Below are 119,525 nucleotides of genomic sequence, written 5' to 3'. Positions count from 1 at the left end.
CCACAGGGAACTGTGTTCAATGTCTTTGTAGTAATCTATAATGAAAAAGAGTATGAAAATATATATGTGTGTGTGTATCTGAATCACTATGCTGCGCACCAGAAATTGATCCAATGTTGTAAACTGTCTATACTTCAGTTAAACAAAAAAAGAAGCAGCTTGGGTCCAATGTCCTGCATCAGCCCATCAGTCGACAGTTTCTGAGTGTAGAGCTGGTGGGTCCGAAGTGCCACACGAGTTACTGGGAGGACATTCAAAGAACATAGAACCATGATCTCAACCCTGCAGGACTCGAAAACCTCCTTGAAGAGATGTACTCAGGCTTATGAAACGACTGAAGGGCACTTGCACCAAGCAGCCCAGCAGCATGTTGGAAGCCACATGGTGAGGCTGTGAGGGAGACCTTCCTGGAGGAGGCGGACCATGTTTTCAACGTGGGCGAAGAGCCAGGTTGGCAGAGAGGTGGCAGGGAGAACATTTCAGATAATGGGTGTGCCATTTACGAGATCACAAAGAAAGGCTAGCTGGATGAGGACAGGGAGAACACAAGAGATGGAGCTTGGGATTCTTCATTGGGTCAGGGAAGAGTGACTCACTGAAAGTTCTTGAGCAAGGGAGTCCCAGGATGAAAGCAACACTTCCAAACTTAGAATAGTAATTCCTCACTTGCATGTAACAGTTTGCAGTACTCAGATCACTCCACATACATTGCGTCAGTTGATTCTCACAACCACCAAAAGGAACAGAGTTATCATTGCCTTTTGTAGTTGAGGAAACAGATGGGAGAAGTTTAAATGACTTGCCTAAGATCACATATCTAAGGGAACGAGCTAAAACTAGAGCCCTATCCATTGTCTGAGGACAGGGGAGCGTAGTGTCATGGAAAGGGCATGGGTTTCAAAACCAGGCAGATCTGAGTTCCAGTGCCAATTCTGCCAGTTACTGGTAAGCTGTGTGACCTGGGACAGGTTATTAACCTCTCTGAGCCTCAGTTTTCTCCTTATAAAAGTAATAATATCTTAGATGTAGGTGTGCTGTAAGGCTTAAAGTCATGATGGCTCCTGACACAGCAGAGAAGGCTTTCAAATTCGAATTTCTTTCCACTTTTTCCTACTGCTGCTCACTCAGATCCTGAAAACACCAAGTTATTAACCCAATTTCCCTCTATCCCCAGTGGTGCCAATGAAGCTCTGGGGGCAAGTGATTTCACCCTCCGAACAGGGGCACTGACCCTCCTTTCAGCGAGGCAACAGCCCCATCCCAAGCCACACACGGGGTCGCATCAGCCAGAGGGCCCTCAGACAAGCCGCAAGTCCCACCTGAGAACAAGTTCCTTCGAGAGAGGTGGGCTGAGCACAGAGGGACGGGTGATTTGTGGAGCTGTCCGGCACACCGCCACCCTTCCTTGGTAGAGCAGGTCCGGATTTATTGTTGTTGTTTTAAACAAACAGGATTTAAAAGAACAACCCACACAAGTGACTTCTTAGAAATTTCACCCTTGACTTACCTTTTGGAATAAAAACAATTTTTTTTTTATCCTGTCAAAGCCCTTTATTCTTTTCGGAACATTTTCATATACAGTATTTCACTTGATCCTTAGACGCTGAAAGGGAGACAGACGGGCTTTACTGTTCCCTTTGAACAGATGGAAGATCCATGGCTGAGAAGTGGGGGGGTGGGGGGGCCCCGAGCTTCCAACCCCCTGCCCGTGGCAGTCTCCCCTTCCTCTGTGCTCAGGTCAGAGTCCAGACCCATCCATGGACAAGCTCAGCTCTGACGTTTGAGATCTTCCCCCATCCCACTCAGCTACCGAATCATGTGAGGCTCATAAAACTGGTGGGCAAGGGTGGGGAGTTCTGAAAAAAGACAGCTACCCTGGGCATGTTCTGCAAGTGTGCTGGACTCACCGTGTAGGGCCAACGGGGGTCCCTAAGCCACCACCCCAAACAGGAGCTCCTCCTCTTTGCTGTCCAGACACCCACTCCAACCCTCTCTCAACCCGAGAGCCTCCGAAAGTGAAAGATTCATTTGGAGTCAGCTCACCCAGGTGAGGAGCTAAGGACCAGAACAGGAAACGAACACTTGACATTTAGAAGCAACCCCTAAGTGTTCTGGGCACTTAGACACAGCACTGAGCCTAACTGGCAAAGTCCTCTGCCTTCATTTGGCTTATATTCTAGTGAAAGGAGACAGGAACGCAAAAATGGACATGATCCAGAAGTAAATGAAGACGTAAGATAGGTGACGAGTGCTAATGTGAGAGCAGAGTGCTGCAGGGTGACGGGGCTGGAGCGCGCTGCGGGGAGGCAGGGAGGTGCGCAGTTACTATTTTAAATAGGATTGTCACAAGCTGCGTTGAGAAGTTGACATTTGAGCAAGGATTTGAGGGAACGAGGGAGTTAGCATATAGCTATCTGGAGGAAAGGCTTTCCAAGCGGAGGGGACAGCCAAAGCAAAGGCCCTCGGGAACAGGGAGGCGGCCCACGTGGCCAGGACAGAGGGCGCGCGGGCAACAGTAAGAGATGAAGTCGGAGAGGAAATGGGTCGGAGCCAGGTCCAGGGCTCATAAACAGTCTTGAAGGACCCTCAGTTTTACTTCGAGTGAATGAGGGCATTTGAAGGATTTTTAAGCAGAAGACTGAATGATGTCGCTGTTAGCAGGCTCACTCCAGCTGCCCTACTGGGGACAGACTGTATGATGGTGGGAGGGGGTGTGGGGTGGCAAGAGCAGAAGCTGAGAGGCTGGTTAGGCTGCCCCGTAACCCAGGTGAAAGATGATGGAGTCTCCAACTGGGGCCTCCACGAAGGTGGTAATAAGTGGTTGATACTGGCTGTATTCTAAAAGTAGAGCCAGTATGATTTCCTGAGAGGTTGGATGGGGGAGGGGTGGTGGCTGTGAGAAGAGAGGGTCCAAGGCAACTTGCAAGACTTGAGCTTGACTGAGCACCTGGAAGAGTGGCGATGCCATAACTGAGATGGGGAGACTGAGGGCGGAGCAGCTGGGTGCTGGAGATCAGGCGCTCAGGCCTGGATGTGTTGAGTTTAATTGTCCCTTAGATGCCCAAGCAAGTGGAGCTGTTGAGGTAGCAAGCCACTCAAGCCAGCTGCTGTATCCTTGCTGATACAGGCCAGGCCACAGAGGCAGCGCCCACTTCCATTTCTAGTCCCCAGAATGGGCGGCCCGAGAGGAGGGCTGCCTGCACTGGGTGCCCAGCTGTCTAGGCCCTGCCTCACGGGCCACTATCTACAATGTGTCTGAAGGTCCCAGGGCTCATGGCACAAAAAAAGCAGCCTTAGGGAAGCAACTGCAGACTAAGGCTATTGGTATCTGGGTAATCACCAGGGACTGGTCCAGTCTCTGTCCACTGCTTGCAGACAGGGATTGGGGCGTTCTCATCTCTGCAATGCCTGTGCCTGGCCAGATGTCTAGCACACAGCAGGCTCTTAATATTTGCTGAATGACTGAATGAATGACTGGGCACAAGTTTTGCATTTGTACCTAATCTTTATTTCTTATCTCCACTGAGTAGGAGGAGCATAAGAAAGGTCAGATGGGGGAGACCATGATCCACTCATTTGATTTGTCATTGCCCCCTTCCTGCTCTGATGGCAAAGAAGGAGGGAAAAGGAGCAAGTGAGACGAGGACAGGGGTCAGAACCCACTGCCCCATTTGTTTAAGAACTTCTGGGGGCATTAACTTCAGGGACTCCAGTATCAACACAGGCACCCAAGAGGGAACGTCCGACTTTGAAGCCAAAGGAGGGGAAAAAATTTTGTTTTAACACATAAACATGATAAAATTATATTTTGTTAATAAGGTGCTGAATTGACCTAGGCATTCGTGTCTATGAAAACTATCTTGTATGACCATCTGCTTTATATTTTTGTGTCAAAAGAAGTCATATTTGTTGTCTGTTTGTTTTTTATATAAACACCACCTACAGCTAAACTCAGTGGTCCACATTGCATCACCAAAATAACTAATGCCACCCATACTGTTTAGTTAAACACCCAGCTCACGGTTTAGTCTCTGAGGGGCTTACCTGGTTTCTTTAAAGCTAGCTGCGGGCCTATACCTCTCAGATGGTAATAGTATGCTTGAAAGTTTCATTGCTTTCTTTCACAAGTGTTTTGAGTTTTCCTATGTGTAAGGCATTATAGTAAGGGTCATGGAGGGTAAAATATGGTCCCCATTCATGAGCAGCTGATACTCTAGACAAGAATTACCAAAAAAAAAAAAAAAAGGAAAGTGATTGGGCTTAAGGACTTTGATATAACTGTTAGTTTGGTAAACAGTGATGTTTTGATAGGTCAGACATTGACCCATTGTCTCCAGACCAGTTTCCCAAATTAAGCCCTGAAAAGAAAAAGATTGAGAAAAGGGTGGGAGTTATTGGGAAATGAGCAATGAAATGGAAAGAGAGAGAGAGAGTGAAAAAGAAAGGTTTGGGGGCGGGTGGTAGTTTGGGCCCAAGATGCCTCTGGCTGTGGTTATTTCTTGTGTTCCCAACAGCTGGCTGGGTGGATGGAGTTTGGGATGACTCACCATGTAGGAGGGGTGCTGAGGGAAGAAAGGGGAACGCACAGAGGAGGGGAGCCCCCTTCCGTCCCCTGGAGGTGTGGCTCTGCAGTTCTGTCTCACGGCCTCACACAGGCCCGCTGGCACATGTCCTTCAGGGCTAAGGAGCCATTGTACGGGCTGGTTTTAAGAACCCCCCCTAAAGTGCCCAGGGGCCTCACCCAAGAACCCGGGAACCTCAGTGTCCTTGCTTACAAACCTGAGCAACCACAGGTAGAGAATCAACGAAAAGGTGAGGTATTCACTGGTTAAAACAGAGGTGGTCAGACTGAGTTTTCCTCCCGGGAAGAAGGAAGGAAAGGAGGGGAGGAGGGGGAATCAATCTTGAACACAGAATCTCCTTTGGGACCTAACTGCAAAGACCCGTGTGGCCACACGATCTGAGCTCCTCCCGCAGGCTAAGTGGGTTCCTGGCTGTTGTGGACTGAATCGGGGTTCCCCTCCTCCCAAATTCCTGTGTTGCCGTCCCAACCCCCAGCACCTCAGAGCGTGACTGTGGAGACAGGGCCTTTCAAGAGATGGTTAAGCTAAAATGAGACTGTTCGGGTGGGCTGTAGTTTAATGTGACCCAAGTCCTTAGGAGGTGCGGACACACAGAGAGACGCCGGGGGTGGGCGTGCCCAGGGTGAGCATCCTGCGAGGAGGCAGCGGCCGTGTGTAAGCCAAGCAGAGAGGAGAGGAAACCAGCCCTTCCAGCCTCCAGAACTGTGAGAAAATTAATTTCTGCTGCTTGAGCCACCCAGTCCACGGTGTTCTATCACGCCGGCCCTGACAAGCGAACGCAGGGAGGAAGGGAGCTCATGACGCCGTCCCAGCGCGGCGTCCTGGAGGGCTGTCGGCAGCAGCACGTGCCTGTGTGTCACTGCCGTTTCCTTCCCGTGTCAGTCCTGACCCCAGACAGTCATTACAAGACACAAATGTCTGAGCTTTTCCCACATACCAGAAGCTTCCTCATCTATCGCCTCACTTAACTGTTACTGCAAACCTGAGGCTCAAAAGAAGTTCACTGCTTTCCCCAAGGTCACTCAGTTAGGACATACTGGACCCGGGTTGGAAGCCCAGGGCCCCTGGTCCCAGGTCTTTGTTTCCCCCCATCCGCATGGGGCTCCCTGGAAGATTTTAAAGACCAGGTGTGTTAGGGACTGCATCCCACTGTCTCTTTCGAAAGCCAGCTTTGTCCTTCCAGGAACAGAGTCACCCCTAACCCTTCACTGGAGTTTCTGTTTAAGTCCTGTGATGTAGAGAAGAAAAATATTAAGTCCTAATTCTGTTTTTACTGGATTTTCCAAGCTGAATCCTTCCCTGGCCTGCACTATTTAGTAGCTAAGAGCCATACACAACCCCCAAGATAGTAACTAAGGAATCATTTAAGAAAGCATGATTGCTTTCTGCGTAACAGGCTACTTTTTTCCCCACCTCAGCTCAGTTTGCTGAGCACAACTCTGTCTGGAGCTCCTTGTCAATATCTATTTTTAATGGGATATACTTACAATTGGATGTATTTATAACATCTTCCTCATGGGCACTTGATTTCTTTCTGGAATCACAGAGGCATTGTACTAGATTGACTATGACAGCAGAGAAGTGACTAGAAACAGGTTATCCCCTTGTCATGTGTGGAGCTTGGGAATCCTGGCTACGCCTGTGCCAGGTCCCCGCACCACCTTATTATGAAGAAAGCCATTCTGGTTCCTATTTCTACAAAAGAAGTGTGTCACTCCTGGGAGAGACAGGGCGTTCAGGTGATTTAAAAGTTTAGTGAATGCTGAGAGAAGCCTTCAGTGGAAATCCCTATGCCTTAATTCTGTTTGACAAATGTTTATTGTGTATTTATTACATACTCAGCACAGATTCATTGCTTGAGACATGGTGGGGTTTTTTTTACCAAAATTACTGAACACAGTCGTCAGAGATGGAAGAAATCCCAGAGATGGTGTGGTCTGATCCCCTCCATTTAGAGATGAGGAACATAAGGCCCAGTTGGGGAAAGTGACTTGTCCAAGGTCAAACCATGGGTTCTTGGCAGGCAGGGGACTAAGGTCTTCCTGATTTTCCTCCAAGTCCAGTGAGGACTCTGGGCAGCAGTGAGACCCTTCTGAGAGCACGGTGTCCAAGTGGGCTTACCGCATTGTGAAAACTATGTGCACATCTGGAAAGGATCCACACGAAGTAACCAAAATTGACAAGGGATGGAAAACAGGTTTTTAAATGAAGTAGCAACGATTCCAGCTGGACACGAGGAAGCACTTTTTAGCTGCCAGGGTGATAAACTATCGGAATGAGCAAATCAAAAGGAAGCACGCTGAGAAATTCTCAAGAGGACAGGAGATAAGCATCTGCCTTTGATCGCTGGAGGGTCACCTGCCCCAAATCAGGCTGCTGCAGCAAATAATCTCTCTGTTTCACCCAGCTCTGTTAGAATTCAGTGATGACTCCAAGAGAATTCTCTAAGACTCTGGCCAAAAAAACTGCTGTTAGTAGGTCCTGCATCAGTGATCTTAGAATTTGTTTGAAACAGCCTCTTAAAACCATCTTTGCCCTCTGGGTTTTTTTTTTTTTTTTAAAGGCCTTCCTATTAAACGCCTTTGTAAGGGGCCAGAGCAGAATCTAGACTGCCTGAATCTCAGGTTTTGGGAGTTTTTTCTTTCTTTTTTTTTTTTTAACCAGAGGTGACATGCTGAGGGATTAGAATCTTGGCAGTAACCGCAGGTCCAGGCAAGCAAAAGGTCAAGTGCAGGGCGAAGTTAGCTGACAGGCACCATAGATATCCGCAGGCAGGGTCCTGAAGATCAAAGCGGCATTACCAAGCACAGCTGAACTCTGACCTTAGCGCCAAAGGCCATTTGCCTCCTAACCTTTTTACATAATCTAAATACAGGTCACCTGAAGTTCAGGAGACACGTCAGAAGCAGGACAAGGTCAGAGGCTTGACAGCAGTCAGGCTAGAGATGCCCAGATGACCTTGAAGGGAGGGGTCACTGTTCATCTCCCCTTGCCCCTGGGGGCCAAATAAACACTCCAAAGTCACCCTGGGTGCACCCAGGAAGAAAGCTGGCAGTATTTAGGGGGCACCCACCCACAGTCATGAGAGACCCTTGTGTATACAGGAAAGGAGATAACACCAAACAAAGGTTCCCGTGTCTTTCGTATATCTCTTCAAAAGGCAACTCTCCAAGGTCCCTAAGCAAGCGTCAGCAGCGACCTCAGTCCCTTGCCCCTGCTCCTCCCTCTGGGGCCCAGCTCAGCCTCCGGGTCCCAGTGAGGTTGAACAGTAAGATACCCACTCCTGGGGCATCTACCTCCCGTGATACTGGTCCCCACTTCTAAAACTAGCTTTAGCCAACCAACCTACCCTTTGAAACTGTACTCTTGCTCTGTTGAGAATGTATCTCCACAGTTGCCAAACATAAGAACGACAGAGCCTGACACCTTAGCTAAATGTCACTTACTGAAAGTCAGGACCAAAAGTGTGTCCATCGTGACAGAGTCAGAGGAGCATGTTAACATCTCAGGCTTCCCTGTGTGCTCCCACCCTTGCCTCCTCCTGGGTTTTTGGTTAACTTTTGGTGTTCAAAGATTTTTGGCACCCGTCCTGGATGTTAGCAAAACAAGGCCAACCTAACAAGAAACCCCAGATGCTAAATCCATTTGTTTCCAGTGCCCCCAAAAGATGTGGGGGGAACTCACATGAAAACAGGAACCTGCTCCAAGGAGTCGTGAAGTTTAATTCATCTCACTGGACTCGAGGCCTCGTCCTGAAACCCCACATCCTGCCGGCGTCACTCAGCTTGAAGCCAGAAGTGAGCAGAGAGTTTAGACCTGATGAATTTTCCTTCCTTCGCAGGCTGTGCTGCCTGGGATTTCTGCTCAGAAAAAAAGCGGTCGGTTCTCTCTCCTTCCTCCCCACCTAATCTCAGGAGATAATTGTTTCTGTATGAAGGAGGAGTGTGCAGGCGTGCACGTACGTGCACACACGCACAAAAAGCACACGAGTCACAATACTCAGGCTAGAATTCGGCAGGTCGTCAATTCCTTCTCTTTCAAACAACTGAGCCACTTTCAAGAGATTCCAAAGGCTGACTCCCCAACCTCCAGATAAATGGTGGCCCTATTTATTTACCTCTCCTCGCTCATTTGAATCTCCACAAAATCTCTGTCTCCTTGAGGGCGAGGATTTTACCCCCCGTTATTTGGGGATCCCAGCCACCTAGGCCTGGGTCTGCACACAATAGGCATCCAATAAATGTATACTTGCATGAATTAAAATCTCTCCCTTATTCTGGAGACCATCCCTAGCTGCAAGAAAAGGTCTCTTTCCTCTCCTAAATGTCGTCAGGGTCACCTTTCCCCCTCCCAATGACCAAGTCACATCTCTACATCTAGGAAAAAAAAAAAACAGAAATTTCCAAAATTCCTAGCCACATAGTACCTAGTGTTAACATCAAAGCCAAATTCTCTCTTTTCTTTTGCTTTCTATTCATCTTTAATAATTACAAACATTTCATTTTATGATCTTTGTGTATGATGCTGTCTTTACTCTTTGTAGTCCTTCTATGTATTTTGCCTGCCAGCTTTTCCTCCTGGTGAATAGTTGCCTTGTGACTTGTGTTAGTGAGATTATTTTATTCTATTTCTAAACTATTTTATTGACTGAAAGATGCCTGGAGTTATGTAGTGCTTTACACTTTTCAGAAGTTTCACACGTATGGTTTCACATAATCCCGTAATAACCCTTTTTCAATCCCCTACGCCGTATTGCCCTCCTTTCCCTTGCCCCACTGGTAACCACTAGTTTGTTCTTTATTTATGTCTGTGAGTCTAAAGCCAAATTCTTATTTAGCGCTGTTATCCCACAGGAAGTTGCTTCTCTTTAGTGTGGTTTTACCACAAATTAAAAGCATAGTCCAACATGTAAGTTCACACGGGACCTTTAAGAAACGGGTTCTAGGCGGTGATCTGAACACCGGCGCACTGATGCTTGTCTCCGTGACCTTCTGACAGGTGGGAATGTTTACTGTGTTTGGGGCCAGCTGACTCGAGCACAGGATCCTTTGCTGCTTCTCCATGGCTGCTCTGGCCCCTGATGCAAGAAGCCAGCCTCCAATATCCTAGAACAGCGCCCGGCATTTTGGTAGCCATTTAGTAAGTATTTCTTGATTTAATAGAATGAATAAATATATGAGTGAATGAATGTTGAAATTTTCGATGCTGCTGCAGAAACTCCAGCACTGGTGAGCCCTGCGGGCTGAGTTCCAAGAGGCTGAGGCGCCACTTGCTTAACTATTGGGGCACCAGCTTCCCAAGCTGGAAATTGGGGCGCCTCACTTCCCACCACCATGGATCCATTCTGAAAACGTAGGCTCTGTCCCTTGCATCTCCTCACTCCCAGTTTCTGTGTCACTTAGGACTCTTGGCTGCATGAGACAGGAACTCCACCAGAATTAGCTCATATGGTAAGGGTCGCTGTGAGACTTGCTGCATCCTTCTGGAGGAGTTTACTGCCTCTGTCAGGCAGCCCTCCCAGTACAGCTAGTGGGACCAGCCCCTGCAGGCCTGGGAAGGATGCTGGCTTCTCCTGTTACCAGCCAGCCCAAAGAGACTGCACCTTCGCGAGTTGCTTCCCCTACACCCAGTCAGCGTCATGATAAACTATCCTTTTATGAAGTCCGACTTGGTTATCCAGTCTGAGTGTGCCAGCTCTTTCCTGCTGGGACCCAGACACGTACATCCACCCCCAACTCCTTTCTGACCCGAGTGAAAAAACAAAAAGTGCCCAAAGGGTGTGTTTAATCAGTTTCCTTGCATATAGCAGTTGCTCAATAAATATTTATTGGTTAAATCATAAAATCATCTCATTAATAATAAAACTAACTTCCATCTTTCCCAATTATAGGTAAGTAGACAAGCTCCCCTGAACTGCAAACGTTTAGGTTAGAAGATGCAAAATTTTAAGACATAAGAATTTCATTTCAAGTAGACACATCATCCCTTTCTTACTAGATCCATCGTTCTCAACCTTGGCTGCATAACAAAAAACTATTATACCTGGAGTACTTTTATAGTATTCCCTGGACCCATTCCCTACCCTCCAAATTCTGATTTAATTAGTCTGGAGTGGATCCCAGGCACCGGCAATTTTTTAAAGCTCCCCATGTGGTTCTAAAGGGCATCTAGGGTTGCAAGTCACTGTTCTTGGCAGCGCCCACCTTCTTCTTCACAGGGGTGGTAAATCTCTGCTTTAGCTATTATGAAGTTGCAAAGGTGAAGAAAAGAGGTATGGACAATTGGAGGAAAAGATACCCAGCAAAAGTATTTCAAAATTATTTTCCCTTAAACGTAAGTGTGTTGAATAGTGCAGCCATTATGAAAAACAGTATGGAGATTCCTCAAAAAACTAAAAATAGACTTACCATTTGATCCAGCAATCCCACTCCTGGGCATGTATCTGGAGGGAACTCTAATTCAAAGAGATACACTATTATATCATAGCCAAGATGTGGAAGCAACCTAAATGTCCATTGATAGATGACTGGATAAAAAAATCTTCAGTATATTTGTACAGTGGAATACTACTCAGATAAAAAAAGAATAAAATAATGCCACTTGCAGCAACATGGATGGACCTGGAGATCGTCATTCTAAGTGAAGTAAGCCAGAAAGAGAAAGAAAAATACACGTATAATATCACTCATATGTGGAATCTAAAAAAGAAAAAAGAAAAAAGAGGACACCAATGATCTCATCTACAAAACAGAAACAGACTTGAAGACATAGTAAACAATTATGGTTACCAGGGGAAAATGGGTGGGAAGACATAAATTTGGGAATTTAAGATTTGCAAATGATAACCACTATATATAAAAATAGATTTTTTTAAAAAAGCAAATTTCTGTAGAGCCCAGGGAACTATATTCAATATCTTATAATAACCTTTAATGAAAAAGAATATGAAAACCAATATATGCATGTATATGCATGACTGGGACATTGTGCTGTACACCAGAAATTGACGCATTGTAAACTGACTATACTTCAATTAAAAAAATGTGTTGAGTAGATAAAATGAGATGAGATGGCTATAGCACTAAGGCCACAGTGAAAAAATTCAGAGTTCAGAGCCCTCTTTAATAATCAGGAGCTGTAGTTCTCAGCCCAAGCTGTTCACAAGACTCAGCTGAGGAGCATTTGAAAATGTTCATGCTTTGGCCCTACCTCAGACTAATTATATCAGAATCTCTGGTGTGGGGCCCAAATGACACTACATTTTTTTTTTAAATCCCCAGGGTGAGTCTGATGTGGCCAGGACTGAAGACCACTAGTCTAGACAAGGCGATTTCTTTAGATGCTTTGAAATTTACCACATAGGTTGTCCCATTTTTTAACACAAGAAGAAATTCACATTTTTTGTAGAGACCAGAACACCGTGAAGCCTTGTCTATGAAATGTGATTAGATGGTATTGTTGGTAAGCCTGGTTATGAATTTCATCGCAATGTGGCAAGTACGGTGGGCTGGACAAAAAAATAGTACATTTCCCTGGCTGGCTGCTGACGTCCAGCAAAGTCATGTAGTCAGTAACCAGATGTCTTGTAGGGTAACAATGGCACATGTGTCTGGATGTGTCCTTGGCCAGAAATGACAGCTCTCTTGGACACACATGGCCCCAGATGAAGTGAGTGCGGTGGAAAATATTTCTTGGGTAGATAAGTATCCCCCGCAAGAGGTTTGTGGAGAATGTTTCCTGTTAACAAAGGGAATTGAAGGCGTTTCAGGGTTTCTGGAGGAGATGCTGGGCCAGCAATGGAGAAACAGTCAGGGAGCCGGTGTTTGACTCACTGGACCCACGATCACATAGAAAAGCATCAGTGCATTGGTGAATCAATTACTGTTTGCCTTAAAATGCAATCCATTCCTTAAAGATACTTCATAAACTTATATCTTGAAGCGTGCTTTTAATTTATGGTGAAACCACCATAAAGAGAAGAAGCTTAATGTGATATATGAGGGCTAAATGAAAGTCTGGTTTTGACACAAACTAGCAAGTGATTTGGACAAGACAGTCCTTCTTTCTGGGCCTCAGATTCCATATGTAAAATTTATCTAGCTTGGCGGTTCATAACCTCGGCTGCACAGCAGAAAGCTCAGGGAGGGGTTAAACCATCCCCACGTCAGGGTGGCTGTCCTTGACATTCTGATTTAATTGGTCTGGAATGGGCTCCAGGCATCAGTAGTTCTATAAGATCCTCATGTGATCCCAGTGTGGGACCAAGTTGAGAACCACCACGATGGATGATCCCAGTGATTCCCTTTTAGCTCCAGGCACCCCTTGGGCTTAAGAGGTCCCGCTTCCGGGACTGTGTGAGCTATTAGAAGAGGTAAGTAATCAGTGATTGATACATTTCAGAGGCGCACTCAAAGCGGGCTACGTTGCCTCATGGGCCACCATGTCTTTTCAAAAAATGAATATATCTAACAATCAAGCAAAAAATCTAAAACAGCTTCCAAAATAGATCCCTGCCTCTGACATTTTTTACGGGCCTGAGAAGTCGTCCAATGGTCCTCCCCACAGTGCAGCCTCGGTGCCCATAAAGAACTGCCAATTGCACACGTGGTGTTTTCAGTGTGCCGCTGGAAGTTTCCTTGATTCCACTTCCACCCTCCCCAGGGTCCTTTAGGCATTTGGGCTGTGGACCCACATACATTTTCACAGTTGGCCTTAAAGAGCTGATTTCTGTTGCAGTTTGGATTTATTGCCAGGTGCACCCAACCCAAGTCCAATTTCCCACGGGCTGGCTGAACCACCAGCATGAAAGGACATTGATAAAATTCCAGAGCTGAGCTTCTCCAGCCATGTTATGTCAGGAGAACCAAGGCCATCTCAGCGTCCCAGGGTCACTGCGCTCCTGCATCCAGGAAGCCCATGATGGACGGCTCTGGCGTTTAATTTCAACACTCTCCACTCCCTGATTCCAGCCGTGGAGAACAAGCCAAAGTGAAGGAAAAAATAAAGGGAGCACTCATTCAAGGCCAGTTTTCAAAAAAGCAAGTAGTTAAATAGAAGTTCTGAATGAAATCAAATTTTTGGAGACACTGATAAACTATAGAATTAAAACCAGGATAAATGAAGTTATGTCTAGACCCTCTGGGCAATGAATCTCCAGGTTTGTACACTGAACTGTCCAGTTAATGGCTCCGACCTGCCTCTCCTTTTGGCTATGGTGACATAGCTTCTTGATATTAAAACTTATAAAAAATTGCTTTCCCACCTGAAGGCTGAAATGACAATGGAAAACCACCTTGGCAAACAACTTGATCTTTGGCTACAGGGATTAGATTGATTTTGATGGAATAAATTTTATAGCCTAGAGAATTGTGTGCCTTCCAGTTGCTCCAGCTTTGTAAAACTGCAGTTTCCACCAAGACTTTGTACATGTGCATGGAAGAGGACAGCCACCCAGGTCTTTAAGTTGGACTCTTCTAGACTTTCTGCTTGCCCATGTATGCCTCATTGTCAAGATAAAAATTCAACTTAATAAGACTATTTCTTGGGTTTTGTCATTATCCATCATTAAATTGGTCTAGATCCTTTGTACCAGAAGTAGAAACAAGATAAGATGGAGGCAGAGTACCTGGGGAAAGGTTAGGAACAAGTTGAAATGTGCCCCCTAAGCAGGTCAGTGAGTGTCCCTGCTATCAAGCTATGACGCCAGCTGTCACCCACTATATCCTTGGCCTGGCCCCACCCCTCCTCTGCCCAGGGAAACTATCCAAAGAAATCGCCAACCCTACAGAACAGTGAGCAAGTATTACTTCCAGGACAGGCCCCCCCCCCCGGAACGCAAGATGTGAAACACCCCTTAGAAGCACGGAGGCCAGGAATGGGCGCGAGGTCACATTTGGGGAACAGAGGCTGGTGATTTTTACAAACCAGATTAGCATGTTGGGTGCTTTTGGCACTGTCTGACCATGCAGCTCGCTGGTGAAGAGCGTGGGGTTTGATGTAAGACTAACGTTGGTTCGGTTCCCAGGTCCTCTGCCCTCTCACTTGAACAGGTGCTGCAACTTTCTGATCCTCAGTTTCTTCCTCTGTAAGATGGGGAAGATCTACTTACTTTATAGGATTATTGTGAGAACTATGGCAATGTGAATGCTGACACACAGGGGGTACTTGAGAAATTACATTTTTTTAATTGAAGCATAGTTGGTTTATGTTTTAGGTGTATAGCAAAGTGATTCAGTTCTATATATGTATATAGAACATATATAAAATATATAGAATATATATAAAATACCTATTCTTTTTCATATTATTTTCCACTGCAGGTTATTATAAGACACTGAATATAGTTCCCTGTATTATATAGAAGGTCCTTGTTACTTATCTATTTTATATATAGTAGTGTGTGTCTGTTAACCCCAAACTCCTAATTTATCCTACCCTCCCCCCCTTTGGCAACCATAAGTTTGTTTTCTATGTCTGTGAGTCTGTCTCTGTTTTGTAAATAAGTTCATTTGTGTCATTTTGTTTTAGATTCCACATGTAAGTGATATCATATGATATTTATCTTTCTCTGTCTGATTTACTTCACTTAGTATAATAATCTCTAGGTTCATCCATGTTGCTGCAAATGCAATTATTTCATTCTTTTTTGTGGCTGAGTAATATATCACTATATATACACCACATCTTCTTCATCCAGTCGCCTGCTGATAGACATTTAGGTTGCTTCCATGTCTTGTACATAGTGCGGCTATGAACATTGGGATGCAAGTATCTTTTTGAATTAGAGTTTTCATCTTTTCTGGATATATGCCCAGGAGTGGGATTGCTGGATCATATGGTAAACCTATTTTTAGTTTTTTAAGGAACTTCCATACTGTTCTCCATAGTGGCTGCACCAATTTACATTCCCATATAGTTATTTTTATTATCATTTATAGTTACCCAGAAAAATGCCACCATTATCGAATCTCTCCCTCTAATAGAAATTTTCTCGGAGCCCGATTTTGTAGTCTGGCTTTAGTTTTTCACTGAGTGATTTTCACACTAAAACTGTACACTGAAACGGGCTGTGTGGCACAAAGCAGAGACATCCGCTAGGGCTAACATGGAAATTGTCTGGGAAACGAGCAGGAGACACAGCCTTGAATGGCAGTTAAGCCTGATTGACACTTCCTAAAGCAAGGCCAGTGTGACTCTAGGCTAAACATCCATTGCCTTAGGAGTTATACTGGACTTGTGATCAGCACATTGGTTCCTAATACAGAAGAGCCTCCAACATGTTAAGGTTAGATTGACGAAGGTTATATTCAAGTATTTTAAAGCTTTAAAAAAAAAATTCAGTTGATATGTCTGAGCCTCATAAGCCCTTGCTGCCTGGATGAAATAAAGACGAACTCCAGTTCCTGGCCAAATTAATGCTTATCTTCCTTGCAAAATGGGGATAGTAAGCTCACATTCTTAAAGGACTGAGATGAGGATGAAGATTGATGAGACCTGGAAAGCATTTAGCAGAGCCCTCAGTACAGAATAAATGCTCCCAATCAAGGTTAAATGCTATCGTAGTGGCTGTGGCTTTGTTCCTGCTGCTAGTCAGTCAGTCAACGGACTGTCCACCATAACTGTACTGGACACAGTGACTTCAGAGAAGACACTAGAGGTCCCATCCTTCAAGACACTCAAAGACTCCACGGAGAGATGGACGTGTAAATGCGTTCTCTTACAAAGTGGCAACTTCTCTAAGATCTGGACAAAGGGCTATGGGCACCCAGAGGGGAGCCAAGGGAGGCTTCAGAGAGGTGATCTCTTACAGGTTTAGAGGAGATTGTGAGGGTGGAGCCCTCACAATGGGATTACTGGCCTTCTAAGAAGAGGACGAGGTCCCAGAGCAGTCTCTCTTTCTACCATGTGAAGACACAGCAAGAAGGCAGCCGTCTGTGAGCTAGGGAGAGAGCTCTGACCAGGAAGCAAATCTGCCTGCAGCTCGCCCTTGGACTTACCAGTCTCCAGAAGTGTGAGAAGTAAAGCCTGCTGTTTAGCCACCGAGTAGATGGTATGCTGTTACCGCAGTTCGAGCAGGCTGATCCAGAAGGCATGGAGGTCTTGGAGGTACGGTGGGTGAGCTCTGGATTACTGAAGCAAAGGTCATCCAAGCAGGGTGAGGAGAAGGGGCTGGAAAGAGAGCTTGGGGCGGGGGGTGGACTAGGAAGGCTAGAAAGAGCAAGCCAAGGATTTGGAACTGCTCTTACAGACCTCCAGAACCCACAGATTTGGGTGGGGAAATGATGTGAATTGATGTTCTTTTCTATGAAGATAAATCTGGCGCCAGCGGGGGAAAATAGAAACTGGAGCTTAAAACCGCAGGAGGAGGGGCCTGTGGAGTGGAGCAAGGAACAGCCATTCACAACTTGGTGGGGAGTAACAGCCCCATTCACTTCTCTGCACACTGGGCCTTCAGGGCAACGGCTGTGCTCAGAGCTGGTCAGCTGCCACCAGGCCCTTGTGGCCCTGCAGCCCATCTGGAGAGGAGACACCTTGAGGGGCGAGGAGCAGGATTTCAGTTTGCTCTTCTGTGCAGTGACTAAGCTGAAGAGAGCTGTAATATTTAAGAACAAAGCCAGAAATCAGAAGCCATCCTTTTCACCAGTAAGGAGGACTGTTCGTGTGTCCCAGAAACGGCCAGGACATGGACATTCTGATGGCTAAGAAGAGAAGATGGTATGAGAGGGCTCCCCAGTCATGTTCCCAACCTCATGTTCAAGTCCACCACCCTGGTTTATGCATTTCGTTTTTCCTTCTGAAATGTGCTTGGGGAATTACGTTGGGCAGCTGAGCTTCAGAAAAAGAACTCAATTCAATATAAAGAACAGGATGGCCAACTGTCCTGGTTTGCCCAGGACAGATCTAGTCTTAGCACTGAAAGTCTGCATCCTGGGAAGCCCCGCAGTCCCCCAGGCAAACCAGGACAGTTGGCCACCCTACAGAGCTATGATAAAATGATGAAAAGACTGTGCTTTAGCATTTATGAATCTCAGAGCAAACAGATATGATTTTTACTGGGTGAAAAATGAGGTGACGAATTTTCCTCTATGTGATTTTAGGCTGCCATACATGAGACCACGTGGAACACTCATTTCCTTTAATAAAGCCCAACATGTTGACCTGCGAAAGACAGGAGGCAGGAAACTAATAAAAATGATAATAATAACAACTCATATACTGGGCACTCACCACAGGCGAGCCCCTGTTCTAAAAGCTTTACGTAAATTAAATCACTTGATTCTCACAATAGTCTTATTATCATCCTCCACATTTTACAGATGAATAAATGGAGGCACAGAAATGACATGGAGACACATAAGAAGTGTATAACATGGAACTGGGATTGGAATCCAGGTTGCCTGGGTCCAAAGTCCATGCTTTCAAATATTTCCTATAAGTACGCATATTTACTGAGTTCCTACCATGTGCCGATCATTGTGCCAAGTATGCTTTCCAGAAAGCATCTCGTTTAACCCTAACATTAACTGTAGTCTGTCTGGGTCTAGATAGGTTACTTCTTCATTCTTTCTTTTTCAACTAATATTTGTTGAGCTTATGCTTGTTCAAGAATTCTAACATTTTTACAGGTGAAGGAAGATGAGAGTTTAGACCAAAGTAGTGGCAGTGAATGTGGAAAATGGAAATGAGAGGTAGGATTCAAGAAAAATGTCTACAGTAAAAACATCAGAACGTGGGATTGATTGCACATGGTGAATGCGGGAAAAGAAATAGTTGGAGATGACTGAGATTTCTTTTCCCTGAATAACTGGATGGATGGTAATCCACCAATCAAAAGTAAGACTTACAAGGTCTACTTTGAAGAAGAAGATAATGAGTTCCTTTAGGAATGTGTTGTTTCAGCTATCAGGGAGCAGACAAGGAGATATGGCCAGAAAATCCTGGAAACATACCTGGAGCTTGGTGGTAATGGTTGGGAGCCTGTCGCCTAGACTTGGTGATTAAGGACACAGGTTATCAATGAGATTATCCAGAGAAGAGAACAAGACAAGTGACAGATCCCTAGGAACTGGTAATGTTTCAGGGAAGAGTAGAGGAGAGCCTGCCAAGGAGGCTGTGAAGACTCGAGGAGAGGTGGGAAGAGAACCAGGAAACAAGTGGTTGCCTGGAAACCAAGGGAGGAACAGGCGATGGCCAGTAGGGCCAGTGCTGCAGAGAAGACAAACAGGAAGAGGGCTGAACCAGATCGTTAGGACCGGGGCCCAGTTTGGGACGGAGAGCATGGGTCAGAACGTGATCAGACAGCAGCGAAGGAGACTGGACTCCAAGTCAGCCTGCCCCGAACTTGGTCTCCTTACCACCCTCAGCCAGGACTAAAATCAGCCTCAAAGCCCAAGGTAAGGCTAGCCTTGCCTCTGGGGAGTTAGGGACTCCAGCTGCTGAGTCTGAAAATTAAAGGAGCAAGGCAAGGGGGTGGGTGGGGTGGGAACACAGGTCATCGCTACCTTCACATTCATTTCCAAGTCCTCCCCCAGGCCAGAAGCCTAGCTCCAACGAGCCACCAAAACAAAACACAGAGCAAAAGCAAACAACTTTGTTTTTCCCAAACATTTCCTTCCGTAGCGTAAGAAAAAGAGAAAAAGAAAAAGTCATTCTGCCTTCATGAAATTCCCTGTGCAGGTTTATGGCTGCCTGACCTCTGACTCCAGGCTGGAGAATGACTGAGTCTTACTAAACAGCAAAACATGAAAGAAGAGAGGGAGAAGCTTTCCAAGGGTTTTCATTTTGTTTCCAAACCCAAATAGCTCGCCACTGACCTTGAAACTGTGGGAGATATTTTTCCCTTCGAGATGATAGAGAAAAGACAGTCATGACAGAGATCTGAATGGGAACCATCACATTCATGCGAACCAGCTCTGTTTTTAATACACGCTGGGGAGAAAGGGCAGGGGAAGTTATGAGCTGGGCCAAAGAGAGATAAGTGAATGCAAATTTGACCCTCCTTCAACTCTGGGCAATTCAGCTCAGAAAGGACACATGTTATTTGAAATCAGATGTTTGACCTTTTTATGGGAGTTGCCCATTATTTCTCTCTACGCCCTTTAACTGATACTGCCAGGGTATTAGGCTCCAAAACCAGGCTCCGTATCTAAATCTGTGTGATCATCCAAGCATAACAAGGTCTCCCCACTAGTCCACCACACTTCATTTTTCATGTAGCAAAAGGATCAAGCAGAACATTCCAGTGGGGAGAGACACCGCCCCGGCCTCCCCCGTTCCGCCTCTTTCGGGCTGATAAACCCCCATCATAAATTTTGCCATGACTCGAGGCTTCAACCTGTTGCCATCAGTATGCTTTTCTCTTGGCGCAACACCAGCTCTATCCCCTGAGATAAATCTGTTACTTGCTGAGTCCTGTAGGCTTACAAGGGGCAGGTGAAGGGGTAGGAAAAGCCTCAGGGCACGCCCTCCTCCTTTGCTGTTTGCAGTCCTCAACTTAGCATCTCTTTCTGGCTGTGCCCCTTTTCCTGGGTCTCGGCAGCCGTTCTGACCCAGAGTGAGGTGGTATTTTCCAGTCCTCCACTTCACCCTCCCCTACCCTCTCTTTCCAACTGTTGTCAAAGCAACAAGCTAACTCACTGGGAAGTTTGAGGAGGAGAGAGAGTGAGGTGGGAGGGATGGGCTGGGAGAAAAATGTACTGAGATAAGAAAAGCTCTGGGTCCTCCAGGAACACACTGATGAACGCTGGGCTGTATCTCCACGGCACATGCTCTCACTCGAGCTGTTGGACCCAGGACTGAGCTTTAGAACTCTTTCCCTTTGGCCTCTAAAGGTTCTCAGGCTTGGAACAGAAGGAGAGGGGAATGCCAGAATCTCAGGTTGGTCTCCACACCAGTTGGCACATGGCAGACTACCTCTCCACATTCATATAAAGATACAGATTGGCTCAAAGCCCTTGACCCAGCCTGGTCTCCATCTATTCTCCCCACTCGGAATGGGTCTCCATCTATTCTCCCCACTCGGAATAGGAAGAGAAGCTGCATGAAGCCTGAGGCTGCAAGGTGTAGCGTGGAACCGTGGGGCTCCTGAGCTTAATCCCAGCTCGCTCCAGTTCCAACCATTTTCCCCCAACAAATCACTTTTTTCTGCTCATATCAGCAACGATTTTTGCATGATTGAGTGAATCAGCCATACAGAGGAGCCAGCTTGGCTGTTGGGGCTGCCAAAAGAGAAACCCCCAATTGATCTGGTGTTTTTCATCTTATTGACAACAGTTTAATTCAGTCAAGCTGCATTTCATCTTGGGAAAGTTTCAGACCTTGGAAGAAGGGGAATCTCGATGTTGCCTGCCTCCACTGGAAACTGGGTCTTGAGGCTCTGTTGATGAGTGTGTCTGTAGCAACCTCAGGGGCAAGAATACATGTTGCAGCAGTTGTCCCCAAACTTGGCGGGGGAGGGAGAGACAGTTCGCATCAAACAGCCATTTGGTTCTGTCTAGACTCTTCCCACAAATGCATAATTTTAGAGGATCCAATGAAGCTAAAATTGCTTTTCAAATATTTAAAGTTAATAGTAGATTATTTTATTTTGAGATTGTTGTGTAAGTTTCAGAATATCTTTGTGTTCCCTTAGACACTTAGAGTTTCTCCGAAAACCAACCGAGGATCAACTCTCTACCCCATAGGTCAGGGACTGACCTTAACAATGCTAAGAAGAACTGTATTTTCCATAATCTGGGGCTATCTCTAGGACAACATATATGATATGTGTAAATAGGGCTTTGAACATATCCTCTGTTCTACACTGTCCCAGCAACTCCAGCCTGGCGCTGCTCCTCGGAGAAGACTGTAGCAGGGAGATTCAGGGCGTTCTCAAGGAAAGAGGGGCTAGAGAGAGAGAGATCCCCCCCTCATTCTTCCATGACATGTCTTCTGATAATAATGGCTAACATTTATCGAACTTTTATTATGTGCCAGGTATTCTTCTAAGTATAGTCACTAATTTAAACCTTATAACAACTTTCTGAAGGTGGCACTATAATTATCTCCATTTTACAGTTGGGAAAACCAAAGCACAGAGAGGTCAAGCAACTTGCCCAGAACCACACAGCGAATAAGTGGTAGTGCCAGGATTCTAGCCAAAGAAGTCTGACTCCAGAGTTCATGCTCTTCCCCTCCACAAACCAGAAACTCTCAAACCTGAGCATAAAGAATCATCTGGAGGTCCTGTGAAAACACAGACTGCTGGACCACACTCCCAGAGTTTCTGATTAAGTAGTTCTGTGTGGGGCCAGAGGACTTAAAGTTCTAGCACATTCCCAGATGATGATGGTGGTGCCGGACCACACATTGAGAAACTGGTCCACGCTATTCAGCCTCCAGAGAAAACTCTTGGTAGAACCGTCTCTTCTTCCCTACACACTTCCTCCAATCCGGAAACAGGGCTCAATGAAAAAGCATCGGTTACACTGAGTAATCTCATGAGATCAATCCATTAGCCAGTGTTTCAGGAGGCCTGGACAATTTCTTGGCACATGATGGGCTTCCAGGAGCAGAATCACAGCCCGCTCAGTGGAGCCTCTCCAGGCTGCTGGCTGGAAATGTAGCCTGTGAGGAATTACCAGCCAGGCCTGGACCCCCTTCTTTTGTTCTGTTTTTACCCACTCTTTTATTGATAAGACATTATCTCTAAGCAAATGAGTATTGCTAAACAAAAAATAAATCTCATCCATTTGTTGTAACTCCCTTTGTAGGTGTTCGAAATGTTATTATATATCCCCAAGTTAATTTATAGGTGCATTCTCTTCAGTTCAGAGGCATTTCAGGAAAATGTGCAACCATGGAATACACATGTATACGTGGGGAGAATCTAAGCAGAAGTGAAATAAAAACTGAGCCATTCTGTTAAGATGCAGAATCGTACTTCGACCGCTCTTTCATCCTATTCTGCAAGATAAAAGAGTCTTTTCCTTTCTGGGGTAAAGACCATACACGGAAACACAAACTATAAGACAAACTCAAAGAAGGAAACACAACGGGCTGTGAGATTTACAGATTCCGAGAAGCTCTTCAGCACACTGAGATCCAGGAGCTATTTCTGTCTTGAAAGGGAATGCAGCATGATGTGGCCCACCACGTCCTCCATAACGTCTCCACGTTAAATGCAAAGCTGTTTCCCAGGGCATTTCTTCAGGGTCTCCGCAAAGGATGTTTCAGGCTTTGCTATTTTACAAAATACGGACACTACAGGGTCTCACATGTCAAGGCAAATGCCTCACCCATGGTCGGTTTGCAATGAATAAAGAATAAAAACACCCTTAGTTGTTTACCTCTTCACTATCTATACTTTGAAATTATATGTGTATATATAATTGCACTTCTTTCTGAATACTCTGTAATTCTGTTACCTTTGCTATTGCCCCTCCATCCAAATTAACTCGCTAAGTTGCATTTAATTTTCTAATGCTTGAAGATTGTTATTAGATCATTATGGTATAAATCATTGCATATTTTCTTTAAAAAAAAAAAGAAGTCCAGTTTTTCGTACAAGATTTATCATTAAGCATTCTCATCAAATAATCCACTAATTAATCTTGGTCTCTACACTCTCCACTCTGACGTTTTTCAGTACCATTTTTAGCATAAGGAAAACCACTCAGACCAAGTGTCAGAAGGCTGACATTCTAGTCCTGTCCCCAGAGCTTTGTGGCTGTGTGACCTTCCTTCTCTCAGCCTTGGTTTTCTCATTTGTTAAATGAGAGAAAAGAAAACTCATCACATAAATATTCTGAGTTATTAAGAAAGGAATAAAAAAAACCTTAAGGAACAAATGTTAACTCTTATAATTATGAATTAAAATTATAATAAAGATCCTACCTAATGGCATTGAGTTGTTTTCCTCCAGAGGTAGAGATGCGTTTGTGCAGAATAACAGCTGTCTGATCCCTACCTGTGGCCCTGGGCTGCAGGGACAGGGTCACACTGAGGGGTGGTGGGTGGATAGCAGTGCTTCAGCAGAGCCCAGCCAAGGCTGCTCAGATCCAGAGGGTGAATTCAACAAACACATCTACAGCATCACTGGAGCACGGAGGCCTGTTGCATCTCAGAGCCAAAGTGCCAAAAAACAGGGTTGGATGGAGAACAAGAGACATAAGAAGAAAGACAGGGACTTGATATGGGAAAAGAGGAGATAACTGGAAAAGAATTCTGGAGATGGAAAGCCAATACCCACAGCTGGACTTTAAAGACTTCACACATACTTGTCGGGAGCAGCCAGGGCTGTTTAGAAGGATGTGAGCCAATCACAGAAATACTCTCACCTGGTTTATCGTACAATTAGTGGCATGTGCTTGCAAGCTTGCCATGGAACAGGGAAGAACTAATTGGCCAGCCCCAGTTTCAAACTCGAACACACCAAGCTAGTCTCCCTCATGAAGCCCTCCATCTCAGGTGCTGAGATGCTAGCGTTTTGCAAGGTATTTTTTGCTAGTAATAGCTGATGCGCTAAAGTTTGAAAAGGCTTTACACATTTATATGCAGGTTTTACCTTTTTATATAAATCAGAACAAAGTTGAGTTTTCCCTACAATAGCTCCTCTCTCACACACTGGTATTTCAGTGTGTATCTTGAATTAAAAAGGGGGAATGGGTTAACAGCCAGGGGTCTGAGGATGACCCTCAAGAGTGCAGCATATGACATTAGGGAACACCATTAGTCATCGGGGGGATGGTTGGAAACCACTGCTCGAGCCACGTGAGCTCAGTAGCCTCATGGAGCTAACATGAGAGCCGTGATGGAGTAGCTGCTAAAGGCCTATATTTCAGAGAATCTGGGGACAGTACCAAGACCCAGGAGCTCTATGCTCACAGTGGCAAAGAGTAGAATCAGCTGATTATTAGAAGATCTTCTGTAACCCTGAGCTAAAGAGCCACCTTGATGTTGGTCATAAATCTTTCTCCCCAAAAGAGTTCAAATTCTTAACTTGCTTCACTCATTAAGAACTTGTTAAATAACAATAGCAGTCAGATGTTGATTCCAGAATAGAGGGATATTTAATCCAATTCTTTCTTTTTAAATGATCCATTTGCAATGCATGTTATTATTAACATGTGGTAGCCAGCCTCCAAGATGACCTCCCAGTGATCCGCACATCCTGGTATGCGCACCTTAGTGTAGCCCTTTCCTACACTGGATCAGGGTTGGTCAGTATGGCCAATAAAACAAGGCATAATTGATGATGTGTCACTCCTTACACTAGGTCATAAATGACAGTGCTGCTGCTGCCTCAGCCTCATGGATCCCTTTTTCTGGGAGAAGCTAGTTGTCATGCTATGCGGACACTCAAACAGATCCATGGAGAGTTCCACTGGGAAAAGGATGGAGACACCAACTTTCCAGCCATGAGAGTGTGTCATCTTGGACATAGATTCTCCCTGCCCCACTCAAGCCTTCAGATACCTGCAGACTCAGCTGACATCTTGACTACAGTCTCATAAGAGTCCCACTCAGCTAATCCATTTCCAGAAACTGAGTAAGATAATGAATGTTTATTGCTATTTTAAGCCACTGAGTTTGGGGATAATTTGCCATGTCACAGTAGACAAGAAATGTATCACTGATGTGCTAATTACAAATACTTTTTATCATTCATTCCAACCAGATACTCAAGAATCTTTATTTTGCAAAACTTTTAAAGAATTCAATAAAGACTTGTTTCTAATGCCCCATAAGTACCCCAAACGAGTTTCAAGTTTTATTGTATTTATATGAGTCTGTTTCCTACTTTGACCAATTGGTAATATTAGTTGTCTGGGATTAGAGTCTGTTCTCCATTGATGGCCCCTCAGAAACAAGTCATCTAAAATCTGGTCTATGATATGTTTGTATATATTTCATGATGATATCTAGGCTACTGGGGGTCATGAATTAATAAGTTATTTGTGCTGATTTTAAAAGCCACAGAATCTCATCAAAAAGTATTGATTTTATTAAAAGAGTTTACTTTGCTCCCAAGCATTTGGTAAAAAAATTTATGGTACCAAGAGAGAATGGGAAACGTAGGTGACTCTGAGGGTTTTGGCCACCTGTGAAAATAGATCAAAAGATTTCAGAATTATTCTTCCTGTTCAGCAAAAATCAGGAGACAGAAAACCTAAAACCCAAACAATTCTGTCTCACCACAGGAAAGGTGTAAACCAAAAGCACTTTCAAAAGAAAAGTGTTCTGCTTAGGCCAACACAGCATCCTGCAAGACTGCAGACCCCATTTCCTAGGGCTTCATGATTTCGTTGGATGTATGCGATCTGAGAACATCCGATGCAGAAACATCTGGGAATCAACAAGAAAAGCATATTCTTAGGTTGATATAAACTCTGTTTAGATTGTTGCCATCCTGAATTATATGTTCCCCTTTAATTAGTACCAATAATCAAAAGCTAGCAGTATTTACAAAAGTCTTAGCTATGATTTATTTTTTTTCAAGAAAGAATTATACCCACCAATTGCAGATTAGAAAATAAAATAAATCAGACTGTAATCAAGATTGTAGCCTAAAGGCCTATGAAATATAGGCCATCCAGAGGATATTTACCAAATATTCCAGGTTGGTTTTTTTCCCCAAAATACTTCTAGTGTCCCTTATTATTGGATGTGAATTTCTTTTTTTTTTTAACTTCTAAATCTTACTGAGGTATAGTCCATTTACAATGTTACATCGACTTCTGTTGCACAGCATAATGTTTCAGTCAAACATATACATACATATATTCATTTTCATATTCTTTTCCATTATAGATATCTACAAGATATTGAATATAGTTCCCTGTGCTATACAGAAGAAACTTGTTATTTATCTGTTTTATACATAGTAGTTAGCATCTGCAAATCTTGAACTCCCAACAAAAATCCCCACATTTTTCACCTAGACTGTGAGGAAACTGTAGCCCAAAAAACTGCCATGTAACTTTATCCCCACTAGAATGGCTGTAAGTGAAAAATTGAAAATAACAAGTGCTGACAAGGATGTGGACAAATTAGTATCCTCATATGTTACTGGTGGGAATGTAAAATGGCTCAGCCACTGTGGGAAACAACTTGGTGATTCCTCAAAAAATTAAATATAAAAACATAATGAATCTTGTCCTACTTACTTAACCCAAAGCATTGAAAATTTGTGTTCAAACAAAAAATCATGCACAAATGTCTATAGCAGCACTATTCACAATTGCCAAAAGGTGGAAACAATGCAAATGTCCATTAATCAGTGAATGAATGGATATACAAAATGTGGTATGTCCATACAGTGGAATACTATTTGGCCATAAAAAGGAGTGAAGTACATGCCGCAGCATGGAGAAGCCTTGAAAACAGTATGCTAAGAGACAGAAGCTAGTCATGAAAAACCACATGTCATATGATTCCATTTATATGAAGTGTCTACAACAAGCAAATCTATAGAGATAGAAAGTAGATTTGTGGTTGCTTTGGGCTGGGAGAGGATGGAAGGATGAGCGGATGACAGCTAAAGGATGTCATCTTTGTGGTGATGAAAATGTTGTAAAATTGACTGGTGATGGTTGCACAAATCTGTGAAAAACCATTAAATGGCACTCTTTAAATGTGTGGTATGTGATATATCTCAATAAAGCTGTTTATAAAAGACTACCACGTAGCCTGAGGGATTTCACTGAGATGTTGAAATTGTCCTATATCCTATTTATGGTGGTCAATATAAGACTCTACACATGTGTTACAATCCACAGAACTTTGGAACTATACTCCAAAAAATTAAACTTCAGTGTATATAAATTAAAGGAAAAAACTGCTATGTGCTTCATTTAAATGATAAGCTGGGATCCATGGTCAACTTTAGGTAAGTCTGGTGTGGCTAATTAAAACTTCCTGAGAACACTCAGACCCAAAGAGCCAAGTCTGAACCAAGTTCCTAGCGTTGCATCCTGCAGCTGAAATCCAGACGAGTACAAAATCACTTCGGAGAGATTATCACCCACGTAGTCCTGTTTCCACTTCATGCTTAGAGCCGAGTTGCTCATTCAGTGGTTCAAGGTTTCCTTCCATGCCCTAGTGGCCCTCGGGGCTTATTCTGAATTCTCCATTTCACACATACCAGATACTGAACTTGGGCTCAAAATATAGAGGGGCAGGTGGGATGGGAAGAACGAAACAAGGTCACCATTAACATCCTGTGACCCTCTCATGGGCGCTAGAGAAGCCTCAAATCCTAATCATCAAAATACCTTCTGATCCTTTCAGTTCCAGGCACCAGCTCCAGTCCTCTGTGACTCTGACCGGAGAGTGATAAACTACAGTAGGGACCACATGCATGTACCTGAATATGCCAGGCTGTAAGGCACCCAGAGGTATGAAATTTCCTGAGAACAGGGACCACTTGTATCAACCTGGGATTAGATGCAGCAGCATATAATGAATGGAAAGCCCCCAAATAACTGAGGTTTAAACATAAAGGAGTTATTCTCCCACATAAAAGGAGGTCTGTGAAGAAGGCAGTCTATGCCTGATGTGAAAGCAACAGGAACTAAGATTCCTTCCAACATCCTGCACCATCATCCTCAGTGCATAGCTTCCACACTTATGGTCCAGGATGACCACTGCAGCTCTAGATACCAGATTCAAGTTCCAGCCAGCAGGAGGAGAAAGGGAAGAAGGGCAACATGGGCACACTTCCCAGCTGAATCAGCGATCTTTAAATAGCCCTTGCAGAGACGCATGCAAAGGTTACAGTTGGATTTCAATGACTAGGACGTGGTCACAAGGCTACACATAGGTGCAAGGGAAGGTAGGAAATGAAGCTTTTAACTGGGCACATTGCTGCCTGCAGTGATATGTTTCTGCTGATTGGGAAGAAGAGGGAATGAATACTGGGTCAGCCACGCCAACCTTGTATCGTCCGGAGTGCCTTGCACTGTCCCTTGGAAGAGCTCATTAAAGGCTGTTGATTTGATCTGCTTGTCGGCAGCCAGGAGGTCTGATCTAGAAGGGCTTTGCCTTCTACTCACATCAACAGGTTTTCTCTAGTCTGGTCAATAGTATAGGGGATAAGCAAATAGACATGGGTCTTTTTCCAGTCTTTGTGAATAAGGCAATTGGTCAAAAACATCGATATCTTCCCTTGGAAACCACAGCTATATGTGAAAATGAAAGAAAGTGATTTCAATTTTCTAAACCACCAAGACTTCTCAGGTTACAGATGAAGACTCACTGTGTCATTCTCTGTCCTCAGACTCAAGCCCATGATTCTCCCACCCACAGATTCACACAGACTGATGGAAAGCAGTTTCATCCATTGGAGTGTGGGGTCAAGGGTCCCTGATATGCCTTAACTGTGCCACTGGTATACCCATTCTCGCCTAAGGGAAAGTCCTACATACATATTCACTAAGCAGCAGAGAGATAGATTCATGGACAAGCTCCTCTTGTCCAATCTTGGTAAAAATTTATTGGCTATAAGGCAAAAAAAATGAGATGCAAATGAGTTAACTGACTTGCCCAATTCTAGAAGCAAAGCCAGGACTAAAATTTGGGTCTCAGATCTTGGTGCATTGCTCAAATCAACACAACCCAAGCTATTATTGAAGAAAAAAAAATCTACCATTGAGAACCAAATGTCTGAGATTCTAAAAATCTTGAATTGTTGTCTACACTGATCTAGTTATTCAGATAAGAGTCTGATTCTTGATTTCATCTTCCCTAAACTGTGTCTTGGCTTGGTCTCCATGAAGTCATCGGTTTAATTTAATCATTGTTTACAGAAGGCTTACTCAGTGATCAGCAATGTGCTATGAGGGGGATACAAAAGGATATGGCCTTATAATGTTATTGTATTGTTAAGACATGTGACTGTGAATTAATGAGGCTAATTTTTAAATAAACACACTGAAGACTATATACCCATGTGAGTGGTACCTCACCTTAGGAAGCATTTAGCCCAATGATGACATTATTGCTCAAAATGATTTTAGAATTCACATTGGAGAATTCTTTTCAATAGATGAACCAAATGATATTAAATGCCCATAACAGCCATTGGGTCTTTTTGTTTTGAGAGTGGAATTTATCTTTTGAGAAAAGCCAACGTGATTCAGAGCCAAGTCTAGTAAAGCAGGTGGATGATCAGTTTGGGTTTCTGGTGACTTTCTCTCAGCCCAGGGTGGCCTTCCTCCAGACCTCTTTTTCCATGATAGAATAATCTTTGTGTGTTTAGGCCAGGGGTTATCAAGCTTCAGCATGCATCAGAATCATCTGGAGAGCTTGTTAGAACATAGATTGTTGAGCCCTGGCTTCTGATTCTTCAGTTGTGGTAAGACCTAAGAACCTGCATTTCTAATAGGCTCCCAAGTGATGCTGGCTGCTGGTCCAGAAACACTGGGGAACCACCGCTTGCAGACAGTTATTTTTGATTTTCTATAACAGAGCTACCCTTAATCTCTGTCTGATGTAAATCATCCTTGCTCTGAGAACTCCTTTACTGACTTTCATTTTACGTCCTGGGTACTCTGCGGCCTTGCACATCTCAGGGATACAACTGGACATGTGCCCATGGTCCCTACCAAGAATTTACATCACTTTCACGCAGAGTCACAGAGGATGGAGCTAATGTCTGTGACTGAAAGGGCTAGCGAGCATTTCTGTGATTAGAACGTGATCCTTGCCCATCACCCAGGAAAGCGCAGGTTAGAACTAGAAGGGATGTTAATTACCATCTAGTCCAATTCCCTCCAGCCCCACTCCTCTCATTTCAGAGCTGAGGAAATCAGGGCCTAGAGATGCTAAGTGAAGCGTTCAAGGTCACCCAGTAAGTTACAGAACACTTAACGTAGGATCCATGAGAAAGTATCACAGTCCTGCGGAGGACGAGATCAGGACCTCACCCAATCAGGACCAAATGCAACATGAGCTGCGTCTAATATGATGTGTGCATCCGCCAAAGAACAAATAGTGCCAATCAGACTGCGTGTTTCTACTCTTTCTATCTTATAGTAACAGGTACTGGAAACATCGCTGTTTACCCCCTCTGTGGTAAAGTATTCCTTATACATCAGTCTGCTCCATCTCCTACACCAAACCGCCGGGTGCAGATGACGGGCGAGGTGAAGGGAAGGTCAGCTAGAATGCACGTCCTCCCACTTCTTTACTGTAAACACTCACTGTGTTTACATGTCAGCAGAGAAATGGTCAAGAAACCACAAACAGTTGATTTGGCTGACCCCCAATAGGGTCTTAAACATCGATGCAAAATCAACATCTGGTCTCAGCCTCTTTTCAATCTGGCACTAATTGATGGGAAGGCACTGGTGGTTTAGAAGTTACATGCAAGGAAGAGGCTGCCAGGGAGGTAAGGGGGGATGCGGGGCGGGGAGAAAGGCTGGAAGGTTCAGAGAACCTGGGGAAGCCTGATTTCTGTCTTACCTGCTTATTTTGGAATTGGCTGAGTTTCTGGTGATGGATTAGGGCGGCAAACCTCAGCCATATGGCCCCCAGTGCCCTGTTCCATTCACTCTGCCTCACAGTACCCTCCCCAAATCTGTGCCCCTGAAAAATACGTAACCCCCCAAAGGAACTGCTAACATCCCTTTTTTGCCACCATCAAGCTTTGCCCATTTCCACCCTCAGAATCCTCCTGGAAACCTGCCTTCTCTAGAAAACTGTCTCTGATTAAATGGCCTACCTGCCATCCCGGCCACAAACTTTTAGGCGTAATTCCTGGCAATGAGTTGAGTGATTCTTGAACGTGAGCATTTTATGGTCTCCTGACTTTAGTGATTAAAGCAGGTCTTTTATTTCCTTAGTGAGCTTTTGCTCAAGTTGCCCTCATTGCTTTCTCCATTCTTTCAGCTCCTCTTACCCCATGAGCTGCCGATTGTTTAGGTACCAGGAAAAAGCAGGCAGCTCAGTGCTCCTGAACTGCCCCTACATCTTAGGGCTGAGAGGGTCTAAGAATGCTGTTATTTTATAGGCTGGGAGAGCTTGAAAAGATCGGTCTGGAAAAGGTTTGGAGAGACAACTTAAAGAACCCACAAGGGCAGGCATGCGTGGTTGCTATGGTTACCAGGCTCTTTGGCGGTCTATCCACCTCCTCCTAAGAAGGCAATCCTTCTCTTCAAGAAGCACAAAGAGAAGACACTCAGGCGCTCAAACCCGATTCACCCTGAAAGCTGGGAGAGCAGTGACAGTCCCGACAGTTTGCTTGTCACAATGACAACAGCAAAGTTAGGGGTCACCAGGGCTGTAAAGGGAACACATGTGGAAAGCTGCTTTATGAATATTTGTTAAGATTAGAATGAGATTAAATAGCAAAGTCAGAGCCGATGTTCCCTGCACTCTCTGAGTTTTGTTCTGTTTTCCTTGTTTTCTCTTTTCTCTCGAACCAGAACTTACATCACATCTGTCTGTATGACACTTGTGTGACTGGCAGCCCAGCAATTGGACACAAACAGAGCTGGGGCAGTGGGGAAATCATTGGGCTGGGACCCATTCAGGACAGTCTCTTTCTACCTGAGCCTCAAACTCTGTTTTGCCAGGCTCCAGATGGTGATCATGATTGTTAAAAAGCAAGCGTTATCCCTGTTAATGAGGATAATAAAACTGAACAATTCATGAGCACTGACAACATATGGAGCCCCCTGCAAAACACAGATTTACCCAGCATTATTAGGAAATGAGGTTTTTCCACATCAGCGAATTTTCGGGAAAATTAGGGCTTACCTCTTTAGCGTCAATATTTTTTCTGAAGATATTAACCATGTGGGATGGAAAGATGTGTCAGAGATGTAATATACGGTCCTATCTTGCCAAACAGTTTCTCGGATACTGCATACACCATTTTATCTAAATGTTATGAACATGTTCTGAAGCACAGAAGGGAGGTCTCTCCATCCATAGCATATTTGGGTCTTTATTGAGACAGCTCACTTCGCCTTGCCTTAGAGTCAGCTGGCACCCTTTGATAGCTCAGCTGGTAGAGCGGATGACCGTAGAGGTGATTAGAGTCAGCTGCATGCAGGTCTCTGCACTCCACAGTAAGCTCCTTAGGCGGGAACCAGGGCTTTTTATCCTTGACCTTGTATCCCCTACAGCCCTGCCACGTGAAAGGTGGTCCCCAGAAGAGCAAATCAGCACCACCTGGGAGATTATTAGAAATGCAGGCTCTCTGGCCCCATCCCAGACCTGCTGGGTGAATTAGATTCTGAAGCTTAACAAGAGCCTCAGGTGATTCACATGCACATTTAAAGTTGAGACATATTACCCTCCAGCTGTGCTTGCCAGCTTGTCCCTGACCAGTTACAACACGCTCACCTGAGGCTGCCGATTAGAAACATAGGACAGGGGGCCCTGTTCACACCCAGGAATCAGAATCTCCAGGGAATAAAAGCCAGAAATCTGTTTTTATCTCACTCCAGGGGTAATTCGGATATACACCAATACTAAAAGAGCATCCAGCCCTATGCTTTGCTCATAGGAGGTACTCAGTAAGTTTCGGGGTGTGTGTGTGTGTGTGTGTGTGTGTGTGTGTGTGTGTGTGTGTGTGTGTGCAAACGGAACCGTCATTTCTGGAGGGAAAGAAACCTGAAGTCTGGCCGCGTTCCACCTTCGATGCTCCAAAATCATCAGGGATAGAGGGCTTAGCCTGAGAACTCCTGCCCAAGCTCCCCTAAGCGAAGTACTTCCTCAGCATCTCCATCACCTCTTGAGGGTCCAGGAATCCGAAGATTCCATGGGAGCCCTCAAATTCAGCTCGGGGCTCCGCGCTACCGCCGTCCGGGAGCAGCAGCGCCCCCTCTGGCAGCTGGTCCTCCGGGGTTTGGTGGGGCTCGTTCGCGCCCAGAGCTTTGGGAGCTCTGGCTCCCCTGCGCAGCGCGGCGCCCAGACACGCGGCCGCTGGTGTGATGCTCCGTAAAGACCATCGCCTCCTCCAGTCCCTTCCAGTCCCTCGCCCGCTTCTCCCGCTGCTTGGCCGCGGCGACCAGGCCGTCTCGGTCTCCCTCTCCCTCCGCCGGGAAGCCTGGAGCTCCGCCGGGAATTCGCCGACCTGGGGCAGGAATAGGATGAACCCGGGAGCGGAACCCAGCAGTGGACCACCGCTCCCTACTGCAGACCACAGCCCAGAAACTCCGCTCCCCGCGCGAAACCCTTCCTCAAAGGGTAGAGACTGTGGCACGGTGCACCAGCAGTCTTCCATAAATCTTTATTAAATTCAGTGGAATTCTTTGTTTTCATGGTTATCCTGTCTCCCCCAGCACCAGCGAGCTGACAGGTGTTAGTGCCTTTTGTCTAAGCAGATACAAACCCATTTCTGATTTTCTGACATAGTGGTTAAGACCTCTGGCTTTATTAAATGAAAGAAGGCAGACACAAAAGGCACAAATATTGTATGATTGCATTTACATGGAATGTCCCGAATAGACAAATCCATAGAGACGGGAAGTAAATTAGTGGTTGCCAGGGACTGAAGGGAGGGGGAAATGGGAATGACTGCTGCTAAGTATGGGGTTTGGGATGGGGGTAAAGGGAATAAAATGTGGAGTTAAACAGTAATGATGGTTGTACAATCTTGTGAATAAAAACCACTGATAAATGTACATTTTATAAGATGGAGATGTGAATTCTATCTCAATTTTTTTAAAGATCTTGGGCTTTAGAATCAGGCTATCTGAGCTTGAACCCGGATGCTGCCACCTCCTAGCTGTTACCCTGGACAACATAATTTACCTCTTAGAGACCCAGTAGCATGTTCTGGAAAGAGGATGATAAAACCTGTCATAGGTTTGCTGTGAGATTTAAATAGGACAGTCCATAAAAGTGCCTGGAACTTCATAAGTGCTAATGACTGCTGCTGCCTTTAAGTCCAAGAATTCTCAAACGTTAAGATGCATAAGAATCACCTGGGGCGCTGGATAAGATGAATAGCCCTTAAATTTTCAGATTTATCAGTCTGGAGTTCAGCTTCAGAATTAGCATTTTTAATAAAGTTACCATTCTGATACAGATGGTCTGGAAACGACACTAAGAGAAATAATGTTCTACACTTCCATAAAATGGAAAAAAAATGATAATGTTTTTAAGAAGTGTTAGCTTCCCACTTAGGATGTAGAAAACTAGGGGGGAAAAAAACACTGCTACCCTCCCCCTCCCCCGCCCCCCAAAAGCTGGACAATCTGCAAATTCACAACTCTTCTTGAACTCATCAGAGAGCTGGGACTGGAGGGCAACAAACTAACCCAAAATTTAAGGAAAATACAAGCACCTCCAAAGAGAGACAAATATGAGCACCTGATAACCTGGAACAAATATAAAACCCGGCTTATAAAACTTAGCTCAAACTTTCAACAAATTGCTAAAGGCTGGGTTTAGACAGGCAAGAAATGGAGAACCCCTGGAGACACAGACAACGGAGAATCATACACACTCTCACAGGCTCATCTCCAGAGACCTCACTGGGGACACCCAAGAAAGATGAGAGCAGGAAAAGAGTCTTCAGATAGCTTTCCATGTGCTGCAGGCTTGGGAGGAAGGGACCGCAGCCATGTGGGAAATACAAGAAGCTCCACCTGAATCCTTATCCCCTCTCTCTCCTACAGAGCAAAGCTTTAAAATGTTGGCAGAAGGACAACAAACCCTGCCACTCTTAGGGCACTGGTGAAAAAGTCACTGTAGCTGGGGGAAAGGGAGGGGTGGGAGTGGGGAAGATTCCCTAGCCATAGGAAGGAGCAGGAGTAGGCGCTGGGCCCAGACCTGCAGCCAAAGTAAAGGACAACCATTGAGAAGCACCACCCTCCAAGACCCAGAAACACAATGGCTGCCTACGACTGAGACTTAATCAGACAGCAGAGAATGTTCCCTGCTGTTCCCTACCACCTAGTAACAAATGATAGTAGTCTACTGCTGAAAGAGGTACAAAAGCATGGAGAGAGACCCTCACTGAGGCACGGGGCAAAGGGAAGACCCAAAGCTGAGAGCAGAACAGACACTGGGGAAATAAACCTTCCAGCAAACCAGCCCCCACCCATCCTAAACACAAGACATACCAGAAGTATTTGAAAACTGTTGTGTTGGAGGAAACCATAGCAACAGCATCCCAAACTGACTCAACTTTTGAGCAGGCCAACTCAGTTCCCCACATTAAATGCTAAGAACAAGAAAAGGCAGGCCCATTTCTGGGTGCAAGAACGATTTAACTCAGTCTCTACTATCCTACACAAGATGTCTGGCTTTCATCAAAAAATGACAAGGTATTTTACAAAGGCACAAGAAAAACAGAAACATTGTAACTAAGTACTCCTAAATCTTGGGGATGTAGAACAGTAAAAGTTTATTTCTTGCTCTTATTGGCCAGAACTCAGGCACATGGCCACACCCAACAGCAAGGAAAGCTGGGAAATATAGTTCAGCTCCGTGGAGAAAAGAGGATATTGATAAACATTTAGCAAAACCCAAAGGAATGGACCATAGCATAGGTAAGTTTTGCAAGGAGACTAAGAGGTATATATTAGGTAATAGAACGTATACGGCAAAGGAAGATGCAAGAGAAGAGCTTGAGACTCTGTCCAGTGAAATTATAGACCCTTGGGTCTAAGTCATTAGGCATAATGTCCACTCAGTAGGCAGGATGATCATTATGGATTATGAATTTAAGAATTTAAATCTGATTATGTCACTCCTTTGCTTAAAAACCTTCAACGTCCACCCTAAGAGTAAATAATATGGATTAACAGTCTTCCAAAATGTATCCCCTGCCTTCCACTCACTCTTTTATTCCCACTCACTCTTTTTGCTTAGCTGTAATGCTCTAACAATCTTTTATTATTTGCCCAAAATGTAAGGATCTCTCCTCACCTCCTGCCATTAATCATGTTATTTCTTCCATATGTTCAGAACCCTCTTTTACGAAACAATTCTCACTCTTTTTCTGAGACGTACTGATTCTTCAGTTTCCAGCCTAAAAATGACAGCTTCATGATAGCCAAAGGTCAGTCTAAAATTGACACCAAACCACAGATCCAGGAAACTCAGAGAACACCAAGCAGGCTAAATACCAATACATACAGCACCGTACATCTAGGCATTATCATTCAAACTGCTGAAAGCCGAAAATGGGAGTTATTCTTGAAGGCAGCTAAAGAGAAAAGACACGTTGCATTTAGAGGAAAAAAAGAGATCAGTTAAAGCAGACCTCTTGTCAGAAACTATTCAAGCCCAAAGACAATGGAGAAGCAGTCTCAAAGTGTTGAAAGAAAACAATTGTCAGTCCAGAATTCCATACCGAGGAAAAGCATTTTTCAAAACTGAGGGAGAAATAAGAATCTTACAAGACAAATAAAAACTGAAAGAACTTACTTCCAGTAGACCTGGAACTACAAGAAATGTGAAAGGAAGTTCTTTAGGCAAATAAAAATGATATCAGACAGAATCTTGGATAATTACACAAAGAAATAAAGGGCACAAAAATGGAATAATGAAGGTAAATACATTATTTCTTCAAATATTTTTCTGTTTTGCTTTCAATTCTTCTTCTGGGATTCCAATTACATACATATTAGACTGTATTGTCCCACAGTTCTTGGGTGGTCTATTCTGGTTGGGTTTTTTTTATTTTAACATTTTTTATTGATTTATAATCATTTTACAATATTGTGTCAAATTCCAGTGTACAGCACAATTTTTCAATTATACATGAACATACATATATTCATTGTCACATTCCTTTCTCTGTGAGCTACCACAAGATCTTGTATATATTTCCCTGTGCTATACAGTATAATCTGGTTGGGTTTTTTTAATCCACTCTTTTTTTTCTTTCTGGTTTCAGTTTGTGTAGTTTCTACTGACCTATCTTTAAATTCACTTATTCTTTCCTTGGCTGTTTAAAGTCTATTGATGAGCCCATTGAAGGCAAATACACTAAGTAACTACCTAGTTACAAGTAAACTAATTTTTAGATAACTAGTGAATTCCTTGTTTTCATATATTATTATGTGAAAATATTATATTTTATAACGACCATTGGGAATTTCAGAAATAGGACCATAAGAATAAATAAATAAAATTTGTGTGTTCTTCAAATCATACAACATTGAGGGCCACATGTGTTACTTTACCAGTCTACATCTAGGGAGCCCCTGACGAAAGTCCTGGGATTCATGCTCTTGATCACGCATGGGATAGTACATGCATTTGTACTTGCATTTGTAACATGAAGACCAGTATCCCAGCTTCTAAGATGCTACCAATCAGCCATGTGGCCTCAGAAAAGATTTTTTTTTACCTCTTGGTGTCCATGTTTTTATCCATAAGGGAGGGACGATAGTATCAATCTTCAAGGGTAGAGGATTACACTGTGAGGATTAAGGCAATGTCTACATGGACTGCTGCAATCTCACCAATGCTTCTCCCTTCCCTGTATCTACACCCTTTGCCAGATGACTTTACAATTCCTCCAACAAAGGGACTAGCATACATTTCCCCACACCTGGACACTGAGTTCAGCCACGTGACTTCCTTTGGCCAGTCCAGGAGGCCTCGCATGTTTCTGCTTGCTCTCATGCCTCTACCATCACCTCTTCCATCACCGTGGGAACATTCCTGGGTTAGCTTGAAGGAAAATAAGAGACATGGATCAGAGCTGAATTGTTCAAGTCATCTCAGCTGAGGCCATTCTAGATCAGCTGACAGCTAGCTGACCTCCAGCTCTATGAGCAAGCCAAGATCAGGAGAACCACCTAGCTAACCGCCAGACATGTGAGCAGTAGACATATTGTTGTATGTCCCTGGGATTTCATGGCTGTTTGTTACACAGCATCATTGTGGCAACAGATAACCAACAGAGTCTGTGAAACTAGGCTCCCACAATCTGTAAAGTACTACACAAATGAAAATTATAAAAGTTTAGAGGGCTATATATGTATATCTCCCCAAGGACTCCCTTGGTCTACGAGGTGTGAGATGTCTGTGAAAAAATCTCATTAGAGTCCCAGTTCAGAGTATCATGGGATCAAAGTTGGAGTTGGAGAGAACTTTGGAAACAGTCTAATCCACCCTCTACCTGCGTATGAAGCTTCTTCTTTTCTAACCGACATTAATTCTCTTTTGTGCTTACCAACAGATTTGTTCCTTCTAGCACCTGTATGCTCTAACAGGGATAAAAACTTCATCCCTAAAGCCGGCCCTCTCTCTAGCAATTCCTGCATGGACGAGCCAGGAGGCTGGGTACAGTTCCATTCTTCCCAATCCACCATTTCTCTGCCTTGGCATCTGTCGCTTATGCTCTGATCATGCTACAACCATGCAGCTACTTTACAAACTAAAAGCTGCTAACGCGTATCACTTAGCACATTTTCCTGCATGTTGCATTAATCTTAAAGACCCAGCTCAATGCACCCAAGGACACCCTCTCTGAATATACAAGGGCTAGTCTACAAAAGCTCATAAAATAAGCATCCTCCTGGGTTTCCAAAGGAATAGAAAGCCACAAGAATAAACTGGAAGAGAAACCAAGCAAGCTGCTTTTTTATTTTCTAAAGGAAGGAAGAAATTATTCAGCCAGATTCAGGCCTCTTTCAGGCACCTCACACATTACTATCACTGAACAAATACTGATTATTCTTCTTAACAATCAGGTAACCTGAGATGGACCTTTTCTTCCCTAAAAGAAATAAGGAATATCCCAGGTCCCATTTCTGCATCTTAAATGGTATCTCTACCTTACCAGCTGTAGGATCTTTTTTTTTTCCTTTTTTCTAACTGAGATGAAGACAGGAGGCTGAGTGCTTGTCTAGAAAAATGACAAATCAGACATGACATACATATAGACCCATTACTTCTGTCATATTTCTCCTCTTAACTTTTCTCAGCAATTAAGGTTTCCATGAGCCTCCCACTCCTTTTCAAATCCGGCTTGTGAGGCAGTTGTAATTAAATCCCCTGATTTCCCAATGCTTCTTTGTAAAATAACTTTATCTTAGGAAAGTTCTCTTTTAAATTTCCCCAAGCACCCTTTCCTGACTTGGGCTGTGATGGTCAACAAAATCTCTTCCTCCTTCTCTTGGGTGTCTAAGTTCAGGTCAAGCACTGCCTCCTCCAGGAAGTCTTCCCTGACCACCTAACCCAGACTCATTTTAATGCCCTTTTTCTGGGCTCCTATAGTCCCCTATATATACTGCTATCACAATATTTACCACACTGTCTAATAGTCATCAGTGTCCTTATTGTCTCCCACACTTAGTCTGTGCGAAGAGGACAGGGTCATGCCTCAGTTGATTGCATTCATGGAGCTGGTTTTGGTAGAATTCTAGAGGAGGAACACTGAGCAGTGGCTTATCAACCTTTCCAGCAACTATTTTGTTCCCCTTGATAGGACTCTCTGTGCATTAAACCCAAAAACAGCAGCGCCTCTGTTCCTCCTTATTAGCATCACAAAGAGAATAAGATGCCATTATTTACCTAGAAATGAGCTTCATGGAATCTTCTGAAGTCATCACATTATCAAATCACCTTTGGGTACCTGGTATGTATCCAAATCTGTACTGAGCACTCTGGTAGGGGTTTGGGGGAAGGTAATAAGGAAATATAAAACTAGGTCTCAAACAACAAGAAATAAGTATCAACTTGAAGACGTAAATATATGTATCTAGATCACTGACCAACTTTACATCAGATCACATAAATGCTCAATTAAGTAACATAGGCTGGGGAGAAATTCAGATAGAGAGAAATTACTTGAAAAGGAGGAAAGTTGGAAAGGTTTTCAAGGCAGCTTTACAATTGGTCTTGAGGGAGAGAGTAGGTAGGATCTGAGCAGAGGGGGAAAGAGCCGGTGTAGCGCCGGCATAAACACAGGCACAGAGGTGGGATCTGCACTGTCTGTTTAGATACAGAGAATAATGAATAGACTTGCCCTGCGAGGAGGAAGGTCCTATAATGAGGAACAATGAGAATTAGGTTCCAAAGCCAGACCAAATTATCTTCATTTTTTTCCCCCAATAAAAAGGACTGTCCAAGACACCTACTTTTAAGAGGCCCCATCAAATCCACATCCTGAACAGGAGATGCGCACTTAGCAGGGAATGCATAGTCTTACCAGAACCCAGCCACCACCAATTACTCCTCAAGAGCACCAGGTTAACTCTCCATTAACCAAAGGCTATTTCTCTAGTCTGTGCTTTACCTAATTCACCCAACCAGTATAAATTGTACACCCACTATGTCCTGCTCTCCGTACTAAACTCCCTAAGTCACTAAAAAATGAAGGAGGTAGAGTTCCTAATTTCAAAAAATGTATTTTCACCTCTTTTTTCTTCCTCCATATTTTTCTCTCTCTTCCACCATTTCTTAGGGACGGTGTTCTTTTGGGGATTCCATCAAATTCCAGACCTGCTGTAGCCCTTCCTTGTTAAACATTTTAATCACACTGGTAGATTTGAAAAAGAGAGAAGAGAAGAAAACAAATCAGGAAACGATTTGGCTTCAGAGGTGAAATGGTTACATTTTGAGAGCCTTCTTTATGTTCGTTAGATCTACAGCTGTTCTCTCCTGAGTGGTTAAAAATTGCTTCTATCTGCCAAAAAAACTTCTTTTGCATCTTCCTCTGATGAGAAATAAGACGTCTCTCTTCCTGTCTAAATGAAGAGTTGAAATCGTGGCCACACCAAGATAGCACGGTCCAACTCACCTTTCTAAGCCTGACTTCCACCAGCCCCTGAGTCAGCGCCGGAACAGCGCAGCACACCTGGAAAACCAGCCCTCTCACTGTGCCAAGCCATGTGTCTCCCATCATTTAAGGAATTCCTGAAATCCCACCCTCTGTGTGGTCCTTTAGGACTTCAGAGAAGAATAACCAAGTGCTTCCCGTCATCAGATACTGTCTACTTATGCAAGGCGTTGGCCGCTTTTCCTGAATGGTCATCACCCCAACCCCAACACAGATCCTGCATTCCCCTTCGCTCCTCACCCCTGAACATACGTGCCTTTGAACTGGACTTACTATAAATAGCTTACCTTTGGTCTCAGATGTGGCATCAAGAAACCTTTCTGTGGGTCCAGAAAGGTTTGTTGGGATGTAGGGAGCTAGACCTGTGCGGGGTTGTTCTCATAAGTGGATTGCAACGAGACTTCACCAAATGGGCGTTCATTCACACATGATTTTCTTGCATGATAACAACTGGAAAAACCAACATTTCTATAGTATCTATAAAATGCTTTCCTATCCATGATCTCAGTTGTTTCTTCAGGCTAACCCTGTGAGGTTGGATTTACATTATCCTCTCTTAATAAGGAAATGAAAGTTAAAAGAGGCTAAGTAATTTGCCTTCGGTCAAGAAATAAACGGTGCTAGGAAAAGTATTTGAGAATGACACTCTCTAGATCCTTCACCTGACACCACGAAAATAAGTCTCAGGTAGATTAAAGAATTAAACATAGGGGGAGAAAAGCTGCTAACAAAAGGAGAAAATGCATTTGAAGATTTGCCTGATCTCTGAATGAAGAAATATGTTTCATCACTGGAAGAGATGGCGAAAGAAAAAACATGATCCATTAGTCTACATAAAAATGTAAAACGTTACATGTCACAAAGCCAAATGAAACGCAAACAATAAACAGAGGGGAGGGGAAATTGCCTGAGAAACGGCCAGACTGTTGTGGCACAAATCTGCTCAGTCACAGCTCGGGCCACCTCTAGAGCACTGGGAGGCTGGTGTGGATGCTGAGGCCACAGCTGGAAGCCAGGTCTCTTATGAAGGGACGTCTGCACATATCAGCATCCACGCAGAAAAAAGACTGCAAATGCACCAAAATGTTAACAGTGTTATGGAATTATGTATTATTTTTATTTTCTTCTTTATCCTTTCCTTATTTTCCATGTTTTTGCAAAAAGCACAATAATCAGGAAAAAAAGTGTTATACTCAGAAAAATAGGGGTTTTTATTTTCAAATGAGAATTATAGAGGGATTTCTGTTTTCCCTAATCTCTCTTGCTCTTATCCACACACGTCTTTTGAAAGTGAGAGTTCTAATATATTCATAGTTTGCTTAGAGACATACTGTTTTCAGAACAAGACAAAGCTTTAAATCACACACATACACACAGAACACCGTCTTTGGTTCACTTTCTGAAGTCTTTGCTTCCTTCAGGGTTTGTGAGGAAGTTTCCAGTTTTTCTCTCAACGCAACTGCATTGGAAGGAAGAAAAAGAACTTGGGCGGGAGGTCAGGGAGTTCACATTTATAGTCAGCTACGTGCAGGGCTGGGCCAGGGGTCTCCAGCATCACACATCTGTGATATCATCACCACTCTGCGAAATAACAGGGTTCAGAGTCAAGCGTGGTGCTGCCCATCTAGTAAGAGCTGAAGACGGGATTCACTCCAGGTCTGTTTGACCCCAAATCTTGGCTTATTCATCTACACCTCATTCCCTTCAATCAAGACATATCCATATCCTGCAACTCGGCAAATCCGGGGGAACTGATCACTGGAAATGCCTTGGCATGCGAGGTGGAGCCCTGCCAAGAGTGGCCTGAGAGTCAAGGGACTGTCTTCTAACCTTGGCTGTGGCCGAGGTACCGGATGACTTTGGACAAGTTTGTTTTCTTGCCCGTAGAAGGAATGGCTGGGAAGAGTGGTTTCTAAAGGGCTTTCCTGCTCTTCGCCTCTGGCTCCCTCGGCATCCATTTGTCTGTGTGTAAATGTGGCTCTCAGCAAGCCAGAGCTGCTCATCGTGCTTCAAGGGGAAACAGAGGTCTCTAAACAGTTCCTTGTGAGTGTCTCACCCAGAACTACTGGTAAAGTCTTGCTGGTAACAATCTAAATGGTAGAGACTTAAATAGGCTATGACATTGCCGTAGAGTGGAATGCAACGCAGACATGAAAAATAATTGGGGGGCAGTTAACCAGCACTTTCTACACTGAATTTTCAGGATGCCACATCCTTAGGTTTTTCCTCCTTCCTTCCTGGCTGTCCCATCTCAGTCACCATTGCTGGCTGTCCCTTCTCTTGATGCCAACCTCTGGATGTCAGAGGGACCACAAACCAATCCCAGCCTTCTCGCTACATTCTCTCTCTGCATTCAGCTCCTGATGCCCATTTGGGTCCAGGGTCTAAAATATCTGATGACACCCAAATTTTTATCATCTCCGGCCCTAACCTAAAGCCGTGCCCTCCAGACTCATACATCGTATTGGGACATGAAACAGCCACCCTGAGTATAGCACACCTAAGCCAGGAAACAGTGATCCCCACCAAATTGGCCCCACCCTCCCCATAGACCCCCCCATTTTAGGAAATGGGGAACATTCATCCACTCGCTCAGGTCACTTTGATTGCTTCCTCTCACACGCCACATTCTGTAGGCTCTACTCACAAAATGTAAATCTATTGTTACCACCCTAGACCCAGCCATTGTCACCTGCTTCCTGATTATAGTGACAGCCACCTGGTCTCCATCAATTCCACTCCCGCCCCTTGACTGCCTGTCCACCAGCACAACAGGCAGAAGGATCTTTCAAAAACATATCCACTATTTTCCCCTGGCCAAACCACCCGATGGATTCATATATCACTTAGGACATCATGGGCTGTGTCTCCTGCCTACCTCTGTGACCTCCTCTCCCATCACACCCCCATCTCATTCTGCCCCATCCACAGCAGCCTCCTTCTGTTCCTCAAACACGCTAGGTACACGCTCATCCCGGGTCTTGGTCCGTGTTATTCCCTCTACCTGGCAAGCTCATACCCCCACCCTCGGCATGGGTTATGAATCTCTTATGTTGTCTCCCCAGGCTGACCTTCCCCGGCCAGCTTATCCAACAGAGTCCCCATCATTTCTATCTTTATGCTGTTTTCCTTTTCCTTCACAGCACTTGTCCCTACCTGACATTATATTACATAATTATCGTTAGCTTGTGCATCTTCTGGTATTGTCACTAGAATGTGAACGAGGGCCGAGATCCCGTCTTGTTTTCCACTGCTGTGTTCTCAGTGCCTGGAACAGTCAGTGCCTTGGTGGGCACTCAGATGTATGCCTAAATGATTAATGAGTGTAAGTGCCAGTACAGGACAATCTCTGACACGTATGTCATGTAAAAAACAAAGGGAAGATGACACTTAGACTACTCCGGGAAGGACGCACAGACTGTAACAGGGGGTTGCCTCTGTGAATGGAGTCCAGAGGAGGCAGTAGGAGGGAAATGCAATTTTCATTGATAATTATTTGAACTGTTTGAACTCTTTCCTATGGGCACGAAATACCTTTTCAATTAAGAAAGAAAATCCCCTCTGGCTGGTCATATGTTCTAACTGGACACATTTTGCCTTATTGATCAGACTCTCCAACCTGCCCTATTGCCCCACCAGGGTCCTCAGATGTCTCCAGTCCACAGTCATTGCTCCAGATGGAGACCACCACATCCTCCAAGTTTTGGTTTGGTTTTGTTTTGCAGGGAGGAGGTTCCTAACCACCAAGACCAAAGACCAGAGTTTGATATCACATAAATATATTATTCTGACAGGCTCCCCTCCCCTCCTCTCCCCTCCCAGGGAAGCTGAGAGCTTTGCCGTATCCGTGTTACATCTCCCCTGCTTTCCCGGTGACTCTCAGCTGTTCCAAACCCCCAGGCTGCCAATTCCAGGTTGCACCCATCTCAGAATCATGCATCTTTAGCTTAGACAGCGCCATCTGTAAAGGGCAACTGGGACGTGCCTTTCAGTAGGAGGTGAAGGGGCTGTTTCCTGCCCCAATGCTCATCCCTGACCTGGTCCACAGAACCCCAGCCCCAGAGGCATAGCTCCAGTGTTTCTCACACAACCAAACGGAAGCCTAGAGTGAGGGACTTGCCCAAGGTCGCATAGTGAGTTTCTGACAGCACCAGGACTAATGGGTCTCCAAGTTCCCGGTTCTAGGCTGTTTCCAGCTGGATTGCCATGAGAGTCCACCCAGCTAGCCTGCCCCTTGGCCCCACGCGTGGTTTCCAGGAGAACTGGAGAGGTGGGAAGAGAACAGGTTTGTAGCCAGAGTTCCTTCTGGAGGCTCTGAAGGGGCACTGGCCTCTCATGGATTTTACCAGGGCTTGGGACCAGCTCCTGAGCACACTTGGGACCTACAGGGACACACTAGGAATTTCTTCAGATCTCAGCCTCCTGCACAGACCTCAACACACACATCGTTTCCCTCCCATGCACCAGAATCGGGTGCACTTGAAGTTGACTGCAAAAGTAGCTTAACTCTAAAAAAGAAAAAGAAAACAAAGTATTGCAAAAGCAGAGGACATGAAACAAAGCAACTGTTCTCTATGGTGATGCCCCATCACAGAGAGGAATGTTTAAGAAAACATCAGGGACATGGGATTCCATTTGTCTTGGATTTATCCATCAGAGATTACACACACACTCTCTCTCTCATGGTCAAAATGAATGATAAGCTTTGGGGGTTACAGGTCTTCTATGGAGAATCAAGAGGCAGCTTCAGACGTAGCCATCATGTAATGCTCCCCAGAAAGTTCATTGTCAAGAGTTTCCCATTCAGCGAAGGGGGCAGTGATCTCATGCAATCCAGTGCTGTGTGCAGAGAGATTGCCTGCCTTGTGTGCACTTTGTGTGGCTGTGTTGAAGGTCTGTAGCCACCAAGCCGGGCCCCAGCCTCATTAAACGCACACCTGGACTGTTTGGTCCAGGAACCTCGCCTGCTGGTCTCGCTGTGCTCAAAACAGCAGGTATCTGAGCATCTTGCTCTGCGGGATGGCCTTAGCCGAGCAGGTCTCCTGGAATGCTTCTGCGATGGGCTCTCACCTCTGACAGGACACAAACAACTACTAGTAGCAAGCCAAATTCTAAGGCACCAGCAAATTAGTAACTATGACTGCAATTTCTTTGGGGGAACTTACATTATTGCATTTTTCTGTGTCGCTAATATACATTTTATTAATAACTCAGAACGATTATAAAATCAAGCAGAATTAATGGCTGCTATCTTTTTGAACACTTTCCTATGTGCCAAGTTCCCTGTTAATTATGTGGCCCGAATATTTCAAAACCACTGTGGGAATAAAATATGATTATCCCCATTTTACAGATAACAAAACGGAAGAGGAGTTCAGGAAGCTGCCAGTCACGCAGCTGATAAGTCAGGTCCACCTGACTCTAAATTTCATGTTTTAAGCAGCATGTTATATGACCTCCCATCGCTGAGTATTTAGAGTGTGAATAAGATGCTATTGGTATCGTGGAGGAAGGAATTCTTTGATGGCCTCTAACTCTGATCTTTCTACCCATTAACCAAAAGGGTATCCTTGAACCCCAGTTTTAGCTTCATACCACTGCTGCCAGGTATGCAGCGACAATCTTCCTTCAACAGGACGTTGTGAAACTTTTATACGTAGCACCAGAAAAGGATCGGGGCCAGATAATTCATTCACTTCAAAAAACCTACGTAACATAGTAATACACACTATCAACAGGCAGTATAAGGCCATTAACTTCATTTCTCTTCAACAAGAGAGTGATCAGGGCTAGTATGAGCTAGGCATTATAGGAATATACAAATATTTATATAATGAGCAGGTCCCTGGGCCCCAGTGAGCTCACAGTATAGTGGGGAAAACATATGATTATGGTACATTGTGGTGGAATTGTAATAAAAGTGCAAAGTCCAAGAAAGCCAAGGGTAAGTCTGTCTGGAGGAATCCAAAAAGGCCTAGCATTTAAAACTGAAGGAGGAATCTGAACTGGGTCCTGAAGGGTGAAAAGGGACTCATAAAGCCAACAGAGGACAAAAAAAAGAATCCAAAGCATAAATAACGCAGAGAGACTTGGAACGCTTGTGCCAGCTCGTGCCAGCAGGTGCCAGCAAGCACCTAAGTGGCTGGGTGGTAAGAAACCTTTGTGGGGGAGAGGGCATAGCTCAGTGAGAGCACATGCTTAGCATGCACGAGGTCCTGGGTTCAATCCCCAGCACCTCCATTAAAATAAATAAATAAATAAACCTAATTACCTCCTCCCCACCCCAACCCCCAACAACAACAAAAAAAAAACAGGCTTGGAACAGAAGTTTGTGTCAGATCAGAAAAGACCTGGAATAGCACGCGTTAATAAGACGGAACGTCATCTGTCCACAGGGCAATGGTGAGCCATTAAAAAGTTTCTGAGCAGAGGAATGGAGCAATTAGAGAGGTTTGCTGACAAAGGAAGATCACTCTGGAGGCTATGTGACCAACAGATGAATAGGTATCTGGGTCTGGGTAGATTTGATGGCCCTGAATATTTAATTAAATGAATTTCCTAAGAAAAGCATGATACATTTTAATGTGTTTCTGTCTCTCTCTCTATGGCAACTAATCTTAATTATCTCGGAGCTCCGAGCTCAGGAAGCTATCTCACCTGTTTATCTTCACAGGAAACAAGTCCAGGCTTTACTCTGAGTATTAAATGTGCATTTTTATAGGTTTAGGACTTAATTAAATAGCATTGAAATCCATATGCAGGTTATTGAAAATGAAAGTACCTGGAATTATGGGGGGAAAATATTTAAAAGTTGTCACATTGAAGCATTGTTATTAAAAGAACAGAAAACTCCTGTCAAAAACCAGCTCATTGTACCCAGTGCCTTAATGTGTTCAGGCTGCTAAGCGGAAAAAAATGCCACAGACTGGGTGTCTGGTAACAACAGAAATGTATTGCTCATGCTTCTGAAGGCTGGAAGTCGAAATTCAAGGTGCTAGCATGGCTGAGAGAGGGCCCTCTTCCAGGTTTCAAACTTCTTACATCCTTACATGCTAGAATGGGCCTCTTTTATAAGGTATTAACTTCATTCATGCAGGCTCCACCTATGTGACGTAATCACCTTGCAAAGGCCCCACCCCCTAATACCATCCCATTGGCCTTTGGGGTTTAACCATAGCACCCAGGTTGCATTTACTACAGGTAAATTCATGTCCTTTAGGTTGTTGGAGCATCTTTCCCCGTGACATAGAAAGTCTGTAGAGGAAATATGACCCAGCCTGCACCTGCTGGTCCCTCCACACCTGCTACCCCCCACCGCCTCCTCACCCCTCCCGCCCCACGTGGAGGGCCTACACCCAGCAGCCAACCCCAGTGTTAGAACCCAGTTCTGCCATTGTGGTTTAGCTGGCTTCGAGAGTTTAAAGAAGTCAAACCCAAAGCAAAATAGATTGGAGTAACCACCCCAGAACAGGAGGACAAGTGGAAAAAGAAGCAATCTTAGAAAAGTCAAACAAAAGGGATGGACCTTGCATCGTATACACTAGGAGATGCGATTGGCTGGCCATTCTCAGAGAGCACCCGGTTATCTGCCCAGCTCCGGTCCAGGCTCCGGGGATGCAAAGAGAAACTGGAAACAGCTCTTTTCCTCAAGGAACATCTGTTTCCTTTGCCGCTTACTGCAATTCTGTAACTGCTTCATCTGTTCAGAGGAGGAAGCTGAGGCTCAGAGATGCTAATTCACTTCAAGGCCAAGGGCCCCAGGTTGGGGATGAGGGGCAGGGAGGGGTTGGGAATGAGGCAATAAGAACAAGGTGAGAGCTGCTCACTGAATCACTGACTCTGGGCACGAGCTCAGGAGAGCACCGCAGAAGAAGTCCCCAAGCCAGGGACCAAATCTACAAACGGGGACCCCAGAGGGGGAGGCAGAGCACTGTGTAGACAGGAAGCCATGCAGAACATCATGTTCCCCAAAGACCATCTGAGCACTAAAAGCACAATAAATAAATAACACATTTAAAAGGACTGACTTCACCACTACAGTAAAGACATTGAAAAGTCAGTGTGTATCGTGGTAAATTCTGCAGCCTCTGGGGACACAAAGACCTGGGTTCAAATCCCAGCTCTGCTACTTAATATCTGCAAGCAGGTTGCTTAAACTTGCCATGTGTTAACAATGCTCATCTCAAGGGCTTGTTTCGAGAATTATATGAGATAATGAAGCCAATGGGCTTAACATGGTGCCTGGCACTCCGTGAGACTCAATAAAAGTGAGCTAGGACACTTCCAACTCAACAACCCCAAAAATGGAAGCATGGTTTGTTCTCACAGACCTGTTCCTTCTGCACCTGGATTCTCCACCTGCATGATTTCCACCTAATCAGGAGCCAGTCTCAGTTCTACTTTTCATCCCACCACCCTTCCCCATTTCTCTGCCATCTTCACCATCACCGCTAACATTTTTGGTGTATTTCTGTGTTCAGTGAATATGTTCATATTTCTATGATGCTAAGCTAAGCACTTTAAAAGATTTTTAATTTTTTTTTGTACAGAGAACCACTTATGAGGAAGGCACTATCATTGCTCCCCTCTTGCATTTGAGAAAATTGTGACTTAAGTTAAGTAACTTGTTCAAGGTCATACAGCTAGGTACGTTAGACAGTTTAATTACAAAACCCATACTCTTACACATCACAATCTATTACCTCCTAATCAACCAGTTACTAGACAAACCCTATGGGATTCTCCTTTTTTGGTTTCTCTTGGTTCCACTTCTTGTCACTGCCCTACCACCATGATCTGTCCTGCTAAGCACAGGGAGTGCTGTGGGTTTTAGGAATGGTGGTGGGGGCCACCATCACCTGAATGCCAGGCTGATGGGGAAATGGGCCAACACTGAATCTCTGAGCCTGAGAAAGGGTGTTGCTGAGCTGGAAGCCACCCCAGTCAGTGGGGAGGGTGGACAGGAGGCACGGAGGCCAGGGAGGATGAGAGCGCATCGGTCTAAGTGTGAGGTACCGGGGGCCTGAAGTGAGGGGGTGGGAGTGGGAATGAAAAGAAAGCCTGGATGCGACAGACATTACCTCACCAGGCACAAATACTCCCGGGGCTGGAACGTGGTTTAATAATTCTGTTACTAGGGCAACAGCAAAAGAATCTATCTCAGAAGGAACCCAATGTGGACTGTTTCTACACGGAAGTGTGGCAGCTGTAAGCTGGGAGAACACAGGTGAGGGTGGGTGGCCAAACGACACAGCAGGACACGTGGACCAGGATTTTCTCATCAACATTTTCCTGACTTTCCCTCTAGGATTTGGGGAGTGGAGACACATTTGAAGCAAGCTCTCCAGGAAGGAAGAGAGCAAGATCTATGAAGCAGAGGGTATTTAAGCCCCATGACAGACTAGGACTATTTAAACCCCAAGCCTCTGATACTTAGATTAATTTAGGTTTATCTAAGGACACCCAGAAGGGAGAGGGGATCTCTTGCTCACATCTGCTCTCACGGGGGCTCTCGTGGAGAAGCGCTCAGATGGAGAGCATGACTGGCTGGCAAGGGAAGCAAAAGAATTTAATACCAAGTTAACCCATTGCTCAGGTGGCTATTTCCCTCTGACTTGGTGTTACCAAGATTACAGCCAGGGCTTAAAAGTGCCTTCTTCAGTCTGCTAGGAAGCGAAGCGCTAGGAAGACCCTGCCCATGGGAGTGGGCCTGAGAGCCATCATGGGACCTTACACGGCCCACGGTACAGGAGGCTTTCTTCCTATGAGCCCCCTGGCTCTCCCTCCATTTTTCCTTTTGCCCTTTCAGGAACAGCACAAGGAGATAACCCTATCACTCTGCTTAGCTCTGACAGCCAGAGCCTCCGAAAAATTAACAGCCTTTTAAAAGCACTGGGGGTGGCGGCTGGGATAAGTATAGCTCAGTGGTAGAGCGCATGCCTAGCATGCCTGAGGTCTTGGGTTCAATCCCCAATATCTCTATTTTTTTAAAAAAATTAAATTAAATTAAAAATTAAAACACTAGGGAAACTTGGGGAATTAGAGACATTGTCACCAGCCTCACACAGGATTGGTACTATCCTTTTCCACGGTGACCCCCCTGCGTAGCACCAAGTCGAGAAACCTGTAGTCTGCCTGTAGTTCTTGTGCTCAGTGTTTTTACCCCCCACATTACAGAGTTTCTTGAAAATATGTCCACAAGGAGTGCTGAAGGAGAGACAGGACTCGCTTGCCCTCAGTCCTCCCCTGACTTCCCACAAGCCCACGTGAGGTATAGATGAAGAGACCAGCAAAGGCCTTCACTGCCTTAGAATTTCAGTATTGAATATTGCTGTAAAGAGTAGGCCAGAGGGTAGGTGGCCACACTGGATTATGGGCAGATTTCCACTAGAGTGGTTTTGAGACAGGAAGGGGCCAGGGCACAGCCATTCAAGGAACAACACAATTAACAATTAGCAATTAACACCAGAATGGCGAAAGATTCAACCCCCACTCAGCCTTGAGGCTCAAGATGGTGGGAGATCTGACTTCCTTGAGCTTCATTATATGCTCACCGTAACATATTAGCATGGTGAATAACACGCCCACAGGCGCCCCGGCAGTCCCAAGGCTAGCCACAAAAGGTGAAAGAGTGGGAAATGGCCAACTTTCTGGGAATCCCAGCCCCTTCCCCTGGCTAGCTAGACTGGTCCTTCCACTTATTAGTATATGAAGCCACTGAGCCCATAAAAACTGGCAACAAGGCGCCTCACCACCACCGCCCTCTCTCTCTCCCCTCTGTCTATGGAGCGTGTACCTACTTTTACTCTAGTCTGAGCACCCAACCCCCACACCTTGTGGCTTTTCTCTTGCCTTTCGATGTATCTCTCTAAATAAATCCACCTTTACTCAACTGTGGCTCGCTCTTGAATTCTCTCCTGAGTGAAGCCAAGGACCCACACTTGGCGGGGCACGTCCCAGGGGCTCAGCTGAAGCCTGGGACACGGCCCTCCTCATGCCCCACATCTGTTTTTCCTGCATCATATGAGCACTCTCAGGGTCTTTGATAAGTATGCACTGCCCAGTGGTTTGCTCAAGGGATTCAGCATGTTCTAGATTAACTTTGAAGGAATTACTTACAGGAGTGGCTACATAGGGAATTTGAGTCACCTTGGGCATTAAGGAGTCAAGTAGATGAAACAATCTCAAACTTCAGTATAAGAATTTAAAGCTAAAAAGCGTCATAAGACTTCTGAACGACAAGGAACACCAAAGTATAAATAGATCCTATGACAACAGTGGTTTGGATCTTGGCTAAAGTCAAGATACCATTCAATGCTAGAAAGGAGAATTTATTGCATGGATCCTGTAAAAACGATAATGAACATTTTGAGGCGTGTGCACAGGATGGAGTGGTAGAGTTTAGTCATTAAGGGCTTGCACTCAAAAGTAGAATTTTCTGGACCAAATCTCGCTTCCAACACTCACCACCTCTGTGAAACTGGGCAAATGGCACCTCCTAGAGCATCTTTGTCTTCGTCTGTAAGATGGAGGTCATGCTACGTGACTCACTGGGTTGCTGGGGGATCACATGCCCGACACAGGGTGGATGGGAAACGGTAGAGAGTACATTATGTTAAATCACATGCAATCTCTATAACAACTCTGGAAAAGCAATACTTGTCATTCTTATTTCATCAAAAAGGAAGCGAATGCCCCTAAAATCCAAGGTGCTTATACAAAGTCACTCAGTGAGGGGTCGTCTCACTTCAGATCTCACGCTACACCACAGTCGTCTCTCCTATGTTGAAATCCACAAAGCGAGCCCATGTTCCCCTCCTGCATCCATGGGCTCAGGCGAAGTCCCAGCGTGAATTTGAGGCATAAGGACTACTCACAGAAGACTAGACGTGAGCAACAGGATATAGATTTGTTATAAGCTGAAAATGCGATCCTATCCTCCCAAAACATTATGTGATTTCGAGGCTTCCCCTTGGGTTCCTCTGGATAATAAATGCTGCAGAAATATATAATGTGGATGAAGCCTGACAAAAACAAAGCCATCCCTGGGGGGCACAGCAATTGGAGTGATTTCGTCTGGCCTGCACTCTGTAAGGGTCTAATCTCCTGAGCAGGAACTCAGGCAGCCTGAAGGGAAAAGAAAAAAGTAGTTGGCACCAGCTGATACTAAAAACAGACCCAAGGCTCATTATAGATGGTAGATAGATGGATGGATAGATAGGAAGATAGATAGATAGATAGATAGATAGATAGATAGATAGATAGATAGACAGACAGAGAGACAGACAGACAGAGACATATTTAGCCCTTAGGCCCCAGGATTCCCAACATGGTTGGGGAGTATTTTTTCTCTTCTAGGCAGACCTTCATCATCATCTGCTTTCCATGGGACTTGCCCCACGCCCCATACCTTGCTGCAAAGGGCTCAGACAATGTCAAAAGTCTAGAGTGCACTGGACACCATCAGCAGCTCCTACTCAAACGTCCTTGAAATGTTGACATCCTTTAGACCTCAACCCCCTAAATTCCCTGCCCAGGAAGCAGGACAAAGTCTAACCTGTGTGTCCCTAGGTTTCTAACCCCATGTAAGTACCAAGTTGAACACATTAGCAGTTTTAACTTGGTAAAATGGCACATGTATTACTTTCTGCTATTTTCTCCTGAGCAGTAAAAGTATGTCAGAACTGCATTTCCCTGAGCACTTGTACCCATGCATCTGGGTGCAATATTTACTGCCTAACATTTACGGGCTGCAACCCCAGAAAAGCAATACTTGTCATCCTTACTTTATCTGTCCCTAATGCTTGGGTCTTAAAGCTTCAAGCATCTGTCCTCTCCCTGCATTGACTGGGTCCTCCTGGAACTTGAAATTTGGGAGGGACCTTAGAGAGCATCCTGTCTTCTTCTACAGAAAGGAAATTAAGGCCCTGAAAGTCACAAAGTCACACCGCTTCACAGTGAGAGAAATCACATGTCTCGGCTGAGTCCATTGTGCCCTGTCACCTGCCCTTTCCTTTTATAATCTTTTTAAAAGGATTTTAAAATCCACCTGCATTTTGCATCATGAGAGGGCTGTTTGGAGGCACGCTGGTACCTAAGGACAATCATTAGGCTGGGAAGTCAGCATCCCTCTCAGAGACGGCTTAAAATAGGAGCCTGCCCAAGACCAGACTCAGCGAGGGAGACTGACACTAGGGCTTCTCAGCGCGCTCACCTCATACCCCACCCGGGCTACTGGAAGGATGGTCACGCTGGCCACCCAAGGGACAGAGGCTAGCTGATAAAACAGCTGTCCATGCTGAGGGCAACGCAGCTGCAGCTGAAGCTGCATGAGCAGCCCCCTGGGAAGAGCCTATTCTGTCTTCGCAGCCACCGGACAAGCGGGGCTACGTGGTGTGATAAGAAGGAACAGAAATAAAGCCCCAGAGGTGTTAAACCAGTTCATCAAGGGCAGACAGCCTAGTCTCGGTTTTCCCAAGGCAGGATCCCGGAAATAGGAGCTTCACAAGATGCTCCTTGAAAAAAAGAAATTTTAAGATTCTGGGATCAGGTAATTCTTCCATTCTCCTTTGTCTAATCCACTCATTCTCTATTTAATATTGACTCGGTCTCAAATTGAGGAACACATTTTAGGGATCTGGTCTAACCTGGCAAAACTGAAACTAGCCTGTGGGTATTCAGACTGCAAGACCAAAAAATACACAGCTACCTCAAGCCAAAGGACTATTCCTTGAGGTTAACCATTCATGATGCTCCGTGAAAATGGCAAGACAGAGAGAGAGTGCCAAAGCGTGTCGGTAAATAAGCTTTAGCGTGTTTTATCCACCTAAAGCTTTTCTAAGTGAGAGTGCTTGTATCATGTGGCCTGAGCCGGAGGCTACTGTCTTGAGAAAGTCTACAGAAGGGGGCTGGAAATTAAATAGGGCCACCTGGAGACACTGATCCCCCAAGGAAAGGAAGAATCAGAGAGAAAGAGAAAGGCATGGAAGAAAAGGTGGAGCGTCAGTAAAACCCCTCCACGAGCCTTGGTAGGCCAGTCAGTGACCATCTCCCCACCAGAAGGAAACACAGCATACACAGCCCCATCTGAATAAAGCATCTCCACCGTCAAAACACACATCAACCCAGTCCGCAGAAGAAATGAAATTAATTCTTCCCCATAGACTTCATGTACCAAATTTCTCCCCTGGGCAATCATGTGAGATCCAGCCAGGAATTTACTTTTTTTTAATTATAAGCAGAGGGTGATGTCTCTATCTGTAAAATCCTGCTTCAATTAGTACAATTATCATTTGGGTCATTATTTTAAGTGTTTGGAATTTCTACTTAAATAAGGTCACTTTCAATTTGGTAAACACTCCAAAGTCATCATCTTAATTCATGGCCGGTCACCCTGGGAATGCTGAGTAAGTAAACACAATCAAGCATTAGCTAACCAGCCACAAATCCACTTGAGTTTATTAATTTCTCTCTTGGCAGAGAAACAAGAAGAGCGAGCAAACCATCAAAGACATTCACGCATCATTCATTCAATAAATATTTATTGCCTACCAGGTGCCAGGCTCTGTGCTAAGCTAAATATAAATGTCATTACTTTATTAATATTCACAGCTATGTTATGTATGAATGTTTTAAAGAATGAAATCCTCTATTTTCTCCAAACTATAAATTCTAACTCCTGAGATGCTTCTTCTTTGTTCCTGCCAGTGTGCCTTCCTCCACAGAGTGGGTGACACATCCTAACCCTTAAACTTCCAGACCTTCCATCTCTCCCTCCAAAGACTCCCGCCTCCCACCATCCCTCAAGTAGTTAATGAATATAAATAAACTCATACTAGAAGCGCCAGTGAGGCATTCACTATTTTAAAAGTCCTAGAAAATACAAATGGTAAGATGGATCAGATCATTACACTCATATTTTTTTTTAACACATTTAGGTTTTGTTTTAGGGGAAGTATCTTATACTTGTTCAAAAGGTTACTAAATACCGGGACACACATGGAGTCCAAAGGCAGGCAGGATTGTATGCAAACTGGAAACAATCCTAAGAGCAACACCTTATCAGGGAATTTCCTTTGCGTCATTTCAAAGGAGCACCCCCACCCCCAGCCACTTGCTTATCTTCTCCGGGCAACACCCCCCAAAAATGGCGCCTCTCCAAACACAATACCCAAAGAGGAGAGTCACGATGAGAACTGACCTCCAATAGGTCACTCTGCATATCTGTGAAAAAAGGGAGTCGGACTGGAGGCTTTCATAGTCCCTCTATGGCCTGAGGAACACAGAGGGTCCAGTCCAACCTAATCCACCACACCTCCTCGGGGAGCTGATACCACACACACACACACACACAGTGAAGCCATGCGCACCCCCCCCCCGCCCCATGCAGCAGACCCCGACTTCCCCAGGGACAGCCGGCTTACCGAGTTACACAAATCACCCCCACACCACCCAGAAGAAGACTCTGGACTCTCCCGCCCTCAGCCGGGCAGCCTCCGGAGGCTGCTGACATCACAAAGGTGTCAACTGGCAACCTCATTGTCATGTGGCTCTCCCCTGGCTCCCCTTCACTTGCAAACGCAGGGAAAGGGTGAGACCTTTGAAAGCCGCCAAGCGGGCAGACTTCCAGGAGCAGTCTGGGAGTGAGCAATCCGGCAGAGCCACCAGGCTGGGCGGCGGGGCATCGGGCCTCGCGTTTCAACTTCTGTGCGGTTCTCCTGTAATGGAAAATTGCTTTGCACAAAGCTAGGGTGTTACAGTTCTTTCCAGCGCCCCTCCCCCGCCCCACCCCACCCCTCGGCAGCCTTCTGATCAGAGGGACAGCGCCTGCAGGAAAGTGGAAGGAGGGTAGTCGCCGCTTCTTACTATGCCCCTTGCTTCAGGCCCTGGGCCCGGGTGGTTACTCTTTTCCTTTGGAATGGGACTGGCATCAGGGTTAAACTGTCCAGTTGATTGTCAGTGTCAAACCCAAGAAGTGATCTGCACAGGGATGCAGTTAACTGAATACCCTCCCGACATCCCCCTGAACACCCGGAGGCTGTACCTGAGTGATAACAGAATCCGTTTCTTGCCAGCGATGACTCTAGGACTCCTCAGTGACCTTGTTTACTTGGACTGTCAGAAAAACCTGATTCAGGAGGTGATGGATTATACCTTCATCGGGGTCTTCAAACTCATCTATCTCGATCTCAGCGTCAACAATCTATCCTTGATCTCCCCATACAGTTTCTCTGTGCTTAGCAACCTGGTGCAGCTGAATCTCTCCAACAACCCTCGTCTGTTATCACTTAACAAGTACACCTTTGCCAACACCAGCTCTTTGAGGTATCTGGACCTCAGAAATACCGGCTTGCAGACCTTGGACCACGCTGCCTTCCAAAACCTCATATCACTCCAGACCCTGTATCTGAGTGGAAACCCCTGGAAGTGCAACTGCTCCTTCCTGGACTTCTCCATCTACTTGATAGTGTCCCATCTGAACCATCCAGGTGAGGGCTTGGTTGAGGGTGGGGAAGAGGATGCGATAGCATAAGAGGAACGGGTGCCAGGAAAGGCGAAGTCAAAAGATGGTCAGGATGGGAGAAAAATCTGGGTGAAGCTGATTGAAAGCTTTCTTATTGCTTTGCAGGATCCATCCTTGGGTTGACTGGAAAGGCAGTAAGGATCAGTAGGAAAGGTTCTAGAATAACCATCCAAGGAGCTCAGTTCTGCTCCTACTCAGCACTTACTACTTGGCTGCCCTTAGGAAAGTCACAGTTACTCTGAGCCTCAGTTTTCTGATCCACAAAGTGGAGACAATAATATTACCAAACAGAGTTGTCATGTCAACATAAAATGATATGCATAGGGAGGGGGGAGGGTATAGCTCAGTGGTAGAGCGCATGCTTAGTGTGCACAAGGTCATGGGTTCCAACCCCAGTACCTCTGTTAAATAAAAATAAAAAGTAATAATAATAAATAAACCTAATTACTACCCCCCAAAAGAAACAAAATAAATTAAAGTAAACAAATAAAATAAATGATATGCATGGAAATGATAAAGTACTGTAGCTGCAATATAACAAAGTAGTACACGGACCCTGAATTCCATGGGTAAATTATTTTAATCTCTTTAATTCAGTGACTGAATTTTTCCCAGATCTAAAAGTCAATTCAGTCATAGCCAGTAGAAAATCCAATAGTGTGATATATAAAAGGGAGCGTTCAACAAAGATGCAAAGAGAGGCACATGAGCCACCTGGACACTCATGAGAGAGGGAGGAGAGGAGAGGGCTTCTGATGTTCCCTTTGTCTTCAGATGCTAACCTCGCAGGGAGGGAGAACGGCATGAATGGGTGGAGAGTGGGCCACTGGTGCCCACTGTGTCAAGCCGGGAGATGCCAATTTTACAGGCAGACTCTCAACTCATACCTGGTAGGTTTCCAAGCCAGTTGCTGCCACTCTATCCCCTGTCCCCACCCCTCTGCCGTGGTCCCTGGGGCACTCCGCTGCCTCATTCCCTCTTCTCTTCAGTGACTTTACTGTCCCGCCCTCATCCTTCAACCCTCTCACTCCACCAATGTCACTGTCATCCAGGGAAGTCAGAGCTTCAGAGAAACATGAAATAACCCCTCACAGAGAGCCTGGGGCCTCTGAGATAATAAAACCCTACCAGAACCCCTTCTTCTCTGCCTCTCCTGGGTGTTTGTTTTGAAAATATTTTCATGCATCAGCTTCACAAATGTCCTGCTGAAGTTTCCACATGAGGTCCTGCCCGTGTGGCAATATTCTAGAAAGGTTCCTGACCAGAATGACAGACTTTAAGGGGAACTGGGGGAGAGGGAGCTGGGTGGTGGCGGCAAGTGAAAACGTGCCCTCCTGGCTTTCCAGTGGGCGTGTCTTGAAATGTCGTCCAGGCAGGGGCTGGGCTGTGGTGCGGCAGGCAAGGCTCCTCGCATGCAGAACTGAAGGTGGCACTGAGAGTGAGTGTCTCCTTAAATTTTGCACCCCAGGCACCTGGCCATGCTGCCAGGTACTTCAGCTTGAGTTAGAATAAATCAAAAGGAACTAACTTTGTCAGACCATCTTCTCTTTTTTTTTTTCATTGAAGTATAGTTGATTTACAATGTTGTGTTAATTTTGGATGTACCTTAAAGTGATTAGGAGATAGGTAGATACATAGATAAATAGATATTCTTTTTCAGATTCATTCTATTATAGGTTATTACAGGATGTTGAATATAGCTCCCTGTGTTAAACAGTCCATCCTTGTTGTTTATCTAGTTTATCTATAGTAGTGTGTATCTGTTAATCCCAAACTCCTAATTTATCCCTCCCCACCCCCTTTCTCCTTTGTTAACCATAAGTTTATTTTCTATAAGACCATCTTATTAACAGTACTAATCATAATACAGGAACAGTTTCTTGGGTAGCTTGACTCACCTCTCCAGAGATAATGTCTTCTACTTTTCTCAATGACTGGTGCTGTGGTGGTTTCTAGAAAGCTCTCTAAAAGAAGGTCAGTATTAATCATTCTCATGCACTAAACGTGGTACCCAAATGGGACTCTCCCTGTCATTCTTCCTGTAACTAGCCCACGGAAGAGCATCATTTTCTCTTGCCCCCTCCCCACCATACACACATTTTCCTTGAACAGAAACCACCAATTTGCCAGGAAGACTCCCTACCTAGCTGAAAAGGGTGAAGTGGCTTCTTCCCCAGTCCCTTAGCCTACCACTTCACCTCCCATCAAATCTCCCTTAATCAGAATTTTGCTTTATACAACTTTTATAAAGTTGTATCCTCTCAGAATTTTGCTTTATACAACTTTTATAAAGTTGTATCCTCTCAGAATTTTCAGGTGAATTACCTTGGACTCCTTGACTCCATTCAACCCAGGATCGAATAGCATTATAAACCGAGTCTGTTTCACTGGATGTTTTCAAAAACATCAGAAGTGGGTGTCTATCTTGTCAAGCCCATAAGCTCTTGAATGAAGAGCATGTCTTTTGAGGCAGACAAAGTTCTCATCCACTGGCCAGTGGGACCACCCTTGCCGACACATGAATGCCTCCCTCCCCCACCTCCACCCTGGCAATTGCTAATCTGCTCATCCCCCTCTGCTCGTCCCCCTCTGCTGTTTTGTGGCCTAGAGGAAACTTCTCAGGCCACTTGATGCAGAAATATGGTCTCATTGCTCCAGTTCACTATAATTATCTCTTAAAAACAGCCCTGAGCCCAAGGCCAGGCTTAGAACAACCCATCTTTGTATAGAGCTTTGCAGCTACTGAATTTTCTTCATACATTCTGTCTCATTTTCTTTACTGAGTTTCACACCAACCCTTAAATTTTGTGCCTAGGACTGTGGAAGAGGCTAAGATGGGTATTTTTACCCCTACCCTATGGTTGAAAAGATAGACTGATCCACCCAAAATCACACAGCTACTAAATGGGGAGAAAATGGTTTGACGTTCTCTGATTTCAAATTCAGGTTTTTTTCCATGTGACTACCATCTCTTAAATCCTCAAGTTACGTAATAACTATGATCCAATAAGTTACTTTGTTTAGAAACTTAAATTGTGTTATAAGCATATGGCCATAGCATCTAAATTTCAGCTTTACTTCCTATCTGGCTACACCTGGAACTCACACAAAATTATTTTCATTGGATAATAAGCCCAAGCCATCATAAACTCATTATAACATGCCTGCACTTCCCTTGCAAACCAATTGCACCCCAATCTATCCAAACTCTAAAATAGACCTAATCTCAGTGTTCACTCGCCTTTGCATCTTATTCAGTCTGGTTCTCCCTTCCCGTACACGCACAACCACAAACATACACATAAACATACACACATGCAAACACACATACATACTTACACATATACAAACACACAGCTATATCCCACATATATACCATACATATATACACACCTCCTCACATACACACTCACCCACATATTACATATGCATAATGTGCATGCACACATAAATGTGTAGCTACACACGGAAGACATATGAACTGACACACATATGCATAAAGCTGAACACACACACAGTAAAATTCATTAGATACTTCTCTACCTTTTAGCCAGACCTCAACATAATGGATAATATTTGTTTCGTGATGATTCAAGTCTCGTTAGGTCGAAATATCTTTGCTATTGACACTCTAGTTGAACTTTCAACCTTAAGCCCATCTATTAGACCACATTTTCTATCAAAATGGTCATCTTTGGCATGTTCTAGAATGGAACCTACACATCTCTTCCTCATGCGTCCAAATTTCAGGGTATATGAAGAATTTGTATGAAATAAACCAAATAACCTTGTTGGTTATAAAGGAGACCCCAGCTCAAAGATAGGTTTCATTTTAGACCCAGGGAGATACTAAATCTTAGTACTGGGGGATTTGACCTGTGGTTCAGTATTGAGCTCAGGATGACAGCAGAATTCCAGCATGTAGATCCCTTGCAAAGTAAGGGACTTCCATACTGCCACTCAGCTCATCCATTCATCCATTTAAATATTTATTGAGTGCTTACTATGTGCCAAACAAGCGCTCATGGAGGCAACCAGCCAAGAAGCCTGGGCTGTGTATGGAGACTCATATGACTGTGGATCCTCGGCACCATATGTGTCCCACGGTCCTGTCAGGCACAACAGAACTAACCCCACTGGACAGAGAGGGACAAAGGAGGTGAGCATGTGCCTATGGGGGTAGAGAAAGCACTTGGGAGAGTCTCAGCGGCAGGCAGTGAAGGACAGCCACCATGCGGGCAGGAAAGCCCAGTGTTTAGAGCTTAGGTTCTGGAGTGAAACAGATCTGGATTATAACCTTGGCCTTGCCATTAAGTATTTGTAGGATATTAGCTAAATTCTTAACCTCTCTGAACTTCAATGTCCTCATCTTTCAAAAAGGTAAAAACAATAGAACCAATCTGTCTAGGGCTGTTGTAAGGATGAAATGAGAACATTGATGAACTGCTAACCTGAACTGCCATTAGCGTTAAGCCTGGCACACCACAAGCCTTCATTAAACGGAAGGCTGGCGGATGTAGGAAAGACACAGGGTACTAACAGAGTAGCCAACATCAGTTGGGTGGTCTTGTCCCAGTCACTGGGACAAGTGGCAGACTTCAGGAGAGCTCAGCCGTATTAGAGCACACGTATCCTGTCCAGGAGACGTGACTGTAGAGATGCACGTGGGGATATAGACAGGAGATGGGAAGGTGGCGAGCAGGTCCCAGGATTTTAATCCCTGAGAAAATGGGACAGAGGGAGTCCTGGAGGGAGCTGGATATTAGATGAGTTATGAATACCGACGTTCAAATCCTGGGGAACAAAACCAGAAGTCCAAATCAAAGCTTAGTCTCAGCCTGGGCCATGAGACTCAGGGCTGGTTCTTCCTGAGCCACCTGAACCTGGAACTGAAGTTCTACCTTCCAGACAAGCCCCACCTGCAAGAAACAGGGGAGGATATGCAGACAGTTTTCAAGGGATGAGGGCAAGAAGGTCAGCTCGACTCTGGGGCAGACATGGCCTTGGGAGAAAGGAGTCACCTTCATATTGCCATCTTGTGATCTGAAGACTACCGAGCTGTACTTTTGCCCCAGTATCCCCCTATCTGCTGCCTACCACTGGGCTAAAATTAGCCATTGGAGATTCACCTTTCTGGGTCCCAGAAAGTGCCCCCATCGTGAAGAGGATCATGAAAAAATACATAAGTTCCTGGGTGGAATAATGCAAGTGCCCCTAAGCTTTTATCAGCTTTCGTATCAGAGGGAAGAGTGAATTCTTGAGAAATACAATTAGCTAAGATTAATTCTGCAACAGTGGGGAAACTTGAAGAAAGCCAAGGTCCGGGAAAGAAATGGAGAAGTTCTAAAATAAGACATGAGGGCAATAACATGTCCTTCCCTTATGTCACACTTTGGCTAAGTCCGCCCCTCCCCCCATAGAGGGGCTGCAGAGGAGGCCGAATGTTTTATTCCCCCTTTATTACCACAAGGCTACAGCCAATAGGAATGTCAAAACTTCCCTACATGGACAAGAAATTTGATGCTATTATCAAAGGTCTTCATCAAAGGAAGCTCTCCAATGATATACTCACCAGATGCACTGAAAACTGCCCAGTCCTCAAACAGTTCATGTATTCGCTTTCCAAACACAAAAACCACAGCTGAAATGGGGGTGGGTTAAAATGTCCTGGTTGCCAGGATGCTCCGATCAATACAGAGTTAAAACAGATCCACAGATTCCACTTCCTTTTTGGCTAAGGTCAGCAAATAGGAGGACTCATTCCCGGCCGGAACTGTAATTTTCCAGTCATTAATGCTATTTGAAGGTGAGAATGGAAATTGAGTTCCTCCCGGGATAGAGCTCCCTAGTGGGACAGGGTCGAATGCCTCTGAAGATGCTCTCAAAACCTCACGCAGCTCTAAGCTCCTGGACAGAAAAAAACCTGGCCCCCTATCTCCCCTCCACCCTCAAAGTCCGGTCCAGCGCTATCCAACAGAAGTTTCTGCAGCAGCAGAAATGTCTAAATCTGTGCTGTGCGAAACAGTCCCCACCAGCCACATGGGGCTGTTGATCTCTTAAAATTAGGCTAGTGTAACTGAGGGACTAAAATTTTAATTTTATGTCATTTCAATTCATTTAAATAGCCACCTGTATGGGTTGTAGCCACCATATTGGTCAGGGAAGCCTTTTAACATAGGGTGCTTCAGCTGAGACTTTAGAATCTAACCTCCTCACTGGTAAGTGGATTTAGAGCGAAGCCCAGCATGAAGATCCTCTGACATCCATGTCCAGTGTTTTTTCCCTCCTGCCGTGATATTTCCTTACTGTCAAGCACACCATAGTCCATTCAACGCTGAAACATTTAATGTATGTTCCCTATGTGCCCAACATTGTATTATAATGCTGGGATGCTTTGTCACAGGGAAAGAAGTCATAATTCCTGTCTTTAATAAGACAAGCTAGGGATTCAAGAGAGAGAAAATGCAGTTGAAAGCCAGGAAGCCCTGCCCTGATCCCAGCAATGCCAGGGTGTGGTTCGGGGCAAGTCACTTTCCTCTCTGAATCTCACTTTTCTCTGAAATCAGGGGAAAAGATTAGATACTCTGTAAGACCCTTTTAGCCAGCATCTAAATAGAAGATAAGGTGCCCTTGAATGAGCTAAGAGGAGAGCAGGGGTCGGCAGATGAGTAGGTCCATGACGGGTCAGTGCCGAGGTGCAGGGGCTCCTAGAGATGCGGGCTATGGTCACGTAATTAGGAAATACAACCTCTAACTCCTGCCCTCTGCCACCTCCTGTCTTAAGCACCCTCTGCTGGACCAGAACAATGCTTGCAGCCCCCTGCCCCCAGGACTCAGTGCCCTGAGCTTTCCTCCCAGGCCTGGTCTGCTCCACCTGCGGTCCTTGAACTCTGATGAGCATAAGAAGCCCAGGCTCCCTGTCCAGAGAGGATGACTCAGTGAGCTCCTGGTGCGTGTGCTCCTTAGGTCGCACTGAGAAACGCTATGACAATGGTCTGGGTTCTAGAGCTACAGTGGCTGCTCCAAATAGGGAATACATTGCTTTGCACTGAGGTGTTAATTGACTGATAATATTTTGATACGTCTCCCTCAAGGGGCATTTGCAACCTGACTGGGAACAACCAGAAACAGTGAGAACTCAGAAAGTGACAGCTACTAGCATGGACATGGGGGTAGTCTCAGGACAGAGGGTCCCTCTCCGCCAGCTCTTAAGTTATGGTCCTTAAGCAGTCCTGCTTGAGCCCGACGAGGGGGCCCAAGAGGAGACTGGGCAGGAGTGCCGCCGAGGCAGGGGGACAAAGCCACTCGGGGACATCTGCAGGGAGCAGATGGACTGGGTCATGTGCTGTCTCAGGTCCAAGTCATTCTGAGGGCATTTTGAGCAGAGAACATCTTAGTTTCATTCTGAGGCTGTTTCATCATGTATTCAAGGGATGTAATGGGATAATGGCCCCATTTCAATCCACCAAGTACAAAGTCATCCACAACTGTGCCAAAACTTAGATTTCCAGAATGAATTCAGGTCCTCACACTCTTGCACTATTAATGCTGACCCATCTCCTCCATCAGAGAAATTGCAGTAAAGACCAGATGCCAAAAAAGGGAGCAGCTGGACAGCAGACATTTCCAAGGCTGTCAACTGCTCTATTAACATGTCTCTCCAACCTTATCACGAACACTGTGGTCTTACGGCTCCCTCCTGCTGAGAGCCAGAGGAGCAGCCTCATGAGGGCAGTGAGGGAGCTGAGAGGGGTGCATCTGGGTCAGTGATTCCCTAAACCATCCAGAAAATTTGAGAAGGGATGGGGATAGCAAAGATGTGTGGTTTGGGAAGGATCCTGGGTGATTCTCACACCTCTCACACCTCTCTAGGTCAGCCCAGTTGGAATCCCTGACAGTGGGTGATGCAAAGTTCCCTCAAGTTCAGAAATGCCAGACCTCCATGCACAACCCATCTGGTCATCCAACACCACTTGGACCTCTGGAAGGAGGCAGTGCAAGGCTGGCCAGAGCAGCCAACCCTGATTTCCTCATCTCTAGAGATGAAGAATTCCCCAACCTAAAAGTAAGCCAGCAAAGGGTGGAGGCAGATAGGAAGAGAAAGAGGAGTACAACCATGGGGGCCTTTGAATGATTTTCTAGAGGGCATTCAGGGTATCCCGAGAAGTTTTGGAAGGCAGGCAAGTTGGATACAGCACTAGGAGGCTCCTGTAGGCACACAGGCAACAGAGGATGGCAGCCAATAGCAGCGGTGCAGATGAAGAGGTCAGACAGGTCAGAAGGAACTGTTTAGAAGGTAGAAGCAACGGGACTTGGGGCTGAACTAGACCCTCTCATAGTTCCCTGTACACCCTTTGTGACTTCTGGCACAATTCTCAGTAATTAACACATTTGTATTAATTTAATGTTTGTCTTCCCTGATAGACAGGAAGGTCTTAATAAGAGCAAAGAGCAGGTCTGAATCTTCAGAAAGATTCAGACACAGAGAAAATGCTCAGTAAATACTGAGTGAATAAAAAATAAATGAAATGTGGAAAATAAAGGAAAGGAGAAAATCGAGTATAACTCCCAAGGTGTTGGCTTGGACAACTGCGGGTTTTCGCTCAGAGGAAGGGCGGTGAGGAGGATAGGGAAGAAGCCAGGTCCTGTCTTGAACGTGTTGAGTGGGAGGTCTTTGTGCACCAGTAGGCATTTGGATGTTCTGACCTGAAATTCAAAATAGAGGATAAAATATATGTTTGGATAGCATCAGCTGACTGGCAATCAGCAAAACCGAACAAAGGATGAGATCAGCCAGGGAAAGAATTTAGCATGAAAAAGTACCAGGACAAGGACAGAAGCTTTGGGGAATGCCAACATATTAAAAGATCAAGAAGAACAGAGAACTGAATGGAGTAAGGGGATCAACAATGGAAATATGACCCAGGGCTATGCGGGCTTTCCAGACAGAGGAGAGAGCAAGTGCAAAGGCCCTGGGGTGGAATGAGCTCAACGTAGTAGGTGGTGAGTATGGCTGAGGCAGAGTGAAACCAAGATCAGAAATGAGATAAAAATATCAGTCAGAGGCCAGATCATACAGGACCTACAGACCATGAGAGGCTTTTGATTCTATTCTAAACATGACAGGAAGTCATGAAAGGGTTGTGAGCCAGAAAATGACATGATCTACGAAGTATATACATGGCTCCCCCAGCGAGATGGAGGGAGGCTGTGGGGAAAGCAGGGACACGAGTCAGGAGGCCATGAGAGTTCAGGCAAGAAAGGATGGGGGCTTGGCCCAGGGTAATGGTCCAGAAGATGAGAAGAGGTAAGAATGGGGATATATTTTGAGGGTAGGACTAACAGGATTGGCTTCTGGGTTGAATTACAGGATATGAAAAAGGAAGGAAAGAGGACTTCCAAGTTTCTGCCTGGGGGACTGGTGAATGGTGCTGCCCTTCCACTACAGAGCTCTTCAAAATTGCCTGTTATCCATGAGGACAATTGTCCACTATCTGGATTTTTCTGAGAAGATGGGTAGCTATTCAGCAGGTCCAGCTCTTGGCCAAGCTGAAAGCAAAACAGAGTTTGCCATTAGCTTCCAAGAACTGCCTGGCACCATCCCCTAGGCTTGCCGTGCAGCTGGCTCCCTTCCCCTATTAAACCTGCTCAAGAAAGCCAGTAGCAGGGGTTCCCCAGGGTAGGGCTTAAGTCATTGGCTTCTTTTCCAGAGGCTTTTACACTTTAAGCCTTATTTTATCAGTGGAATGAAAGGTTCTATCTCCTGCTGACAGAATTCCGGGTACTGACAAGCACATAAGACTGCAACAGGAGGAAAAGATCTTGCTCTAAATTTGCCCATATATACAAAACCACTTATACAAAAGCCCAGTCCTTAGCCTAAAGCACAGGGATAATCAGGTCAAACTTGCTGGATTTCAAGGTCGTTCCTGTAATGTTCCAAGAGTCTATGAGTCAGGTTTAACCTTTACCAAAATATGAACTATTTATCCAAGGGGGAAAAAAATTGTATCAGGTAAGAACTGTACTGCCAAAGCCCAAATCACCCAAATCTTTAAGGTTTTTAAGATGCCAAGGATGCTTTAGACCAGGAGTAAGCACATGCTTTCTATAAGAAGCCAGATAGTAAATATTTTAGGCTTTGTGGGTCTTTGTTGCAACTATTCACTGTGTCATTTGTAGCATGAACGCAGCCATAGGAAATACATAAATGAATGGGCATGGCTGTGTTCCAACAAAACTTTATTTACAAAAGCAGGCGGCAGGATGGATTTGGTCCATGGGTTGTAGTATGCTGAACCCTTGCCTATGCCATCAAGGGAAGACAGCTGGGTGACAAGGAAAAGGAGCTCCAGGTAGGCAAAGGTAGAAGCCGAGGCCAGGACTAGAACTGCTCAGAGGACCATGCCTGAGGGTCTGAGAAGCTGGCCTTGCTGGCCAGTTGGCTTTGGTGCCGTTGGGCTGTTACATGGTCCAATCTAGTTTCCCCTCTAGGGAGCCATCTACTCTGGGCCACCTATGATACAGCAGAATATAATAGTGATCCCTTCAAATTCCAATCAGGATCCAGTCCTAAATAAGAAAGACCAAAAACAAGAGCGTTTAAGAACTGCTATATGAGATCAGATTAGTAACTCACGCATCCCCTCCTGTATGCATTCAACAGACATATACTGAGCCTCCATTGTGTGTGAGGCACCAGGGGTACAAAGGTGGACAAACAGGGTCTCTGCTCTCAAACAATTCTCAAACAGGAACTGGGGGGTGGTAATAACTACCTCTGACATCATGCCTGAAGGACTTGCATCCTCACGGCCATCCCATCTACACTTACACTCACTTCCTTCTCTGCAGTCTCAGAGGGCAGAAGAGGTGCCCTTTCCCAGCTCAAGGCTTACCCCTCCATTTGGTCCTGGAGACCGTCTACTCCTGCCCCCTCCAGGACTTCACACCCCTCCACTCGCTGAGTCCTCCCCAAACTCTCACTAGGTAAGCAGGGAGCGGTATTAAGCCTGGTATTGAGTAGTCCAAGGTGGCCCAAGGCCAGCTGGCCCGTCCACGGTCTTCTATCTCCCCAGGTTCCCTCTCCTCCCACTGATAATTACATTGACCTAAAAGGATATTAATAACAAATAATACTTAATTCCTTCAACATATTTTGAGCTCTAGTATGTATTAAGCACTATTCTAGATGTTGGGGACACAAGAAAGAATACTGGGCTCAAGCTGGTTTTCTGAAGGGAAGGCATCCTGGGTTCCTACACTAACAGGTGTTGTTCTGGGCCCCAGAAACTCTTGCTTCTCCATGCATTTGATTTTGGCAGATGGTTTTTCCACCTAGGAGCAACATGCCACATGTGGAACTAAATATGCGGGTAGTTTATTTTTCCTTAGGAACTATTTGCGGGAAGAATTTAAACATTAATGATACCTGTAATTGTACCTGGGCACTTTAACTGGGGCAGGTGCCCTGCACCCTTGAAGTAGAGCTGAGGAAGGGATAATATGGGGCTTAGTCACCTGATTGTAATGTGAATGAAAGTCTTGGGATTGTGCAGTACACAGCATATACAACAGTACCTGGTAGCATTTTGTCAGAAGCAAGGAGATCAAGAAAGCCAAAGAAGGAATAATTGATGAACAATTTATTAATTCTGTAGCATGAGAAAAATTAAAACTACTTAGTGGGGTGGTCAAATTGGAGTTTAATTTTGTAAAGCACCTTATACAGTGCCTAGCACATATCAGACACTCCAGGATAAGCAGATGAGGCTATAAACTCTAAAATCATCATACCAGACTAGGAAAAGAATGTATGACTAACAAGCTAAAGAAAAAGAAATGAGGGGGAAGGGCTCAAGTGGAAGAGCATGTGTTTAGCATGTATGAGGTCCTGGGTTCAATCCCCAGTACCTCCATTAAAAAAATTAAAATAAAAAAAAACAAAAAAGACCTTAAATTCTAAAGTAAATAAAAATTTAAAGTGGGACAAATGGAAAACAAACAGTTAATCCAAAGTCTAACATTAAATGTTAATGGACTGATTAAAATACAAAGTTTGCTAGGTTGGATGAAGAACAAAACCCAGTTACATCCTGCTTACAAAAATGTGCATTAAATATAAGAACATAGAAAACTTAAGAGTAAAAGAATGGGAAAAAATACACAATGCAAACACTAACTAAAAGAAATTTGGTGCAGCCATACTAATGTCATCAAACAAAGTAGTCTTTAAGGCAAGGGCATTACTAGAGATAATGAGCAATATTGATCAATGAGGAAAGGGTCAATGTACCAGGAAGAAGTAACAGTTATAACTTTGTATGCATCTAATAACACAGCTTCAAAATCTGTAAAGCAAAACTTAACAGAACTATGCGGAGAGGTAGACAAGTACACAATCATAACTGGGACTTTAACAAACTTCCCCAGTAGCTAATAGACAAGAAATAGGCTAATAGTAACTGAGACAACAGTTTTGAAAAAATCAATAAAATCAACAAAAAATCAAAAAAGATAAAAAGTTGATAAAGATATAAATAGTCAATAGAGACAAAGATCTGTATAAAACTGTTCCCTAATTGACATACACAGAACAATGTACTCAAAGGCAGAACACATTTTTTTCAGTGCACATGCAAGAATTCCTAAAATTGACTTTCTGCTCAGCCATAAAGTAAATTCTCAATAAATTTCAAAGGACTGAAATCACAAAGAGTATGTCTCTGACCGCAGTAGAATTGAACTAGAATTACTAGAAAACCCCCAAATATTTAAAAATTAATTCAGTCAATGAACGATAGCTCTTATTAACAAGAACAATAATAATCAGACATGGATTATGCCTTCAAGAGTTAAAAGTCTGTCTAGTAGGAGAGAAAAGATGCACCCCTTTTCTGGCAAATAACCACCAAGCAGGGTAGAATGTGATAGATGCAGTGAGAATGATCCTAGGAGGTGCTATCGGTGAGCTGGGAGTGGGGAAACTCACGTGTCCTCTGAGCTACGAGGACGAGGTGGCTGGGGAAGGAGTCCTGGGAAGAGAATCATTTACACTAGACCTTGAAGGACAGGAAGGACTTGATCATGCAAAAACTGGAGAAAGGGATATTTGCAAAAAAGAGCATCAATGTAACAAAGCCAGCTAAAGATCAGGGGGAGGTGTCCTCAAGGAATAACAGGTAGTTTAATTTGAGTGGAACGAAGGGTGGGTGACTGTGAGCACTGAGAAATAAGGTGGGAAAGGGGGGAGGAGGCGGATGCTGAGGGCCCTGAGTACCAGGCCAGGTGCTCAGGGGAGTCAGAAGAGGGTGCTGAGCCAGAGCGTGCCTGGGAAGAGCCCAGCTCGCCAAAGGGAGTTCTGGCAGGAGTGTGTGGAAATGGTCCGCAGCTGGGAAACTGGGAACGGGTGGAGACAGACCTGCGAGGAGGCGAGGAGAGCTCCCACCTTGGCGGTGACAGGCAGTGAAGGGGGGAGAGAGAATGCAGCGGCAGAAAAACCCTCCCCAAGGAGACACCCACATCCCTCACTTAAAAGCAGCCTAACAATGCTTTAAAATCACTGCCTAATTGCTCCTTTCAAGGTAATGCTCCAAAATGGGGAAATAGGTGTTTAATGTTTAGTCTCATCTCTGCCACCCAAGCCCCAATTTGAAAGCCTAATTTTTTCTTAAAAATAGAATAAGAAAACCACATCCCCCACCAGGCACCGCTCGGCCCACTCCAGATTCTCAAAATTCCACGTTTTCCTTTCTCAGACACAGCTTTCTTGGTATCGTCCCGCGTGGACTCTAGGCAGCTTGGGCAGATGACCTGAGCCCTGTCTTGCTAGAATTCCTGAAGACTGCAGGAGCCTCCCCTGCTTCTCACCAGTCCCACTCTTGGGCCTCCTGGGCAAAGCCCCAGAGGTCCTCGAACCCCGGCAGACTAGAGAGAGGCCTTGAGGTGTAATTGTGGTCCTGCCCCTTGACAGCAACCTGCGGTGAAGGCCAAGGGCCCCATCCCTTTCCCTAGACTGGAGAGCCCTCCCGGGGACCAGGGTCGCCCTGCGGGCCACTGCCCCACACTTATTCTCGAGAAAGGCTGCTTCCTCTCCTTTTCTCTGTCATCTTTGCAAACAGAGGACGTGGCAGCCCCCAGGCTGGCTTCCCTTCCCATGTCTACACCCTCCTCCAAAGACAGAGTCCTCAACAGCATCACAGACTTCAGGCCATCTTCCTCAGAGTAATATACGACTTTATTGTAGGTACACCGACACAGAGTCGGGGTGCAGGGAAGAGCGTCCAGCTTGGAGAGGACTTAGCGCTCAGCCTGGACAGCTCTCTCCAGCCTCCAAACCCAGCTGCCCCGCTCCCCATCAGCTCACTTCTGCAGTCCTTACCCCCAGTCCTCCTGCTTCAGGCTCCAGTCCAGACCTGACCTCCCTCTCTTCCTTGGTCACCGAGGACATCACTGCCTTCACATACCCTGGAGTTCCTACCCTGAAGTCTAGCAGAAGCTTCTAACTCCCTTCTGTGTCTCCCACTCCTGCAAAACAAGCCCAGATACCTCGGTCTGTGTTTTCTCTGTCTCCTGTCCCCCGCCTAGACCCTGCATGTTATCCAGAACCTGCTGAGATAGATTCCGGTTCAGGAGGCCTTGGGGTGGTGCCTGAGTTTCTCTAATTTTAACGGGGTCCAAGTGATGCCAGTGCTTCCCGTCCACAGACCACACGTTGAATAGCGAGGGTCCAGACAGCCTCTCCAGGTCACCACTGGCCTCCGGACCCTGGGAGTTCTGCCGTTTCAGCCCTCTGCCTGCTGTGTGTTTCCTCACAGATGACCAAAACGCCACGTGCGTGGAGCCCACAGAGCTGGCAGGGTGGCCCATCGCGCAGGTGGGGAACCCGCTCCGGTACATGTGCATCACGCACCTGGACCAGCAAGACTACGTCTTCGTGCTGCTCATTGGCTTCTGCATCTTCGCGGCGGGCACCGTGGCCGCCTGGCTGACGGGCGTGTGCGCTGTGCTCTACCAGAACGCCCACCGCAGGTCGAGCGAGGACGAGAGCGAGGACGAGCACGGGCAGAGGGTGGAAGACAGCAGGAGGATTTTCCAAAGAGGGATGGAATCGGGCCACGACGGGTACCCTCAGCTGATTTAGTGGCCAGGGGTTGCTGTCTGATAGAGCTTTGCCAGGGTCCCTGTCTTCTGTCTTGCCCTCCCCTTCCCACTCCTCGGAGCTGCCTTACAGATGGAAGCCTACTAGTAAAATGAATAAAATGTTTTGTGGCCATTTCGCAGGTTGATCCTTTCCAGTTCAACCAGCCCAAGGACGATGCCTTGAGCTCAGAAAGGTGGCATAGAACAAGCCTAGAGAAGCTGTTGGGTGCTTCTAAGTGCTGAGGAAGGCCACCCCAAAAGCAGGCCAACTTGGGTTTGATGAGGACCAACTGTACCCCTAAAATAAGTGCTAGAGGGAGGGACAAGAGAAATACATGATGTGAGATCTGTCCTCAAAGAGCAACAATTCGGGGAGAGGTTGAGGATGGGAGTCAAGGTTAAGATGATCAAATGGAGAAAAACACAAGACACAATGACCAGAGCAGCCATGAATGGTCTGTGTCTACCAGCTAGCTTCACACTTCACCCTCACCATGATCACATCAATCCTCGTTTATAGTGACACTAGTTTACAGGGAAAACATTGAGGCCTGGGTAGGTTAAACAACTGACCGAGGTCACCCAAATGGTCAGTAGCCCAGCCTCCCAATGTCCACATTTTTCCCTTTAAACGAAGCTGGCTTTCCAAGAAATGTGTAGCCACTTAACCAAAGGTCAGCCTTGGACAAAATGAAGGAGTGGGGCACACAGAGGCGGTCACAGTTCACTGAGACCTGACCAAGTGCCCAGCATCTTACCAAGCTTCACACACATCTTCTCCCAAGGGTTAGTCCTCACAACAGTCAGGTCAGGTGGTCATCGTTACCTCATTTCTCTGACGCTCAGAGAGGCTAAGTAACCAGCTCAAGATCACACAGATGGTGAGAAGCAGAACAAGCGCTGAGCCCCGGGCTGCCTGACCCCAAAGCGCATGCTCTGTGCACTGTGACCTCCTTTCTCGGATGAAGCTCTAAGCAGAATAGCCACGTATACACTCACGTGGTCCTGCTCTCTGGGCTGCTTAGAAGAAGGCAGAGAGAGCAGAAGGCAGGGGTGGCTCAGCCCAAAGACCCATTCCAGGTTTTCCCTTTCTCTCCCCCAGATCAAATCATGCTCAAGTTCTAGGCTCAGATCAAAGCCCCACCCGTGAAACCCCCAACCAGACCTGTCTTTATCTCTGTACTTCCGCTGTGAATTGCATGGGATTCCCCCAAATTTGTTTGGTGTGATGGTCAAGAGCATGAGCCCTCAAGTAGGGGTACTATGCTCGGTTAGGTCCTTACCCCTGTGGGAACTTGGGCTTCCTACTTGTCATGACCTCGAGGACAGAGACTGCCTGTCATTCTCTATGGACACAGCACATAGGATGGTGCCTTATACAAAGCAGGGGCTCAATAAATATTTATCATTGCATTCTATTTAAATCTCAGCCCACCATCATTCCTACTGTGTTGTCCTGATTATGACGGGTGACCACAGGCAAGTTATTTAACTTCTCTGTGCCTCAGTTGCTTCAACTCTAAGTGGCCCTCATTATAAAGCATACATCATATAGGGATATTGTGAGAATAAAGTGAATGTCAGTGATAATAAGATATCCTGGAATAATTTTAGACTTACAGAAAAGTTACAAAAGAGTACAGACAGTTCCCATATACCCTTCACCTGGTTTTCCCCAAAGTTCTCTCACATTACAGTTGTCTCCCAGGACATCTGTCAAAACTAAGAAACGGACATTGTCATGCTACCATTAACTAAACTTTATCTGGATTTTGCCAGTTATTGCCCACTGTCCTTTTTCTGTCCCAAGATTCAATCCAGGATACCACATTTGCACTTAGGATATTCTTAAAAATAACATTTATTGGGCATTTCTATATGTCAAGCATTGATCTAAGTGTTTCTCTATATATCAACTCATTTAATTGTCAAAATAACCATGTGAGGTGGATATTTCCATTAGATAAGGACACTGGGGCTTAAGTAACTAGCTCAACATGACACAGTAAGACCAACCAGAAGTCAAACCAGCTCTGTCTGACTACAGGCTGTTTCCCCAAACCACTGATCAATACTATCTCTCAGGAATTTAAACTACCAAGAAAGTCTTGGCAAAAGAAGTCTGAATTGCAGCTTTGCACAATAGCTTCTCCCCTAAGATGCCCTGAATATTTCCACACACATGGAAGAAAAATGGATTCAGCATCTACTCTGGCCCTGAGGGGACTACAGTGAATGAGCAGATTCAAGGTGCTTAAGGAGTTTACAGTCTAGTCTGGTGGAGACGCAAGGAAACGGGTGATTTCAGGACAGAGAGGTAAGGGAAGGGCAGGCACAGGGTGTGAAAGGACACGGGGTGGGGGGGTATGTCAGTAGGTGGTAGGGAGTCTTGAGGGTCTTCCCTGAAAAAGAGACATCTAAGCTGAGACTTGAAGGTTGAGGGGATTAGCCAGGCAGATTGGCAAAGAGTGTATGTGGGCGAAGGAGACACTCTACGTAACAGGAACTGTACATGCAAACACTGGGAAGTGGAAAAGAGCCATCATTAATAGCCAGAAAACAGAGTCAAAGGGGAGGAAGAGAGGAGAGGCCATGGGAGAGAGAGAAACAAGGCAAGACGCTGAAGGGCCTTACACGTACCTTTTGTTACTCAGAGTTAGGACAGGTTCTGCTGCAGTAACAGATAAACCCCAGAGTTCCAGCAGCTTAGCACAATGAGGACTCACTTCTCACTCGTGTAGAGGTCGAGGTGGGAAGGGCAGCCCTCCTCCTTCCTTAGCTCCAGCAGCTAGAGCATGGGCCTCAGGTCCACTGCCGAAGAGAGAAGAGATGCAGTGGGCATGGAGCTCTTAACTGCCCAGACCTGGAAATGACACATGTCACTTCCATTCACATTTTGCATGACCCCAACCTTAGGGCAAGCAACTGCAGTCTGTGTGCCAGGAAGACAAAACGCTACGACTGATGAAGTATGTGGTCTAGCACACCATGGTCAGGAATGTGAACTGTCCTCTGCAGACCCCAAGGTACACTCGAGAATTTTAAGCATGAGAATCACGTGGTCTAATTTGTGCTTCAGAAGGCTCTCTCTGAGGTGAAGAACAGAGCGAGGGAGGTAAGATGGCAAACGAGGAAACCAGCACATTGTAGCATTCCCAGGGAGACATGAGGGTGACAGCGCAAAGGCAGCAGCACTGGGATCCGAGAAGAGGAATGAATTGCCATTATGTCAGAGGTCGAGTTGACGGGATTGCACGAGTGACTGGAGACGGGAGGTGAGGAAAGAATGGGTTGGGGGGTGGGATTAGGAGAAAGAGGAAGGAGTTAAAGAAGATGCCCAGATTTCTGACCTGGACAGCCAGGTGGCTGGTAGAGAGAACCATCGTAGTGTGCTGGATGTAAAAGCTGGCCAAGCCGTAAATCCTGAGGGCTAGAACAGGGCGTGCGTGGAAGTCACGGAGGGGAGGACAAGGGTTAGATCCTCACTCTCTTCAGTGGAAAGTCAATAAACAGTGCCTAAAACTGAAAAATCAAATAGAAGCCATACAAGCATTTTCTCTTCAGATACCCAAAAAATCAGCCAAAGGAATTTCAAGTGTCTGCTTCTGGGGAAGGGAAAACATGGGGGGAAAGAATGGAAGATTGTTTTTCATAACAAATTTTGGAGAACTATGACTCTTTAAATAAACTATGTGCTTCCATATTTGATTTTCTTAAATGGTTGGGGTTTTTGTTTAAAAAAAAAAAAGACTGGCTGGTCTAGGGTGATGCCATCTTCAAGAAATGTCTCTAACCACCTTATTTATACAGGACAGGTAGCCACGTGATTTCAAAGGGCAAAGCGCCAGCAAAGGAAATGCTCTTCCCCCTGCCAGATTTCTCCATTTACCCTGTGCCTCTGAGCTTAATTCCCAGAAAAACCAGAGAGGATTTCCTAGGGGAGCCCATGTTTGGCTTAAATCTTGAAAAGTCATAGGATTTCGCAGAGGAAGGAGCACTTCAGATGGATGGTGAGGGTGACAGCAAGGGGATATGACAAGAGAGATGTGTTCAGGGAATGACTAGTTCTGTTCAGCAGCCTGGAGGACAAACTGAAGTGACTCCAGGATGGAGACAGACGATCAACCAGGTAGTTAAGGAAACCGGTGCTGTGTTTCACAAAATCAGGCCCCTGGACTGCCCATATCAGTGCTTCTAAATCCTCCGGAGGGGCAGGCAGCAATCTGCATTCTGATGTGTTCTCTCGGTGACTCTTATACACACTGAAATTTGAGATACACTGGTCAAGTGCAAGGAGATAAAGTTCTGACCTTGTGATGGTGTGAATGGGAAGGAGGAAATGGTCACTGGGCCTAGGACCTCAAAGACAGCAAGGGCCTCTTGGATCCAGATCTGGTCTCGGCCGTCAGATCAGGGTAAGCGGTCCTACTGCCTGCAAAGAAATGCAAATGCTGGGGGACCAGCAACCTCCAGCTCCTGCCCACCATCCCCTGTCATTTCTGGCCTCACTAAAAGGACCCAACATCACATGATATGGGGGGAGAAGTGCTAACTTCTAGTCTCAGCTGTCCCACTACATGTGTGATCTTAAAAGGCACTTCACTGCTTGGGTCTCAGTTTCCCCAAATGTAACATGAGGTGCTTAGACTAGAGTACCTCAAAGGCCACCTCAAATCCAACCTTCTGAGAACAACGATGGATAATATCCAGAACGTACAAGGAACCCCTGCAAACCAAGAAGAAAAATAGAAGAACCCCCAGCAAAAATATTGGCCGAGAATATGAATGGGCAATTTATACAGAGGAGAGACCCCCCGAAACTAACTAGCATGTAGAGAGGTGCTCGTTAGTAATCAGAGAAATGCAAATTAAAACGACAGATGTTACTCTAGACTTAGATGGGCAACAGCTTGGAAGCGGGGTCATGCACATGTTGGCAGGGATGTGGGGCTGTGGGACCCCTCGTGCATTGCCGAAGGAAGCAGAGATGGGTACGGCCAGTCTGGAGAGCAATCTGGCACCACTTCGGTCAAATTGAGTGTGTGCCCACCCCACTACCAGCAAGTCCCCTCACTCCTGGGTAGATCTCGCACAGGAGTGATCACACAGCCTGTCGTGGAACACAACATGAAGACGTCCACTGCATCATCATGTGTGGTGGCAGAGAGAGAGGAGAGTGACCTAGGTAAAGTGGATGGAGTGTTACAGAACAGTCATCAGCAACTAACTCGATGTACATATAACAACGTGGGTGGATCTAAAACACAACGCTGCATGAACAAAGGGAGAAACACGATGAGAACCCTCTGTGACTCTCAGAATCCTCAAAGCCCACAGTGAAAGCTGAAGTCCTTACAACGTTCTACAAAGTCCCCCGTGGTCTGGTCCCTCCGCCACCGTCACTCCCTCTACTGCACCGACATCACCTTCTCTCACTGTCGCCACCTCTCACTCCGCCCCAGCCTCGCTGGCTGCCCTGCTGTTAACACACACCAGGCACTGGGGCTGCAGCAGAGCCTTCGTCCTGGCTGTTCCCTCTGCCTGGAACTACAAACCCTCAGAATCCCCTACACACACACACACACACAAACACAATACACACACACACACACACACACACACACACGGTCCCCTTACTAACCTGCTCCATTTTTACCTTAGATAATAACAAAACGTAGTAATAAGTAAATTGTATAGTCATCTGAAAGGTAATAAGTACTCTCTCCCCACCCCTACCTTCACCATGAGAATGTGGGCTCCGAGAGGGCAGGAATTTGGGGCTGTTTTGTCCCCGGATGCCTCTCAAGGCCTAGAACAAAGCCTCTTATAAAGGGGACACTGATAAATTTTTGCTGACTAGATGAGTGATTGCAACGCCGTATCACTTACGTACATTTTTTAAATTCACTTTTAAACACTATAAATGAATGACATTAAATGAATGGTGAGTGGAAATGATGGTAAAGAGTAGTAGGTAAAAAAAAAAAAAAAAAGAGATGCCTAGCCCAAAAAACTGATGACATGGTGCCATTTATTGAGGGGTGTGAGTAATTTAATGTTGTGTGCCTGCGATTAACAAGGGAGGTGACAGGAGAGCGTCTACTCACCCCTAACCCCCTCCTACCCCTCCCCCCAGCCCATGTGTTGAAGTTCCTTTTCCTGCCAGAGCTTTGAGGAGCAAACAAGCAAAGCCCCGGCTGTGGGAAGAACCCTCTGCTTTGTCTACACGGCTGCTGTCTCTGAGACTTCAAGGTCTCACCAGCGCTGAGGACACCTCACAGGTAACAGCGTCCACAACTCCACCCAGCATCTCACATTTCCCCAAACCCAGGGCCCTCCTGAGGAGGAGAGGTCTGGGCTCCACACAGAACAGCGCCCAATGTTGTTAGAGTGATTTCCCAGCTCACGAAGCCTTTCCTCAACTTTGAAAGAAAATGCTGTCCCATTGGATGGACAAGAAAACCAAGGTTTAAAAAGGTCAGCAGTTGCCCTGTTTCACCCGACTAGTCCCTGGCAGAGCTGGCGTGTTCAGCCAGCAAGTCTTCCTGATGCCGTGCTCTGTGTTTTCTCTACCAACTTAGTCTCCCTCTCTGTACAGAGAAGACCCCACGTTAGGGAAATTAACAAAATAAAGTTTTCCCATTTGATTCTGCCTGGTTCCACTGTCAGCTCCTTTCTGTTGTTAACTGCTCTTCAGCTCTAGGATTCAAGCTCAAAACCTGTGGGTTTGACACAGGCTAACTAAAAGCTACCGCTAGGAAATAGGGCCAAACAAATCATCTACTACTGTTAAGACTTTAAAAGGATTAGCCATTCCTTGCAAGCAGCCAGATGGTGGACACTGCACACTGGCCCTAAGCTCCGGCAATAATAGTTCGGATACTTCTGAGGGGTAGGGGAGTAGCCACTGAGAATATGGGGCACTCTGAAGACAAAGCTAAATGCAATCAGGTTAGGGAAGGTCATGGGCTGGTTGGCTTCTTAAGCAGGAGAATTATTTAGGCCAAGATAAACGTTTAAGAGCGATATAGTTTGTTTTGTAGATAAGTTCATTTGTACCTTCTTTTTTTTTTTTAGATTCCGCATATGAGTGAAATCATATGGTATTATTCTTTCTCTTTTTGGCTTACTTAGAATGATGATCTCCAGGTCCATCCATGTTGCTGCAAATGGCATTATTTCATTCTTTTTATGGCTGAGTAGTATTCCATTTCATAAATATACCACAACTTGTTTATCCGGCTGTCTGTTGATGGACATTTAGGCTGTTTCCATATCTTGGCTATTGTATATAATGCTGCTATGAACATTGGGGTACATGTGTCTATATATAAAATTGATAAACAAGAACTTTCTACTGTATAACACAGGGAGCTATATTCAACCTATAATGAAAAAGAGTATGAAAATGAATATATGTATGTGTATGTATGGCTGAACCATTATGCTGTACACCAGAAATTGACACATTAGAAATTGACTATACTTCAATTAAAAAAATTTTTTAAAAAGTGAGAAAAAAAAGAACAATACTGTATTGACTTGGGGTCTACTTGGCTGCCACACTATGGACTATTTAAGTGATTCTAGGCTCATTTCCAAAGAGCAAAGTGGATCAGAACTGGCTTAATCCTTTGATCTGGTCTCCTTCAGAAGCATCCCATGGATTACAGTCTTTACCTTATTGAACTTGGCACCGTGCAGCACACGTGGCAGGAGCTCCATGAAGCTCCCTGAGTTGCAGCCTCACTGAGGCCCACTCCGCAACAAATTTTCACCAATGCCCTGCAGCCCTGCAAGTCTCCTACTAAGAAGACACTTAGGGATTACCAGGTTCTAGTAAAGGTCTATTCGGGCACATCTTGTCTTAACCCTTCAACCCCACCCAGCAAACAACAAGTAAAAAGAAATTCACCATAATGATCAGCATTATCTACATTGTGAGATATTTCCTCATGAGCTGCATGAACCTTGAACATATTATCATCAGTCATTCTCATTTTCCCTCAAGTTAAAATGGAGATTAAACTCTGGTCATGGCTCTAAAACTTAAGAGATTCTTCATATAAAGTACCTAAACCCTGTAATAATAAACATAAAAATTTGCAGGTGGAAGAGATATCAGAGCTCCTGTCTGCAAACTTTATTTTTATTAATGAAGAAATTGAAGCCTAAAGAGATGAAATGACTAGTTTAAGGTCAGGTGTTAAGTAACGGGAGATGTTAAGTAACATTTGTCTCCGAGTCCCGTCTGAAAGGTCGCATTCCTGCACGTGGAACGTAAGGTGCTTCATGCTCTCCCCGAATTTCCCATTTTCCTAAAGCCTACTTTGTGCCAAGGAGAGAATGAACAGGGGTTGAGTCCAAAAGAGTTCTACAAGCAGAGAATTTTGCTTTCTCTTTTGCACAGTTTTATTTAAGCTCAAAAGAATTTGAGAGAAAAAAAAAACTATTGTTTGGAGAGTAAGACAGAACTCTGGCCCTCAGACCTCAAAGCCCAGGCAGAGGGTCACATAAGCAAACAATAATGTTACAAAATGCATTCTATGCACATAAAGATATGCACAGACTTTTTTTAATCTCATAAAAGAGAAAACAACTCTAGGTCTGGAGAGGCTGGGGAGTGCTTCAACAAGGAAAAGACAGCTGAGCGGGGATTTCAAGGATGGGGGTCAGGGTCAGAGCATTCCAAACAGAGGGAAGCATGTGCAAAGTCCCCAAGGTAGGTGAGGGCGTGACACATGCAAGGATTTGAAAGGGGAGAACATTGTAGGTACAACATAGACAATCAGAAGTGTAATGCAAAATAAAATGGGAGAGACAGAAAAGGCCAGATTGTGCAGGACCCTGAGGGCCATGGGAAGGATCTGGGGCTTTATCCTAAAAACTATAGAAAGTCATTAAAGAGTTTTAAGCCAAAGGGGGATATGGCTAAGTTCGAATTTTTGTTTTAATGACTCTGGTTGTAGTTGTAAGTGCAGAAAACAAATTACAAGGGGAATGAAAGAATACAGCAGGGAGGCAGCTGGGGACACTGCAAGAGTCAGGGTGATAGAGGATAACAGTTGGAGGTGGGGAGTGTGAGGGAAGGAGAGAAGGGGCTGATTAGAGAGGCCCTTAGGAGGTAAAGGCAATGGAACCTGCAAATGGACTGGATCAGCGAGTGAGGGAGAAGGAGAAGCAAGGATGAAGTCTAGAGTTCAATGTGTTCAACTGGCTGGATGGTCTGGTCCTAGAGGATACACTTAGAGTGACAAGGGTTGTATTTTGTTGCAGTGAGATCTGTATGTCATTGGGATAGGGATGTCACATGGGCAGCTGGCAGTATGGGTCTGGGACTGCAAAGTATCTGAGCTAGAAATGTGGAAAAAAGACTCCTCAGAGAGTAATCCGCTAAAGCCATGGTTATGTATGGGATCACCCAGAGAAAAGAGCATAGAAGGAGAAGAGAAAGGGACCTAGGAAAACCGACATTTAAAAGAGTCAAGAGGGATGATCAGCAAGGGACTGAGAAAAATAAGAGGCAGGGAGAAAATCAGAAAATACTTTCTCAGACACTGACAAATTGTCTGTCAGCAGCTCTGTTTTTAAAACAGAAAACCTGAAAAAGCAAACCACCACAGCCAAACGGAAAGATAAAAACAAAGTAGCCCAAATATGTCATGTATGTAATGAATAATTCTTGGATTACCAAGAATTGCCTCTATCAGAATTCTTGCTTGTTAAGGTAGCTTGTTTGTTCTTTTATGAAGCTCATATCATGCTTCCCTTTAGATAAAGTATACTTCTCCACCAACTGACTTGGGTGTATCACAATGGATGTGAGCCGACGTGACACACACCACACACTGTGTCCAAGCAGAAACTTTAAATACGCTTGCGTCAATTGGCTCCAGCTCTTTTGAGTGTTTGCCCTCTGCCATGAGAAGGGTGCCCTTCTCCAGCCATGATCCTGAAATTAAAGACAGACCAAGCAGGTCCTAATCCAGCACAGCCCAACAGAGGCATAGTGAATTCAGTCCTCAGGTGACATGAGCAAGAAACAATGTATGTGACTTTTAACCACTGAGCTTTGCAGGCTATTTGTTACTGCAGCAAAAGCTGACTAATATACTTGCTCACTGTGAGATTACTTCAAAACTAAATCTAGTTTAAACTCCAGTAGAAAGAAGCAAAGTTACTCTTTATCTAGAACATATCATACCCCAGCACTAATAAGCTATTTGCAGACATTGTCTTGTTTTACTCCTCATGATAATTATTTGCACCAAATTACGTGAGCAAACTGAGACTCAGATAAGTTAAACACATTTCTCAGGATCACAAAACTAACAAATAGTGGAAATGACAAAAATTCATCTGACCGCAAAGCTTATGCACTCTCCATATTGCAAATCCTATTAAAGAATTTGCTAGAAATCAAACCTAGATCTCCGGCACGGTAAATGAGAAAAAACTGGTGAACCATAAGAGCAGGCTCAACTCAAAACTACCCTCATACACATGGGGAGTTTGCTGCTGCTGTTGCCCGAGTAACCCACAGGAGGACGTTTGCGGCTCTGGATCTGAAATCTCACATTGCCACAGCCTCTACCCTTCTCTCACCAAAGATATCACAGTTGAGAAAACAGAAGCTGTAAGGTGGAATTCAGTGCTCAAGTCGAGGCACGTTGAAAACTGGTATTAAAAGTTGCCTTTTATCTCAGTCCCTGTAGCCTTGTAAACCAGATGACTTTCTGTAATAGCTCACTATGATCGCCACTTACGAATTCAGCTTGGTTTTTCCCATATAATCCTTGGTGATGAAAATCACATCTGCCTTCCTGAGTCTTGAGGAAGAATTAAGCCTTTAACATGTTAAGTAAGATAAGCAAGATATATTAATCACTTACCAGTGTCCATTTTTCCACTGAAGAGTTATGCGCTCTGCCTGGAATTTATCTTTGCTTTGTAGACGCCCTGATGAGACTTGGTGGAGGTAGTGGGGGTGGTGAAGTGTGGTGGAAAAGCAGGAGCTTTGAAGTTAAGCAAGTCTGGGTTTAAATCTTGCTCTGCCTCTTACAAACTCTGTGACCTTGGGAACTTGACTTTATCTCTCTGTATATCAAGTTTCCTTGGTGCAAAATGTGGGTGAAAATAGCTTATTCAATAAGCTGTCTGAACAGAGAAAGACAAATACTGTGTGATACCACTTATATGTGGAATCAGAAAATACAACCAACTTGTGAGTGTAACAAAGAAAAGAAGCAGACTCACGGATATAGGGAAAAAACTAGTGGTTGCCAGTGGGGAGAGGGAAGTGGAGGGGCAGGACAGGGGTTGGGGAGTGGGATACACTAACTACTGGGTGTAAGATACGCTATTGACCATAAAGATAAACATATAAACCAATGGAATGAAACTGAGAGTCCAGAAACAATCCCTTATATTTATGGTCAATTGATTTTCAACAAAAGCATCAAAGCGATTCTATGGGGAAAGGATAACTTCCAAAAATGGTCCTGGACAAATTGGATATCTACGTGCAGAAAGATTAGCTTAGATTCCTACTCACACCATACCTAAAAAGTTAAATCAAAATTAATCAAATGCCTGAATACAAGCTAAAACTATAAAAGTTTTAGAAGAAAATCTAAAATCTAGCAGAAAACCTTCATGACCTTGAGTAGGAAAAGATTTCTTAGGTAAGACATGAAAAGCACGAATAAATACTAAGACAAACAAACCAATTTGAAAATGGGCAAAATATGTGAAGAGACGTGTAGACAAAGAAGATACATGAGTGGCAAATGAGCATTTGAAAAGGTGCTCAACATTGTTAATCATAAAACACAAACTAAACCATAATGAGATACCACAGCACATTATACATTCTAGATATAAGTTCCTTATTGGATATATGATTTGCAAATATTTTTCCAATTTTGTGGCTTGTTTTTTAACTTTCTTAATGGTATCTTTTGACACTCCTAAATGTTTAACTTGATCAAGTCCACGTTATCAATTTTTTTTTTGAATCATGCAGAGCCACTTTGGAAAACAGCTTGGCAATTTCTCAAAAAGCTAAACATAAATTTATCGTACAATCTAAGAAGTCTACGCCAAGCTATTTACCCAAGATCAATGACAGCATGTGTCCACACAAAAACTTACACATCTGTGATCGTAGCAGCATTAGTCATAGTAGCCAAAAAATGGAAACAATCCAAATGACCATCAGCTGATAATGGAAAAAAATTAAATGTGGCACACCCATACAATTGAATACTATTTAGCAATTAAAAAGGAACAAAATATGGATACATGCTACCACCGTGGATGAACCTCAGAAATATTATGCTAAATGAAAAAAGCCAAACACAAAAGACTACATGTTGTTATGACTCCATTTATATGAAGCATCCAGAAAAGGCAAAACTATAGAGACAGAATGCAGATTTGTGGTTGCCTGGATCTGAGCTGGGAGTAGGAATTGTCTGTAAACAGGCACAAAAGAGCTTTTAGGAGTGACGGAAATATTCTAAAATGAGATTGTTGTAATGGTTGCGCAGCCCTGCAAATTTACTAAAACTCATTGAATTGTACTAAAACAGATGAAGTTCACATTATGTAAATTACACTTCAGTAAATATGTTTTTTTCAAATCTTAATTGACTCCTTTGTGAAATATCTCAGACAAGGTGAAGGAGGAAGCCTGGGGAGTCTGCCTCCCTGCCTTGCTCCTTTCAGTTCTCCCTCCGGGAATGACACCTGAGCCCCTCTCTCAGTGCTAAGAGCTATTTCCCCAGGAGCCTGGGGCAGCTGAGCCCAACTCCACTACCTTAGTGACTCTTAACCGCCCCGAATCAGGCCTCCGGCAGCAAAGCTCACCTTGCAGAAATACTGTAAGAGTTATAAATACTTTAGGTCCTCGGGGAGCCCTGTCAGCTCTCTACTATGGCACCAGTGACCTAGGGCAAGGAAAATCCTATTTCTAGACGTACTGAGTGTGCGTGAGCAGGCTCACAAAAATAAACTGTTTCTTTCACGGCATCGTTTGGACCCATAAGATATCCATGCTGACTTAAAAGCTAATTCCTACAAGCTAATCGCAGCCCCTCACCCTAGAAAAACAGGATGAATGCATGAAATTCAAACTAGAACCCATTCACCAGGTAGAGGGGCTGAGGAACATGGCTTTAGAACAAGGCAATGTCCTCAACCTGGGCTGCGTCATAAAATCATAAAACCACCTGGTTAAGCTTTTCTAATGTATTAGTGGAGAAGAATGTTCCTAAATGAATTATAAGTGCCAATTAAAATATATTTTGTTTGATCAAATAAATATTAATTGGTAACAGATTAAACACATAAAATCTAAACAAAAAACAACCCAAAAAAACCCTACCTAGTAAGCTTTAAAAAAAAAAATTATACCTGTGCACCTCCCATCCAAAGAGATTTAGATTTAACTGGCCCAGAATTTGGCCTGAGTATCAGTAGATTTTAAAGTTCCCCAGTGATTCTCCTGTGCAGCCAGGGCTGAGAATCACCAGCTTTAGAAGGAGATGGATGTCAAAACAAGGTCGTCCATCAGGTACTCATTCAAGCCTTAAAATGCACAGCTCTCTGAGTAAGGACCTTCTCTCCTAGTAAAAGCAGCAACTGGATAGAGCCAACTGGATTTTGGACCCCAGGATGTTGTCATTTGCAGTATAGATGCTACCAATTTATCTCTGTTTATCCCAAATGAGTTCACACTGGGTGTATTGATCTCCACATCTCTAACCGTGACACCCGAAAAAAAGAGCTGATGCTGATAACGTAACTGGTGATGAAGAGGCTAAGAGAAAAAGGTTGTCTTTATTATCAGTATTCAAGGACTTTTCTTTACACCAGGAACCAAGAATAAAACCAGTTAGAACCTAGTGCAATAGTAACACAATATTAAATATTAAAGGCAATCAAGCATTCACCTCAGACATGAATGATCATGAGAATTTAGGACAGAGTTTCCTGCTGGCTTGAGTGGGCCGGAAAAAAAAAAAAAAGCAGAGCTCCTGCTGGGCCTTGCAAGATTGAAAGAATTTGACTTGGGGAATTGGATTAACAGTGAAAACAATCACCAATAACTCCAACAGCGTTTACCATAAAGCAGCGCTCTCATTCAGGCATCGTTTTGTTTAAACCTCACAACCACTTTATGGTCCTCATTTAACAGGTGAGGAAATGAGGACCTAAAGAGGTAAAAACATCTGCCCGAGCTCGGTTAGTGAGCGAGAATCAAAGTCATGTAACCTGACTCCAGAATCCAGGCCCCCAGGGCAAAGCAGAGAGACAGAAAGGACCCCATCATTTGTGTGATGCTGTGCAAGGAATCCACTATGCCAAGAATGCTGGGCCCTGTCACCAGGGTCCAGAAGAGAAAACTGCCTCACTGGGACAAGTCCGGGTCACCCACGCGGCCCTCACATTCTATGATCCTAAAGGGGAATATCCAGATATAAAACCAGCAGCAACAAGGAGAGCCAAATGGAAAGCAAACTAAAGTGGGATTTCCCTTTTTCAGAGACATAAGATGAGAAAAGCATCAGAATAGGTGAGCATGGCTGGGAAAGCGCAGGTCTGGGGATCCCCAAGGGGTGAGGTTTACCAGAGGCTGGGAGAAAGGCTGAGAACCAGAGCTGGAAAAGAGTCACTAAGCATCAGTCTATATTCTACCCGTCTAGGACCTTTCAGGATCCTGTAAAGGGCAGAAAAGCTAGGGAGGCAGAAACTAGGAGGAAAAAGTATACAGAGAGAACATGAAAATTTATAGCAAATAACTGAGCATGCCTACCTTGGCTGAATTACGTTTTTCAAAGTGCTTAGTTATCATCAGAAGGTATTAGGTACTCAGTGTATGTTTTAATCTGGGGAAGATGTCTATGTAAGTGTCTGTGAAAGGCACACAGAACACCCGAAGGACAGCGAAGTCTTGTTGGAAAGTCAAGGAATGGAGAGGAAAGAGAGAGAGAGTATTACCTATGCAAAATCTCCTCCAATCACTGGAGCCCAGTTAACAGAAGCCTCAAACAAACGATAGGAGGAAAGGAAAGAGGGAGGGATGAAGGCAAGGTTAGAGGGAGGGATGAAGGCAAGGTTGGAGGGAGGAAGGAAGGAGGGAAGAAAAGAAAGAAGGAAGAAGGGAAGGGAGGAAGAAGGGAGGAGGTGAGGGAGAAAACAAAAGAGAAAGGAAGAGAAGAAAGGAGGGGAGGAAGAGAAAGAACCAAATGCATACGGGAAATTCATTTAAGGTGATGCTCATCCAAGTGTGAATCACATACCATCTGCATCAGAATCACCCAAGGTGCCTCACAACAAGACAGACCCTCAGAAATGGGGTGTGGGAATCAGAACCCATCACAAAGTCCCCCAGGGCAACCTTACACACTCTGAAATCTGAGAACCACTGCTCTGGGCATTGCCTATGGTCGGTCCGTGCACTCAGCCTCCTGCACCCGCTGCTACATCTTCAGTTACCAAACTGCATGGAACAGTGTCACGTTCAGAATGGTGGACCCAAGGCGAGACAAAGTCCGGAGCCATCAGATGAAGATAAAATTCTATTCATAGAAGAACATGGTCTTATGGTCTTTGTTTGGAAGGAGGCAGATTCCAACTCAAATCCCAGTTCCACTTCATCCTAGTCTTCTGGATTTGGGGCAAATTATTTAAACCCCTAAGCATCAGGTTTCTCATCTATAAAAATCTTTACAAGATTTTTGGGAGGGAAAATCAGATAGAACCCGTTTCTTTCTCTCAGCTGCCTTTTATTTGCTGACTTTTAAGACATGACATCCTAGAAGGAGTCTTCAAATGCTAACCCTAGTTAAATATCGAAACTTGAATGCCTCTCCCGGCTTTGACAAATGAGGAGAAATTACCCGTAAATGCTTCATCTCTTTGATGTTACTGATTCCTCAGAACATTCTCCTGACATCCATGGTCTCCGAACATTCACACATAAATTCCTATCTGAAATACACACACACACACACACACACACACACCCCTCCATGCCCTCTTATTCTTGTAAATTCATACTCCTCCTTCAATATCCTACACCAGCATCACCTCTACATTAAAACCTCCCCCAAACCCCACACCCCTGCCCCGTCTCACCCGTACCTACTCACAGAACTGCTCACAGAACCCTAACGAACTCCATAAGAGAGATCTCACCGCATTATAATGACTCATCTTCTGGTCTCACTCCCCACCGGAAGAAATCGTGATTTCTTCCCCAAGAAAGAAATACTTATTAATCTTTGTAACCCCAGCACTTAATATCATGCCTAGTATGTAGCAAGCACTCCATAATTTATCAAGTTCATGTATTCGATGTGCAAAATATGAAATTTTGAAACTGATTTTTTTTAGAGTGTTACAACTTACTCATCCCTGTTGTTTTCGAAAGCTAGTCTAAATCAGAGGGGAGAAAATCAGCCAAACTCACACTAGTTGAGTTTTTCTTTTTTTTTTTTTTTTTTGTTCAAATCTGAATCAGAATTACTCAGCTTGATCCTTCACCTTATTCATTAGGTTTGGCTCTGAATTACAAAATCCAATTTCTGAGAAGGATGACTTCCCACCATCGAAGGATTAAGAAGACCGTCTCTGACCTTGAAGGCAATTCAAGTCAGTGCAGCGAACACTGATCAAAGATAAAGCATCCAGCTAGGCTCTGTAATTCTACAGAAAGAATACTTCCAAAACCACAGCATTCCTGTTGGAAACTTCCAACGAGCTGACCTCCTGGCTGGCTGACAGGCTCTTCTCTAGACCGTCTCTTGGTTCTGTCTTTTTATCATAGTTCTGACACAAAGAGCAGGAATCACATGTCTACACCCGGGCACTACCCAAGCTTACCTTGCTGTCCCAACCCCAAATTGCCCCCTTTATGAATCACCATCCATATCCTTTTCCTGCCATTTCTCATACCTGGGTTTGCTTTTTCGTTTCAAACCATTGACGGTCACTTCAAAATTCTACTCAAATCATACCTACCATTTAGTGAGTGGCTCCATGTGCCAGGCACCCTTTTAGAGGTTTCATGTACATGCTATCATTTTAAATCCCAGCAGCCCTGTAATTCTGGTACTACAAGTCTCCTCATTTTACACAAGTAATTTAGTAAGTGAAGATGCCACATGTGATTCCAAAGCCCACGTTCTTAGCCACAGAGGTACACACCCTCATGGGCTCCTTAAATACTCACACAATTCTCCATGGATGAATTATGATTATTTCCATCTTAAAGAACATAGACAAAACTGTAGCCAACCAACGAGCTGAGAGGTGGAGGGGTGGGCCTTGGAGACACAGTCAGGCCTTACTAACATACCTGAGGTCTTTCCTGTCACGTAGGGCATTACACTGCAACTTTAGTTCGATTGACTTTGCTTTTTAACTGTTGCTTGCAAACCAAAGAGTCCTATTTGATACAAAAAAAAAAATGAACTCCACAGGGTGAGGCCATAAAGTCATGTGGATAACTTTTTTTTTTAATTACAATTAAAATTTATTCATCCAAATGAGAGCAGTTCCTTTTAATGTAATCATCTTAAGGGACATAAAGTTACAACCCAAGGGGGGAAAAGGCTACGAAAAGATACCTCCTAAATTGCAATATTAATCAAGCACTGGCCAGTAGTTTGGAATGAACAATGTACATTATTTTGCAAGCGTAGTTGCTTCATGTTGTGGAAGGAAGTAGCTCAAGGGACAGGAAAGAAAAGTATTTGCTTCCACTCCTACTCAAACTATTGAATAGGCTGTTGCTCTGTCAGTTAGCACAAGGGAAGGCCATTCTGGACAGTGGAATACAATTAAGGAGTAATCAGCTTCCTACACCGAACTAATAGCCTTGAAACCAGCAGATAAAATACCAATTCTCAACAAAATCAGACCTGAAGTCCCCAGACAAATCATATGCCAGAGTCTCCCTTTGGCCTCAGATTCTCCTAGTCCCAGCCCTGCCTGGGCCAAGACACAGGGGATTCTCTCCTGGGACAAGGTCAGTGGTTTAGCTAAGGCAACACACGTCCATATCCCCGTTCATGACCCATGGCCAGCACTGCTGCCCAGACTATTACACCAGGGGAATCGAGTCACAAGACCACGCTCACCACAAGCTATGAAACAAGGGGGAAATTGCCAGAAAGTGTCCCTTTAGAGCTGTGCTATTTCTCTTCCTGTGACTAAAAGGATATTCATGGTTCTATGCAACTAGAGAAGGATCAGATTAGCACCAAGAAGAGTTTCTTGGGTTTGAGGAGAAAAGAGAGACTTCAGAAGTGCAGACCCTCGGAAATGTAATCTGAGGATCTTTGACTCTGGCCCAACTGTGACCCCCACCAGCGGACTTAAGGAGATAAGGGAGAAACTTTTCTTTTGCCTATTTCTCTTTGGCATCACTGAATTCCCTTTGGTATTGTTGAGTTCCCTTTGGCATTGTTGAGGCTTGGCCATAACACATTGTTGACCTCTCTTTCCTTACCTAATTACACGTGAGAGAGTGGAAACCTGGACTAACATCTTGGCTTTTTAACTCACATAACACCCATAAGGCTAGACTAGCTGCAGAGACGCACTGACTCTGAAAGAAGAACCCAGCCTTCAAAGAGATCTGAAAAGCAATTGACATATTTGCTGCAATTTCTTTAAAAGGCACCAAGGAAGCTCACCATTCATAATAGTAATAAAACTTCTCAAGACCCTCTTTCCCCACCTAATCTCTCCTACTCTCTCACAGAGCACTGATGTTCTACGAAGTTCATGGTCTATGCTTCCCAAACACCGATCATTACCTGTCAGATTTCAGCCTGCATTTGCCATCATCCCCCTTCCCATTTCTCTTCCTGAAAGACCCCTCTTTCCCTCCAGCACTTCCCTGTCCTTGCCACTGTAGTGCAATCTTCTGCTCCCTTTTCATGTGATTCCACAGAACAAAAGCAGCTGTCCACCTGAGAAGCCTTCCTTTGAGGAGGAAAGATTCTGAATGTGAATACGTTAAATTTTTTTTTCTTTATTCCATTTGCTCACTGAAATATAGACTTACATGTACAGAAGGAGGCTGATATCTGAAGTTAGATAATACAGATAGTCTCAGTCACTGTGTGTGACTTTGGGGCAATTAACCTAAACTTTCTGACCTCAGTCACTACATCTATAAAATAAGGTAACAGTGATACCTTCTTCACAAGGATATGGTGATGATTAAATGAGAAAATATGTCCTCACTGTTGCTGGGAATGTAATTTGGTGCAGCCACTATGGAAAACAGTATGGAGATTACTTTAAAAACTAAAAAGAGAGTTGCCATATGACCCAGCAATGACCCACTCCTGGGAATATAGCTGGAGAAAACTCTAATTTAAAATGATGTAGGCACCCCAATGTTTATAGCAGCACTATTTACAATTGCCAAGACATGGAAGCAACCTAAATGTCCATCAACAGATGAATAGGTAAAGAAGATACGGGGTGTGTGTGTGTGTGTGTGTGTGTTTGTGTATATAATGGAATACTACTCAGTCATAAAAAGGGATAAAATCATGCCAATTGCAGTAACATGAATGAAACTGGAGATGGTCATACTAAGTGAAGTAGTTTGGAAAGAGAAAGAAAAATACAATATGATATCACTCATATGTGGAATCTTAAAAAATGACACAAATGAACTTATTTACAAAACAGAGTCACAGACATAAGAAGCAAACTTATGGTTATGAAAGCGGACAGGGAGGGGGAAGATAAATCAGGAGTTTGGGATTCGCAGATACAAACTATTATATACAAATAGATAAAGAGCACAGGGGACTGTATTCAACAGTTCATAGTACCCTATAATGAAAAAGAATATATATGTGTATGACTGAATCACTATGTTGTACACCAGACACTAATACAACATTGTAAATCAACTATACTTCAATTTTAAAAAGCACTAAAAAAAGGAAAGAAAGAAAACATCTTTTGTCATAAGGAATAACAAGTAAACTATAAAGTGCTCCCTGAACATGATTCTTCACGATCTTGGCTAGAATCTTAGAAATTAGTTCCCTTTCCCTATGTAGTGAGTCACCTGATTCTCCCAGCTTGTTTTGGTGCACTCCATAAAATGGAATACAGAATCTTAAGACCATCAATTTGAAATCCAAATTTTTAATTCTCAGCCCCAGACTCCACATAAAATTTCCAAACCTCAGCTACCCATAGCACAAAAGATACTTCTGATCTGATCCCCTTTTTAACAGACTCCTATTAAACTTTAGTTACAGGACTCAAAATCTCTCCCATCTCCAAGCTTCTAATGAACAGCAGCAAAAACTTTTGACACAGTTTACAAGAGAGCTAAATTAGAAGGGAAAAGAGTGTAGAACCCAGGAGCAAAGGAACAAAGAATTAAGGAAAAGCCACCAGAGTACTTATGCAAAAATACCGATTTTATGCCTCCTAAAATAAGAGATGAAAAAAATGTGAGCACATTTGGATCCACTGATTTCCAGTGAAAATGATTCCAAAGTAATCCCTTTAGGTTCCATGTGGGAAGGCGTCGCGGTGAGCAAGCCAGATTGGGTAAAAGGGTACACAAAGAAAGGGAAAGTGAAAGAAAGTGATGTGCAAACTAACAGACGTGGCACCAGGATCCTCTTTATCTTTGAGCTTAACATTTGGCATATGGGTACCGACGGGCCAGGTGGAGGGAGAACCAGACCGCTGCTGTCGCACCTACTCAAGAACGGCAGTAGGGGTCAGGTGTCTCTCCTACTCTCCCCTCCCCCAGCATTGGAGGGACCGCACCTTTTAATGAAGATATGACATTTACCTTGTTCACTGTCCATCACTGGATAGAAAGAGGAAGATGGATAAGAAAGAACAGGGAGAAGCAGCTGGGAAGAGATTTCTAAAGACTATTGAACTGCTCTCTTTGCCAGATTCCATACCAGGCAGATAACCAGCAACAAAGTTAACTCCCGTGGTCTTCTCTAATGAAGATATGCCGTCCTCTGTAGGATACACAAACTCAAACAGCTGGTCTACCCTGGAGAGCTCCCAAATCTGAATAACTTTCTCTTTATGTGAGTTTCCCCTTAGATTATCCTCACCACCATCAAAAACAGCAGCTTAAAAGGAGGTAACAAAACCTGGATTCCATTTTCAAGGAGGAATTTAGCTCTGCCCAAGCTGGTAACAGACTAAGAGCTCCAACTGATTGTATGCTCAAATTATAGGCTTAAACTTGACATTGAAACCCAAATAAACAGAACACCATGAGGCATTTTCCATTGATCCGTCCTTTGAGTTCTCCTTCATTTTGCTTAACAAGCAGTGCTTCCACTTGTGGCTAAAGAGGAAAATACCCTCAAAGGCTAGAGAAAGCCAAAGAGACCTGTGCAGGATAGAAGGTTCAGCTATGGAAACTCCACACTCCAGATTGAATTTCACAAGCAAGACAGGCAGGCACCACCAAACTGAGCCCCGTGTCCTGGCTATGGTTCCTAATTCTCTAATCTGGTTCTATCTGAGTCAAGGGAAAACTTGGAAATGTTATACAGTCACCAAACATGAAGATATTTCCAAGGGATACAGGATGCCATCCCCAAGATGAGCAACTTTTCCTTTTCCCTTAATATTTACCTACCATCAAAGACACACTCTAAACATCGTGACTGTGGAGGGAAATCACATGAAACATCACAAGAATAACCAGACCAGATGTTGAGATGCCCCTAGAGAACAACATATTTTTCCCCAAACAGGAAAATGTGGTTCTTTAGAGCATGTATCAGGAATCAAATATCTGGTAGGGGGAAGGGTATAGCTCAGGGGTAGAGTGCCTGCTTAGCATATATGAGGTCCTGGGTTCAATCCCCAGTACCTCCGTTAAACAAAATTAATAATATAAAGAATAAAATAGATATATATAAAGTAAATAAAATTAAAAATAAAAAAATAAATAAACCTAATTACCCCACCCCACCGCCCAAAAAAATCAAATATCTATACCTAAGCCTTCTACTGCATTCATGAACATTACTCAAAATTAACTTTTCACAAACCTAAGCTATGAGTCTGCAATGTCCAGCTGAAAGGGCAGGACACTTAGGAGGCTCAGTCTAAAGAGATGATTAAGAAGGAAATATCTAGAGATTGCACAGATCCTGGCAGTGATGTCAGCTATCCATCCATTCAGTCATAAATAAATATGCAACAAAACAAACCTCCTACATACAAACACCCATAAGTGATAAGCAAGATGAAGACTCGAAAATAGCTAAGAAGTAAGACTGACTTCTAAGGCAAAACTCAAAGTCAAGACACATATTTTTTTTAACCCCACAATATAAGGTAGAAAGCATTAATTGCCCTAAGAAAGGTACAGGTGAAGTGCCATACTCATGTGAATTCAGAGAAGGCTGAAATGATTTCCAGTAGAAGGGATCAAGAAAAGCTTCACCAAGAAAATAATATTTCAGATGACCTTTGAAGGATGGGTGAGATTTGAACCCGAAAGAGGAAAGGAAAGTGCATGCAGGTGGAAGGACTGGCCTGAGCAATAACAGATCTAAGGAGGCAAAACACTGGAAACAAGACATTTTTCAGTCTGGCTGGAAAAGAGGCTGCAGGGCACAAAGTCCATGGGGGGAAAGACTGGAAAAAAACAAGCTAGAGCTATTCCACGGATGGCCTTCAGTCACAATTTGGAATTAATATTGTAAATAATGAAGAGCCACTGAAGGTTCCTGAGCTGGGGAGTGGCGTGGTGAGATTTCAGAAGGACTCGTGCGCAAGGTAGATTAGAGGAGGATGAAACCAGTGGCAAGAAGACAAATCAGGATAGAAATACAATGGTGTGGGTAAAAAGCAAAGAACTGGGTGATCTGTGAGGGCATGGAAAGGAAGGGGTCAACAAGAGTATGTCACCGAGTTAAGGCCAACAGGATTTGGTCATTGATGGTCATGTGGGACAAGGACATCCAAGATCATCCCAAAGTGTGTATTCTGGATGCCTGAGAAGATAGTAATATTATCAACAGAAACGGAACTTAGAAGGTGACAAAGACTGTGGAACACCTAGATGCTTACTGTCTTTGGTCATCAGCTGGAAATGTGGGGCTGGTAACAGGAAGACACAGAGACAAACCCCAAGTTTCCGTTCAGTCCATGTCTTAATTTACCTCTGTGGTATTGGTCACTGTTGACCCCTCCCTCCTCGAAATTCTCCTCTTGGGTTTCTGGACAATACCCTTTCCTTGTTTTCCACCTTCCCCTGTGGCAACGCTGTCTAAGGCTCTGTAAGACTCTCTTCTACTACTTGTCCCACAGTGACTGTGTTCCTCGGTCCGTTTCTCATTCTACATCCTGTCCCTGAGTGTCTCATCTTTGCTCATGAATTAACCACGCCTCCATGTTGATGACTCTGTAGAAGGCGGTGACTAAGCATACAGATTGTGGAATCAGCCTGGCCTCAAATCCCAGCTCCATGATTTGCTGGACACGTGATGTGGGACAAGTCATGTACCTGGATCTTTCTTATCTGCAAAATGTGGTTACAGGGTTGTGAAAGAGGATTTAACATAAGGATTAATAGAAAATTTGGCAACATAAGAAGTCCTTGGTAAACAGTTATTATTATTAACCAAAATTTGTAACTGGAAATCTAGATCTCCCTCCGGATGGCCAGATCCATAGAGGCAGCTGTCACTTGGGCAGCATGCCCTGATGTCCAAACGTGAACTCATCATCTTTCTCACCTCCTGCAATCCTGCCCCTCTTCTGTGTTACAAACATTCATCCAATCATCCAAATTAGAAGCCTGGGAATCATCCCATATTTCTCTCACTCTCCTACTCCCCACATCCATCTGCCATCAAATCCTGTAAGATAAAATTCTAAGCAACTCAATGTAGCATAGAAGGCCCATCATTATTACACTCCAGCTTCTCTGTCCAAGCTCACTTCCCACCACTCCTTCTATTCCCAGTAAGTACACTCACATATTCTGCTCCAGCTTCAGACCAAGGTAACTGCCATCCCTCACAAACACCAACCAATCAAACACAAGTGTCTTTGCACATTTCCTTCCTCTGGCTGAATGTCCTTCTTCCAACTGCTTATGCCCAGTACAGACAATTCCTACTTCCCTAAAAGACTCAGCTCGCATCACCTCCCTGTGCATCCTTTCCTGGCTGCCAGTGGGCAGTTAGATGCCTTTCTTTTCTGCTTCTATAAAAAAGTATGCTCCCCTATGGTGGCAGTTACCACACTGGAATTATTGATTTGCTTGTCTCTCCTCTCCAGTAAATTGTAAGGAGCTTACAAGCAAGGACCTTGTCTTATGGCTCAACTCTCTCTCCCACCCCTCAATCTAGCACAGTATATAGACAGCACCTAGCAGGTTCTTCATTGTTTTAATACATAAATGAATAGCTGGTGGGGAGGGCATAGCTCAGTGGTAGAGTGCATGCTTAGCATGCATGAGGTCCTGGGTTCAATCCCCAGTACCCCATTAAAATAAATAAGCAAACCTAATTACCTCCTCTGCCAAAAAAATAAAATAAATGAATAGCTGAATAATCAAACAAAATAAGACAATCCAAGGAGTTTCAGCCTTTTGTTTTTGTCAGCATGGTTAATCATAAAATTCATAATCATACAATTCAAAAGTTTTTCTGGTTTAGTCCATATCTCTGGAACAATAAACAATAGTTTTTCTATCTTATTTTTTAAGATATCTATCTTTCCAAGCTAATGGGTGGTTTCTGTTTTCTCCTTGGTGTTTTCCTGCATTCTCTAAATGTTTTCTGGTTAATCTCTTGATCCATATCAAATCAGTCATCTGATAAAAATCAGAAAATTTGAAGGAAAGCCTTAAAGAAGTTGAAGTCTGCAAATATGATTGGACTTTCTTTAATTCAGGTAGTTGAGTAATGTCATGTCTAAAGATGATCATTCAGAGTGCCAAATGGTCATTGCATTGGGTTTTGAGGACCAGGGTAGGGGATAAATTCCAGGTAATAAGATTAAAAAAAAAAACAGAATAATTTTTAAGCACATTCTTCTAATTCAAAGATGACAGGTCCTACTAAATGGGGGTGAGGGTAAGAAAATTACTTCTGAGTTATTACAGTGACCCTGCTAGACCAGCATTTGATAATTATCAGCAGCCTCTGTTCATGAAGGCTCTTACGGTTTTCATGCAGTCTGTTAGGGTCAGCCGCTCTACCCTCTCCTTCCCCACACCTGGTCCTTTGGTGACCACCTGCTGGAAAGCATTTCATCCCACCATCACCCTCCCAGGCCCCCTGCCCCAGACCCACCCACAATGGGCACCTTGACTTCGGACCTGAGCTGTCTCCCCAAGTGTCCGAAAGGACAGCAGCTCTGTGTCCTAGGCTTCCTCGATCACTTTGGGGGCTGATATTGTATTCCAGTGTCCTAGACTTTTTGATGAAAGCTCTCTTCCAGGTTGAGAGTATGAACCATAGATAAAAGAACAAAAAAAAAAAGAAACTGAAGGATCAGCCTGCTCAGAGAGCAGTAACTTAGACAATGGTGCCACCCATCGGTCAAAAATAAAAGTGCAACTGGTCTTTTCACCAAATTTGGAGTGATTAAACGGAACATTTCACGTGGATTTGGAATGGGCAGTAGCTGGATTTTTTGTTTTTTATTGAAGTGTACTCGGTTTACAATGCTGTGTCAGTTTCTGGTGTACAACATAACGTTTCGTTCCTACATATACATATCGAATGTTTAAATCATTAGTACTGGCGCTTTGACAATAAGGCTTTTATATTTACAACACAATCACAATTACAGTGGGCCTGTGAGCAGGGGCTGCAGCAGAAACTGAGATTCTGGGAACTGGAGTAGGAAATCAGTTCAAACCCTAAAAGAGAGAGTGAAAGGCAAGAACGGTTGGACAAAGTGGCTCTAATTAGAAACATAGTTGGAAGAAGGGAAGACAACAGCCCCAGTAGACTGATCTCCAGTACACCACACACTGACTGAACTAGGCAACTTCACGTGATGTATCTAATTTGATTTCCACTAAAACCCTGCTGGACTGGCACTTCTGCACTCATTACTAGAGTAGGAGGGGCCAGAGAGGCTACAGATTTGCATAAGCTCACAGCTCAGCCACAACAGGGCTGAAGTCAGGTCTGTCTGTCCTCTTCCCAAAGTCCATTCTCATTCTACCAGCTGGAAACCACCTGTTCTCACTTCTCAAATTTGTGTAGGGAAGACATGGAGCCCATAAGGTGGTTTTCTTGTTTTGATCACGGTGTCCTGCTGGGGTGTCAGATAACGGAAGTTGGTGCTTTCGGTTTTAAAATTGAAATGTTGAACAGAAGGATGCATGTCCTGGGAAATCTGGTGCTCTGGATTCTCTGTACCCAGGAAGGGCTCTTTTCTTCTCTCTCTCTCTTTCCTGCCCCATCTCTCTTTCCCCTTTAAAATCCCCTGCTTAACTACAGATCCGGTAGCAGTTTACGGCTGTGCTATCCAGTTCAACAGCCACTAACTACAAGTGGTGGTTGAGCACTTGGAATGTGGTTATTCTAAACTGACATACCCTGTACGTGTAAAATACACACTAGATTTCTAAGACGTCCTACAAAAATAAAAATATAATCTCACGAATGATCTTTATATGGATTACATGGTGATGTGGTACTATTGTTGGATATATTAGGTTAAACAAAGTATAGGGTTAAAGTTAATTTCACCTGTTTCTTTTGACCTTTTGGTGGGACTACTAGAAAAACATTTAATTACATATAAGGATAGCACTTTATTTCTATTAGAGAGCACTGTTCTAAAGTCATGCAAACATGCTTTCATAAATAAAGGCATTTCATATGTTAACTAGAACAAGATCATGGATATGAACCAAAATCTATTCCTTCCTTAGTTGACAGACAGAAAACTGCCAGCTGAGATTCAGTTAAGACAACTGTGATTATAAACCAGGAGTTTCACACCGTGGAGAAACTAATGAAGCTTGATTTTCTCTGGCTGTATGTATAGGTGACCATGCAGGCTGTATGACATTGTTCCCTAATCATCCCAAAGCTTTTACCCTACCGATTATATTAATAACAGTATAATTTACATACTAGAAGCATATACATAGAAGACCTATCAGGCTTAACAAAGAACTTCACATTCTTATGGTAAAGAAAGTAGAACCATTGCTGTTCCACTCAGAAGTGTGTTCCTAAGGTTGTGGAATCTTCTCACCCCCTATCTGGTTCAGGGCTTTTAAAATGCATGGAAATCTTATTGGGTCGCATCCTAAGATTAAAGCAATTCAACCTCCAAGGCTCAATTTCAGGCTACCTGGGGTTTCTCACCAGGTTTTTCTTATCTCATCAAAAACAACCCTGGAAAAATGGCGCTAGAGAAATCTACAAGCCAATGGACCCTTAAAGATAGGACATATTCAAAAGGGATTTAAAGAACCAGTTCAGTCAATGGCTCCCACGAATGACAAACCACTGGTCCAAACCACATGGAGTTACCTCCACTCAGTGGTGACTTGGGACTAGAACATGTCAGCAAGGATGAGCACCCACAGGAACGCTGCCTGCCTGCCCAAGAATTTTGAAGAGCCTCGTTTTGCTTTGGAGACAGGCTCTACGACCATCATGATGCTGAGTTTCCAGGGTCAGCAGGTAGAGGATGGACTAATTGATTTCTCAATTTCACCTTCAAAACCAGACTCTGACCTTCAGCTCTCTGCAGAAAGGAACAGACCCAAAGAGTTAAACTGAAATTTAAAAATGGCCTTGGTCTGAGGTCTCCTAGGAGCCCATTTGAACAGCACACGATGCAAACTCAACAGATATCTTTTGCCAGCTCTTCTCAATTTTCTCTGCTATGTGTGATATTTTCCATGGACGAGACCAGAGATGTTGGCTGTAAATGATAGTCAGATGTTTCAACAATTTTGTTGCTGAAACATGATAATTTCCAGAAGCCCCTTTTCTGTACGTGGTGTCTTTTGGTAAGACCCACCACAAACAAAATGACTTGTATGAGAAGAATGGCAAAAGATCTGGAAATTAACCAGGAAACTGGACCGTAACATGCCTCAAACGAAACAAAAAATCATTAATAGGAAACAGGCCAGTTTTTAGGGGTCACAGAAAGACTATACCCTAGGTTCTCAGCAACTGGCTATGTTTCAAAGTCAGTAACCTCCAACTTGTCAGGGAGGATTGTGGTTAATGCTGCGAAAGACATGTGCTGAAAGGTTTCCAGTTGCCCTTAGATTCCTGAATTTCTATTCAGGGTATCATACCACACATGTGCAAAACAGAAAAGTCTGGTAAAATTTAAATGAGTCCTGCTGTAAGGAAACCCAACATATAAAATCTTAACTTATAAAATCAATATATTAGAAGGTTGTGATTTATATCAAAAAAGGATTAACTTCAATATTTTAAATGAAATTTTTCTTATCCAGATAGTAAGTTGAGTAACATGAAATATCCAATACTTCACTGTTTTCACCAAATAAAATCAAAATGCTGACAATCCCATGTGGTTCAATGTATACATTTCAATAACAACATGGGTGCTAGAAAAGTTTAAAGAGAGAATTAGAAATGCCTACTAATTTCAAAGTGGCAGAAATTTTAAAAAAAGTTTAATGCTTCTCAAATAACAATTCAAAGTCAACAGGAAAATATTTTGTTCAACATTTTCAATTTTGAGCTACATAATTTTTCAGTAGCACATCTATAGTACTACAGGATGTCGTCAGTGATAACTAAGAATTTTGGTAATGGTTTGATAATGCCTAAAATAATAGTAATACAGTCCATACTGATACAGTTTCACATTTCAAAGCAGCCTTAATTGAAATGAATCTATTAAGCCATGCCCCCAAATCTTTTGTGAAAATGAGACAAAGATGGAAGAGAGGGAGCAAAAAAAGAAACACACAGACAAATTTTGATAACCAGAATATATACATCCAGTGCTCAATTCGGCAGCACATATACTAAAACTGGAACAATACAGAGATTAGCATGGCACCTGCACAAGGATGACACACAAATTCATATTTTTTAAAAAAACTCTATATATGTATATCCAAATGAGGATTTCTTTTCAAAGGATCCCCCATGGGAAGCCATATGTCTACTTCCAGGTGACATGACTACATTGCTCAGAATGTCTAGGGAATTCCTCTTGGAAATATCTTCAAAGCTATATAAGAAAACCAGTACATTACCTAATAGTCATATTTCTCCTTTTTCTTCTTCTTCCTTTTAAATTCCAAACTGGGATCAACCAGCTATTAACCTGCTATTTCACAAACTTAGATCCAAATACTTTGGGGCTATTTACTAAAATCTGTACATAATTTGTCCAAACCCACAGAATGTACAACACCGAGAGTGAACTGTGCAATAAACTATAAACTTTAGGTGACGATGATGTGTCAAGGTAACATTGTTCATCAATTATAAGTGTGTGTACACTCTGGTGAATGATAGGGGGTGCTAGGCATGTCTGGGTTCAGGCGGTACATGGGAAATCTCTGCTCCTCAATGTTACTGTGAACATAAAACTGCTCTTTAAAAATAAAATCTTAATTTGAAAAAAGGAAGAAATTGCATTCATACAAAAAAATAAAATTAAAACTATTTGAGAGAGGGAAATTTGTCTACACTGAGGATATCCAAGAATGCCTGGTACATGATCCCACTTTCCTTCTTGTCTGCTTATTCCTCATCTTCTCCATGAGTTTCCTCCACCTCTGAGAAGAAAAAGCAGTCTGTTATGGTTAAACCAAGGCGATTAGGAATGGTGGGTAAACCCATATGGTGGGTAAATGTCGCTAACACTGGCCAACTCCAATCCCACTCTGGGTGACTTCAGTATATTCCTTTATTCTTTCTGCATCTGTTAACGTATCTGAGAATACGGCGGGGATTCGTGATGCAATCTCTCTACGTGGGAAGAAATACAAATGTCCGGCAAGCATATAAAAGACAAGAAGAGAACCTGGCTTTCTCACAGATGACGTATGCAAATAAGAAGGTGCTGGCTGACAACGTTTTCACCGTTTATTTTCAACAGGTACCTTGACCCATAAAATAAAAGTATTTCTTATCCCCATGCCAAAGCAAGTGGATTTTTACTTTGAGGTTGACAAATAAGAATACAAGTGACAGAAATGAGGCAGTCGAGGCTATCCTATCTCTCCTGCCAATCTGGAAAAGCTTGCTGAGGAAACTGAGGTCAGTGTCCCTGCCATTCCGGGGTCCACTCCTGGCTCCGCGCTCCGCGGAACTGCAGGCCCCGCCCCGGAGCTTCCGCGTTGCTAAGGTAACGGGCCGCTTCTGAGATGCTGCCACCCACCCAGGGGCCCCCGCCCCGGGGCTCGCATTTTCAACCTGCTTCCACCGCAGCACAGATACGCAGAGAGTCTGCTCAAAGGGACCAGCCCTCTCTAACGTGCTCTCAGCGATTCACCAATCAGACGCTGCCACTTACAGCCCGAAACTGAATGGTCAGATTCCCAGGGAGGGCGGGGTTGGAGAAGAGAAACAGAACGGAAATGGGAGCTGCTTTTTGCTTGCCCTGTGAGATGGTCACTAGTCAGTAATGCCCAACGTTCCAGTTAGGGAAGGGGCTGGGACCCTTCGTCAGGGGTTCCTGTGGGGCTAGGAAAGCAGTGTCAGAGGAACCCAAGGAAGTGAGAGTCCCCTGGATGCATGCAGGGAGGTGGGAAGGACCCCGCAGAGCCCACTCCTGCGATCACACGCTGCTGGATCCTGGCAGTACCCTCTGCCAGCATCTGATAAACCCGTCAGAGGAGGTGACTGGATCACCAACCCCAGGATTTGCTCCCTGGGAGCAAATTATTATTATTATTATTATTATTATTATTATTATTATTATTATTATTATTATTATTATTATTACTACTACTACTACTACTATTATTACTATTATTACTATTATTACCCGTAGGAGGGGACAGTTGCAGAAGGTCATATGAAAGCCCGTAATTGTGTAGGCTCAGGAAGGATTTGGGCATGTATGTAGGTGAAGTAAGGCTCTCAACTGAAGAAGAAAATGTTTTGTTTAGTTTTTCAGAGGAAGCAAATACTGTCAGCAAAAAGTGACTGCAGTGAGGTGACAGGTATTCTGCCAGCCCCATGCTGCAGACCAGCAAGACCGCATAGCAAGGAACAGGGTTTCAGGGATAAAAGAAGGACAAAGATTACAAAAAAAACAAAAAAAAAGGAAAGAAAGGGAGAGAGAGAGAGAAAGAGAGAAAGAAAGAAAAAAGAAAGGAAGAAAGAAATGAAAAGTCTAGACAAAGAAAGGAAACAGCTGAACTGGGAGAGAGAGAGGGTGGCAGAGAAGCAGCAGCAGAAAATGAAAATTCTCTGAGCTTCTGCCCTGCAGATAAGATGACCGTATTTCCTGGTCCGCCGTCAGGATACATGAGCAAGAGCTGCTGTACTTATGGAGAAAGTTGAGGTTGATTTAAATTAGTTCTGCTCTGAAAATCCAGGATGTCTGTTTGTCACTCCTAGGGTTGACTGGACTCATAGGCTGGGAACTGCCCGGGTACTGGAAGATTACAGGACTCCTGAATGCCTGGAGAAGAATTCTCATCCATCAGCACTCAGAGTGGGGAGAATACTGTCATCAAGAATATGGCCAAGCCTTCATCTGAATTATTGTAAATTCACTTCAGTGTTTTTCATCAAATGCACGTAAAACTTGAAATCGTGCTTCTCTGCTGTGCTCACCTTGTCCTTTTTCTGAAGGTGTGCCTGTTCTGAGAGTAAATAAGGAGGATTTCTTTTAAGCCCTGTATGCATGACGTCTTTATACTTTTCAATTCCTTGTCTTACTCCATCCCCTCCTCTTCTGCCAATGCGCCTGGTTCAGCCACCCGGTTCTCACAATGGCTCACTGAAGTCACTCCCCACAAGCTCAAATCGTTACTCTGTTTCATACTTTTTTTCAAGCTTCTTTCTGATTTCCATAGAGAATGCTGTAATTCTGAACTTACTATGTAGACAGTCCCTTTTCCAGGAGCGTTACTAACGCAAGGAAAGCTCTCTTTCCCACCATGGACATAACCGGTGCTGCTTACCTTGGGCTTCGACGGTCTTCTCGCTCTGTCTCATGAAACCAGCTTTACTGCCATTAATTTTCACTCCCTTGAGCAGCTCTGCTCCGTCAGTTCTCCTTTTGTCCCTCAAGAGTTTCTCTGGTTTCATTTTTGAATTTTAAGAGCTGGGATCTATCTTCATTTGGAGTCTAGTGTCTTGTTCCTCAAAGGGCTCTGTAACTGTATAGCGGTGCGAGGGTTGTTGGAAACAGCAGGCTGGCTCTTTAATTTTCCAACAACTTAAGTGGCAGTTGTTCAGCGTCTACTGTTTCCTGACTCTTCCTTTTCCCTTTTCATACAGCTGATCCACCTTACTGATGTTTTAAGTCACTCTGTCCTCTAGTGTTTAGATGAGTCGTATCACTGGCTTTCAAGCCATTTGAGAGTACAAGCAAGGCTGTTCACATCTAGATCTTATCTCTGTTGTCCTTAAGTTCTCAGCATCACTTCCACCCTATGGGCAGGTGGTGTGTGTTGTTCTTTGATTTCACCTTGTATCCATTTAAACGGACCTCTGCGTGCTAAGCCGTGGGAAGAAAAAAAATCGAGTAAGAATTGCCCTCCCCAACTCCCGCTCTTTCTTTATATGTTAAAATGTCAAATACTCTAGACTTTCCCATTTATTCCTGAATAGTCTGAATGTTTGAGAAAGAGGTATTCATTGGAGAACAAAAAGATGAATGGAAAGAGCTGAAGCGAAAGACATCTCAAGAGCACCTGCTCAGGGGAAGCCGCTCTGGAGGACAGACTACTCGGGTAGGACACACAGAGTTCACGGGCAGATCTGGACCCAACGTTCTAAATGGAATGAAGGCATGAGGGAGACAGCGCATGCTGAGGGTTATGAACACAAACTCTTGGGTTCAGATCCCCACTCTGGCACCTCCTATCTGGGTGACCCTAGACAAGTTTTTCAGCCTCAGTCTCCTTATCTGTAAAAGGGAGATAGAATGGTACCAACTTCTTAGGGTTGTTGTAAAGATTAAGTGGATTAATTATATGAATTGCTTGGAATAGGTTATAAAACCACAGTCCCAACCCCACAGCAGTTTGCCACCATGTGAGTGTCTCTGGCAGGACCATTCTTTGGATAAAGAGATGGGGGCATAATTTCTCATACTTGCTTGTTCCTTTCTTGCCATAGGCCATACTTGGTGTGCAGGATATTAATCAAGCAAACAAGCTTTTGCTTAAAATTCAGTGAAAGCATCACAATCTGGTTTCATTTCTAATACAGTACAAGGTTGAGTGTGAACTCTCATGTATTGATGATGTAATTTCCCATTAAGTTCCACTCTGACCGTGCCAGTAGCAGCAGCAGCTTAGAAGGAAACACACCAGAACCTCCCCTATTCCCTGTCCCTCTCTCCATCGCTCTCAGAATTCCACGGTTTGATCCTTTTTGCTACCAAGGAGAGGCCAAAGAAACCAGTGCCCTGAAACCCATCACTGAAATTAAGTGTTGCTGGTGGGCACAACTCAAGTGACTTTGACTTTCAAAGGGAGGTAAGGATAACAGGAACTGAAAAGGGAGTGAGAGAAGTGAAGTATTTGGTGGGAACTGATAAGGTGGCCACAAGGTGGCACAGAATGACAACCAGAGTGCTCCCTCCCTCCCAAGTGACTCCATTTTCAAAGAGGGCTCTGTTGCTACTGCCCTGACTCTCTTCCGTCTTATTGCCCTAAAAAAGCTCTCTTTGCATCTTCTTTCTTCTTCCACATTCCACAATCTGTGGTCCTTTCTCTTCCCCTAGCCCCTCTTTCCTTTGAAAAGTTCTCAATGCTCATTGTTAGAAGCAAACATGGGTTCCTTTCTTCCCCAGTTGACCCTGATGGCTGGTCCTGTACTCAACAACAACTCCCTACTTCTGGAAAGCGTGTATCTCTAACTCAAACTTTCAGTGGAATTTGAGCAAGACACACAGCAGGGTTCCAGTGGGTTTAACATCCCACCAGTCAAACTAGGGTCCAAAAGGGCTGAGTAATGAAATGCTATTGGCTGATCTTATGTTACCTTCAAATTTTTCCTGAGCAGTATCTGTCTGAGTTCTTTAGATGATCTGATCTTCTACTGAGGACATAGATTGGGGCATTAAAATTAGGAGAGCACTGCCTCGCCGGATTTGGGTTGAAGTCATTACCCAAAGACAAGTGGCTTAGGAATCAGGAAACCTGATTCTATTCCCAGCCCTGGCCCTTATCTTGTGTTGTTAGGCCAGTTACTTCATTTTTCTGAATGGCATCTCATTATCTATAAGGTAGGTAAGATAACCACCTTGTAAGATTTATAATACCTGTAAAACATCTTACTCAATAAATATTAGCTCTCCCTTTTCCCCTTGTATGCGCAATGAAAGACTCGATTAGATCTCCAGGCCCCTTCCAATGGAAATATTCTGTGTTCGGTCTTATCATCAAGATGACTGTCATAAATTAAGATTAGCAGCAAGTGAATTATAACATATCTCCTGAGTTGAGAACAGGATTGCTTCATGCTTCTCAGAGCATTCTCCGCCTCTCCTTCCTCTCCAAACCTTTTCAAGTGTTTGAAGACGTATACCAGCGTCCTGTCCCTCAACCAAGAGCCACAGGTGAACAGGGAGTGGCCCCAGCCTCAGGCAGAGCCACTCTAGAGTGGGAAGGCTCAGAGACCTCCCAAAGTGCTGTGTCCCTGTGAAGAGGCTCACACTGTGATGCTTCCCTCAAGAGCGGCTTCCTTTCTCTGCTCCTGTTACATCCTCTCAACCCAGAGATGCTCGGCTGCCAGTGTCAAGGACGCTCTGGGTAGAAGCGAATGATTACACAAGCATCAGCTCTTCTTACAAACTCTGACACCTGAGCCCAATGTGCCTAACCTGGAAGACACGCTGTACATCTCTGGAAGCTGACTGGAGTGTCTCTGAGGAGTCAAGAGAGGAGGGAGCCCAGAGTGGACACGGAGCAATCAGACTCAGACAGAAGGACGTCCCTTCCGCCACTAACAGGAGAGGGGTACCTAGGGTTGGGGAGGCTGAGGGAGAAAAATCGAGCAGAAAAAAGAGAAGAGGAGATGGGAGTTGGAGGAATTCTTTCCTGACAGCCTTTACTTTCTCAGTGAAGTAGAGGGGAGGTCATTCACTCGGTGTGAAAGGAGAGGTGGGGAGGAAAGGGCCTTAGAAGAATGGTAAATGTTTTAAAACCTGTTTAAAATAAGAGGCGAGGAAGTAACTAACTAGGGACACATAAAATCTCCAGACTTATGTGAAACATGCCTAAGATTAGAAACCATCATATTTTGGGTTTCCTGAGAAGCAGACCTTGGATAGGGAAGGGCCTCAGCAGGATTCAGAATTTCTGGTCGAATTCCTACTCCTAACACCTTACACATCTGGAACTAGGCAATCTCAGAAAGGGGCCTTCAGTATGTCTATCCGCTCTGTCAGGTTCAGTCCTTCTGCCCTCATCCAAATATCCTAAAAAAAACAACCCACTGATCTTGGCAAGCTGAGCCAATTGTCCAAGGCTTCCAAAGGAGGGCTTGTCTCCCCGCTATACCCATCAACCCTAATCCCTCAGGATTCATCTTCCTTGGGCGTCTCTCATAGATCAACACTGTCACCATCACACCAGCCTCATTGGTGTACAGCTCTCCTTTCCCACCCTAACCCAACACTTCCCTTTTGATCTCGCTGGGGATCAATTGTCACATTTCACAGGGACAATAAAAGGAAAGCAAAAGCAAAAGCAGGTAAGTGGTTGCCTAGAGCCAGGAGTGTGGTTAGGGATGGACCCATCTCATGCAAAGGGGCATGAGGGAATTTTTTGGATGCTGGAAATGTTCTATGCTTTCATTGGGTGGTGGGTACACAAGGGTATACATTTGTCAAGACTCACGGAGATGCATGCTTTGAATGGGGGCATTTTAATGTATGTAAGTTATATATCAATAAAGCTGATTATTTTAAAAGAGGGGTAGTAATCAGCCAAACATGGAGAGTGCATGCCGTTAATCTGCCATACAGGACACGGCCTTCTCTCCAAAGCCTGGGCGGTCTCCCCTGCGTCCCAACATGGCGCACTGCAGTCTCTGCCCTGGCTGTCTTCCCCCTATCTGGGTGGATGGGGACAGAGTATTTCACAAAATCATATAAACACGTTCCACTCCACATCCCTAAATTATTTGTATGAGATAATATATGCTGGAGAATAGGCACTCAGTTACATGCTGAATGAAAGAATCAGTGGTACCAAGCTAGAGTAGATGTGTGACAAACACCCAAATAAATGCGTGAGATTGATTGATGGAAAGATTGGTCGTCTATCTATTTACTTACTGATTTTCACCGTATCAGTTTAAATGACTTCATCCATCACTTCCTTTCAGCTATTTCAACCAGAAGCAGGATCTATTCAACAAAATTACAGGATTAAAAAATATTATAATAGGTACTGGGTACCAAATTGTTAAGTACCAGCATAGATATATGTAGGGGTTCAACTAGTCCTAAGGGAAAAAAAAAGGTTGGGAAAGAGAAAAGGGATTGGATGGTTTAGTTATGATTTAAAGCTCAATCTTAGAAAACATTTTGAATATTTGAGACATTTCACCTTGATATAAAGGACATTGCTTTATTGCCTTTTTTGTTTGGCAGTCAAGGTGCAATGCATCATGATCTAAGGAGGGGATGCAAAGATGAATAGGACATGGTTCTCATCATAAAGTGCAAAAACCAGAAAAAAAAACAATATACGACCAATTAAAGATTAAATCATTATTTGCTTCCAAAATACTAACTGAAGTGTGTCCTGTAATATTCACGGTATTGCATTTTTTATGCAGTGAACCAATGACTTATTTCTATTGCACTCCATTTTTTTATCATTATCTGAGTAATGGGTTCTACAAAAATTCTTCTTAAAGTTGTTAATATTTTATTTTGTGAAGTAAGTTTGCTTTATATATTTCTAAAACGTATTCATTTTCACACCACACGTGGTTTTCACTACTAGTTTAAATAAGTAGCTCATAATAAAAGAGAAAAGTATTATCATATTTCCATGGCCAAATACCATCCCAAATCACTCCACCAAATAGAAACGTTGTGATTTCAAAAGGGACGCACTTTTACCTGACTTTCTGAAAACTGATTGCTTTGGATGACATACTCTAAGTAAATTGCATACGATTAAAATGCAGTGGTAATAATATTCACTGTGGAAGATATTCACAAAATCACTGAAACTCAGGAGAGCTTTTCATGCTTTGAGTGATATGTCCTTTGGTGCCAATTTCACCTGAAACCAATTGAATTCACTAAAGCCTCTCCTCTTTGTCCTCCAGCCACCACTCTCCTCCCCAAGAGGTTGTAATTGCCATTAGGTGGTTTTTTGGTTGGTGGGTTGCGGGGTTGTTTTTGTTTGTTTGTTTGTTTTTGCTGAGTAGCAATCACGCCCATATTTTGAAGCTGGGCTGGGAAGGAGGTTCCTGAAAACTGGTTTTGCAACCCTTGGGCTTCCACCACCTGAGGGAGGAAAAAGGCTGGAGAGGGAGCTGGAGATTCGTAGATTAGGAGAGCGCAGCTGGGGTCGCACACCTGCACTCCCGCACTGTAAGCCCCTGGGAGGCGGCGCTGGCCCACCTCTGGCCCTGTGACAGCACCACCCTCTTCTGATCCTCCAGACCTCTGGGAATGAACCACCACGGCCTTTTCCGTGGATGCGCTGGCCCCTGGAGAGGACGTGTGCCCTGGGAGCTCCCCTTGTGCTTGTCTCAGTGCCCCTCCTGCTTTTGATTTAGGATCTCACACCGAATTCACTCCTCCGAGAAGCAGCCGCTTCATGTGGTTAACCCATTCTCTGCCCATTTGGCTGTTTTCTCACAACAATCCACCTCCCTCCTTTCCACAGGTGTTTCCACGAGACTGATGGACAATCCAGAGTCGCCAGGATCACCTGGGCTTCTATCACACTTCACACCCACAGGCATGAGGAGATCGCTGCCCAGACTCTGAGCACCACGAGGGTCTGGGCACATCCAAACTGGATCATAAAGCCAAGGGCAGAGCCTTGGGGACAGAGGTTAGAAAAAGAGCCATGGCCCAAAGCCAGAGCGAGTGACTGCTGCGGAAGGAGGCTCACTGATAAACCAAGGGCACAAGGAGTGTGGTGGAGGGAGACGCAGGAGCCAGAGCAGCTCCAGAGCCACGGGGCTCCCAGCAGAACGTCTGGGAGGCTAGGAGGGCCCACAGGCTGACCATGGCTGAATTTCCAGAAACTCCCTAGGACCAGCGTGGCTAAGCCCTGGGGAGAAATGTCACGGCAAGCCAGGATTGTGAAGTGGCACGGCAACAGCAAAGGGCCCAAGAAGTCTCAGCCAAGGGCGTGGGAGGCGGAGACACAGCTACTTGCTGAAAACTGCATGTTCAGTGGGGGGAAATCTCTCGGCTCCTGGGAGAGGATTGTTTGTCACCTGGTATCCTGAAGCTTCAACACTGGTGGCCCTGATGTTCAATGGTCGAAGGCTTAGTAAGTGTTTGTAACATCCTAGGATGCCCCTGCCTGATCACAGTAGATTTGACTTCTGGAAGAGACAGTGGATAATCTGGGTAAGTGTTTCAATCCAAACATCATCATAACACATCTAGGTGGGCAGAAAAGTTCTCTGAGACTCTGAGTGAGGGATGTAATCTGAGCCTATGTGATGGATCACCGCAGGGATTGGGGATGAAAAGAGCCAGTCGCCTTGACCTACAAAGTGTACCAGTCAGGCACACTCACCAAAGATGTGCAGGGATGCTTGGGGCCTCTGGTGGACTCTGTTTATCCAAAAAGGTATAACTCAGTCACACGATCACACCACCTATGAGGGAAGATGGGAAATGCAGTCTAACAGAGTGTTACGGACTGAATGTATCCCCCACAAAAATCTGTATGTTCAAACCCTAAACCCCAGGGCAATCATAGTTAGAGATAGAGCTTGGGAAGGTAAATAGTTGTAGATGAGGTCGTGAGGATGGAGCACCCATGATGGGGATTAGTGTCTATTAGGGACTTAGAAGGTCATTATATGAAGAGGAAGAGACCAAGTGTGCACTCTCTCTCTCCCTCTCTCTCCCTCCCCACTCCTCTGTCTCTCTCTCTCTCTTCACGATGAGAAGGCAGCCAGGAAGGGAGCCCTCACCAAGAACCAAATCTGCCAGCACCTTGATCACAACCTCTAGCCTCCAGAAGTTTGAGAAATAAACACTGTTTACACCACCCAATTTATGGTGGTGTGTTTTAGCAGCCTGAGCCGAATAGGACATGGAGTAACAAAAGAAGCGAAGAATGAGTTTTGATATACAGTTAACAGTCTCTTTCACGCTAAGGAAAGTTACATCATGTTCATTATGCCTGAATTTAAGAAGAAAGGGTCAATTCCATTGCAGTTGACCATCAGCAGTGTTCTCCACGTAATGACACAGAGATCATGACATTAGACAAAATAAAGAAAGAAGGGAAAAGAAAGGAAAAACAGTACAATATTTGGCTATGTGATGAACAGTATCTACAAAGCCATCCTAATGTGAACACTGATTATTTGGTTTTCAAACTTTAGGCACCAACTATTAACGAGTCACTGGAGAGTTAACCATGCTTATAGAACAGGGCAGATCATCTTGATTATGGAAAAGTAAAAGCATAGCTGAAAGATGTAGAGAAGTGGGAGAGGGGAGGAGTGGGGAGAGCAAAGTGTAAACACAAAGATCAGATGTGGGGGTGTCAAGAAATACTGCGTCTAGACAATGGAAAAGGTAATAGACGTGAGTAGGTCATTTGAAAGAACGCAGATGGTCTTGGAAGCAGAGAGGAAGGTTATATAAATGTACAGGGTGGGGACAGGGTGTCATCGCATGCAGTCAAAAGGCAGTGTCTGAAACTGATGTATTAAGAAGGAGCATACACGTGATAGAGTTAAGGAGGCGACTACCAGAAAAATCAAATGTAGAAAGTTCAAAAGGAGTCACTCAGGATAGCAAGACTGGGTGGGGCTGGAAACCATTGCTTTTCTGTGGGACCTGATTTACTTAACAACTGTGCCTGAACTATATTAATGACATTTTTAGACATAAGAGAGGCTTGGTTGTGATGCATTTGAGAAAGCTATCTATTCAAAATAGTAAAAATGAAGTATATTGTGTTATTTAAAGGCTTTTATATTTCCAGAAAACTGAGTCATTTCTTGAGGGTATGAGATAAGCAAAGTTTTACTGCACCAGCTCCCATTTCTAACTGAAGGAGGTCACAGTCCACCTCCTCCCTGTCACTATGGAAAACTAGACTCCTGCAGCTTGGTTAAATAAAGAATAACCAGATATCACTTCTATGTGGAATCTAAAAAATAATACAAATCCATGTATATGCAAGACAGAAACAGACACACAGACATAGGAAACAATCTTGTGGTTACCAAAGGGCAGAGGGAAGCCAGGAGGGACAAAGTAGGGGTATGAGGTTAACAGATACAAACTACTATATATAAAAGAGATAAGCAACAAGGATATGTTGTACAGCACGGGAAATTAATACTCATTATGTTTTAATAATCTATAATGGAATAAATCAGCAAAAATGCTGAATCACTGTGCTGTACACCTGAAACTAATACGATAATATAAATCAACTATACTTCAACAACAACAGCAAAAAGAATAACCAATCAAGTAGGCACTAGGTACCCTGTTATTTGGAATGAAATCAGACTTTGCCCAAGACATTAGCCCTAATATCTATTGCTTATCTAGCTTGCAGTTTTATGTGGGTATGGAGCATTTCTTTCTAATCAAGAACCCAGAAAAACATACCTTTGTTCCCCTGGCACCTATAGCCCATGAGCCTCTGTGTGAGATGGCCACATATAAATACTTCTTCCTTCTCCCACAGGACCCTGCTCAGGGTACTCGTGTTCTTTGTGCCTCTGCATCTATGTATGGTTTTGACTTCTGTGGTTCGGGGGGGGGAGAATGTTCTGCTTAGTAAAACCTAAGCAGTGAGCAAAATTTAAACTTTTTATACTGGAGAAAAAAAAAATAGACCTCAGTGAAACAGTGGAGAACCCCAAAATAGACCCCGATGCATATGGAATTTTATTTCACAGTAAAGCTGGCATTTCAAATAAGTCGGGAAATCATAGATCCAGGATTACTTGTGAGTGAGGCAGAGGAAGCTAGACTCCTGCCGCATCCCCTCATTTTGGTGCCTAAAAGATTTCAACCTAAATTAACAAAGATTTAACATATATCCAGGTGTTGAATATAAAACAAGCCATAAAATTTCAAAAAGAAAGCATGAATAAAGGTGGGAAGGGCCTTGCTAAGAAAAATATAAAACCTAAAGCCCATAAAATAGAAACAAAAAAAAGATAAATTTTGATACACAAAATTTTTCTCTATGGAATAAGAGTTGTCTAAACAAAGTCCAAAGACCAATGTCTAATGAAAAAATATATATGTATATATTTACTACATATATGGCAGCATAGGAGTAATTTCTTTAACTTATAAAAAGCTTATACAAATTAAAAAGAAAAAATGACACTCATGACAGTTGGCAAATGATAAGAACTGACTATTTTCAAATAAAAAGTTTCAGCCATCAAATAAAATGAATAATAAAACTTACTAATTCTTATATAAGTGCAAATGAAACAGGAAATATCTCTGAGGTTGAAAAACATGTGACGATGACCATTGTTGTTGAAATGCAGAGATGCAGGCTCCAGGGCACTGCTGTGGGAGGATAAACTGATGGACTCTTGGGGATGAATATTTGGCTGTGGCCATCAATATTCATGGTAACATTGATTTAGCATTTCCACAAATAAGGAGATAAACTATGGCTATGTTTACCAAATCTTGCCAAGATAGTCTATGAGGTTGGGTTCCTTACAATGTTTGTAACAGCAAAAAACATTTTAAAGGAGGGAGAGGAAGAGGAGAGACAACTAAATTGACCATCTGTAAGAAACTTTTTAAAAAAACAACAATTTAACCAGTGGAATCTCTTTAGAGCTGATTCTTTTGTCCTTATGACACATCCTTCATTATTCTTTGAGCAATTTTTACCATCTGGCACATAAAATATATCTTTCAGGCTCATCTTGTACTCCCCCCCACCCCGTATCTGCAATCAGCCATTTATCCAAGGATCCCTGGTTTCTTTTGGTGGAAATTAGTATTTAGAAACCAAGATCTGGACACTAGTTATTCTCATTCCTACTGGGATTTTACTGCCTTTGAGTCCTCGCAGGAAATAGGACTAGAAATATGTGAATACACACACACAACTTATAAATCTATTTTTATGTCAGTTTATTTGTACGTATTCAAAACTGTGAGTTCACACCAGTATTTCCAAATCCAAACCAACACCACACGGTTTTGTCCAGCCTGTGCTTTTCCATGCTTATAATTCCCTTCTCAGATTGTGAGAAGTCTGGATTCCATTATTCTCAATATATTTACTTCTTCAGTCAGTTCCCTGTGTGTAAGCAATCTCCTGGCAATTCAGGCTGTCTTCTTGGCCCTGACCGCCCCAACCACGCTGGCTGAGCAATTGGCCCAGTTCCACCAAACACACCAACCACAAAGGTTAAAGCCTCAGCCCTAGCCATTCTGGCCACACTGGCTTATCCTTTGATATTGGCACCACCAATCACGCAGCTAATTCCTCATCTCCACCTCTGCTGACCGCATGGACTGCACCAATCAAACAGATAACATTTTTAAAATCCCAGATAGTGCCACCATGCTTGAAACTGTTGACCGCTGGAGAAGAAAAAAGATTCCAGTGGAACAGAATAGAGAATCCAGAAATAGAGCTAAATAGGCATGGTATTTTTATTCATAATAAAGGTGTCATTTCTGATCAGTGAATTTATATGCAATCTAATCTAATTGAAGAATGTCAGGAAAAATAAGGCTGGATTCATACATAGTTCACTGTTTATACCAAAATTAATTACAGATGTATCAGAGATTTTGCCTAAAGTAAATCCATACAATTTCTGAATAAAGAAGGAATGAATTTATATTAGATCCTGAGTGGAAAAGGCGTTTCCAAGAAAAACACCAAGCCAATGAGTTGCAAAGCAAAAGTTTGATAAATTTTTTTGAAGTATTGTCAGTTTACAATGTTGTGTCAATTTCTGGTGTACAGTATAATGTTTCAGTCATACATATACATACATATATTTCTTTCTATATTCTTTTTCGTTATAGCTTACTACAAGACATTGAATATAGTTCCCTGTGCTATACAGTAGAAACATTGTTTTATCTATTTTACATGTATTATAGTTAATATCTGCAAATCTCAGACTCTCAGTTTATCCCTTCCCACCCCCTTTCCCTCCTGGTAACCATAAATTTGTTTTCTATGTCTGTGAGTCTGTTTCTGTTTTGTAAATAAGTCCATTTGTGTCTTCTTTTTAAGATTCTACATTTGACTGATATTATATGGTATTTTTCTTTCTCTTTCTGGCTTACTTCTCTTAGTGTGACTATCTCGAAGTCCATCCATGTTGCTGCAAATGGCATTATTTTATTCTTTTTTATGGCTGAGTAGTATTCCATTGCATAAATATACCACAACTTCTTTATCCAGTCATCTGTTTATGGATGTTTAGGTTGTTTCCATGTCTTGGCTATTGTAAATATTGCTGCTGTGAACACTGGGATGCATGTATCCTTTTGAATTAAGGATATTGGGAGCTTGAGATTTGCAGATACTAACTACTCTATAGAAAATAAACAAGTTTATACTGTATAACACAAGGAACTATATTCAATATCCTGTAGTAACTTACAGTGAAAAAGTATATGAAAAGGAATATATATATATATATACATATACATATATATATAGAACTAAAACATTATGCTGTACACCAGAAATTGACACAATATTGTAAACTGACAATACTTCAGTTTAAAACAAAAAGAGCAGTTCTCTCTCATTAGAAAAATAAAATAAAATGTATAGACTTATTAACCCAACAATCCCACTGCTAGGGATTTACCCTAAGGATATTCTGGCAAAATATGCCACAGTATCTCTTCAACTCTTCAAAGATATTCACTGAAGCCTTTTTCATAATAGAGGGGGGAAAATGGAACCAACTGAATTGTCCACCAGAAGGGTCTGGTTAAAGGAAGTGTAGGTAGTCCATCTGCTGTAAAAAAAAAAAAAAAAAGGCCACAGTTAAAGAGAAGAGATAGGGCTCTAAGGGCTAATATGAAATGATTTCTAAAGATTTTTTTATAGTGTTTAAAAGAAAAAACAGTGCATATGGTGGAAACCTTGTCATAAAAAAACATTTTTATATAAAGAGATGAATACAGATAAGCAGCTATGAAAAGTTTTGGTTCTTTTTTCAAATTTATGGAGGCTACTTCAAGGCCATCTGAAAAAACAGACATAGCAGAAAGATAATACTGCCTTTATTCTGATCTTGGTCTCAGAGCTGGGTCCTTCACTGAGAAGGCTTGTTGGGCGTTCTTTGAGCAAGGCCAGTTTTATCTCTTGCAGAGTGAGATACAATCCAGAGATCTACCAAATTCTGGACTCTATCTACTCTATCTGGTCCTCTTCTGCTCGAAAGCAGGTCTGTTCTTACCTGGACTTATCTCTCTGTGATAATTCAGGTTCACGACCCCTTACCCATAATGCTGAGACCCCAAAACCTCTGAAAAACACATTTTTCTGAAGCTAATTTCTGTACATTTATGTTGGTGAAACTTGACCTAAATTGATTTGGGCTGTTTGTAGTCTGTATGTATCCTGCTTAGCATGAATGGTCATACATCTCTCTGCAGAAATAGAAATGTGTTTGATTATGGGATGATGCCCCAGAACCTTCTAGGGTGTTTTGTACTTTATAATATACGTACTGTTAACTTCCTAAATTTTGGAAAAGTTCTGAATTCTCAAACACATCTGGCTCTAAAATTTTGGGACCAGTACCTTACTAAAAGCAGCAAGCAGCAGCCAACTCAACCTAAAATTCTGGCTCTTTCCAGTTGCTTCTTCTACAGTTGCAGGCTCAAAAGAGGAACTTGCATGTGCCTTCCTGGTTCTCACAGTGTGGTACCCCGTATTCCCCCAGCATGACAAGGATCTGCAGCTCTCCACTCCCTCACTGCCTGCTGCCTAGCTGCTGAGCTGATGCTACACATTTTGGATTTTTATTACAGTAGCACCCCTATTCCTGGTTCTAATTTCTGTACTTTTAGAGTAGTCTGAACTGCTGCCATTAGTAGAACACCAAATGAAATGGCTCAATCAAAATAAACCTTTATTTCTCACTCATGTAACATTCTGGAGGAGCTATCCCAGGTTGGCAAGGAGCTCCCTCCCGTATAATCATACTGGGTCCCAGGTGGACAGCTGCTCTGCCATCCAAGTCTACTCTGGTCATCACCGTCTCGCTTGAGAGAAGGGGGGAGAGGCAAGTACAGGCAGTTTCATGGGTCAGGTCTGGAAATAGCATGACTCAGTTTTGTTTACATTCTATAGCTCACACAGCCACACCTGAGGACAAGAAGATTAAGAAATGGAGCGTAGCTGGACAGTCCTTGCCAGCTACCACTGATGAACAGCCGAACATTCCCGACCACACTCATTCTCGTCAGAAATAGGTTGGCGAGATTATTCTTTGGGATCTTTAAGGGTACAAAATATGTCAGAAATGGAAAGGGAGGGGACCAATGGTCACCTGTTAAGTCCAGGGGGAGAATTTAGGGAAAATCTGGAAGGGAGAGGAATGAGAGCAGCTGTGATACATGAGGACCATAACCAGAAGCAGGAAAGAAAGCTATTAGATACATCACTGTAATCTTAAGTCCCCTTCATGGTATTTGGGAGAAATGCAAAGAAAGCTCCAAAATTATTTTGAAATTGCTTTTTGATTAATGAGTTATTTATTTGGTGGCAACATATCTTTGACCCACAATGTGTCATGGATTAACACGTGCAACAAGATGTTAAACTGGATGTTTTGACTGAGACACCATGTATCAGATACCGAAGTAATTAGAGAAACAGAAAATTATAAGCAGGTTTCCAAGAACCAGTTAAACATGCACATCAAAGGTACAAAAGAGTTTAGGAGGCTGACAATTAGAAAGGATGTAGTAAAAGGATTCTGTATTGAAGTTCCCATCCATTGCAAGGGGAGTCAGTGAGTTGTACCTTCCTTTCACCTCAAGCACCTTCAAGAAGACCACTTTAAGAGCTTAACAGTGTTCCCTGGCGTGGAGATGGGAGGATGTATTTATTGGTATGGAGAACGAAAAAAATGGGTGCAAGACCAGCCTGTGCTGAATGCCAGCCTACCTCCTCAGT

The 119,525-nt window shown here is 44.0% G+C and overlaps 1 protein-coding gene, 4 long non-coding RNA genes and 1 other non-coding gene across 6 annotated transcripts; 4 read left to right on the top strand and 2 right to left on the bottom strand.

Annotated features, from left to right (window-relative positions):
* Window positions 1-18,778: 18,778 nt before the first annotated feature.
* On the top strand, window positions 18,779-25,309 carry LOC140687952 (uncharacterized). Its single transcript, XR_012062582.1, has 2 exons — window positions 18,779-18,976; window positions 24,838-25,309. It is a non-coding gene; the product is annotated as an uncharacterized lncRNA (long non-coding RNA).
* A 234-nt stretch (window positions 25,310-25,543) lies between these two features.
* Window positions 25,544-56,802, bottom strand: LOC140688047 (uncharacterized). Its single transcript, XR_012062734.1, has 5 exons — window positions 56,742-56,802; window positions 40,897-41,019; window positions 38,083-38,204; window positions 25,758-25,907; window positions 25,544-25,663 (listed from the first exon to the last, which is right to left on the bottom strand). It is a non-coding gene; the product is annotated as an uncharacterized lncRNA (long non-coding RNA).
* A 369-nt stretch (window positions 56,803-57,171) lies between these two features.
* On the top strand, window positions 57,172-73,115 carry LRRC52 (leucine rich repeat containing 52). The gene is made up of 2 exons (XM_006209027.4): window positions 57,172-57,806; window positions 72,658-73,115. The coding sequence occupies exons 1-2, from the start codon at window positions 57,185-57,187 to the stop codon at window positions 72,981-72,983; spliced, it is 948 nt and encodes a 315-aa protein (XP_006209089.1). The 5' UTR covers window positions 57,172-57,184; the 3' UTR covers window positions 72,984-73,115.
* LOC140688048 (uncharacterized) lies at window positions 57,218-60,038 on the bottom strand. The gene is made up of 3 exons (XR_012062735.1): window positions 59,985-60,038; window positions 59,740-59,805; window positions 57,218-57,432 (listed from the first exon to the last, which is right to left on the bottom strand). It is a non-coding gene; the product is annotated as an uncharacterized lncRNA (long non-coding RNA).
* A 28,884-nt stretch (window positions 73,116-101,999) lies between the features above and the next one.
* Window positions 102,000-102,103, top strand: LOC116284834 (U6 spliceosomal RNA). The gene has a single exon (XR_012062954.1). It is a non-coding gene; the product is annotated as a U6 spliceosomal RNA (small nuclear RNA).
* Window positions 102,104-103,377: 1,274 nt separating this feature from the next.
* On the top strand, window positions 103,378-104,778 carry LOC140687951 (uncharacterized). The gene is made up of 2 exons (XR_012062581.1): window positions 103,378-103,541; window positions 104,578-104,778. It is a non-coding gene; the product is annotated as an uncharacterized lncRNA (long non-coding RNA).
* The last annotated feature ends 14,747 nt before the right edge of the window (window positions 104,779-119,525 follow it).

The sequence above is a fragment of the Vicugna pacos genome, chromosome 21 (genome assembly GCF_048564905.1).
Source record: "Vicugna pacos chromosome 21, VicPac4, whole genome shotgun sequence".
Lineage (NCBI taxonomy): Eukaryota > Metazoa > Chordata > Mammalia > Artiodactyla > Camelidae > Vicugna > Vicugna pacos.
Note: the sequence above shows the minus strand (reverse complement) of the source record. Positions and strands in the feature narration are given on the sequence as shown.

What these genes read in the sequence shown, in the direction of transcription:
- LRRC52 (XM_006209027.4), top strand. Translation starts at nt 57,185, where the DNA reads ATGCCCCTTGCTTCAGGCCCTGGGCCCGGGTGGTTACTCTTTTCCTTT. An exon ending in GTCCCATCTGAACCATCCAG is followed by an intron (nt 57,807 to 72,657) that starts GTGAGGGCTTGG and finishes GTTTCCTCACAG; the next exon opens with ATGACCAAAACGCCACGTGC.